The sequence below is a fragment of the Chelonia mydas genome, chromosome 6 (assembly GCF_015237465.2).
Source record: "Chelonia mydas isolate rCheMyd1 chromosome 6, rCheMyd1.pri.v2, whole genome shotgun sequence".
NCBI lineage: Eukaryota > Metazoa > Chordata > Testudines > Cheloniidae > Chelonia > Chelonia mydas.
This window is the reverse complement of record NC_051246.2, coordinates 74,188,972-74,302,520: the sequence shown is the minus strand read 5'-3', so window position 1 is coordinate 74,302,520 and position 113,549 is coordinate 74,188,972. Positions and strand designations below refer to the sequence as shown.

The 113,549-nt window shown below is 47.1% G+C and overlaps 3 protein-coding genes and 1 long non-coding RNA gene across 9 annotated transcripts; 2 read left to right on the top strand and 2 right to left on the bottom strand.

Moving 5' to 3' along the window:
• Window positions 1-4,805: 4,805 nt before the first annotated feature.
• LOC114021677 (sepiapterin reductase) lies at window positions 4,806-12,993 on the bottom strand. Its single transcript, XM_043549862.1, has one exon. It carries the CDS (start codon window positions 7,252-7,254, stop codon window positions 6,439-6,441), a length of 816 nt encoding a protein of 271 aa, XP_043405797.1. The 5' UTR covers window positions 7,255-12,993; the 3' UTR covers window positions 4,806-6,438.
• Window positions 12,994-13,377: 384 nt separating this feature from the next.
• Window positions 13,378-82,175, bottom strand: PLCB2 (phospholipase C beta 2). Of its 6 annotated transcripts, none has more exons than XM_027831493.3 (32): window positions 81,707-82,175; window positions 73,818-73,895; window positions 70,433-70,501; window positions 61,473-61,613; window positions 60,913-60,992; window positions 54,170-54,223; window positions 51,727-51,802; window positions 50,980-51,080; window positions 49,977-50,143; window positions 48,981-49,127; window positions 47,732-47,889; window positions 45,494-45,576; window positions 44,897-44,981; window positions 43,169-43,319; window positions 38,895-38,992; window positions 38,462-38,558; window positions 37,313-37,397; window positions 36,600-36,724; window positions 33,601-33,755; window positions 32,053-32,217; window positions 30,397-30,496; window positions 29,832-29,936; window positions 28,937-29,022; window positions 28,378-28,471; window positions 26,828-26,884; window positions 24,800-25,013; window positions 24,323-24,491; window positions 23,333-23,409; window positions 19,939-20,034; window positions 18,276-18,333; window positions 17,460-17,546; window positions 13,378-16,727 (listed from the first exon to the last, which is right to left on the bottom strand). In XM_027831493.3, the coding sequence occupies exons 1-32, from the start codon at window positions 81,788-81,790 to the stop codon at window positions 16,437-16,439; spliced, it is 3,633 nt and encodes a 1,210-aa protein (XP_027687294.2). In that variant the 5' UTR covers window positions 81,791-82,175; the 3' UTR covers window positions 13,378-16,436. The 6 variants fall into 6 exon arrangements, 4 of the variants coding, with proteins under 4 accessions (XP_027687294.2, XP_037756417.1, XP_043405794.1 ...); XM_037900489.2 differs by having other exon boundaries at window positions 24,323-24,488; window positions 81,707-82,168; XM_043549859.1 differs by having other exon boundaries at window positions 24,323-24,488; window positions 28,378-28,474; window positions 81,707-82,164.
• On the top strand, window positions 25,577-91,112 carry LOC122466412. Its single transcript, XR_006291859.1, has 3 exons — window positions 25,577-28,038; window positions 74,724-75,064; window positions 90,150-91,112. It is a non-coding gene; the product is annotated as an uncharacterized LOC122466412 (long non-coding RNA).
• Window positions 91,113-110,152: 19,040 nt separating this feature from the next.
• On the top strand, window positions 110,153-112,294 carry INAFM2 (InaF motif containing 2). The gene has a single exon (XM_037900488.2). The coding sequence runs from the start codon at window positions 110,488-110,490 to the stop codon at window positions 110,905-110,907; it is 420 nt and encodes a 139-aa protein (XP_037756416.1). The 5' UTR covers window positions 110,153-110,487; the 3' UTR covers window positions 110,908-112,294.
• The last annotated feature ends 1,255 nt before the right edge of the window (window positions 112,295-113,549 follow it).

Sequence of the window (113,549 nt, the reverse complement as noted above, 5' to 3'; positions counted from 1 at the left end):
AAGCAGTTGCACTTTTGAGATCTTTTAAAATGTGGTTACAGTTTTGAGATGGAAGGAAGCGGGTAAGTGAGCGAGCCACAAGTCTGTTCTAATACACTCACCTACTTTAGAGGGGATGATTTCATAACTAGGGGGGACCACAGCAAGAAAACAGAACCTTGAAAGGAGGGCTTGACTGGACACAGGTTGGAGAGTTCAAATTCAACAGTAGGATTTGAGCTTCAGCCCAATGCTGTCTAAAAAAGGTAGAGGGGAAGGGAGGCTGAACTCTGAGCCCTGGTCTATACTACGAATTTAGGTCGAATTTAGCAGCATTAGGTCGATTTAACCCTGCATCTGTCTACACGACCAAGCCTGTTTTGTCAACTTAAAGGGCTCTTAAAATTGATTTCTGTACTCCTCCCCGACAAGGGGAGTAGCGCTAAAATCTACCTCGCTGGGTTGAATTTGGGGTAGTGTGGACGCAATTCGACGGTATTGGCCTCCAAGAGCTATCCCAGAGTGCTCCATTGTGACCGCTCTGGACAGCACTCTCAACTCAGATGCACTGGCCAGGTAGACAGGAAAAGCTCGGGGAACTTTTGAATTTCAATTCCTGTTTGGCCAGTGTGGTGAGCTCATCAGCACAGGTGACCATGGAGTCCCAGAATTGAAAAAGAGCTCCAGCATGGACTGAACGGGAGATACTGGATCTGATCGCTGCATTGGGGAGAAGAATCTGTGCAGGCAGAACTCCGTTCCAAAAGACGAAATGCCAATATATTTGCCAAAGTCTCCAAGGGCATGATGGACAGAGGCTACAACAGGGACACACAGCAGTGCCGTGTGAAAGTAAAGGAGCTGAGGCAAGCCTACCAAAAAACAAAGGATGCAAACGGTCACTCTGGGTCAGAGCCCTATATATGCCGCTTCTATGATGAGCTGCATGCAATTCTAGGAGGAGCCCCTACCACTTCCCCTACAGCCCACTGTCCATGGACACCTGCAAGGGGGGAGTCTCACGCAACAGGGATTAGGATTTTATGGATGAGGAGGAGGTGGTTGAGGACAGTGCACAGCAGGCAAGCGGAGAATCCCTTTTCCCCAGCAGCCAGGAACTGTTCATCATCCTGGAGCCAATACCCTCCCAAGGCGGGCTCCCGGACCATGAAGCCGGAGAAGGCACCTCTGGTGAGTGTACCTTTGTAAATATAATACAGGGTTTAAAAGCAAGTGTGTTTAATGATTAATATAATTATTAATTAATATAATAATTAATTTGCCCTGAAGACTTGGGATGCATTTACAGCCAGTACAGCTACTGGAAAAGTCTGTTAACGTGTCTGGGGACGGAGTGGAAATCCTCCAGGGACATCTCCATGAAGCTCTCCTGGAGGTACTCTCTGTGTTAGCCTCAGGAGAGTGATATTATGGTCACCTGGATGCAATACAGCAAATCTGTTTAAGGGGACATTCAGAGGTGCCCGTTCCTGCTGGGCTGTTTGCCTTTGGCTGAAAAGAAATCATCCCCGCTGTTAGCCACATGGTGTGGAGAGTCCTGCAGCTGTTCGTGTTTGGCTGACAGGGATCTTCCCTGATACTAGCCACGTGGTGGTGAAGCGATCATCCCAGAGAATTGGGTGGTGGTGGTGGGGGATTGGGTTGTGCTGCACATTCACCCTAAAACCGCAGCCCCTCCTTTTAAATGGCCAACCCAATGGGTTTTGCTTGGTATGGGAAAGGAGGGCACTGCTGTTTGAAACCGTTCCCACACCTTATGAAGGTTGAAGAAGCTGAAACTCTTTGCCTTACCGTGGCTGCCTGCAAGCTGAATTCCGTTGCCCAACCGAGTGTGTGTGATGTCTCACACCAAACCGGCAGGCACTCAATATAAGAGGCAAAATGCGACCTTGTACCAAAAGCACATGTGCTATGTAATGTGAATCGCTTGATTCAGTGTGAAATAGTCTTACATTTTAGAGAACAAAGGAATCTTTTTAAATACTACTCTCCCTTTTTTTCCTCCCGCAGATGAAAATGTTTCTACGCTCCCCCTATCATCTCCGTCCCAGAGGCGAGCGCAGATTAGAAGGTGAAAAAAACACACTCGCGATGAAATGTTCTCAGAGCTTATGCAGTCCTCCTGCACTGAAAGAGCTCAGCAGAATGCGTGGAGGCAAACAATGGCAGAGTCCAGGAAAGCGTTAAATGAACGCGATGAGAGGAGGGAGGAGTGCGATGAGAGGAGGCAGGATGCAATGCTGAGGCTAATGGAGGAGCAAAGTGACATGCTCAGGCGTCTGGTGGAGCTGCAGGAAAGCCAACAGGAGCACAGACCGCCACTGCAGCCCCTGTATAACCACCTGCCCTCCTCCCCAAGTTCCATATCCTCCTCACCCAGACACCCAAGAAAACGGGGGGTGGGGGAGAGGCTACGGGCACCCAGCCACTCCACCCCAGAGGATTGCCCAAGCAACAGAAGGCTGGCATTCAATAAGTTTTCAACTGTAGCGTGGCCTTGTCCTTCCCGCCTCCCCTCATTCAGCACCCCACTCGGTGCTTCCCTCCTCACCCACCCCTCCCAGGCTACCTTGTGAGTTTTCCTGCTATTTGTGTGATGAATTAATAAAGAATGCATGATTTTGAAACAATAATGACTTTATTGCCTCTGAAAGCGGTGATCGAAGGGGGGAGGCTGGTTGGCTTACAGGGAAGTAGAGTCAACCAAGGGGGTGGGTTTTCATCAAGGAGAAACAAACAGAACTGTCACACTGTAGCCTGGCCAGTCATCAAACTGGTTTTCAAAGCTTCTCTGACGCGCAGGGCGCCCGGCTGTGTTCTTCTAATTGCCCTGGTGTCTGGCTCTGTGTAATCAGCTGCCAGGCGATTTGCCTCAACCTCCCACCCCACCATAAATATCTTCCCCCTTACTCGCACAGATATTGTGGAGCGCACAGCAAGCAGCAATAACAATGAGAATATTGGTTTCGCTGAGGTCTAACCTAGTCAGTAAACTGTGCCAGCAAGCTTTTAAACATCCAAATGCACATTCTACCACCATTCTCCACTTGCTCAGCCTATAGTTGAACTGCTCCTTACTCCTGTCCAGGGTGCCTGTGTATGGCTTCATGAGCCACGGCATTAAGAGGTAGGCTGGGTCCCCAAGGATGACTACAGGCATTTCAACATCCCCAACAGTAATTTTCTGGTCTGGGAAGTAAGTTCCTTCCTGCAGCTGTTCAAACAGACCAGAGTTCCTGAAGATGAGAGCGTCATGCACCCTTCCCAGCCATCCCACATTGATGTCGGTGGAACATCCCTTGTGATCCACCAGTGCTTTCAGCACCACTGAAGAGTACCCCTTGTGGTTTACGTACTGGCTGCCAAGGTGGTCCAGTCCCAAGATAGGGATATGCGTTCCGTCTATCACCCCACCACAGTTAGGGAACTCCATTGCAGCGAAGCTATCCACTATGACCTGCACATTTCCCAGAGTCACTACCCTTGATAGCAGTAGCTCAGTGACTGCGTTGGCTACTTGGATCACAGCAGCCCCCACAGTAGATTTACCCACTCCAAATTTCAGGTTTCAGAGTAGCAGCCATGTTAGTCTGTATTTGCAAAAAGAAAAGGAGTACTAGAGGCACCTTAGAGACTAACCAATTTATTTAAGCATAAGCTTTCGTGAGCTACAGCTCGCTTCATCGGATGCATCCGATGAAGTGAGCTGTAGCTCACGAAAGCTTATGCTCAAATAAATTGGTTAGTCTCTAAGGTGCCACTAGTACTCCTTTTCTTTCCACTCCAAATTGATTCCCGACTGACCAGTAGCTGTCTGGCGTTGCGAGCTTCCAGAGGGCTATCGCCACTCGCTTGTGAACTGTGAGGGCTGCTCTCATCTTGGTATTCTTGCGCTTCAGGGCAGGGGAAAGCAAGTCAAAGTTCCATGAAAGTGCCCTTACGCATGTGAAAGTCTCGCAGCCACTGGGAATCATCCCATACCTGTAACACTATGCGGTCCCACCAGTCTGTGCTTGTTTCTCGGGCCCAGAATCGGCATTCCATGGCAGGAACCTGCCCCATTACCAGCATGATGTCCAAATTGCCAGGGCCTGTGCTTTGAAAGAAGTCTCTGTCCATGTCCTCATCACTATGGTGATCGTGCTGTTGTCGCCTCCTTGCTTGCTTTTGCAGGTTCTGCACATACTGCAAGATAATGCAGGAGGAGTTTGCAGTGTTCACAACAGCAGTGGTGAGCTGAGTGGGCTCCATGCTTACCATGGTATGGCATCTGCGTGAGAGCAGAATTGCAGCGGAAGCTGTGGATGACTATGACTGTTAGCAGTCCTACTGCACTGTCTGCTGACAGCAGTATGGCGTCTGCACGGAAAAAAGGCTTGAAACGATTCTCTGCTGCTGCTTTCACGGAGAGAGACAGACGACATGTACCTAAAACCACCCGCGACGATGTTTTTTCCCAATCAGGCATTGGGAGCTCAACCCAGAATTCCAATGGGCAGCAGAACTGTGGGATAGCTACCCACCGTGCAATGCTCCCTAAAGTCTATGCTAGCCCGGGTAGTGAGGACGCACTCTGCCGACTTAATGCGCTTAGTCTGGATATACACAATCAACTGTATAAAATCGATTCCTAAAAATTGACTTCTATAAGATCGATCTAATTTCGTAGTGTAGACATACCCTTAGTAGGGCCACACTTTGATGGGACATGAAATCAAAGCACCCATTGCACTATTTGAAAAGACAAATTCCAGTTTCCTCCCTAAAACAAAACACAACAAAATCACAAGTTCCAATACTCAAGGCACTGTGAGCATCTGATTCTTGTTTATTTACACAGTTCTTGCACATATGCATCCCATTCATTGCTTTGTAAAGTAGGTGAGATATTAGGAGTATGAGAAGCACAATATAATTTCAAAATTCTATTCCAGTTTGTAAAAACTTAAAATCATAGTCTCTGGGTGTTATGCCATTTTCCCAGGAATAAGGCATCAAGCCCGAGGGACCAAGCACGCCCCCCCTCTCCCCCATGATAAGCAGATTTATTAAATTTGTATTGCAGAAGCATCTACATGCTCTAGCTTCATTGTGGGCTGGGTGATGTACAAACATAACATATAGTCCCTACCCTGAACAGCAATAACAGTCTAAGGAATGGGTAATAGCTTAGCCAGAAGAAACACAATTTTGCGGCTCATACCATATGTATATCTTTTAGCAGGTATTCACTTGCAAGCCTCAGAGCCCTGGGGAGTGTCCTGTTTCAAAGATGTACAAAGTTGATGTCACAGGAATGGACAGTCAACTTTCCACCTTATCAAAAATGCTTCAGGGTTAACCAGACCTGCATACAGTCATGAAAATTGCCCAGCCCAGCCATAAAACGTACTTGCTCATCCTTTACCATGATGATTGATAAAATAATAATAATTAATAATGACATTTAAACAACTCCTCTTTCTGAGGAAGTGGTGAAAAGTTTTGCAAGGCTGCCCTTAACTGTCCTGCCAGCCCCTGCCATCACTGGTCGGTGTATTAAGGGAACTCCTGTTACTTTGATTTCACGACTTCTCCTTGCAGCCAGTGTCCCTGCTGGAGGCGGAACGGCTCCTGCTCCCACGTGCGCGCTGCCGAGCCGCGGCCCGCCCCGAGGGGGAGCACTGAGGCGGGAGAGCAGAGTCAGGGGCCGGGCCGAGCCCCATGGCGGAGTCCGGGGGGGGCGCCCGGGGAGGGAAGGCCGGTCCCGGGGGGGACCCGGGCTCTGCCAAGGCGAGCCAACGCCATAGCGCGCTGGGGGTGGCTCAGCGGTTACCGCGGCGGAGGCCCGGCCTGAGAAGCGCTGCAGGTGGCTCCGGCCTCGGGAGGGCCCTGCCCCGCGCTACCGGCAGCCGCCACGCCCGAGACCCTGGGGCACCTCAGCCCCCCGCCCCGGGGATGAGCCACCTCGCCGCGACTGGGGCGGGCAGAGGCCGGACACTGGAGCATGCGCGGTACCATCTGCGGCAACTGCCTTCCCGGCGCGCGGCGGGCCACGGGGAGGGGGCAACGGCGCGGGGCGAGGTGGATGGAGGAGGGGCAGCTCGGGGCCCGAGCCGCGTAGGCGGCGGAGACGCGCGGCCGGGCCGGCAGCTGAGAGTTGGGGGCGCCCTGGGCGGCGGGGGTTGCCAGGGTGGCCGCGCGGTTTGTGGCCCCCCCCAGCCCGTGCTCCTGCCCCCTCTGCTTCTTCCAGGCCGGCCTGGCTGCTGCCCCTGTGACCTGTCCGGGGAGTGCCCCAGGGCTCCCACAGCTCCCCGGGCAGGGCCCCTCTTGCCTGGCGGTCCGCTCTCCGCCGGTGGGGCTTAGAAAGGAGAGTCACAAGCCGCGGCCATTTTATAGGCAGCTCGGTCACAGCCGCGGACGCGGAGGCGTGTGTGGGGTGGGGGGAAGCGTGGCGGCTTAGACTTCATAGAAGTCCAGGTGCGCCCCAGAGGCGAAGGTGTCCTCCAGCAGCAGCGTCACTAGCTTTCGGGCGGACACGCTGCAGTCCAGCAGCTGCCCGCTCTGCTTCATGCGGAGGAACTGCTGCCGCACTTCCGGGTCTCCGGACTTCGTGCGGGCCAGCTGCTGCATTTCCGTGTCCAGAGGCCCTGGGGCATAGCTGAGAACGCGGACGTCCGGCTTCTCAAGTGCCAGCACCTGGAACATCATGTCTCGCGAGGCCTTCCCCGTGCAGTACAGCGTCCAGCTCTTGAAGGGCTTCAGGGCACATAGTGAAGAGATGTTCACAACAGTCTTGCACAAGCCAGGGTGCCCTGGGAAGGCCTTCAGGATGGAGGATGTGAGGCAAAGAGCCGAGGTGACATTGAGGGCAAAGTAGCTGTTGACTTCGGCTGGGCTGGTGAAATCCACAAAGGATTTGGAAATGTCTCCAAGTGATCCTGCATTGTTGATGATGAGGAGCCGCTCCAGATTAGCCACTCCAGGCAGCTTGTCCTGGACTGCTCGGAGCACCAGCTGTAGCCCGTCCTCCGTGCTCAGATCGGCCTGCACGGAATGCACTTTCAAGCTGGGGAAACTGGACCGCAGCTCAGCCTCCAGCTCGGCCAAACCCCCCTGGGATCGGGCCACTGGGATCAGGACGGAGCCAGTCTCCAGCCGCGGGGCCAGCAGCAGTGCCAGGCACCGGCCGAAGCCCCGGGATGCCCCAGTGAGGATGCAGGCTGCCTTGCCCAAGGAGACTTGCCTTTTCCCGGCTCTCTCTCCAGCTTCCATCTTCTCGCTCTGGCTGCCTGGCCTGGCCTGGCCTGCAGCTAGAGAGTGGGCGGGGCTGGCTGAATAGGTCAAGGGGCTGGTTTTAGGCTCCGCGTGATTCCTCCCGCAGTCAGTTGCGCCCAGCGTTCTGAGAATCACAACAGTTTAAAAGTGAGGTCCAGTCCTTTTTTTGCAGCAGACAGTTGCAGCTCAGAAAGAGCCCCGATTGGTCCCTCCCCGGCATCTGCAGCAGCCGATTGGTCCATCCCCCTGCAACCCCGGTTCCAATCGTGGGAAGGGGGTCCCGCAGGGAGGCACTGACGGACGGCTGGCACTGGGTCCTTGGCTTGTGCGTGCCACTGTGACAGGGAGTGACACTGCCCCTCACCTCCAGTGAGTATCCGCACCACAGGTACCATCCAGGACCCCCCTCCAACCGGTAATCCTCCCAGTAGTACACACCCTTCCAGCGCCTCCCTGCTCCCTTCTACCCAGTGTCCTCTTTTGGGGAACATGAAGTATGGTAACCCTGTTCCCTGGGTGGGTGATGCCAGGCCAGAGTCCTACCATGCCCCTGGGAACTGACCCTGCCAGGAGTCCCGCCCTCCCCCCCCACCTTCCCCTAGCTCAGCCGCCCAGGAGTCCCTCTGACCAGTGCTGGTGCTAGCCCACTGGGGGCCCTAAAGAAGGATATTTTGCCCCCTCTCCCCCCACCACACACAACATATACTAATAATTAATAGGGGGTCCATGGCAATGTTCCCTCTAATTTTTGACAGGTTGTGTGGGCAAAAAATTTCTTCTGTGCAAATTGTTGTGCTTCTGTGCAAATTTTTGTGTGCGCAGTGTTTTGCTGTGTGTGCGGGGTTTAGGATCTGTGTGCGCGTGCACATGCGCACAGCTTAGAGGGAACAGTGGTCCATGGAGCTGCTTGGGACTGTAAGCAATTGCTTAGTTTGCTTATGCCTAGCTTATGCCTCCAACCCCCAGAGCCTAGGGTTGCCAATTTTGGTTGGACATATTCCTGGAGGTTTCATTACATGACATAATAAGAACGGCCATACTGGGTCAGACCAAAGGTCCATCTAGCCCAGTAGCCTGTCTTCTGGCAGTGGCCAATGCCAGGTGCCCTAGAGGGAATGAACAGGTAATCATCAAGTGATCCATCCCATTGCCCATCCCAGCTTCTGGCAAACAGAGGATAGGGACACCATCCCTGCCCATCTTGGTTAAAAGCAATTGATGGACCTATCCTCTGTGAACTTACCTAGTTCTTTTTTGAGCCCTGTGTAGTCTTGGCCTTCACAACATCCTCTGGCAAGGCATTCCACAGGTTGACTGTGCATTGTGTAAATCTTTAATTAAAATTAATCTTTAATTTCTGGAGACTCCAGGACAATCCTGGAGGCTTGGCAACCCTACCTCAGCCCGACTGACTCCTGTGCTGCCCTCTGCTTGATCTGCCAGGAGCGGGTCCTTCCAATGGGAACTGAAGGGAAACTCTGATTCTTGGGACTGATCTCCCCATCCCAGTAATGGGGGATGCACCCTGTGCTGCCCACTCCAGTTGAGGCTTGGCCTGTGCAGCAGGGATGGGCCAACTCATATAGGTAAAGTAACCGCTGTTCTTCTCCCTCTCCCAGCCAAATCCACCTCTGTATCCAGACCCAAGCCTCTGTCCCCTCGGCCTGGGAGGCTCACTCGGAAATGTGTAGACATAGTCTGTGAGGCTCTGAAATGTTCAGAGAAGTCATCCAGCTGGGGAGCCAACCTCCCAGTGCAGAAATACTATGATAAAGGGTGTTTGCCTTGTGTTGCTGGCCCCTCTGCTAAGCCCACAATGCTGCATACCTTGGGCCTGATCCTTATACCAGTGTGACTATTGCCTTCAGTGGAGTTCCTCCTGATCTATTCTGGCATGCCTGAGAGGAGAACTTTTTGTTGAGAGGCTGTGCTATTAAGATTTCCAATCCAATGATGCAGACTTAGGAGGTTTGGATGGTTCAGCTATTGCTGGAAAAAGCCTATGAAATTTTGGCTCTCAATTGAACCTAGTTTGTAGCTTCTTTTAGAGCTGACTTCTGCCAATATGGGGATGGACATAGTCACTGAATCCTGAAGGCAACATTTTGCATACAAATAATTGCACAAAAGGGTACAGAGAGCAGGATTTCTCGGCCTAGTTATCCGTGGGCAGTTTTCAATAAGTCACTGCCTGCTTAGAGAATGCTTTCCATTTCTAAGCTTATTGTGATACAGAAACCTTATGAAACCAAACCAAAACATCGAATTTTCACTATTGAAAGGCTTAAAAAAAGGATCCTATCATTCTTCTGTTTTTGGTTTTTGTTTTTAATTTTGGAAATAGATCTAGACTAGGGAGTAAGCATTCCAAAACCATTATTCTGTGTACATTATTGTTGCTATTGTGATAATAGAGAATGTTATTTATTTTTATGCCAGCTTTTATTGTGAAAACATATTTAGTCTGGTTTTATCAATCCTTGTTGTGCTTGTCCTTGGAACATCTTTTGCGTATTCAAGGTTTGTAGTTGACAAGTTTACTGTAAAAAACAAAACAAAAATGTATTGTTTTTACAGAATAAATTTATTGGAATGTGTATTAGGAGTAAGGTTTGAGGTTGTAAGCAACTAAGTTAGCGTCATGTTTGGCTTTGTACGTGTAATAATGTGAGGTATTAATGTAATTCAAGTATTAAAGCAAAACATTCTATTAACACCGAGTTGACAATAATAGAGAATGACAACAGAAATAAGGCTAAATCAGCAAATTACATGCATTTTCTCAGTATTTGCTTCAGTATGCTTGATTGACTGCATATGCATAAGGATGTGTATCTCTTTATCACAGTGATGGTCGTTGCTAAAGGAAGCTGATTAGCTTCAAGCTTCTAGCTAATGTCTGTGTCTGAAGTGGCAGTGCAGATAATAAAGATAACGATACCAGTGCACTGCAAGGGGTGCTGCTCCTTCCCAGCCAGCTCTTGGGTGGGAAAGGAAGGAGCCGACCAACCTCTAGCTCCTTCTCTGAACAGAGTGCAGGGAAAGACGGATCTTGGGCCAAGCCTCCCACCTGAAGGAGTCATCCTTATTGGGCAGTTTTCTCCTGCACGTCAATGCTGAACTGCCACTAGGGAGCCTGCATAGGAAAACTGGAGACTCGGAGACAAGCCCCCACACTGTATCCCTTGTTTAGAATTCTCCTTTTGAAAAAGTCCATATTCTGGTCCCTTGCACAGAGTAGCAAAAGAATGTGAGCATGGAGAGAATCTAAAGTTTTTCTAAAGATAAAGACCTGCCATATACTATGTAAAATAGGCTTATCTTGGTTATCATTAATTTTTCTTTTTCCATTACCAGCCTCAAGAAAGCCATTTGCCATTCTACCTTGTGTTATAATTTCATCAGATATCTTACACCAGCATTTCTCAAATGTGGCCACCAGGGGCTTTTCTTGCCGCCACAGCAATCTGGGCTGTGATGGCGGGCGAGGGGGGGAGGAAGTAGTCTCATGCCCTCCTTTCCCTTGCTCATGGATGCTCCAGCTTAGTGTTGATTGCTGAGTCTGCCAGCGGTGGTTGGGCCCTACCCCTCTCTGGAGACACATGGGGCACAACCTTGAGGAGCAGGCAGCCGGTGCGTTCCCCACCTTCCCAGGGATGGTGGGGCTCAGGCTTTGGGCTTCAGCCCTGGGGTGGCGGGGCACAGGCTCTGGCTGTAGAGCTTTGGGCTTTGGCTGCAGGGCTTTGGGCTCCAGACCCCCGCTGCCTCCCCTGACTTCCCATCCAGGTCTTAATTTGTCTCCAGTCTTGGCAGGGCTGAGTAAGTCTGCTGTGAAAAATGATACTTGTATGTTTGTTAATATCACTTTCACAACAGACTTACTAGCTAGCAATAAATAAATTACAATGGTTTGGACCTGTGCATATTTATTTGTTTTTCCTAAAGCTAATTAAATATTTTAGGAAAAAGTGGGAGAGTGGCCCATCAGCAAAAGTTGGTGGCCACACTTTGAGGGCACCAAAAAATTGTCCTGAGAACCCCTGTACACTATGCAGGGTCTGGGCTGGTCAGTATACTTGGATAGAGCTGCAAGAATGCTGCAGGAATAAGTGATGCTAGCAATTCAGAAGGTGGTATTCTTTCCACAGAATCTTTTGAAACGGTATCCTGGTGTGATGTTATGGGACCCTGTGCTGCTAACAGTATCACCTCTCAGAGAGGGTATAAAAGAAAATTCCTTCTCACTTGTAATCATTAAAGTTTGCATAGCACTATTTGTGTGAGTAGATCTAGCCCGTGTGCTGGCTGCATCCCACTTTGTCTAATTACATGCTGCCTAAATTCCATCTAATTTCAACTGGAGACACATTCCCAGATAGAATATTATAAATGCCCCGTCATTATGGTAGCTAGGTTGCTTTACTTTTCTCCCTAAGAACTGTTATATGGTGTTGCTGATGCAGAGTGTATTTTGCATTCTGCCTCAGCTGTAGTTTCATTTTAATAGTCAGCGAGTGATCCTAATATATACAGTCTGCAAAGCGCATTTGGATCTTTTTGGAAGAGGGGTGTAACTGTATGTTAAACGCGTTCCCTGTGTTTCGTCCAGCTCTGTGTATCGGCTGTCAGGGAAACAATGCTGCTGCTTCATTTTATGACAGAAGCTGCATAGTAGAAACGTATGCAGTGCCGTAACATGAGTCATGCTCTTGTTTTTTCTCTGCTTTTAAAAAGTGCTATTTGTATCCCATAACATTAATCATAAGTCCTAAAATTAGTTTCTCAAATATCACTGAGCAGGCATGTCCTCGTTCAGCCTTGATTGTTTGGAAAGGCAGATAGTTCCTCCTTCAAGAAACCTCAGCGAGACAGGCTGTGGCAAGGAGTGGAATAACACCAAAGAACATTTGTCATTTTCCCTAGTGTAGCCACCCCAACAGAATGTCATCTCCTGCCTTGTGTCAACTTGACAAGGAATTAATAAGCAACTTGGAGATGATGGCTAATGGAACTAAAAGAAAAGCAGAGGAGAGTATGAGCTACATGTTTCGACCATGCAACTTTACCCTCAGTAATCTAGCAGCCAGTTTCAGGGCTCCATGTGAATAGTATTGTGGGAACAGTACTAATGATAAGATGTGGTTGGGACCGGCAGCCCCCTATCAACTCCCCTAAGTTCCCTGTGCAGCAGTCGCCCAGCGGGCTATCAATTGCCAGCAGTTCAGCTGTCCCTCCCCGCACTGCCATGTGCTGCTCCTGCACCCTGCTTACCCCATCTCCATAGAGTAGGGGGACACAGGACAGGGCTCAGGACAGAGGGAGCTTCCTGTCAGCAGCTGCTGTGGTCTCAGCTTGCTGATTAACTTAACAAGGTAGTGTACTTAAGAGTGGGGTCGGCATACTTGAAGGGGAAAAGGGGAAATGCGCATCTCTCTCTCTCACACACAGAGTGTGTGTGCCTGTCTCTGTCTGCCATGCTGTCTCCCCTCCCTCCATTCCTGCTGCCCTGTAGAGTGTGAGGCTACAGTAACATCAATGAGTTAACCCTTGAGGGCTCAGCCAATTGCTAGTTCATCATTTAGCAGTAAGCCATTCCCTGGGAAATATCCCACCCTCTGACTCTACCACCTCAACCAAGCTTCACAATTATCATCACTGTGTACAGTATTAAATTTGTTTAAAACTTATACTGTGTGTGTATATGTGTGTGTATATATATATAGAGAGAGTCTTTTGTCTGGCAAAAAAAAATTCTCTGGAACCTAACCCCCCCCCCCCCAAATTTACATTAATTCTTATGGGGAAATTGGATTTGCTTAACCTTGTTTTGCTTAAAGTCGCATTTTTCAGGAATATAACTACAACGTTAAGTGAGGAGTTACTGTACATGCGTGAGAAACATACTACATTAAGAATATCATTCCACCTAACTAAAACTTTATTTAAGAAATGCACAGTGGGGTCAACATCTGCAGCCAGCACCATGGAAAGTAACAGAGCTGAGAACAGAGATAACTCAGAACAATGGAAGCTTAATGTTTCTGTTGTCATACACCTGTACTGTAGTCTATTCCATTCCCACTAGCCTGCCCCACACTCAAGAAAGAAGTGTGTCAGAAGTTTTATAGAAATGTGTTTTATTTTCCAGAAATAAATATGTCACAAATTTACAATACACAATCCCACTCCTGTATTTTAATAAAATCAATGCATATCTCATGCAAATGCAATGCTACAGAGGAGGTACATTATCTCCTTTACCCAGCCATTAAACCAGATTTAGGACTTCTCTGTAGTATCAAACCTGAGCTAATTTCATGTCTATCTACAGTTTGTAATGCATTCATCACGGTAGTATCCAGTATAATAACCACCATTTTTTGTAGAACCACTAAAACTAAGCCTGCTGCTCCCTGCCGCTCCAAACAAGATACAGACCCGTAGAGAACATTTCTACAACGGTGAATGCTTTGTTGGGGGATGGCACTTGGTGTCATAAAAAAACAGAACATGGGGAAAAGTAGCATCTTTCTGGTCAGGAACACCTCTTCCTTTGCTCTAGTGTTGTCTATCAAGTTAAGGTCAAAGGCTCCAATAATCAGAGGATAAAAGAAGCATTTCAAATCGCACTGTAAATCACACTCTCTCACTGGTTCCTCTATTACTAGAATATGCTAAAGGGAGTTTAAAGAGGATAAAACTTTTACAGAGATAATGACCCCAATTCTCCAGTGTGCCATGGCTCCAGCACCACAAAGCTGCCCGAAAGCTGGCAGATCCAAGCACGGGAGGATTCCCTCAACCCAGGGAATGCTTCGCTGCTGGCACGGCCCTTTGGGGCTATTGGGAATGGGCATATATTATAGCAGTGGTAAGGTTGCTCTATTTCATGCTGAGGCTGGATTTTGAATGCTGTCTTTATCATGCAGTCCTACAGAAACGGTATGCCAAAGTGCATGCTTGTCCCACTTCCTTTCATTAAGTCTCGCTGTTTCCAAATGAATGACTCACAGGGCTGAATGACTTATCAAGAGATAAATGCAATAGCATTAACACATGTTATCATGTAATAATGTAAAGATTATTGCTTCCAATAGTATTAACGGCACTGCTTGCACAAGTTAACGTGTATCAAATCAGCAAATCAGTGCATAAATCCCAATTCATTGCTGTACTGACCAGGAAAAGAGTTGCGGACAAGCATGCAAAAAATCCTGGAAACAGCCATTGTAGAACTGGCATTAGGGTTATTTGCTAGGCCTGTCCCAGTCCCTGGTGTAGGGGCTGTGTCAGGGCAAAGAGGGGGCACAACCAGAGTGACCTGAACTATGCTATTCTCTGCTTTCCAGCTTCCAGAGGCTGAGGAGATTGCTAGAATTTACACTGGGGACCAGGCAGGGCCTTGAACAATTGTAGAAATATAGGGCATGCAAAGGTCACTTTCCACACATCCCCCCCCAAGGTCACTTTCCACACACCCCCCCCCCCCCCACTCTCTTCCTGCCCCACGTGCAGAAATGATTAACTAGGAATATGGCCCCCTGATGTTTGGTTTTGTTCACCTTACGCTAGAAAGCTTTGTATTACCCAAGAGCAGCAGCAGCAGCAAATGGACACCAGGTCTCAGACAATCTAAGGGTCACATCCTCCCATTTGCAGTCAAAAAATGCAGAAAGTCTTAAGCTCAGGACTAACGTACCTCAAAATTAAGCTGTGTAATTGAACATGTGTATTATGCCCTTCAGTCTGCAATTACAGCTAGAAATAACTACCGAGGCAGTCAGAAATCTGAAGATACTGTAGGGAAGAGGCTACGTACTGCACTGTTACACACACTGCATGGCAGCATGTGTGCCAAAGGGCAAACCGCATACAAACCTCCTTGAGCCCCTAGCAAGCTGAGATAAAGGCCACAAACCTCCTGTGTAGCGTATGTACTGAAGGAGTGTCTCTTCCCTGATTCCTCCCACACTGTACTTCTTCAGACTGCACCGCCTGCTGGAGAATTTGCTGATCTTTTGTTGTAATAAATTGGTACAGAAGCATAGTGAATAGGAGGTTTTAGCTTGCGCAAAGCATTTTGAGGCAAGTTTTGAAACAAATTGCTGTACTTTTTGGTAGGCAAGCCAATCGAACAGGTGTCCTTACAGTATGAGGAACATTTAAGGGAACTATGTTTATTTACCCTTAAAATAAATTAAAAGTTTTCAAAATTGTGACTGTATGCTTCCAAAAGGGCCCTAAATGTGGAGTTATATAGCTTCATTGGAGAATCTTGATGGAGTTCTTTAGAAAACTTTATGGAATGTCCACAGAGAATTGGACAGGAGTTCTCTAGATTACTTTGCAGTAATAGATGGGAGAAATGGCTCATTTCTCTGCATAATTTCTACAGGTGAGTATTAGAGAGCCCTTACAGATTTTCTGTCTATATTCTATGAGGGGTCAATCCCAGTCTAAATTGGTCCCACAAAATCTGTCTGTAGAACCACTAGCTTCCAAAAGATACAGCAGAAATGAAAAACAGTCACTAGGAAAAAGAAGACATTTAAAAAAATTAATCTAGAAAACTGATCATAGAGTACTCTCCTTCCGTTTCCTAGGGTTTTTTTTTCCACTGCAATTTATCTAAAATGGTGTGTGAACACCAGCATAATTTTCTTTGAGATTCTTCTTTCCTCCGCCAATAGGAGAAATCCATGGAGCCAGCACTGTTCTGTTTGAGAGAGGGAAAATGGTGCACTGATGGTATGAGGTTCCTTAAAGTGACATTCCATCTCTCTTCTAGTCTGTGTAAGGGTCTCCTATAAACAGAATAAATTGGATGAAGTCTGAGATAATGAAGACAAGCTAGTTGTGTCAGAATTGCCAGTCATGAAGTCACTCATGCTCCTGAAATACCTGCTGCTAAGCCGGAGTGGAAGACAAAGTGTTTCCTACAGACCAAACCTCTCATCTACAGGTGATCCCCTAAAATCTCTTCTCTTCCACATTCTGAAGGACAGAGAAGAAAGGAGGAGGTTTCTGGTGAACTTCAGCAACCCATACAACTCCCTGGCTGGGAAGGATGGTCTTCTGAGTAGATTACGTTTATTTCATGTGCATAACTTTACTGTAGACCCTATTAATTGTTTGAAATGAGCTTCCAGAAGCAGAATAAAGATTAGGAGAAGCATCTCTCATAATCTGCTTTCCTCATTTTGTTCAGACAACTCAACTTTTTGAGTCTGAGCTATGGAGGTCTCAGCCATGGATGTCTCAAGCCATGATATCTCAGCTCCAGGTATCTTTCCTTCTGGTTGGTCCTTAGACCCTTGTTTTCCTTCACTGCTGGCATTCAGGGCTTCTTCCTTCTTGATATTAGCCTCCAGAGGGAAGCAGATTTTCACACAATTCCTTGCCAAATCTTGTACCTCCATGCTAAGGGTTTTCACTTTCTCCTCATACTCTGCCAAGGCCTCCTTCTGGAGCTGCAAATAGGAAAAAAAATCAGTCACTCAGTAAATGAGAGGCATGTGTCCTGGTGTCACTCTCAGAACACAGGAGAAGCAATGTAAAGTTCATTCCAAACTGGGTTTTTATAGAATTCTTAATTTGAAAAGTGAATTTAGTGCTGGTGAAAGGACTGGGTTTTAGCAGTGGAGGCTGAAATTCTTTACCCACAGAACACATACAGCAAGGCAGTGACCGTGTAAACTTCTCATCAGAACCCCACCATGTCTCAATCCTGTTTTGGGAGGCTCATCTCATGACGGGAGAGGGCAATTTATTGTCCATAGCTGAGGCAATCTTGGCTTCTCTGGTGAGGACTGTAATAGGGGTGCCAGTTAATTGTATTTTTTATATTTGAACCATAGTCTGTTGAAGATTGAACTGTGATCACTAACTCATTTCACATAGGCCATCAAGAAGCATTCCAGATGGTAATAATTTTTGGTCTCTATCAACTTGTATAGGTTGGAGTTGATGCAGTGACCTAGAGATGAGCTCCATGTTCTCCAAATCATACCATTTCTGTGTAACTTGTATGGGATGTGTCTGAAGTGGGAACTAATCATATGCGATATGTGTACATGGAATTGCGACTATACAGGGTGGTGTTATCAGAAGAGAGTTCATAAAGAGGACTGGCTCTCACATTAAGTCCTGGATTTACTGTACTGAGTAACCACATTAAATCCTGGATTCTTCTTTGCCTTTACCTGGCTTTCTTTCTCCTTGATCTTTTCTAAACAATCTGCCTGCTTCTCTTCCAGTTTCTCTTGGTACTTGGCCATCTTTTCTGTCACCTTCAAGGAATAAAAAAAACAAATTTAAGTTTTAAAAGAGACATTTCTCAATGGAGCTGTATAAACATTGCAGAGAAAGTTCTGTATGGCCAAAGCTACATGTAACATGCTTATAAAGTGCGTGTCACATCCCCCTCTAGCCCTACTATTTCTGCCAGCTAATGGAGTTACTCCTTTAGTGTTCAAGGTGCTGTGTTCAAAAGCTGGTGATTACTTATAGTGATGGGGAGATCATTGCATGAACACACAATGTATACCATGGCTGCATCTGCTCATCACAACAGTGGCTCCTCCACGTACTGTAGAAACTGTGCTCAGTAGGGCCCCATGTTTGCAAAGATTTTCACACATGCTTAACTTTAAGCACATGAATAATCGCAGTGATAGTGGGACATAAAGCCATGTCTCTGAATAGCCATGCTAGAAAATTCTTTCCCTGCAGCAGCCTGCTAGGTGGATTTGCAGAAACCTGGAGAAATCTCTTTTATCTCCAGCTGGCAGGACCTACAATCCTTAGCAAGATTGTAGCTGTCTTCACACTATCACAGAAAGCATAGTCACTAAAGATTTGGATCTGCATATATCTTGAGGATCCAGTGCAGTAGGACTATATACCTAAGAGAACTCAATGTTTGCACAAAACAGTGAAGCGCACACAGTACATACACAAGACAACACCACCTAGGTGAGAACAAAGATGCTGCAGAAGGTTTCCACAGAGACACTTACCAGTTTGATCATCTGCACCACTTCCTGAATGTGTGAATTATTAATTTCTCTCTTTAATCTTTAAAAACACAACCACAGCAGGTATTATTAAAAATAAATCCTGTTTATCTATTATCTTTATCCAAGTCACCAGTTAGTCAAATGTCAGTAAAATTACCATAAATTCTCATGCTTAAGCTAGGGCTGCCCGTGTCCATACAGAAAGACGGAACTGCATTTATAACCAGGAAGGATATTACATTGTATATAAATGTGCTAGTGGAAGTACCAATTTGAGGCACAGGCAAATAAAAAAACATAGAAAATTATTGTAACATGTACAGCAGGGGTAGACAACGTATGGCACGCATGCCAAAGGCGGCACGGGAGCTGATTTTCAGTGGCACTCACACTGCCCGGGTCCTGGCCACCGGTGCAGAGGGCTCTGCATTTTAATTTAATTTTAAATGAAGCTTCTTAAACATTTTAAAAACCTTATTTACTTTACATACAACAATAGTTTAGTTAGATATGATAGACTTGTGGAAAGAGACCTTCTAGAAACGTTAAAATGTATTACTTTGGCACGCGAAACCTTAAATTAGAGTGAATAAATGAAGACTTGGCACACCACTTCTGAAAGGTTGCCGACCCCTGATATACAGTACAAAGGAAGGTGGCATATAACATTTTATGTTCCAAGTTAATAAGCATCCAAAGTACCTTACTAAGGTTACGAGTCTCAAAAGTTGCATTTGGATCTTAACTGAGGCTAATAATAGATGCTCATAAATAGTCTCTAAAGAGAGGTTTTATGGAGGAGCTTCTTTTTAGCTTAATCTGAGATCCATTTCCACCAAGGTGTAGTGTAGGTAAGGAGTGTTAGGAAAAGGCTGCATTCCCAGCCTTCATCTGAAAAATTGAAATGGCTGGAAGATATTGAGGCTTCTTTGCTACCTTAATGAGTAAGAGACTAAGATAAACAAGAGAGCAGAGCCTCTAGGATAGTGGAAAACACCAAAACGAAGGTACCAACCATACCAACTTGTGGTAAGTCCCACAGGGAGATTCTTCTCCATGCAAGCACACTGATCTAGTCAAGGTTTTCCAGCCTTAAGAACTACAGCAGAACGCTTTCATCCATTTGTAATGACCTCAGGGGGTTTTCATATGGACTCTTTGGGTCTGATTCTGAGAGATGTTGAGCACTCACAGCTCCTACTAACTTCAAAGGGAATTGCAGGTGGTCAGCTCCTTTCAGGATCAAACCATTTAAGGTTGTACTACGTGGAGCTGATCTTCCCCTATAACACTATGTGTATGGAAGGCGCTGCAGAGCAGTGCAAGAGCTAAGTGCGGACTGCAGCAGTGCCCTTACTACTGTGTCTAGAAATTTGGCCTCTCAGAGCATATGTGCCTGTTTACCAGACGGTGATGGCAACAGGGGGAGGGATGGAAATCCAGCCCACATGAAGACAGACCAAAGCTGGAGCAATACCATCCTGTGAGGGTACCTGAAATTAGGCTGATAAGGGAGTGAGGTATATGGGTTTGCCTTCCATGTCCAATTTAGTGGCGGTTACTAACTGCCTAGTGGTGATGAAGACCACAGTGCAATGGAGTTCCCTGCCTGGGATCGCTCTCTGTTCTGTGCAGACCAAGCCCTAGGCTGTCCAACCAGTACCTCTCCTGAGCAGTCTTGTCAATGGTACTCTTGGTCATGGCTTGGATTCGGTCCAGTCTCTTTGCCTCCAGCTTCTTCTTTATCTCTTTAGTATCACTGCAGAGATGAAGATGTCATGAATGACAGGACCAACAACCCTCAGACACTATATATGAACAACTGGTTTCTTTAAACACCTGTCTTGGAGAGCTTTTCATACAAGAATGGCAAACCTGGTAGCAAGGGAAAATTTCAGAAGAGATCTAAAATAAGACCCTTTGTTTACTGGATTTAAAATGTTCCTTACCCGAGGTGAGTGATCCTAGGAGCTAGGACAAAATACACATGGACATTATACTTGGGTTACATCATGCAAATCCATTCTGAATACTCTTAACACTTTGCTACACTTGTCTCCGCTAGACTATTGATAAGAGACACAGAAAGTACTCATAACCCTAAGTAAAAAGAAGCAGGAAGGCTTTGTATGATTACATGGGAAAGTTAAAAGAGGATATTTGAGCCAAACCAGTATTCATGAAAAAATAGAAACCCAGCCCATATGAAGTTAATAGAAAGGAGTGTAACCTATAGCAGATAACATATGAAATGGAAATTAGGAAGCCTTAGGGAATTTAAGAGCAAATAGCAAAGACAAAAACAAATAACAGGAAATTCTTTAAAAAGAAAAGGAGTACTTGTGGCACCTTAGAGACTAACCAATTTATTTGTGCATAAGCTTTCGTGAGCTATAGCTCACTTCATCGGATGCATACTGTGGAAACTGCAGAAGACATTATATACACAGAGACCATGAAACAATACCTCCTCCCACCCCACTCTCCTGCTGGTAATAGCTTATCTAAAGTGATCACTCTCCTTACAATGTGTATGATAATCAAGTTGGGCCATTTCCAGCACAAATCCAGGTTTTCTCACCCTCCGCCCCCCCGCCCCACACAAACTCACTCTCCTGCTGGTAATAGCCCATCCAAAGTGACCACTCTCTTTACAATGTGTATGATAGTCAAGCTGGGCCATTTCCAGCACAAATCCAGGTTTTCTCACCCCCCCCCCCCTTTTTTCCAAAAACCACACACACAAACTCACTCTCCTGCTGGTAATAGCTCATCCAAACTGACCACTCTCCTTACAATGTGTATGATAATCAAGGTGGGCCATTTTCAGCATAAATCCAAGTTTAACCAGAACGTCGGGGGGGGGAGGAAAAAACAATGGGGAAATAGGCTACCTTGCATAATGACTTAGCCACTCCCAGTCTCTATTTAAGCCTAAATTAATAGTATCCAATTTGCAAATGAATTCCAATTCAGCAGTTTCTCGCTGGAGTCTGGATTTGAAGTTTTTTTGTTGTAAGATAGCGACCTTCATGTCTGTAATTGCGTGACCAGAGAGATTGAAGTGTTCTCTGACTGGTTTATGAATGTTATAATTCATGACATCTGATTTTGTCCATTTATTCTTTTACGCAGAGACTGTTCAGTTTGACCAATGTACATGGCAGAGGGGCATTGCTGGCACATGATGGCATATATCACATTGGTGGATGTGCAGGTGAACGAGCCTCTGATAGTGTGGCTGATGTTATTAGGCCCTATGATGGTGTCCCCTGAATAGATATGTGGGCACAGTTGGCAATGGGCTTTGTTGCAAGGATAGGTTCCTGGGTTAGTGGTTCTGTTGTGTGGTATGTGGTTGTTGGTGAGTATTTGCTTCAGGTTGGGGGGCTGTCTGTAGGCAAGGACTGGCCTGTCTCCCAAGATTTGTGAGAGTGTTGGATCATCCTTCAGGATAGGTTGTAGATCCTTAATAATGCGTTGGAGGGGTTTTAGTTGGGGGCTGAAGGTGACGGCTAGTGGCGTTCTGTTATTTTCTTTGTTAGGCCTGTCCTGTAGTAGGTGACTTCTGGGAACTCTTCTGGCTATTGCCAGCAGGAGAGTGGGGTGGGAGGAGGTATTGTTTCATGGTCTCTGTGTATATAATGTCTTCTGCAGTTTCCACAGTATGTATCCGATGAAGTGAGCTGTAATTCACGAAAGCTTATGCTCAAATAAATTGATTAGTCTCTAAGGTGCCACAAGAACTCCTTTTCTTTTTGCGAATACAGACTAACACAGCTGTTACTCTGAAACCTGTCATTAATGTTCAACATGGCAAAAGATTAAGAATTGGGTGCCCCAATGTTCTGTACTAGAACGAGTGTTGTTTAATATATTTATTAATGATCTGGAAAATATGTTGAATAGTTAGTTGGCAACATTTGCACATGACACAAAACTATGTATTAGTCAAAACTAAAAAAGACTAAAGAACTTCAGAGAGCAAATACAGTTTAAGTGTTGAAAAACGTGAGATAATGCTCAGTGGAAGTAATCATTTGAATTACTCGTACACATTATTGGGTTCTAATTTAACCATAACCACTCAGGAAAAAGACCTGGATATCTTTCTGTGAAACGTAAAGGCAGTAAATTTAAACCCAATAAATAAAAACACTTTTTACACAACACGTAATTATTAACCTATGAAATTCATTTCTACAAGATACTATCCTAGCTAAGAACTTAGTAGGAGTCAGACATTTATATTGACAATGCAAATATTGTCAATTACACTAAACAGGATAAAATATAAGGTCTATAAATCTTCATGTTTCAGGACATAAGCCTGCCTGGGGTAGGAAGAAATTTCCCCTCAGAGCATCTTACTCCATAAATTCATAGATCTCAAGGCCAGAAGGGACCATTGTGATCATCTAGTAAGATGTCATGTATAACACAGGCCAGAGGACTTCCCAAAATAATTCATTTTGAAGTATAGCAGATCTTTTAGACCATCCAATCTAGATTTAAAAATTGCCAATAATGGAGAATCCACCACAACCCTTGGTAAATTGTTCTAATGGTTAATTACCCTCACAGTTAAAAATTATAAATGTCCATTGTAGCATTTCCTGCATCTTCCTCTCATGCATTTGACACTGGACACTGTCAGAGAAAGAACACTCGACTAGGAGGTCACTGGTCTGGTCCGGTATGGCAATGCACATATGCCTAGATCCACAAACTGCAATCATCTTACAAACAATTTTACCTGCTGTACAATATTCCAAGCTGCTAGCCATATAAAACAGGGTGTTGGACAGCTAGATCAGCTCTAACTTCATTGCTACTGTGCTCTGAGGTGCAACATAGAGCGCCATTCTGGAAGTCAGGAGACCAGAGTTGTCCTCTCATCTCTGCCACTGACTCATAGCACGACCTTGGGTAAGTCACACAGTTCGCCTATTTGTATGATAGAGAGTGATGCTTACCCAGCTCAGTGCAGCACGTTGTGATCTACCAATGAAGTGCTATACTAGTATTACTTTGTTATTCAAATGATCAGAATTTACCTTTCTGACGATTCCTTCAGTGCCTTCAGCTCAGCTGCCTGCTTCTCCCTTGCTACTTCTATTAGTCTGGCAATTTGCTGTTCAAGGGATCAAAAAAAAAAACAATAAAAAAAAAACAACCCAAACAAGACCAAACACGAGTACACAGTCAGGATCTTACTGATTCAGGTTTCTCTCTCCTGCCATTGACCTCATCCTCCATTTACTTACAGCAGTCAATTAATCTACATGGGTTTGGAAATACGACACTGTGTCTGCAAATTGTGATTTGTGTATGTGGGCCAAGCTGTGTTGGTGGATTGCATCAGGTCACCATTGGTGGAGCTGTCCCTTTGGGTCACAGCATATATTTGTAGGGTATACCATGTGTGTATGTTCCTACCCTTTAGTTTGTGTGGGCAGATACAAGTGCCTCGGTTACACTGGGGCTCTGGGTTGCACTGTACTGGTGGGCAGTCATCGAGCTGGGTGACTCCTTGGCTATCACTAGATTTGGGCAGTGACCTATCTTCAGGTATTGTCTCTCTGGCTGTCACTCTCCCTGTGAGTGGTGATGCATCTGAGGGCACGGTGTCTACCAATGGCATTCAGTGGGATATGTTGTGTCTGATGGCACCATGTATATAGACCTGATCTTCGTTCCACTGAAGTCAGATGCAGAAAATACACTGATTCCAACAGGAACAAGATCAGGCCCCGTGAGTAGCTCTCGGCCTGGGGGACATGCTGTGTGTGGGCATTGCATCTATATGCATTGCTTTGATTATGGCTTGCATGAAATCTGCTGGAGCGGCTTTAGTCCAACATGTCATCTGCAAGGATACAGCAATGTTGGTGACTAGGGCTGTGTTGGTGGGCATTCCTGTGCCTGGCTGCATCTGCAATGCTCTAATGGTAACAGTCAGTGAAGGTGTAACCTGGCTGGTGACACTTTCTGTGGGTCACCCCCAGTCTGTGAGTGCCCAGGTGGAGTACACATGCAGTCCATACCTCTGTGGCATGCTGCTCTTTCTTTTTCCGAATCCCATCATGCTGCTCTTCCCACAGTTGCATTAGGTGCATTTCCAGCTTCTCCTTCAGCTCCAAGACTCGGCTGTCAGCATTCTCTGCCATCTCTGCTGGATTCCCTCCTGCAATGACCTCCTCTACAGTCAAACTGCTGTTAACAGGAGGAATACAGGAAGAATGCTTACTGCAGCACAGAAGATAATCCATTCCACCTACTGCACCATATCAAAGCCGTACACCTCTTAGAAAGGAATGTGCAGCTCCGTGCACACCCATGGAAATATGTGATAGGCAACCCCCTTCATGCCTCTTTTTTGGAGGATGGGCATGAAGACAGGGAAGCGTGTGGCTCATGTGTGTTTCTCTGAGGGAAGCACTTAGCGCCGCTTGTGCGTGCAGGCAACAAAGCCTCCTGAGTGCTGCGCAGCACATCTGGAGATTTCTTATGCTGTATTTTACCTTTTCTTTTTCTGGGTTTTCCGAGGGCATGCGATCTTCTTCCTGCCACACTGGGTGACCAACTCTGAGAACAGGGCTGAATATCTCTGCAGCAGCTCTTCCCTGCGCTTGCTTCCCTTTCGCTCCAGCTCCTTCAGCTCCTTCTCCTGTTTCTTCAGCAGCTTCATAAAAAGCTTCATCTTCTGCAGCTCCTCAAGGCTGGCCGTTTGGAGCTCTAAAATACAGTATAAAAAGAGTCCTGTCTGTCTGTCTAACCCACCTACCTACCTCTCTCTCATGCAGACATTCTTGCCATACTCTAATTCCCTTTTGTTTCCGGCTGTTTTTCAACACTGCCTCCAGCACCTCCTCCCTTTCATCGGGGTAACTGCAAGGTCAATAAGCAACAGGTTGATTCATGGTCTGGGTACATGCCCGTGGAGCTGCCAGTTTTCTGTATTTTGTCCTGATGGTCAACCTAATTGAGTTGGGACACATCAGGATGTCGTGAGGCACAAGACAAATTCACAAAATTAAGCGTCCCACAAGCTAGGACAAATTTTAGTTGGAAAATATAGGGATGGAGTCGCAAAGTTATTTTAGGGGGGGTCCCAGTATTGCCACCCTTACTTCTGTGCGGACTTGACAGCTGTGCAGCTAGAGGGCAACTGCTGTTGTCCGGGCGCCCAGCTCTGAAGGCAGCGCCACCGCCAGCAGCAGTAAGGGTGGCAGTACAGCAACTCCTCCCTACAATAACCTTGCGACACCCTCACAACTCCTTTTTGGGTCAGGACCCCTACAATTACAACACCATGACATTTCAGATTTAAATAGCTGCAAGCATGAAATTTACTATTTTTAAAATTCTATGACCATGATATTGACAAAAATGGACCATGAATTTGGTAGGGCCCTAATTATGATCAGTATACTCTTGTCTGGGGAATAATGGCTTCTAGTTCTAATATATGACATCCCTTCCACGGTGTCAGGAAAGAGTTTTCTAGTGGCTTTTAGGGGAGATGAAGGATTATGGGGAAGGGTGCAAGGGAAATGTTACAGAGACTCCATTATCTTTGGGCAGCAAGTCACTAGAACTCTGGTATCTGTGGTTAAAAGGTTATTGGGGTGCTAAGGAAAATAATGGTTTGTACTTGGGAATCTGTAAGAATGTACCGAACTTTAGTTCTAGTGAACATATGAAAGTGAGGAAATTCAGGGAGAAAGTGTAAACACAAATGTTTGAGTCAGGAAATTAGGCTTTTTGAACTATCACCTTCTAATGTAATGACTCAGATACTTGCTATATTAACAACTATCTTTATACAACCATAACTCCATCCTAACAATGTTTTTTAAATTTATGAATATCCTTTATTTGTTGAGTAATATATTCATAACTGTGATGTGTGCAAATTTGCAGCAGATGGATGGCAGTTATTTGGCAATTGATCCCAGTGGGGCAGTTTGACTGAGGGCAGGTGGATTCATCCTTGTGCCCTGTTTGGTGGTATATTCCGGCATGCTGGATTTTTATTTTGATGTTAATGTTGTGTAATGGTTTTATCACACAGCATTATGATGCAGACAAATAGGCAAATAATAAATGCATTAAATCAACAGATGGAGGGCTCAGTCCTCTGGGGGGCTTAAGCTGCCCTGTTGCCCTCTTCGTACTGCTTCTGACAGTGTAAAGGGGCCTTAAAGCCAGCAGATCTGGCCACTGTGGAATTCCTTTAACATAGGAGATTCTCTGGCTGGGGTACTGGCGATGCTGGCTCTCTGCTGCCTCCTACAGGAGCCCCTGGTACAGTGTGTGTGTTGAGGGCAAGCTGGGAGGCATTAGAACATGGCTGAAGTGCTGCTGTGCACATTCACATTCCATAGGCAGCAGAGCACAAATTAGAGCAGTCCTGAAGCTACTCTAAATTATGCAGGATGGCTAAATGGGCCTCATTTGGCTCAGGATAGGGGAGTCACAAAGGTGGCTTAAAGCTATCTTTGTATCCCTTCTCCCTGAGCCCTTTAGAGTAATATCGGTGTAATTACCTGCAACTTCTTTTGCAACTTCTTTTATAGTTTCTTCCTTCCCCAGGGCCATAGCTCCTAAAACCAGAGAAGAGATTCTTGTTCATACCCTACCTCTGGGCTGAAAACGGAGCAGTGGAGAATGGAGAGCTGGGGCTCCGCTCCATTCCCACTCTTGCTGAGGTGGTTACGCTGGTGTAAGGGATGCTGTGTCTATATTCCTGCATCAAATACCCTTGCTGCCATTTTTGCTGTTCGGGGAGAAACATTATACCCAGAAGCTGCAACAAGTCTCAGAAGGAACTCAGGGATCAGCTCAGCTGACCAACAGAGTGTCTAACATTCATCAGCACTCAACAGATACAACGGAACAGAACTTCAGTAAGGTCAGACTTGCCAGGTGTGGACTGCCTTCAACGTGGCTTCAATGGGATTTGAGGGACCCAGAATTTTGAAAGAGGCAATCAGGACCTCACAAAATTAGGCTTAGAAAAATAAGATATAGGTAAGGAACAGTGAGATGTTATTGACGAGAACCAAGTCATCCACTAAATCCATCAAGCTACATTTCCTGCCCCCAATGTTGGTGAGGATTTGGATAGCCTTGACCTCCCCTCATACCACTAGCATAATCAGGAGTAATCCAGTTGAAGTCAGTGGGCTTCTTAGACCAATGTGAAAATAGAGAAAAGGAGAGAATTAGCTTAGTGTGTATATATTTCTGAGAGAAAAAGATTCTATATCCTTGTATTGATTCGGTCATTGTGGGACTCATCATTTCAGATGACTGGGGTTGGGACCTATACATCCATGGCACATGGCACACAAATTCTGGTGCCATAGGCTTGAAGGTATAAAGAAATAGCTTTAATCTGGAAACGCTTCCCCAGGTCTGGATGTCTGACTGTAAGGAGGAAAGGGTATGAAGGATGGTGCTCAATTTGTTAATTTACAGAAATTTCTTTAGCGCCTGCTGGTAATTTACAACATGAACTATCTCACCCTCAGTTATGTGTTTCTCTTTTAACCATATCTCTGCTCCTTTCCAAACTGTTATATTCTTGTGACTTTAGTGCTGGTGAAAGGTGCTGCACTGTCAATGTTGGGAAGTGACCTCCCCTATTTATCCACAGGACAGGAACAGTTCAGCATAAGCAACGGCAATGTAATCTTCATCCATACTGCTGCACCTATTATGTCCCAACTCTGACCTGGAGCAACCACCTCTAGGGGTAAGAAGATAGTTCTGTTTCCATGCTCATTGAACCTTTGGTTTATCTATTGAGATTATCAACTGTGCTAATTGTGATGGTGATTTTTATAATGTTGTACACTTGGAAATGGAGTGAAATCACCCACTCATTTCACACACACACCTAAAGAGTGACTGGATGGTAACAACTTTTGTTCAGTATTGAACGAGGCCAGAATTTAAGCAAGTGACCTAGAGGTGAAAGGCTCCTGTCCCATTACCAATCTCTAGGGCTATCCAACACCCCCTTCTTTCAATGTTTGAGCAATGTACATCTTCCTCCTCATTCTTTTAGTCCCACTCACATCTACAGCTTTACCTGCAGGTCCATTTGAAGAATGGAAACTAAAGGTCCTGGTGGAATTTGGTATCCCGTTGGTTTGAGCTGCTGTAAGCTTCTTCTGCATGTCAGGCTTTTAAAACAAAGATCAGACGTGAATCAACGCTATAGCAAAACAGACCCAGGAAATAGATGTTGCGACTGATAGACCAATCAATATAAGCATAAATCCTAGCAAAGCCAGTGAGGGAAACAGTACAATGCTTTCCCATTTGAGACAATGGAGTCTCCCAAGAGGTTAACACCATTGTCTGCTTAATTTTGCAATCTGTGGGCATGACTTTCCTGACATCAGGCAGGCTCCCCTTTGGTGGTTTTTGTTATCTATACAGTCACTGAACCAGGAGCTATCCACAGCCTCAAGGAATTAGACAAGGCTTTCTGAAATAGACACTGAATCCCCACTTACCCTTCAAAGACTGAACTACTGCTACACTGTCCTTGCTCCTGGCAGGGTGAGGAAGCATCAGGACAAGCACCCTGCATAATTTCAGACTGAACCCACAAAGCATGTTGCAGAATGTGTAGAAACACTCACCTCTGCAGAGCCTTGTTTCAGCTTCACTGATCTCTTGTCCTGATTATTAAAGAACTTAATGGGGTTGGAGAGAGCAACAGTCAGATCTGGAAACAAAGAGCAGATCCAGATTATCAGTGGACTCATCAGATTTCCCCTTTCCCTGCCACTCAGATTTTATATCTAGGAATAGCCATTCTCCACACTAACTGCCTGAGGGATGTACTGCAGCCTGAATAAATCCCTTGCTCCCTTTCCTAGTACTAGAATGCATCTCCATTCTCCCTGCCATCAGCCCTCTCTCGGATGGGTCCTCTCCCACCCCACTGTCTTTTCATCTCAACCTCATCTTGGTGAGAGCACACCCGACAAGTTACAGGGAGACACTGCCATTCTGCCTACTCTGTTCCTGGGAATGCTGTTTTCCCACTTGTCTCTCACTGCACCTCAGCCCTAACTAGAGCTGTGCAAAATGTTGGCAATGAGGTGAAAAACCATGTGACAGTCCCAAATATGATGCTCAGACTAAGGCTGGTAAAAGGACCAATAAAAGCACCCTGACTGGGGTGGATGGTATTTTGAATTGAAACAACTGCTTAAGTAGTGACTGGTGGGATCTGTAGGCTGTGGCGGAACGAGAACGGCAGACAAATAGAAGGTGTGCTTGGAGAGACTGCCAGTCACACTCCTCTTCTGTGCTCTGTGTGCAATTCACCTCTAAACTGAGGAGAGCCCCACCATCACCTCACTGGGTGAGATTTCCAGCCTCACACACTAGGGTAATTTTCTCCTTGGTAAATAAAACCATCCCAACCCACAGACAGAGAGAGTAGCTCATCTTTTCTGGCCATTTCAGTATACCAGCAGTTTAGAGTCAGGGAAGGACATTCCACGTCAGGCACTCCAAGTACATTACCTGCCCAAGTGTCAGGGACATAGTCCTTCATCTCCAGGTACACAAAGAGGGAGGGCATAGTGAGTGGCATATTACTCTCACTGCGAAGGCAAACATGGTGATAGCCTGATGACAGAAAACAGGAGAGAATGAGTAAGGGCATCCCCCCCTGCCCCCAATGTCCCAACAGGAAACACAGCAGTCTGTGAGTGACATGGAGGAGAAAGGGAAGGCACTCATATTCGGGCATTATGGGTTACACAAAGGTTCCATTGCAATGAGTTTGGAGGGTCTCTGCTGCTTGAATCCCTCAAACACAACACAAAGGAATGCAACAATGACTGATCTCCTGTGCTCAAGAGAGGACAACACGACATCTCCCCTCATCCCCAGAGAGAGCACCACTGCACTTTGGACCACAGTTTCTAGCACTACTACTCGCATCAGCACATGGGGTCACCTCCTTAACACCAATCCCTAGCATAGCTCAGGTTAATATTGTACTGCACAGCAAACTGATCACAGGACAGCAAAGGACAGCAATGAAGGACACAGACGGAGCTTCCACAGAAAGGCCTGACTTTACCTGAATGCACAGCAATAATGGGAATGATGCGTTGACCAATGAACTTTCCTCCTTCCTCCAAAGCCACAATTCTGAGAGAAGCCAACTCTGGCATCATAATCTGGAGAGAAAAACGTAAGAGCTCAAGCCCCAGGTGCCTTACTATGACTCCTAACAGGGCATTGGTGTCACTAATTAAAAATGTAAACCCAAGAAGAAAATCTTCCCCCCGCACGCTGCCCAATAAGAGCTGCTTTGTGACCCCATAGTTTACAAGAATGAGCTCCAGGTTGGGAATCAGGCATTTCTGAGGTTTAACCCTGGCTTTGGGCTAGTCACTACACATGTCTGTGTCTCAGAACCATCATCTAAAATGGAGATAATACCCACATCACCTCATGAGCTGGTGAAAGCTTCCCCTGCTTTCCCAAGAGTGTTGTGAAGGTGAACATGTAAAGCAGTATATAAGTGCTAAGCATTATTATTATGTTGCTGTTACGTCCCCTAGCCCCACACCTGGAATAGTAGCAACAAGCAAATCAGTTCTTCGATCCTATGATCTGACTCACATGAGACTTTCTCACTATTTCTCCCTAAAACAGTGCCTCTCATTCTGTAATGCAACCTGTGACGAAGCGGGACTGTTCTTAATGTTTCCTCTGAATATTGTGGGGGTGCCTCTATGCCCCTATGCAGTTCTTAAGTATCTAGGTGGTGGGATAAGCGTGTATGATCGTTGCAGAGCCCTAGAGGGCAGGTGTGTGCAGGGGTCTGGACACAGAGAACGGCCAACACCCTGTTTCCTGGCAGCTGATGGCCTGGCCCTTCCCCCCTGCAAGGTGAAAGCTAAAGGGTTGGAGAATGAAGGAATCAGGTGACCTCCTGGCCCAGGAAAGGGACAAAGCCCAGAGGAGGAGGGGCTGGAGAGAGTTTCAGTTTGGAGCTCGCTGGGGACAAGGAGTGAAGTGCAGACATGGTTGTCTGGCTCACTGCCCCCCAAAATGGACCCAGCTGAGGGGTCCTGTTCTCTGCACCTACAAGCTCTGTGTTAGACCATGTTCCTGTCGTCTAATAAACCTCTGTTTTACTGGATGGCTGAGAGTCATGTCTGACTCCGGAGTTGGGGTGCCAGACTCTCTGGCTTCCCCAAGACCCCTCCTGGGCGGACTCGCTGGGGGAAGCGCACGGAGGGGCAGAGGATGCTGAATGCTCCGAGGTCAGACCCAGGAAGGTGGAAGCTGTGTGAGCTTTGTGTCCTGAAGACAGGCGGCTCACAGAAAGGAGACTTCCCCAGAGTACTGACTAGCTTCATGGGGAGCAGTTCCAGAGCATTGCCCGGGGACTTCGTGACACAACCACATGGGTCTATTTACTCTCATCTTTTCTGCTTCCTCATGGCTGGAGATTCCCAAGGCTCATTTGATTAGCACATTCAGTTTGAAATGCTCACAGAGGAGTGTTTTGGTCTCTGGGATGTCCAGAAAGGGTCCCCAACGATCCTTCACCAATAGAGGAACTTGTCGTTGTTCGAATCTCTGGCCCTTGGAATCCCCACAAAAGATCTTTATGGGTCTAAGAAAGAGTCTTTCTTGAGGCCCTGGAATCCCCAAGGAAAATGCCCATGGGCACTGAGCTCTTTAGGGGCCCTTTATATGAGTTACCGTGAAGTGTTGTTACCTTTTCAAAAACAAAAGCCTCCTCCTTCCATACAGGGTTGAGGGAATTGGCACTTGATGTCAGCTTGGTTCTGTATTTACGTTTTGGGTCCCCTGGCAAACCAAACAGTTCCACTTCTACATACGACTTCACGCTGCGCTCCGAGAGGAACTGGCCAGAAAGGATCTAAGAACAAATAGAAACAAAACTAGCAACAGCTAGTAAAGCCCTCTCTTGCTCCCGTGTTGGATCATATTAAAGAAGTTCTGTATTAAAATTACAAATGAGTTTGATTCCCCATAGTTTAAATTCCAGGGTATTACTAATTAAGAGGTCTCTTGGTTTTTGGTACTGTTTCTCTCCCTCTATGTGTGAAACTTGCAAGCTGCTAATTGCGTTAGTACATTTTAAGACAGAGTCTGTTCTCAAAGCAATTCACACAGAGAGAGACTCAAAGCAATACTCTGTAACAACAGAAACTGCACCCAGAGACTCCCCGCCCTTTTGTTGTATTAACAATTGTGATTAAAATAGAGATAGAGGATGTATATGGATGGATGCTTGGTGTGGATAATAACTGAATGATCAGGGAGGTGCCAGCCTAAGAATCCAGTGTCCATCGGCTGAAGAAGGCGTCAAGTGGAAACAACCAGAGGACCCCCGGAGGGCAGACTGGAATCCACCCAACAGCCTCAAGAATGGGAGAACCAAAGAACAAGATAACATCTGGCAGCACGGAGCCGTCAGGAATGTGCCATCTGCTGATTGATTCAGCAACAGCATGATGAAGCAATTCCCATAGACTGGCATAGGAAGAAATTCCTATAAAAATAGACTCTAGAAAGTGAGAACTTTGGGGTCTGATTCTGCAAACCAACTTCCAGGAGCATCAGATGAGCATCTGACAAGGCCCTGCTCCCTCTTCATGTCCAGGCCACCTGACCAGTGGCTTGGCATGAGCAACTCTAAGGCTGGTAACTATGATAACAACCTTGCAGAACCTGTGTGTGTGTGTATGAATAAATGTGTGAATAAATATGAGATTGAATGGAACGTTATAACTATAACTAACTGCTTACTATGATTCTTTCTATATTCACAATAAATGTGGTATTTTGCCTTTTCCCCTTTAATAAGATCCTGCTGGTTTTTATTTTATTGGTATAACACCCGAGCCACTTCTTCTATTGCCCATCTCCTCTCTTGACTTGGTCACTGCTGTCATCCAGCCCATTCATTCCCTATACATGCCTGTCTCATTCCTCTTTCCCTTCCCCTGAGCTCCTTGCTTTAGTGTTTCCCCCGTCATCTTCCCTCCCCCTCACCAGAGCCAGGGATTATTCCATGTGCCAGATGCTAATTTTCTATTTTCATATGAATATGATTAATTTTAAACACTGAAAGGCCTGGGAGTTGCCATAGTAACACTCTCCGGCCGGAAGTTATGCGTTCATTTGCCATTCAGAGCCCTCCTGGGTGGTAAATAGAGGCGCTGTAGGTGCCAGTTATCTCCCTGCTGCGAGTGTGCAGCTCTGTCAGGAGAGAAACAGCACAGGGGCTTGTACTTGCCGTTATTGAGAGGGTGCTTGCTACCACCACATCAATGCGGTCCACAGAGAAAGGGTCGAACTGCTTGTCTGGACGCCGCATGAATTCGTGTTTCAGAAGGTAGCCGCTCTGGCCGTTGAACTCAAAGAGGGCCATATTCTGTTGCATGGGGACATCTGCGGGAGAGAGACAGCGGGAGAGAGAGACAGGAATTTTTGCGAGAGTGCAGCAGCAAGGTCTGTACGTATCAAGGAGCTGCAGTGACTGAAATTCTGTAGCCTGCACCCCTGCCCCGGCCCGGAGCCCCCTCCTGCACCCAAACTCCCTCCCAGACCCCTCATCCCCTCCTGCACCCCAACCCCTTGCCCCAGCCCGGAGCCCCTCCTGCACCCAAACTCCCTCCCAGACCCTTCACACCCCTCCTGCACTCCAACCCCCTGCCCCAGCCCGGAGCCCCTCCTGCACCCAAACTCCCTCCCAGACCCCTCACCCCCTCCTGCACCCCAACCCCCTGCCCCAGCCCGGAGCCCCTCCTGCACCCAAACTCCCTCCCAGACCCCTCACCCCCTCCTGCACCCCAACCCCCTGCCCCAGCCCGGAGCCCCTCCTGCACCCAAACTCCCTCCCAGACCCCTCACCCCCTCCTGCACCCCAACCCCCTGCCCCAGCCCGGAGCCCCTCCTGCACCCAAACTCCCTCCCAGACCCCTCACCCCCTCCTGCACCCCAACCCCTTGCCCCAGCCCGGAACCCCTCCTGCACCCAAACTCCCTCCCAGACCCCTCATCCCCTCCTGCACCCCAACCCCTTGCCCCAGCCTGGAACCCCTCCTGCACCCAAACTCCCTCCCAGACTCCTCACCCCCACCTGCACCCCTGCCCCAGCCCGGAGCCCCTCCTGCACCCAAACTCCCTCCCAGACCCCTCACCCCCTCCTGCACCCCAACCCCTTGCCCTAGCCTGGAGCCCCTCCTGCACCCAAACTCCCTCCCAGACCCCTCACCCCCTCCTGCACCCCAACCCCTTGCCCCAGCCCGGAGCCCCTCCTGCACCCAAACTCCCTCCCAGACCCCTCACCCCCTCCTGCACCCCAACCCCTTGCCCCAGCCTGGAACCCCTCCTGCACCCAAACTCCCTCCCAGACCCCTCACCTCCTCCTGCACCCCTGCCCCAGCCCGGAGCACCTCCTGCACCCAAACTCCCTCCCAGACCCCTCATCCCCTCCTGTACCCCAACCCCTTGCCCCAGCCCGAAGCCCCCTCCTGCACCCAAACTCCCTCCCAGACTCCTCACCCCCTCCTGCACCCCAACCTCCTGCCCCAGCCCGGAGCCCCCTCCTGCACCCAACTCCCTCCCAAACCCCTCACTTCCTCTTGCACCCCAACCCCCTGCCCCAGCCTGGAGCCCTCTCCTGCACCGAAACTCAACTCCAGAGCTTGCAGCCCGCACTCCTGCACCCCAACCTCCTGCCAATGCACACCCCGCAGTTGAGAATGTTACACTGATTTGTGACAATCCCTAAAGGGTTTTGGATCTATAAACCACAAACGACACTAATAAAAAGTAAAATTCATGAAATGTCCAGTGGATTCTATGAGATTAGGTGCAGTGTGACCATATGATCCCTGCACCCAAACTCCCTCCCAAAGCTCGCACCCCCTCACTCCTGCACCCCAACACCCTGCCCCAGGCTCAGCCCAGAGCCCCCTCCCACATTCCGAACCCCTCGGCTCCAGCCCAGAGACTGCACCCCCTCCTGCACTCCAACCCCCTGCGCCAGCCTGGTCAAAGTGAGTGAGAATTGTGGAGAGCGAGCGACGGAGGGAGGGGGGAATGGAGTGAGTGGGGTCTTGGGGAAGGGGCGGGGTAAATCCTGGGTTGATCTTAAATTCAAAAAGTGATCTTGTGCGTAAAAAGGTTGGAGACCACTGTTCTAGCCCTTCTCAATTTTTCTGCTCCGCTATTAATGTTTGCCTTCTCCTCCTTCCTTTGCCATTCACTCACTTTGCTCCTTATTCTTTCTATGCCCCATATACAATACAATCCCCTCTCCACCAGTCTCTCCGATTTTCACTTTTCTTTCCCCTCTCTCCCACTTTCCCTCTCCCCAGCCCACCTATAGATTCCAAGGCCAGAAGGGACCACTGTGATCGTCTAGTCCGACCTCCTGTACAACACAGGCCAGAGACCTTCTCCCAAATAATTTGTTTCAACCACAGAGCATCTTTTAGAAAAACACCTAATCATGAAAATTTGCCAATGATGGAGAATCCACCTGAACCCTTGGTAAACCGTTCCAAGGGTTAATTATCCTCACTGTTCTAAATCTGCATTTTATTTCCGGTCTGAATTTGTCTAGCTTCAACTTCCAGCCTCTATCTCTTCTACACTCACACGCACGTGTGTGTGAGAGAGACAAGGCCTTTCCTCCCTGCCTTCTCACTCTGGGCATGCAGTACCTGAAGTGGACATGGGAAGGGGGAGCCCTGGAGCCCCTTCCTGCCCACCCCAGATCAGCAACACTGGAAACAATAGTGGGGAGGGAAAGTGCTAGAGTGCGGTGGAGAGACGCTCCTCTGCATGGCAGGTGCCTCATTGTGCATGCTGCCTACAACAGCATGTGTGGCTTAGGTGTAGCCATGCTTCTCTACAGCCTGTGTTAACCACTACACTCTCCACACCATCTGAAGAATGAAATTAGGCTGGCCTAAGATGATTTCTGTGGATGCTGGACTGTAGAGATAGTATGTGGGAGGATGGAGTTCAAAGGTATAGTCATGCAGGGCTAACCCTGTCCGTGCTGCTGAGAAAGGCTCGGTCTGCGAGAAAGAGAGGCTCAGTAGGAGACCGAGAGATATCCATGGGTAGGTAAACTCTGACAAGACAAGGGCAAAGCAAACAGCACACATGTTCAGCGGCACCTGGTAATACCAGAAAATCCCAGTGAGGGAAAGAGGGGAAATAAGTGCGGGTGTGAACACAACCCCACCCATTGAGAAGCATGGGACAGCTTGCAACTCACCCATTGTCTGGAAGTTTAAGGCCACCATTTGACAGCCGACGTTCCAGAACATCTGAGGCAAGTAGTTGGATGAGTCCATCCGGGTGCCCTTGGGGTAAATCCGGCTCATCTGTCGCTTGTTATATCTGCAGATACTCCATAGGAAACAGGTCTGGAGTGGCCTATTGCTGCACATGTGCCCTGGGACTAGCTCCCAGTTCCAGATTATATGAGCATCTTTAGGTCTGAAATGGCTGCTGGATGCTTGGTAACATCCCATGTTATAAACACCAGAGGTTGTAAGATACGGTATCAAAGTGAGACCCATTTCCTGCATCCCTATATAACATGATGTGCTCCATGCTTAGCAACAAGCATTTGGTAGTCCTGACTGCACCTGCTAGAGGGCAACAGGCATCCTATCAGGAAGCCCTGTGACCAGTATGACCTACATGTTCCCCAGATAATAGTACCTTGTCTGAGTTCTCTGTGTACTTGGTACTTTTCATGGATTGTGAGTAGGAGCTAATAAGGTTCTGACCACCCGAAGCAAGTTGTGCTGTCTTTACCTTATCCCAGGAGCCATGCAAGTACTCATGGGACTGTGCATTGTTGTACAGTTTACCAGAATGATACTATATGACAGGGAGTAATGCTTTCATATTCCACTTAAAATGCATCACCCAAGTACACAGGACAATGCTGCGTAAGAGTTCATCTAGCAAAAAGGATACTCTACAAACTGCACAGGGGATTTGGTCAGTAGATCATAAGCCTTCATTTCAGTGAAGGAGGAGATGACATAACTTCGGTTCTGCTCTGGGAATATGGAAGAGGGAAATGTTTAAAAGACAGGCATGCCCAGCACCTCATCTCATACTCTGCCAAGTGCCATGATCAAAGCATGACACATTCATGCTGGGCCTCAGACCAACACCCAGCCTGTCTCTTTCCCCATGGACCCCATGATCAGATCAAGACACCTCCATCCTTGCTTGGCCCTCTGAAATGGGATTGGAGGAGGACTCATAAAGGTTTATTTGAGCTGTTGGGATTTATGTTGGGTTTACCTGGGACAGGCAAATGAACACATCCAGAGGATCAGCTTGCAAAGAGGGTGTGTGTGTGTGTGTGTGTGTGTGTGTGTGTAAGAAGTTCACCTTTTCCTTTATAGAAAACATATAGCAACAGTTACAGCCCTTCATTTTGTTCCAAACCATACATTTTATAATCTCACAGACAGAGAAGGGCTCACATGGCAGGGATGTGTGCAACGTAAATTGTTTCTTTGGTGTCAGTGCAGGAGTTGTCTTGTTTCCCCTTAGTTTGAGTTGTAGGTTCAAGTGAACCCAAACACTGACAACAGCAAAGCTCAATGAAAAGCTCTGCATTTTACCAGGTTTTTCACTGACACCATACATCAACCCAGTTCACTCAAAATTGGCCCCAGGTTTGAGAATCTGATGAACTTGGTGTGTTTGATGAAAGCAGGTGCATTTCACATGGTTACAGGTGTACAGCTTTCTCCATCACCCAGCGGGGGAATCCCTACTGAAGAGAAAGACCAGTCAGGCTGGGCTAAATTCTGCTCTCATTTACACCAGTGTAAGACCAGAATAACTCCATGGATTGCAGTGGTGGTGTTGCTGATTTTCACTAGTGTAAATGATGGCAGAATTTGACCCATTGACTACAAAGAGGGATGTCCATGTTTGCTATTGTAAGAGAGAGCAAGGAGGGTAAAAGAAGATGGCATGGGGCAAGAGAGTATCTGCAAATACAGCTGCAGTCAAAATAGCTGGAGAGTGTCAATACGTGCAAGTTCATACCAGCTGTTTCAATGAAAACATTTAGAATAGTGAAAAGACAAGAATCCTTCTTACCTGTTGAGATATCAAAGGAGTCAAATTTGATGGGCTGGATGTAATTAACCAGGCTGGACATTTCCTCGTAAGCTGTCACTTCCAAGCCAGCAGTACCCTAAGCAAAACGAGACTGGACAGATGAAGAGACACCTCCCAGAAAAACAACACACTCACAGCTGGGTCTCTAAGGCTACACTAGATCTGGAAGCAAGCGTCCCAGTCCGGGTCTAGACTTGTGCTAGCAGGGCTCACACAAGTACGCTAAGAATAGCTGTGTAGATGTTGCTTTGAGGTTGCAGCTTGGGGTACAGCTTGGGCTCTCAAGCCTGGGGGGACAGAGGAGAGGGGGCTTTAGATTAAATAGAACAATGGGAACCCCACAACAAGCTGTGATAGGATCACTGTCCAGAAGAAACAAATGGGCCAAGAGAGGAAAGGGCAGCAGCATTACCTCATCTGACTGCATCTTTTTAATCTGTTCTTCATCCAAGTTTCCAGATTCCTCCTCCTCTTCCTCTGGGTCCTCTTCGGTCACTTCACCTGCCCAGACTAAGCATACAAAGTGTGCACCAGCAGCACATTTAGACAGGACAGCATGAAGGATTGCCGACATGTCCTCTAATGCTGCCTCCACTAGCAAGGGAAACATGCCACTTATCTGAATTGAAATCCCTCCCAGTGTAAACGTGGGAACACGAAAGGGGTACGATATTGCTCTAATTGCTGCATCCAAATATGGAGAGGCACCGCTCTGGGCTGGTGCACTCAAGTAATTCAGTTCTTCCTCTTGCCAGTTTCCTTAGCCCCAAATACAGTAAGAGGCTCTAAGTTTGCTGTATCCCCAAAGCCTCCAGCCTCCCTTCATAGGCTTCTCTCATGAGGAGTGGGCTGTAGGCCCACTTCCCCCACCAAGGGTCATACCTAATGGGACAAATCTGGGAGTGGATTTACTTTAGATCCTGATTCCTGGCTATTTTACAGAGGAGCTGTTCCTGCATTCTCATAGCGCTCTGTGCGCCTTCTGTGACAGGAGCATGGAGACTCCATAAGAAAATAAGAACAGCCATACTGGGTCAGACCAAACATCCATCAAGCCCCATATCCTGTCCTCTGACAGTGGCCATTGGCAGGTGTCCCAAAGGCAATGAACAGACAGGTTATCATCAACTGATCCATGCCCTGTCACCCAGTCCCAGCTTCTGGCAAACAGAGGCTAGGGACACCATTCCTGCCCATCCTGGCTAATAGCCATTGATGGCCATATCTTCCAGGAATCTATCTAGCTCCCTTTTGAAGCTCGTTATAGTATTGGCCTTCACAACACCCTATGGCAAGGAGTTCCAGAGGTTGACAGTGCATTGCGTGAAAAAGTACTTTCTTGTGTTTGTTTTAAACCTGCTACCTATTAACTTCATTTGGTGGCCCCTTGTTCTTGTATTATGAGAAGGAGTAAATAACTCTTCCTTATTTACTTTCTGTACCACTCATGATTTTATAGACCTCTATCATATCCCCCCTTAGTCGCCTCTTTTCCAAGATGAAAAGTCCCAGTCTTATTAATCTCTCCTCATACGGAAGCCATTTTATACCCCTAATCATTTTTGTTGCCCTTTTCTGAACCTTTTCCAATTCCAATATATCTTTTTTGAGATGGGGCGACCACATCTGCACGCAGTATTCAAGGTGTGGGCGTACCATGGATTTATATAGAGGCAATATGATATTTTCTGTCTTATTATCTCTCCCTTTCTTGGTGATTCCCAACATTCTGTACGCCTTTTTTGACCACCACTGCACATTGAGTGGATGATTTCAGAGAACTATCCACAGTGACTCCAAGATCTCTTTCTTGAGTGGTAACAGAGCTAATTTAGACCCCATCATTGTATATGTATAGTTAGGATTATGTTTTCCAATGTGCATTACTTTGCATTTACCAACATTAAATTTCATCTGCCATTCTGTTGCCCAATCACACAGTTTTGTGAGATCCTTTTCTGGCTCTTCGCAGTCTGCCTGGGACTTAACTATCTTGAGTAGTTTTGTATCATCTGTAAATTTTACCACCTCACTGTTTACCCCTTTTTCCAGATCGTTTATGAATATGTTAAATGGGACTGGGCCCAGAACAGATCCCTGGGGGACACCACTATTTACCTCTCTCCATTCTGAAAACTTACCATTTATTCCTACCCTTTGTTTCCTATCTTTTAACCAATTACCAATCCATGAGAGAACCTTCCCTCTTATCCCATGACTGCTTATTTTGCTTAAGAGCCTTTGGGGAGGGACCTTGTCAAAGGCTTTCTGAAAATCTAAATACACTGGATCGCCTTTGACCACATATTTGTTGACCCTCTCAAAGAATTCTAGTAGATTGGTGAGGCATGATTTCCCTTTACAAAAACCATGTTTACTCTTTCCCAACAAATTATGTTCATCTATGTGTCTGACAATTTTGTTCTTTACCATAGTTTCAACCAGTTCCCCTGGTACTGAAGTCAGGCTTACCGGCCTGTAACTGCTGGGATCACGCCTGGAGCCCTCTTTAAAAATTGGCGTCACATTAGCTATCCTCCAATCGTTTGGTACAGAAGCTGATTTAAACGATAAGTTACAGACTAGAGTTAGTAGTTCTGCAATTTCACATTTGAATTCCTTCAGAACTCTTGGGTGAATACCATCTGGTCCTGGTAACTTATTACTGTTTAGTTTATCAATTTGTTCCAAAACCTCCTCTAATGACACCTCAATCTGGGACAGTTTCTCATATTTGTCATCTATAAAGAATCGCTCAGGTGTGGGAATCTCCCTCACATCCTCAGCTGTGAAGACCAATGCAAAGAATTCATTTAGCTTCTCCACTATGGCCTTATCGTCTTTGAGTGCTCCTTCATCATCTCGATAATCCAGTGGCCCCACTGCTTGTTTAGCAGGCTTCTTGCTTCTGACGTACTTACAAATTTTTTTGCTATTACTTTTTGAGTCTTTGTCTAGCTGTTCTTCAAATTCTTTTTTGGCCTTCATAATTATATTTTTACACTTCATTTGCCAAAGTTTATGCTCTTTTCTATTTTCCTCATTAGGATTTATCTTCCACTTTTTAAAGGATGCCTTTTTGCCTCTTACTGCTTCTTTTACTTTGTTGTTTAACCACAGTGGCTCTTTTTTGGTTCTCTATGTTTTTTAAGTTGGGGTATACATTTAAGTTGAGCCTCTATTATGGTGTCTTTAAAAAGTTTCCACGCAGCTTGCAGGGATTTTACTTTTGGTCCTGTACCTTTTAATTTCTGTTTCACTAACCTCCTCATTTTTGTGTAGTTCCCCTTTCTGAAATTAAATGCTACAGTGTTGGACTGCTGTGGAGTTTTCCCCATCACAGGGATGTTAAATTTAATTATATTATGGTCACTATTACCAAGCGGTCCAGCTATATTCACCTCTTGGACCTGATCCTGTGCTCCACTTAGGACTAAATCAAGAATTGCCTCTCCTCTTGTGGGTTCCAGGACTAGCTGCTCCAAGAAGCAGTCATTTAAGGTGTCAAGAAACTTTATCTCAGCATCCCTTCCTGAGGTGATATGTACCCAGTCAATATGGGGGTAGTTGAAATCCCCCATTATTGTTATTGAGTTTTTTATTTTAATAACATCTCTAATCTTCCTGAGCATTTCAGAGTCACTAACACCATCCTGGTCAGGTGGTCTGTAATACAGCCTTACTGCTATATTCTTATTTTTCAAGCATGGAATTACTATCCAAAGAGATTCTATAGTACAATTTTAGTTCATTTAAGATTTTTACTTCATTTGATTCTATGCTTTCTTTCATATATATTGCCACTCCCCCACCAGCACGACCTGTTCTGTCCTTCCGATATATTTTGTACCCTGGTATTACTGTGTCCCATTGATTATCGTCATTCCACTAGGTTTCTGTGATGTGTATTATATCAATATCCTCATTTAATACTAGGCACTCTAGTTCACCGATCTTATTATTTAGACTTCTAGCATTGGTATATAAGCATTTTAAAAACTTGTCATTTTTTGGCTGTCCCCTATTGCATGACATAATTGAATGGGACTTTTTTTTCAACATAATGGACTGTTTCTCATCAGATCCTCCCTGTATTTTATCATTTTCCATCCTTTCCTCCTTATTAGGACATAGGGCTGAAATCTCACTTGTTCTGTCTTGGGGTCCATGGGCTGAAATCTCACTTGTTCTATCTTGGGGTCTCCAAATGTAAGATGCAAAAGAGATGAAAGATCTGGGGGAGCTGCAGGTTGCACAGGCCTTCAAAACGTTTATGGTTAGGAAATATGTCATGATGTATTTGTTGGATGCCATGGAGCTACTCAGTGACAGTGCAGGACAGGAATCAAGGGCAATATAGCCTATCCATGCACTCATCAGATCAACAGCCAGTATATGCAGCAGTGCATCTCAGGAGAAGCAGAATGGTTGGCAGATAACCAGGCAATGTATTGGGAACATGATCTTTTAAAGCTCTGGTATCACTATTACTGCTATAAAGTGTCTGAAAACAATTCTATTCTGAAAAGCTAATCCCCCTCATCCTCCACTCTGAAGTGCCTGAACTTATGTATATTAGGTCTTAAATAACACCAGGCCAGTTTGGACTTTCTCCAAAGGGCAAGGCCACCCCATCTGAGTGGAATGAGTCCCCTCCCCCACTCCGTATTGTACCAGTATCAATACCATCCACAGTGAAAGGCTGGTCAGTAGCTTCATTCCTCTCTTTCTTCAGGGAGTCTTGCCTCTCTTCAGATGCAGATTGTTTCTTTTTGTTCTTAATCAGGATTTTCCCTAAGAGATCCTGAGGGCTTGGCAAGGGAACACCCGGCTTCAGCTGCAACAGAGAAAAGTCCTTATTGAATTTCCCCTACAAAGAGCCAGAGCTCATACACTCAGCTGTCCATCTATATCTGTGAACATCTCCATCCACATGTCTGCCTTCACACTGCACCATCTGCATCCTTCAACATCTCCATCCACCCGTCTGTACCTGTAACCACCTGTCTGCTTACAGTGCCATCCACATCCTGTATCCTGGCCATCTGGCTGCCAATTTTACATTGGCATCCTACACTATTTTTATACCTTTCTCTATCTACAGCCCACACTTTTTCCACCTTTGTGCCTGCTTGTGCCATGCTGTGTTTCCGGCCACACATCTGCCTACATCCAGCACCATTCAAAGGACCACCCAAATATCCTTCTGTATCCATCAAACTAACATATGGTTTTCAGGTGCTCTACCTTGTCTGCCTACCATGATTCTTCCCAAGAGGCACTGCATGCGTGTGTGTTTCCATTGCTGTAAAAAGAAAAGGAGGACTTGTGGCACCTTAGAGACTAACCAATTTATTAGAGCATAAGCTTTCGTGAGCTACAGCTCACTTCATCGGATGGATACAGTGGAAAATATAGTGGGGAAATTTTATATACACAGAGAACATGAAACAATGGGTGTTACCATATAGACTGTAGCAAGAGTGATCAGGAAAGGTGAGCTATTACCCCCCGCTCTCCTGCTGGTAATAGCTCACCTTTCCTAATCACTCTCGTTACAGTCTGTATGGTAACACCCATTGTTTCATGATCTCTGTGTATATAAAATTTCCCCACTATATTTTCCACTATATCCATCCGATGAAGTGAGCTGTAGCTCACGAAAGCTTATGCTCTAATAAATTTGTTAGTCTCTAAGGTGCCACAAGTACTCCTTTTCTTTTTACGGATACAGACTAACACGGCTGCTACTCTGAAACGTGTCTATTGCTGTAAACCTTGTCCACCCTCCAACACCCCACATGCCATCCTTTATTGTTCCTTGCTGTACTGTGGACTGTAAGCACTTTGGCAGATGGATGTTGTCTTTTTATTTTTCTGCAAAACACCATGTATATCTATGGCACAGCGGTAGTAATGTGCATGGGGGTTACACAAAGGTAATATGCATTTGTACATGCAAACTGGGGGGGTAAATGTGCAATCACTTATCTGGGCATGCACTCCACTGTTCTGTGCATGCAGCTGCATATGTTACTTATCTGACTATGCCTGTACATATGTATTTCACATGCACAACTCATATGGGGTCTGATTCTAAAGTCGAAGGAGTCACATAGGTGTAACTTAGAGCAGAATCAGGCCTCTAGTTTCAAAAAATCTGGCCCTGAAGTTGAAAAGTTCACCCTTCATTCTCCAGGTTGCTCAGCACCCAGCCCCATTTCCAGCTGTCTGCCCTCACTGCCTCTGTCTCCAGGCTCACTGACTGTAATGCCTTTATAAGCCTCCTCCCACTTGCCACAAAGGACCCCCCAAATTACCACACAGGTGGCAGAACCAGGCAGCACCAAGGAGTGATCCCTGTGTGTATGATGCCCTCTCCCCAATAAAAGTTCTCCCCCATCTTCCACTTACTGGATATTTTTCTAGCGGCTCTGTCAGAAGCGTGTCCCCAAATATGGTCCTGCAGTACTCAGCCATCTTAGCCTGCTGTCTGGGCCTAAAGAATAATGCAATAAAACAAGAGACATGAACCTATGGAGTCTGGAAAAGAGCATAAGCAACCCTCCTCCACCATGCACCTTCCCCCAAAACCCGCCCCTGCCACCCCGCCCAAAGAGTTAACCTTAACTTCCCCTCATCCTGATCTCTCACACAGGCTCTCTGAAGCCCCTCTCCAGGACTAACAGCATCTGCCCTGCTCTATCACCTCCCCAGCATTAGGCGTTTTGGGGGAGGTTGAATGGGAGTGGCAAGATGGGATTCACTGGTTTAATCATCTCATCTTTCGGCATCAACCACCTCTGATCCCTCCAAGAAAAACTTCTAACACTGCAACTCCAATGCTTCACCTTGCTACTCCCAGGCTCAGACACCCAGGAAATCACAACCATGTGTGAGGCAGCTGGAGAGGTTGTGCTTGCTTCTACCTCCCCTCTCAGACAGCAAAAAGTTAATTCTCTCATGTGAGTTCCCCAGATGTGAGCCCACCAGTAACTACTGGATACTCACGAGTCAACATGGTTCTCAAAGGACAGGATAACCGGATAGAGAGAGGTTTTGAAAGCACTTTCTGCAATGGCCTCAATGACATCCTAAACAAGAAGAGACAGACAGACAGAGCATTATTATAGTGTCCTGAGACAGGAAGCCACCCAGCTTTCACATCTCTGAGTTGATCACTTCCAGCAACTCTTCCAGGCATGACTAAACTTCCTTTTCACACACTCCTCTCGTCTGGTCTCTCAGCATGTGACATACAACCTGGATTCCCTTCTTTTATACTCAATACTTCACATTCAGAGGTGATGCAGAAGGCATAGGAGGGCCAGTGTAGATCTTGTTACATGGGTGTGATTAAAAGTAAATGTATCTAAAGGGAGACTAAATTTGGTGTAAGATTCACTGAGGGGGACAGAAAAAAAGGTGTAAATGATGTCAGATTAAACTCTCTCGACTTACTGCAACACATACTTCCTCTGAATTTGTCCATTTGTCTGTCATTTTACTTGCCTGTAAAATCCTTCTTGATCCTGACTGTCTAAAAGCACAGCAAATGGAAATGCTCAGCAACCAGCAGTAACTAACATTCCAGATGCTGTTGCCATGGAACTGTTCTCAACAATATTGATTTATTTTTTTAAAATAATATTTTCCCCAGGCCCCTATTAAACTGCCATGAACTTTTTTCTATTTTCTTTCCCATTGTTGCTAACTGGCAGGTTCCAGGAGCATAGTTTTTTTCCTTTGTAATTATCTGCCCCCACTTACTCCTGCTCCATTCATTCAGTGATATCATACAATCCATTGTATACCGCATTATAGTACATGGACTGCAGAGTTCAATCCATTGGGCCAAATTCAGCTCTGGTGTAAGCTTCAGGAAGACAGTGGCATAATGCCAGGGATGAATATGGCCCAATGACTTCAATCTATGCAACCCCTGCCCCGCAACCCCAAATCCCTGATTCAACTAGCAGTTTCTCTCTAAGGAAGGCGGCTCCAGTGCCACTTCAGGGGGCCACTTAAGCGGCATTTCAAAGGCAGCTGCTACAAGTTCAGAGGAGGAGAGGGTGCAAAAGATGCTATTAGACGGACGGGGCTGGAGATGGGGGATCTGTGTATTATATAAACTAAAAACTGGGCTCATGCTGTGTTAACAGGCTCTAATTCCAATTTAAGGTTCATTCACATGGTTTATGTGCAATTATAGCTTCCATAATACATAGTTGTGCTATTATTTGCCCTATCTGTAGTGAACTGCTATGCAAAAGCAACCCCATGATACCAAAAGAGGTAGCCTGGGAAATTGCCACCACTAACTATTACAGACAGGTCAAGGTACCTGAGCAGTGAAGGAGAAAGTTTTTTTTGTTCATATGTCTTGGTAATAATGAAGTGCAGGAATGTGGGGTGTGGGAGTGGGGGAAACATAGACTAAGTACAAGAGAGCTGTTAACAATTGGCTTCTGTCTGGTGGGATCTGGGCTTTGCGCGAGTGGACTGAGGGGAAGTGAGCGTAGTCTTGTGACTTTTACCATGCACCGTTTTTGTAATTTATGCAGTTAAATACACTAAAACAAAATCCTTCAGCGTGAATAGCAAGTTCACGAGGCAATGGAGCGTGACCCTGGGCTGGCTCTCTTTCCCCGTAGAGCCTTTGAGTGAATAGTCAGGGAAGCTGTACGACCAACATCCCAGATGGCTGCTGCTCTGCTGGATGCATATCGTGTACTCCCATGGCATGGTCGTGACAAAAGGAATTACCCCCACAGTGCCAATATTTAACATTACAAACCTGCTGTAGACATCAACCTGTAGAAGACAAAAAGGCTCTCTCTTAACCCTCGTGGACTTCTGAAAAGATGCCTGGTGCTTATCATTTGTCTGAACTCACACAGCTATTCATTCACACACACATCCATCCACCTACACAACCCTCCAACCACTAGGCACTCATCCATTCAACCATACATCTCTCCATCCCCCCAGCCACCTCTCTGATTCTCTATCTGACAATTCACAAGTATTTCACCTCATCTATTCAGACCCATCCATACAACAGCCCCGCTACTTTCCCCCTATCTATCTACTTTCCCCCAATTAACCTACACATCGGGCCACCCTGTTGAATATATGCTCATCTATCCATACACCTGTGTCCCCCTGCCCATTCTTCATCTATTCCCTCTCGGTACACAGAAATAAGTACAAAATCAGGACAAATAATCTGTGGAGACAATCCCTCACTTTGAAGAGAATCTCAGTTGTCATGGTGAATCCATGGGTGATGATGGGCTCCTCATCTGGGGGACGACCCTTCCAGCAGTCCAGCTCCACACAACGGCAGCCAGATAGCAGGCTCTGGCGATACATTTCAGGAGATGAGATGCCAGAAAACTGGCCAGCTGGAGAGGGGCAGGAGGAGAAGAAGAGACTCTTGTTTGCCAATTATTCATGTGAGTGCATTCTGCATGGAGAGCAATAAGAAGGGGAAACAGCTCTGTGCACACCTGGGGCAAGCATGCACTCCACACTTCAGAGAGATTTTAGGTAAGTGGGCAGTGGAGCCCTACCTAACACTTCTTCCTCCCTCAAAGCATGGCCTATACCAGTGTGTTTACCATTTGCACATTGAGGGATGAGGTGTGACGGTATCCACCTACCACTAATCCCCGGGGGAGACACCTGCCCAGTCAGTTGGGAGGGACACACAACTACCTGCTCTTGAATTCCTGAGGGATCTACACCTGCCCAGCTGTTGGGAAGGGGTATGGATCTGCCTTCAAGTCTATGGGGTTATACACCTGCTTGGCTGCTTGGGCAGGACACCTGCTTCTCCTGGAAATCTTAGAGCATATATACCCGCCTTGTAGGGTAATGCCTCCACCCAAAGATAGGCACATGCCCAGCCAGTGAAGAGTGGCACACATCTGCTCAGCCTAGGGACTCCTGAGAGAGACACACACCTGGCCAGACGTTTAGGAGAGTCAGGAACCTGCCCTCACATCCCAAGAATACCCGTGGCTGTCTATACAGTCAGATGATGAAGCAATAATCTTGCACAGTGATGGAGTTGGTGATGGGAAAAGACCCTGGCTATGAGCTTGAGGACAAAGAATTGCTCACCCTTCCTACACTGGAAATGTTATACATGCCCTATCACACCCAAGCTACAGGCCATCCCAAAAAAGAATCCATCAGACACAAGGAGACTGTGACTCATTGGCTTGAGTGTTTACGCTGATCTCCCTAGTACTTTTGACTTGCTTGGCGTCACCCAGGCCTGCCCTTTCTACAGAAGAGCAGAGTATACTTTTTCTTTTCAAATCCCTACCAATGGGTCGATTCCTTACAAACTGCCCGATTGCTGCCCAGCATACATGGCACATGGGGCAAAATCCATCTTCAGTGTCGGTACATGTGCTTGGTGCAACACACCTGCTTTGAAGCTAGGGGAAGATCCCTGGTATTGGTGTTTCATCCAGTGGAGAGATACCTGTCAAGTAGGTGTTGTGTGATGAGTTGATGAAGTAATGTGAGAGTGGCTGGGTCATGTCCTGGTACAGCACCACTTTGTCCAGTGATACAATATTGTTTTCAGGGCCACAGAGGAACCAGACCATCCCCTCTGGCGACAACTGCCCTGCAGGGAAAACAAAGCTATAAACCAGGGGTTGGCAAACTTTTTGGCCCAAGGGCCACATCGGGCTACAAAACTGTACGGAGGGCCGGGTAGGGAAGGCTGTGCCCCTGAAACAGCCTGGCCCCCAACCCCTATCTGCCCCCTCCCACTTCCTGCCCCCTGACTGCCCCCCTCAGAATTCCTGACCCATCCAATCCCCCCTGCTCCTTGTCCCCTGACCGCCCCCTCCCAGGACCCCCTGCTCCAAACCCACCCCCTGGGACCCCACCCCCTATCCAACCCCCCCTGCTCCCTATCCCCTGACTGCCCCCCTGGCCCTATTTACCCCTTGGCCGCCCGACAGGCCCCCCCGGGACTCCCACGCCCTATCCAACCCCCCCTGTTCCCCGACTGCCCCAGAACCTCCGCCCCATCCAACCGCTCCCTGTCCCCTGACTGCCCCCCAAGACCCCCTACCCAAGCCCCCCACTGCCGCACGTGCACCACCGCCACTCCCTTACCATGCCACTCAGAGTGGCAGGAGCTTGCAGCCCTGCTGACCGCAAGGCGGCATCGCTGCGGGGGAGGCAGGACAGCAGGGAGAGGCCAGGAGCTAGCCTCCCCAGCCAGGAGCTCAAGGGCTGGGCAGGATGGTCGGCCCGCGGGCCATAGTTTGCCCACCTCTGCTATAAACAGAAGTGAAACGAAGAGGCCTGGCTCCCTTGCCAGTGGGTAATGCTGAAACACAGGGGCCTGCAGGAGTTAGACTGGCTGCTCCAGACACTCTGCTAAGCATCAGTGTAATGTGCAGTGTGCGATGATTCCATAGCACTGGAATGATAGAGAGGCAGTGTGCTGAACAAGACTCACCTCTCTGGATGTTAATCCCACTGGGTTCGTACTTCTCTATCAGGCCCTGCACCTGCTCTGGTTTGGCAGGAGGGAAAAGCATGTCATTGAGGCGGGAATCTCGCTGTTTCTTGTTGATAAACTTTGCCAAGTGCTCTTTGGTCATGTAGGGCTTGGCTTTCGAATGGCTAAGGGCAGAGAATCAGAGAGGAGTGGAAGAGGGAACGTATTTAAGTATTACTGGAAAACCTCTTTTACAGCAGTGAGACGCAGGCTAACCCCTCCTGCAGCTGGCTGTGCATGCCCATCTCTCTGGACTCCCACCATTTCCTAGAAGGCCTTCTTTTCTCCGAAGGCTCAAGCTCTCTCTCACTTCCTCTACCTTGCAGCACCCTTTCCTCTTCTCTGTATCTTATTTCTGTACTATGCGTATTTAGTGCTGGTTAAAGGTTACACAGATTGGAGACCAAGGCCAAGGTTTTCAGAAGTGATCAATGGTTTTTGGTGCCTCAAGTTTTGGGTACCCAACTTGAGAAACTATCAAGGGGCCTGATTTTCAGAAGAGCTGAGCACTTACCTCTGAAAATCAAACCCATTTAAGCCTTCACCAGCTTGGCCACCTGCACACAGAGGGACCCAAAATCATTGGTCACTTCTGAAAATCATGCTCTAAAGTTCTTTACCTGTCCACTGCACAGGTTCAAGTGCAGAAACTGGCAGTGCACACTGCCCACCCATTTGATTCAGCCTTGACCTGTGACCACATCTAGCAATGAAGAGGGTAGATCAGTCTCCATTCCCCTGCCAGGCCTTGCCCTCTCTTTTGAGGCTGACAGTAAGCATGTCAATTCCATTGGTGACGCGGACACCTGCACATTAGGAGCAGGACTGAGAATGAAGTCACTTCATACACCCCAGTCATCTTGCTTCAGTTGTACCGTATCTTCCTCCTTCATTGTCCCCGTTTGCCTGTCTTTTCCCCTCATGAAACAAAGCCTGCCCCTGCAGCATGAGGAAGACTCACAGAGAGGTGAATATCTCATCGATCTCCGGACGGGGACACAGGTTCATCAGGAAGGTTTTATACACTTTCTCAGGGAAGTCCTCTGGATTGATCGCATCATTCTGAAAATGAAACCGCAGCTCGCAAGTATTGCAAACCCATGTCTGCCGTCACTTCCTTATTAGAGCCAGTTGCCCATATTCCTATTGCCCTGCTCCGTAGTACCTGGAGCATCCCTGTTTGTGGTGATGTGAATTAGCACACAGAGCATCAGACGTTGCTTAGAGGAACAGGGCAAGTAATTTGTGATGGTTTGGGGGAAGCTATTTCAATGGGGTAGTTGTGAGTTGTCCCTGGTGTCCCTTGGGAAGGTGCAGTTGTTGCGTGGATAAAGCAGTGGCCTGGGATTCAGAATATCTGGGGTATAGTCTTGACTCCACTATTGACTTGCTGAGTGACTTTGGCCAAGTCTCTGTGCCTCTTTTTCCCTTTTGTCTACCTTATCTATTGAGACTTTCAGCTCTTTGGGGCCCTCAGTGACACTGTAATAGAAATAATAATAATTGATGTCATCCTGGCTGGGGACGGGGTAAAGCTACAACATGGTACAGACTATAGGGTTTCACAGTAATTTAGAGTATTGGTCTGGGAAGTCTACCTCTTTGGGGCTGTTTTAGGGATAGCAACATCATGGTCAAGAGGTCAGGGCCAGGGAAGGTATTGTCGTGTAGCTCTGGATACCTCTGAATATGCCAAGAAGTCACTCACCTTGCCCTTTGGAAGGTGACAAGCATGTAATGCAGCTTCTACCCTCTTCCTGTCTGCAGGAAACATCTGAAAAATACTGAGAGAGAGAAGGGCAGTTAGAGCCTGCAAAATGACAATTTGTGAAGAGCAGTGAGAGAGAGCAGAGGTTGGGGCTGCTGGCAGGTACAGTCAGAGGGTGGGATAAGATGGGGTGGGGTAGTGGGGAGCTACAATCAGAGAGAGGGACAAAAGGGTGAATGTGAAACTGGTTCACAGAGAGAAAAAGAATAGATACATGGTGAGATGTTATGTACAAAATGCTTAAAGGTATTTAGGGACCTAACTCCCATTGATATCAATACATAAATACCTATGAGGACCTGGACTTAATATTTTACAGGAGGTATTTCCACTGCTGCTTCAATTCAGAGGTTTCCCCAACCAAGGCCAACTTTAGTTTCTGCTGGGGACCCTATAGGACAAGGGAGGGCAAACTACAGCCCACGGGTTCGATCTGGCCCGTCAAGGCTTTCAATCCGGCCCACGGGATTGCCAGCCCCGTGGTGTAGCGGGGCTAATCCCTGCCTGCCCTAGCCCCGTGCCGCTCCCAGAACTGTCCCTTAGGCCCCTGGGGGAGCATCACATCCCTGAGGCCCCTGGGGGAGGGGGGACAGAGGGCTCCGTGCACCGCCCACCGCAGCTCCCATTGGCCGGGAATGGGGAACCGCAGCCAATGGGAACTTTGGGGGTGGTACCCACAGTCGAGGGCAGTGCGTGGTGGAGCCTCCTGCCCCACCCCACACCCAGAAGCCACTGCCGGACATGCCAGCCATTTTCGGGAGCGGCGAGGGCCAGGGCAGGCAGGGAGCCTGCCTTAGCCCTGCTGCGCATCGCTGCCACCCTGGAGCCCCTCGAGGTAAGCGGCGCCAGGCCAGAGCCTGGACCCTGAACCTCTCCTGCACCCCGCACCCCAACCCACTGCCCTGAACCCCCTAGCCCCCTGCCCTGAACTCCCGGCCGCACTCTTCCTGCACCCCGCACCCCAGCCCCCTGCCCTGAGCCCGCTAGCCCAGCCTTGAGCCCCCTGCCGCACCCCTCCTGTACCCCAACCCCCTGCCCTGAGCCCCCTACCACACCCCACACCCCTCCTGCACCCCAACCCCCTGCCTTGAGCCCCCTCCTGCACTATGCATCCCCTCCTGCATGCCCAACCCCCTGTCCTGAGCCCCCAACCCGCTGCCCTGAGCCCCCTCCTGCACCCCACACCCCTCCTGCACTCCAACCCCTTGCCCTGAGCCCCTTCCTGCACACTGCACCCCCTCCCACACCTCACACTCCTTCCCACACCCCGCCCCAGCCGTACATTTAGGGCAATTTTAAACTTCTTAGAAAGTGTCCATGAGGCCCCTTACTCTTAATATAGAAGAGAATTTATACATCATTGGGGAAAATCAACCCTGTGTTAGAGCCCCTTTACATTGCACCAATTAAACCAATACAAAGGGGTCATCAGGCCTGCGAGGAATATCTCTAGCATAAGAGACCCTTTCTAAGAGGCAGAGACAGCTCCATGCTCCCCTGCAGGAGGGCCCATTGAAGCGTGTAAAGGGAGCCAGGGAGGGGTTGGGGGCATAGTCAGGAGAGTCCTGTGTCCCAGCATTTTTACACTACTGCAATGGCTGCCCAGGTGTGCACCAGGAGCTAAAGTAGCCCTGCTCTGGAGAAGGGGAGTGCGAACCACCTCCTCCATCACTGCACCAGCACAAGCACAGACACGGGGGGAATAGGGCCTCAAGCCCGATTCTGCTCTCACTTGCACTGGTGTAAATCCAGAGTAACTGCTGAAATCAGTGGAGATACACTGGTATTAAACTGGGATAAACTGGGGAGAAGGCCCAGAGATTTTATACACAGATAACGGGAAAACAATTAAAGAACAAATCAGCTCAGAATTCCCAGAGGGCAGTAAGAAACACAGGCGTGCCGGCACTGCTGCCAGCCAGGCAGAAAGCTCATTTAGAGATGGACCAGGACCAGAACCCCTTAAGCTTTTGGACTGTGGTTAAAATGAGATTTGGATCTTACCCAGCATTGGCTTTGCAAAACAAAACCCCAACAAATGAGGCTTTATACAACCCAGACCAGACCTGGTTGTTGATCTCTACTCTAACTGAGATCAGAGGGCTAATCCCAGGGTTCTTCTTACTGCAGTAGAAGGGTAGCCCCTGCTAGTGGGATCTCCCAAGGCATTCCCCACCATGGCCTACCCCCTTCTGGGGACAGCCAGAAGAGACAGAAGTCCCTTTCCCTCTTCTTGGGGGAAGGACCAGAATCCCTAAGAGGTAATGTCTTACTCCGGGTGCAGCAAGGCAGACAAAGCCAGCTTGGGTTCTCGTCCGTTCACCCACCTGCTCTGTTTTCAACCTGACTGGGTGCACAATGAGATGTAAATGCCTGTACTCACTTCCTGACAGGAATTTTTCCTTCAGCACTGAGTTGCATCTTCAGCTTCACCAGGCTGTGAAAAAGAGCAGATTGGACAAGAACATGCTTGTATAACCTTTCCAGACCCCATATACCAGGATTCAGGGAGAGGGAAAGAAACTCAGACGTTAACTGCCAAATAGAGTCCTGTCTGCAGCATTGCTGTAGTCGCATTGGTCCCAGGATATGAGAGAGACAAGGTGGGTGAGGTGGTCATATCTTTGATTAGACCAAATTCTGTGGGTGAGAGAGACACGCTTTCAAGCTACACAGAGCTCTTCTTTAGGTCTGGCAGATTTTGAGATGCTACCCACCAGCAGAGGTTTGGTCCCACTCTTTGGGAAGGAGGCAGACAAAGATAGGCAGTCAGCACAGTATATAAATACTTCTGTACCACAATGAGAAATGAGAAACACCTAAGAGAGGTGGTTTTATTTGTTGCTCTACCATGATCCCTGTGGTCAGTTAAATAATATGACACAGTCACGAAAGCTCATGCTCAAATAAATTGGTTAGTCTCTAAGGTGCCACAAGTACTCCTTTTCTTTTTGAGTCCTGGAAAGAAAGACTCAGTATGTGTCAGGGCTAATGTGATGCTGGAGGGAATCTTCCCTGGATATAACTCTTGGGGCTCTCGAGTTAATTGCTTTTGTATAATACCAAGCATATGCTTAACTGGCTCACTGTGTACTTTGGTTTCAGTCATTCTCATTATGGCTATGTCTACACTACACACCACTGGCAGTGGCATGTAGTGTAGGTGTAGCTGCATGTTGCAGTGAAAAGCACACCACATCTGAGTCTTTCCCTGCTGCTGGAGCCTTTCCCCGCTGCCAGTAAATGGGGAGCTGACAGAGCCTTTCCCCGCTGTAATGGGCATGCTAAATTAAATTGTATTATGCTGTTCAGCCACTAGGTGGCACTGTGCATAAAAGTCCCTTTTTTAACAACCATCAATCATATCAGGCAGAGCATTAAAGGATCTTATGATGAACATAGCTGGTATGTATAAGCAAGTTCTGGGACCAGTCCACATCTGGTACAGGAGCATGACAAGGTGTCAGTAGTAAATTAAGAACAGACACAAAAGGAAAACAGCAACAGATTTGCAGACAAAAGGAACAGCAACAAAGGTTGCAGGATCTCATCAATATGCCACTCTTCAGTGCCCCAGAGAACTTCAGCTTTGACAAACCTTTCCAGTGGACAGAAAGAAAGCAGTATTTTGCAAGATTTTGAATTGCAAAAAACTCCACAAAGAAACTGGAGATATACAGCAATCTTCGCTAATATATGCTATGGGGAAGCAGACAGAGCATATCTTAAATCCTTTGACTTTACTGAAGACAGTCATGGAGATCACTATGAAAGGGTTCTGGCTATGTTAGATGCATTCTTTATAGCTCAGAAATGTGGTTTATGAAAGAGCATGTTTTCACCAGAGTCTTCAAGAACCAGGGGGAAAATAATGAATGTTTTATAAGAGCTGTGCATACATTGGCTGAAAACTGATTTTTGGCAATGCAAATCATGAAAGTATCAGAGACAGGCTAGTAGTTACTGGGTTAGCAGATAAAAACCTTTCACAGCAGCTACAATTGAAGAGAGGTTTAACACTAGCCGACAGCTATGCAGATAGCAAAAGAGTCAGAATTAGTCAAACAATATAACAAAAGGCAGGAGCAATTTGAAAACCCTGAAACTCACTAAGCTATAAACAGACACTTGAGTGTTAAAAGACATTGTTATAAAACCCCTGAGGCAAGGAGAGAGAACTCTGAGGCTAAAGCTGTGTCTACACTGTCACTTTCAGCGCTAAAACTTTAGTCGTTCAGGGGTGTGAAACCCCCCCGCCCCCCCCGCATGACAAAGTTTTAGCGCTGAAAAGCGCCAGTATAGACAGCACTCCCAGTAATAAAGCTACCACCGCTCATTCGGGGTGGGGTTTTTTTTATCGCCAGGAGAGCTCACCCCCGGCGATAAAGCGTGTCTACACTGCCCATGTTACAGCGCTGCCATGGCCACACTGTAACATGGGCAGTGTAGACATGCCCTGAGAGACAAATTCCAGCCTACATGCACAATGGGTGCTGCATGTCCAGTCACAGGCAAACAGCATAATGTATGCATGAAATATGGACATTTTGCAGCTGTTTGCTGCACCAAAACAATCAGGGAGTTAACTCACATTACAGACAATCAAGAGCCATTGTTTCTGGGATCTATCACTTGTGATGACAGAGAGCCTGCCTGGACAGTGAAACTGAATATTCATGGAAAGACTATTGCCTTTATAATTAACTCAGGAGCTGACCTCACAGTCATCTCAGAAGGACTTACAATCACCTTCAACCCTTCCCAAAGCTGAAGTTACCTGAGACTGCTCTGACGGTATTCTGACCTGCATGGGCCAGTCCACTACAGAAATAACTTACGATCTGGATGCCTCGCTTTTGTCTTTGTATGTGATCTATGGGCTACAGACCAACAGTCTTCTCAGCTGCAGTGTGGCAGCCATGATGGGCCTAGTGAGACAAGTGGAAGAACTTGATGGAATATTAGGTCATATTGGACTTCTGAAAGGCAATCCAGTACAAATAACCTTAAGAGACAATACGGAACCATACATACATACACCTCGAAGGATTCCTACCTCATTACATCATAAAGTGGAAACCGAGTTAAAGAGAAGGGAGTGGATTCGCATATTAGAGAAAATTTCTGAGCCAACAGCCTGGTGTGTGCCAATAGTACCAGTTATAAAGAAAAATGTAAAAATGTGACTCTGTAGATCTTAAAAGACTATATGAAGCAGTTGTGAGAGAAAAATATATCCTCCCAATACTGGAAGACTTCCTCCACAAAGTGAAAGGGATGCCTCAGCCGGATATCTAAACAATTTCTTTAGCTAAAGCAAGTGCTACATTTATCACACTCTTTGGGAGATTTTGCTTTTGGATTACCTTTTGGATTACCAGTGCACCTGAACTTATCCAAAGAAAGATGGCAGAATTGTTAATAAACACAAATGAAGTTATAGTTTTCGTAGATGATATTCTGATATATGGATCTTCAACACAACAAACCCCTCAGTGAAGTCCTAAGCCTAATCAGTCTGGACTGATGCTAAACAAGGAAAAATGCATTTCTGCCTACCCCAAATTTTCTTTTTGAGACAGACCATAAACAGAGATGGAATCAGTCCTAGCCCTGAGAAAGTAAAAGCAATTTGAGAATGGAATGCACCAACTAATGAACCAGAACTGATATAGGAGTACTTGTGGCACCTTAGAGACTAACCAATTTATTTGAGCATAAGCTTTCGTGAGCTACAGCTCACTTCATCGGATGCATAAAAGTGGAAAATGCAGTGAGGATATTTTTATACACACAGACCATGAAAAAATGGGTGTTTATCACTTCAGAAGGTTTTCTCTCCCCCGACCCCACTCTCCTGCTGGTAATAGCTTATCTAAAGTGATCGCTCTCCTTACAATGTGTATGATAATCAAGGTGGGCCATTTCCAGCATAAATCCAGGGTTTAACAAGAACGTCTGAGGAATGGGGGGGTAGGAAAAACAAGGGAAAATAGGTTACCTTGCATAATGACTTAGCCACTCCCAGTCTCTATTCAAGCCTAAGTTAATTGTATCCAAATAGGCTTGAATAGAGACTGGGAATGGCTAAGTCATTATGCAAAGTAACTATTGTACATTGTAAGGAGAGTGATCACTTTAGATAAGCTATTACCAGCAGGAGAGTGGAGTGGGGGGAGAGAAAACCTGGATTTGTGCTGGAAATGGCCCACCTTGATTATCATACACATTGTAAGGAGAGTGATCACTTTAGATAAGCTATTACCAGCAGGAGAGCGGGGTGGGGGGAGAGAAAACCTTTTGAAGTGATAAACACCCATTTTTTCGTGGTCTGTGTGTATAAAAATATCCTCACTGCATTTTCCACTTTTATGCATCCGATGAAGTGAGCTGTTGCTCACGAAAGCTTATGCTCAAATAAACTGGTTAGTCTCTAAGGTGCCACAAGTACTCCTTTTCTTTTTGCGAATACAGATTAACACGGCTGCTATTCTGAAACCTGTCAGAACTGATATATATACTGAGCTAGTAAATTACCTTGGTCAATGCCTGCAAGACCTTTCTACAGTGATAAAACCACTGAATGAATTGTTGGAGTATATCTACAGTGCAACTAAATACCCATGGCTGGCCCATGTCACCTGACTTGGGCTTATGGAGCTTGGGCTGCATGGCTGTTAAATTGTTGTGTAGACATTCAGGCACAGGCTGAAGACCAGACTCTGCGACCCCGTGAGGGGAGAGGGTCCCCGAGCCCAGGCTCCAGCCCAAGCCCAAATGTCTACATTGCGCAAACAACCCTGCAGCCTGCGTCTGAGTCAGCTGTCACAGGCCAGCTACAGGTGTTTAGTTGCAGTGTAGACATACCCTTAAAGTCGAACACATCTTGGCTATGGGGCCCAAATCAAGACATTTTCTTCGAAAAGGTAAAAGTATTGATCTCAACAGCTCCATTTCTCCAGTACTGTAATGTGAACAAACCCACAAGGGTCAGTGCAGATGTAAGGAGCTATAACCTAGGTGGGGCATTGTTGCAACAACATGGCTCTGAGTGGGGGCCAGTTGCATTTAGCTCTTGCTCACTTACAGGAGCACAAAACTGATATGCATAGATTGAAAAAGAGTGCCTGGCAAGCATATGGGCATGTGAGAACTTCTACAGAGATCTGTGTGGACTGGTAACAGACAATAAATAGCTTGTAACCCTCATCAGTGGAAAAGACCTGGATCAAGCACTGCTCAGATGCCAACATCTACTGCTAAGGTTAATGAAATTTAACCCAGTTGCTAAATATGTTCCTAGGAAAAATCTGGTGATAGCAGACACTCTATCACAGAGCCCAGCATCACACTCAGCTACCTGTGAACTTGAAGATGACATAACGGCAAATGTGGATACTGTGGCTGCATACAGACCAGTGTCAGAAAAGGGACTCCTCCAGCTAAAAAAACCCAACCTTGACAGACACTCAACTTCAAGAAGTTCAAGTTACATATGAGGCGGCTGACTCGAGTATCTAAAGGACACTAAGGAAGTGATAAGAGACTACTTTGTGGTGTGTGGACAATTGAATGAGTCAAATGGACTTGTGATTAAAGGCAATTTGCATCGTAATTCCAGACAAATGAGTGGAGAAATCCTAAACCTCATCCATGAAGGACATCAAGGATTAATTAAATGCTGTGAATGGGCCAACCAGGTGGCCAGGCATCAGCAAGGAGATAAAGAATAAAGCATCTGCACATGAACACTGCAGAACTAACAGACCAACACAACACAAGGAACCCTTAATACCAGCACCTCTACCAGACGGACCTTGGAAGAGACTCACTGAAGATTTATGTGAATTCAGAGGCCATCATTACCTGGTCTTCATGGACTATTTTTCCACATACGTAGAAATAGTGTATTTGAAAGACATAATATGCCACAGTGTTATTGAGAAACTGAAGTCCATTTTTGCTCAGTTTGGTATTCCAGAACAACTAGTGATGGACAATGGACCACAATTCATTGCAGCAGAATTTAAGTCATTCCAAACAAAATATGATTTTGACCATATTTACTAGCAGCCCGTTTTACCCAGAAGCAAATGGAGAGGCTGAAAGAGTTGTAGAGAAGGCTAAGAAAATCTTACAGCAGGAAGATCCTTTCCTTGCTCTTCTGTGTTACAGATCAACACCAATAGCAGCTACTGGATATAGTTCAGCACAAATCCTGATGGGAAGACAACTCAGAACTACTATTCCATCTTTGGAAAAGAATCTATTTCCAAAGTGGCCAGGAATGAAGAGAATAGCCAAATGGGATAAAAAGGCCAACAAAGCTTATGAACACTTTTACAACAGATGTCACTCAGTGAGAACACTGCCAGGTCTAGAGACTATGTTCACGTCAAACTGGATGAGGAAAAAGAATGGATAATGCCAGCTGCCATAAAGAAAAAGAATTCAGCACCCAGATCATATGTGATTGAGATCAACAGTGGAGACTTCAACAGAAACCATCAACATCTACAGCTTGTTTCTCAGAAAGAACAATCAACAGAGCAAACTACAGATGGCAGATGCACAAGCAAAAGAAGATGACTCAAGGATTCCAAACTGACCACAACCAATCATTGCAAGTAATGGACACCCTTTCACCACTGCCAGAGCCTTTCCTTCAGTGTGGGGAAGGGCTCCGGAAATGGGGAGGCAGCAGGATGCTACATTGCTAAAAACAGCAGTGTAAATGGGTAGGCATGGCTTGGGTGAGTAGAGAACTGTCTAGGGCATGTACTCAGGTGTACCCACACCCTTCAAGCATGTCTTTACTCTGCTCGCCTAAGCCAGGCTTCACCGTTTACACTGTTATTTATACCCATTCTACGGAGACTACGCCGGTATACACCCTACATGCCGCCAAAAGAAGGGTGCAGTGTACATGCACCCAAAGTGACATACAGCCCAGATACCACATTGCACCTGTTGTTATGGGCAACTGAGTTCAGACAAGGTTTGTTGCTGAATTGCAGAAGCCCTTTGCTCCCAAGGAGCCCACCCTGGCATCATTCTCTACGGAGACAGGCAGGGAGAGCAATGGGTTGGAGTTTTAAAGAGTAACATTAATTGGAAGCCACATACATTTTCTCCAGGAAGGTGTAGCGAGATGCATTGGATGTCAGTGGATTTCTAACGATGGCCATGATATCCTCAGCCCAGCTCTGGCAACAAAATAAATGCAATCAGAGGTTAGAAAAGTGGCACCAATCAGGACATGGCATCTGCACTCTGAATGGTGCTGACCTCCCATTCCGTCCTCACAGCCTGAGGAGCAGTGCGCACCCTCCAGTCCCTGCCACCTGCCTAGTCTTGAGCTCCTGTTTCTACACCTGCTTACAGTGGGACCTTGAACTTATCCTCCTATCCTTTGCTTTGTCCACTTTAACTGCAGGAAGGAGGATGATGAAGTGAACAGCAGCAGCACATTAATTCCTTCCTTCTGCTTGCAGGGGCTCCAGGCTGGAGCTCAAGGGCACTGTACCCCCCTCTCTTTTGGAACGGGATTCCTGTCCCTTGCAGCTGGCAAGCTTGTCAGTCATGCTCAAGAAACAGGGGATTTAGAATTCCCACCCTCCCTCTTTCCACTAATACTGCCATTCCTAGACATCCCTGGTGGTCCATTCCCCTGAGGTCTCAGATACCTTGCCAACACTCTCTTTGTAGGAGACAAAGTTGTGGAAAGTGAGATCCACCATATCGGGGCCGGTCACAACAGTCAGAGTCTTGAGCAGGAAGTTGTTGTCTGGGAAATCCAAGTTAAAAACCTCTCGGAGCTTCTGGCTCTGCAAAGGGAAACAAGGTAAAAATGAAGGGGGATGGGTAAACTGACACCAGAAAACAAGACCCAACCCAAACCTTTACCCAACTTTGCACTGAACCCTTATGGAAGCTGGAAAAAGTTTTTAGAAAACTTTTTATATTATTCATTTTCACTGTGGGCCTCTGTACTTCCTGGGTCCAGTGGGAATGTGAAGAGGTACTAGAGCAGCCTGGCATTTCTGATCTGACCAAGAGATCTCAGGAGAAACTTTCTTCTTGAGAGATCTCCAGTGACTGTTGCCAATTGTCTAATCTCAAAAAACTAAACAGTCTTGCCTCATCCCTTCCCCAAAACCCCACCCCTCCTCCGCCCCTTCTCTGAGGCCCTGCCCTGCTAATTTTATCCCGCCTCCCTCCATCGCTTGCTCTGCCCTCACTTGCTCATTTTCACCAAGCTGGGGCAGGGGGTTGGGGTGGGGGAGGGGATACAGACTCTGGGCTGGGGGTGCAGGCTCTGGGGTGGAGCCAGAAATGAGGGGTTCAGGGTGCGGGAGGGGGCCCTGGGCGGGGCAGAGGGCTGGGGTGCAGGAAGGATGAGGGCGCCAGCTGGGGATGTGGGCTCTGGGGTGGGGCCAGGGATGATGGGTTTGGGGTGTAGGAGGGGGCTCTGGGCTGGAGGTTGGGGTGCAGAGGGTGGGAGTAAGGGCTCTGGCTGGGGGTGTAGACTCTGGGGTGGGGCCAGGGATTATGGGTTTGGGGTGTGGGGGGGCCTCCGGGCTGAGGCAGGGGGGTTGGGATGTGGGAGGGGGTACAGGCTCTTGGCTGGGGGTACGGGCTCTGGGGTGGAGCCAGAAATGAGGGGTTTGGAGTGCGGGAGGAGGCTCAGGGCTGGGGCAGGGGTTTGGAGTGCAGGAGGGGGTTCAGGGCATGGGCTCTGGGAGGGAGTTTGGGTGCGGGAGGGTGCTCAGGGCTGGGGCAGGGGGTTCGGGTGCAGGAGGGAATTCAGGGTGTGGGCTCCAGGTGGTGCTTAGCTAGGCAGCTCTGGGGAAGCAGCTGGCATGTCTCTCCAGCTCCTAGGTGGAGGCATGGCCAAGCGTCTCTGTGTGCTGCCCCTGCCCACAGGTACCACCCTCGCAGCTCCCACTGGCCGTGGTTCCTGGCCAATGGGAGCTGTGGAGCCAGTGCTCAGGGCAGGGGCAGTGCGTGGAGTCCCAGTGGCTGCCCCTATGCCTAGAAGCCAGAGGGACATGCTGACTGCTTCCTGGGAGCCATGTGGAGCTGGGTAGGGAGCCTGCCAGCCCCACGCCAACTGGACTTTTAACGGCCCGGTCAGCAGTGCTGACTGGAGCTGCCAGGGTCCCTTTTTGACTGGGTGTTCCAGTCGAAAACCGAACCCCTGGCAACCCTATCTCCAGTCCAAATTTGCAGACATTGCCGATATTGTAATGTATGGAATAAGGTGACAGACACTACTTAAGCAGGGTTCCTGAGTTTATTACAAACAGGCTGTTTGTCAGCATCACACAATAGCCTTAAGGCTGGATTACTGCAGTACTCCTTACTCCAACATCACCATAACATTATCTCTTCCCAATGCAGTTGGAGTGTTAGTTATGATCTTTAAAGCCCTCCATGGTCTAGGACCCAGTTATCTGAGAGATGGACTCTCTCCCTGTGTCTTGTGCCAGTAGTTGTGATCGCTTGAGTCACGCTTGCTGCCAGTTCCTGGATTGGTCCCTCTGTAAAATGAGTGTCAGAGCCCCTCACTTCTGGAACCTGTCTCCCCTCCATCCCACCCCACATTTGTGGCCCACCAGAGCCTGAGTTGGACAAGTATAGACCTTCTCTGATTAGTGTAATATGTATTTCATTACTAGATCACGTTAAGGATAATACATGTCAATTTTTACAGAATCTTTGTAGAATTATTTTTCATTAATTTTCTTCATCACCATGTAAAATCTCCCAAATGTAAGGTGCTGCGGTGCAGAGCACCACAATTTACAATGAAATAAGTAACATTCACAAATCATGAAAGAAGTGCATTAAATTCACTATATAAATGTAATCCTTCAGCCAAAACCAAACAAACGGCCTGATCCTGCCCCTCTTGAAGTCAATAGCAAAATTGCCATTGACTTCGGTGGGAGCAGAAGCAGGCCCGACTTCTAGCTGCATATGTGCAGCTAAACTTCTAATCTGCTACCATAAACATAGTGGCCCAGATTCAGAGGTGATGTCTAGTGGGTGGAGGTACAAGGGAGACTCAGTCTACAGTAGTGTAACTTACAAGTTGAGGAAAGTGTGAGTGGCAATCTCTTAGAATCACTTTCACTCACCTCTGAATTTGGCCCAAGTAAAGAACAATCAGTTGCTCACATACAAAATGGGAAGTGACTACCTAGGAAGGAGTACTGCGGAAAGGGATCTGGGGGTCATAGTGGACCACAAGCTAAATATGAGTCAACAGTGTAACACTGTTGCAAAAAAAGCTAGCATTATTCTGGGATGTATTAGCAGGAGTGTTGTAAGCAAGACATGAGAAGTAATTCTTCCGCTGTACTCCACGCTGATTAGGCCTCAACTGGAGTATTGTGTCCAGTTCTGGGTGCCACATTTCAGGAAAGATGTGGACAAACTGGAGAAAGTCCAGAGAAGAGCAACAAAAATGATTAAAGGTCTAGAAAACATGACCTATGAGGGAAGATTGAGAAAACTGGGTTTGTTTAGTCTGGAAAAGAGAAGACTAAGAGGGGACATGATAACAGTTTCCAAGTACATAAAAGGTTGTTAAAAGGAAGAGGGAGAAGAATTGTTCTTCTTAACCTCTGAGGATAGGACGAGAAGCATTGGGTTTAAATTGCAGAAAGGGAGGTTTAGGTTGGACATTAGGAAAAACTTCCTGTCAGGGTGGTTAAGCACTGAAATAAATTGCCTAGGAGGTTGTGGAATCTCCATCATTGGAGATTTTTAGGAGTAGGTTAGACAAACACCTGCCAGGTATGGTCTAGATAATACTTAGTCCTGCCATGAATGCAGGGAACTGGACTAGATGACCTTCCGAGGTCCCTTCCAGTCCTATGATTCTATGTCTTCACCTCACAGTAAGCCCAAGCTAGCCTAGCCTGGTGTAGCTAGCTTTGCAGTGGGGATGCTCCATCCATGCTAAGTGCTACCCATGTAATTGCATCCACACTGGTGTTGTACTAGCCCATGCGCTGGGATGAATTTCTGGTGTGCTATCCTATCGTTCTTAGTGATGCATTAAACTGGACCACTCTATTAATTCATTTGCCTGGTGCTCTCTCTTACCTAGCATGGAGCTGCTGTCTGTAGGAAGAACATGAGAACAATGCTTTAGGTAAATAATTTCCAAGGGGAAATACTCCTTATTACTGCAGACAGCTCTGAAGGCAAAAGAAAACAGCATTTGGCTGCAAGAATTTTTAATGAGAATGTCATTAAGGAATTCAGTCTGCAAACCTCAAAGTGATTTGTAGTGCAACTGACTGGGACTGCTCTTTCTCTCTCTCTTTCTTGTCCATTAAGCATACAAATTCCCCCAAATTATGGGTCTTACTGACATCACACCTTCTGGCCAACTGGCAGCCCAAGAGGAGGGCTTCTTGGACAGCACCTCCATTCAAATGCTGTGTAAGTGCAGCAGAAACGAAGCAGGCAAACCGGAGGTCAAAAAGCCAGTGCAGAAGAAGGGAGAAGTTAGACCAGAAAGTACATCCCAGGTAGAGCTGTGGGATAGGATTGGAGGTCTATCAGCACCAGTGCTTGATTATCCTGCCTTTTCATCACAAAGTAGGGTGGGCTGCCGGCCCAGGCTGAAGCAAAACCCAAGATCAAGGCTATGCCCTCAGCTGTGCTTGCTAGCTCAGGCTTAAAGCACCTTCCTAACCAGGGTTAGAGATTTTTGTGTGTGTGTAAGCAGGGGAATGGTCTAGCTATGGTGGGGAACCTTCCTGGCTTATACACTACCCTGATAAAACGGGCTAGCGAAAGGATCTGAGTCCTTGCTCCCACCCCTTTTATACAGAGGGCTCCCCTTCCACTCTCCTGTGTGGCAGAGTCCTCGTAACCCCAACAAGGCTGGGCCCAGGATTTCTGGGGCTCAAACCCCCAACCTTGTCACGGTCACTTAGGTCAGGGTCTTGCGTATCCCCACTCTGGGGTGCTCTTTCTGCTCTGAATGCTTCCCTGACCCACTGATCATTCCACACAGTCCAAAGCAAATACAATTTATTAAACATCAATTAATTTTGAAAAAATAAGGAAAAATGATTAAGGAAAACACATAACCCCACTCTGAGGGACGGGAACATCAGAACTAGCATCTCTGAAACGTAAGGGAAGTTCACAGTCTGTTCCTCACACGTCCCAGGCCTCCTGCCCAGGCCCTGGTTGTGCTGCAGGGATGCTGCAGGTCAGACATGCTCTGGCGGTAGCCACACGCCTTTAGGCTCTAGGTGGCAGGACCTTTCTTCCCAGAGCCAGCCCCCCTGTTGGGTTTATGATCCCCCTCCAAGTCCGGCCCGCAAGGCCTCTTAGCTGGGGCACCTCCCTGCGCTGGGCCCGCTGACCTAGGTCCCGCGTCGCTCACCGCTCCAAGCTGCTCACCGCACCCAGCTCCGGACTGCTCCAGCCCCAGCTCCACTCTGCCTCAGTACTGCTGCTGCTCTGCCTCCCGCCCCCTGGGCTGCTTCTCTGGCCCCTCTGGCTCTGGTTGCTGCAGATCTCCTCCCAACACAGGTCTGCTCTTGTGGCTGCTTCTCTGGTTCTCTCTGGCCAGCATGACCCTGCCCCCCAGCTCAGCTCAGGCTCCTGCTTTCTCCTTAGCTCAGCCCCACTCTGTCTGTAGTCTGTTCCCTCATTAGCCTGCCCACCTGTCAATCAGGCTGACCTGGAGCATTGGCCTCTCCCCATTGTTCTTGCAGACTGTCAGTCTCAGAGTCCTGATTTCTCATTGACCCTTCCCCTTTTAGTACTGGGAGATGGCCAACCAAAAACCCCCACTAAGTTTTAGTATGGGGCCAACAGTACCCTTACACGTGGAGAGAAAGGGAGCACGGGCAACACCTGGGTTATCAGCTGGGCTAACTCTGCAGTAAAGATATATCCTTGTAAAACACATGCAAATACATGCTTGTATTCTATTACAATTCAAATCCCAGCTCTTCCTTTCCTGTCATTGAGTTTTCTGGTCACATTTGGATTGTAAATGGCCAGATTTTCAAAACAGCTCAGCACCCAGAACTTCTTATGTGCTTGTAAAATGCAATGGACACCCAAAGGCATGCTGTAAATTATACGGTTTTATTTTTCAGGCATTTTCTATTATATTTTTATAGAGTTCAATGCTAGTTGAGTCTGTGGTAAACATTTACCTTTAGGAAAAGGTAGATACCACCCCAAGACTATCAAACTAGCATCTGTGTCTTCCAAGAGCAAAGTGCCTTCTCCCATAGGGTGATTCCAACAGCCAACATAACATGAATGCCTTTGAAGTGTGGGGAGGGGAGGGGAAAGACTGGAACAGAGACTTTTAAAAAAATCACTCATAAGACTTTTATTTTATAACAGAGTAGGAATCTCTAGCACGGTCTTGTAGTTTTATTTTGTGATTTCTGTCCAATGCAGAGGAGTATGTGTATAGCACATGCTTCCCTTTCTGCCTCTGCCTATGCAGCAAGGCCCCTGGTATGATCAGGTCAGACTTCACTGATCCTTAGTGTTGCCAGGAGTCAGGTTTTCGACTGGAATGCCTGGTCAAAAAGGGAACCTGGCGGCTCCGGTCGTTGTTAAAAGTTTGGTCAATGATGCAGAGGGACGAAGGCAGGCTCCCTGCCTCCCAAGGCTCTGCACGGCTCCCAGAAGCGGCCGGCATGTCCCTGCGGCCCCTAGGCAGAGTGGCAATCAGGGAAGCTCCGCACGCTGCCCCCCGCCTCCACAGCGCATCCACTGCAGCTCCCATTGGCTGGGAACCGCGGCCAATGGGAGCTGCGGGGGCAGCACCTGCGGGCGTGGGCAGTGCGCAGAGTCCCTTGGCCCCTCCTCTGCCTAGAAGCCGGACATGCCGGCTGCGTCCGGGAGCCGTTTGGAGCTAGGCAGGCAGGGAGCCTGCCTTAGCCCTGCTGTGCTGCTGACTGGGAGTCGCCTGAGGTAAGCACCGCCCGACTGGAGCCCTCAACCCAACCCCCTGCCCAGCCCAGTGAAAATGAGTGAGGGTGGGGGAGAGCGAGTGTTGGAGGGAGGGGGGATGGAATGAGTGGGGGCGGGGCCTCAGAGAAGGGTCAGGGCCTCGGGAAAGGGGTGTTCGGTTTTGTGCGATTAGAAAGTTGGCAACCCTACTGATCCTCATTACAAAAGCCTTCATGTCATATGATTTTAGTCTTGATTTTAACTTCATACTACCGACCTGCTGGCTGTTGTCCAAATTATTTACCTCCCACATACTACACCATGAAACTGAGACAATAGAGAAATTGTGGTTTATGTTGAAGAAGTTTCCTGTATTTGTTAGAAGCTGTCTCCTCCTCCCCTTCCTTTTCTGTTATTTGGTGTTGCTTATCATGCAGGTAAGTCCCTTTGTTGTTCACAGTTGAGTCTTGACAGTCTGAAAGCTGTCATCTAGAACTGCTACCTTTGAGTTTGTTCTGCTAGACAAACTCATCAAATTCAGTACTGGCAATATCTTGATACTGTCATCTCACCATGACATAACATCATGTTTGCAGCTTTTTATCCTCAAAGCACTTTATAAACATTAACTAAGTAAGCCTCACAACACTCCAGTAAAATTAATTGTTATCCCCATTTCACAGATAGGGAAATTGAGGCACGGAACGGCTTTAAATAGGGAAGAAGGACGGTCTTTCGGTTAAGGCCCTGGACTGGCTTTATCTCCCAGACATAGACTTCACATGTGACCTTGGACAAGTCACATACTCTCTGTGTGCCTCCATTTCTTATCTGTTAAATGGGAATGACCGTACTCAGGGGGGTGTTATGAGGATAAATTCAATCATGTTTGTGAGGTGCTCAGATACTGTGGTGAAGGAGGACAAATGGCTGCCATACATAAAGGTTGCTTGCACCACCCCACATAGTCAGAGCTGCAGATAGAACCCACGAATTCTAGCTCCCAGCCTAAAGCTCAGACCACAGTCCCTTATTATATCATGACAGTTTCCTCACATCATGCTGCAATTTCACAACACAATCATACACAGTGCCATTTTACATGAGATTGCCAGGTAAAAACAGGTATGATATCATTAAAAAGCAGGAGAGGTTAATTCATGCCCCAGCCCTTTAATTCATGCCCCAGCCAAAATGGGACTTTATAAACCAGCAACCCAGTGATTCAGCTTTAATCTCAGCTCTCCACTCTTTTCCCACTTCCCTGATTTCCCTAGTAGCCTCACTTGAACAAACCAGAGTCAGAAGCCAGGGAAACAAACTCTCTTATGTAAATATAGGCAAAGAACCATGCAGACTGCTAGAGTTGGAGAGAAAGCAGCCTTTCCTCACCCTCAAACGCAATCAGCTTTTACTCCAGTGCTACATGCTGGCAACATGATGGAGTAGTTGTAAGGCAGCAGCTCCATAATATGGCAGCGAGTACGTTCGCTGAACATGTCTAAGGAAAATCTAAGCCCAATAGTAAGATGTAACGCTCACTTTCTTATTAGCCTTGCCCTATCCCTCGACGTCGGGACAGCTTACTGCTGAGCATTCTCTAAGTCTCATGATGATGAGGGCCGTTCTGCTGACATGTGCATGGAGGGCTCCACAGCTCCCAATCCTCACAAGATTTAAGACCCCATCACTCTGAGCAGCACAGGTAGCTACCAGGGAATTGGGGGAGAGGAGTTATCCAGATGAAGTTCCCTCGGCTCTTGCTGTTGCCCATGGGAAAGAGTCACTTGGACCATGTGGGAGTTGGGAACACAGTGGGACACAGATGCATGGGGCACACCTTCCTGATGTGTGGCCAAACTAGAATTCATGGATTTTAATGGAAGATTCTGCCCCCATTGCCCCCAGTAATTTTAGCCATTTTAGTATAAAATTCAATTCCTAAATAAAACTAACCATTACAGGAGTGGGGGCCAGACAGCTTCGTGCCCCAGGGTGCCAAACAGCCACCCCCACCAAGCACTGAGCCTTTCCCTGCTTGCTTCCTCCCCTAGTATTTGGAAATCACAGAACTGTAGGACTGGAAGGGACCTCAATAGGTCATCTAGACCAGTCCCCTGCACTGAGGCAGGACTAAGTATCATCTAGATCATCCCTAACAGGTGTTTGTCTAACTTGTTCTTAAATACCTATGACAGAGATTCCACAGTCTCCCTAGGTAATTTGTTCCAGTACGTAACTACTCGTACAGTTAAAAATTTTTTTCCTAATGTCTAACCTAAATCTCTCATTCAGCAATTTAAGCCCTCATGAATTTACAGGCTATGGACCCATGCTTGCTTCTCACCCTCTCCCGTATACAAGTGCCTGTACAGCCCAGTGTGGTAGCACTCGTTTCCAAGCCTGAAAATGACAGGTGGTTCAAGTCCTAGTCCAAGGTTTGTGCTCATATGCAACGTAGCATTAGGACTGTTAAGATTTGGCACTCTTCATCTGAGATGTTTGGTTACCTGCATGAGAAGTGTGATACTGGTTTCATGGTCACTGCTTTGCTAGTTTCTAATCCATTGGTTAGAGAGAGCTCTGTGTAGTGCTCTGAGATACCTTGAGGGCAGTATGAAAGATACCATCTATGCAAACACGTGGCTCAAGCAAGGGCTCAACCTTGGACAGAAAAGGGCCACAGACTCACCTTGGGAATTTTGGCAAATTTTCCTACTCGGGTGTCTCGGATGCTGGTTATATCCAAAAATTCCATTTCCTGAAAAAGAATAAAAATAGGGAGGAGGGTGGCACTTGGAGGAGGAAGGACAAGGACAGCAAGAGAGTGAAGGGTTAGAAAGGGAATGGCAAGGCTCTCTGGTGGCTCTCACTCACAGCCTTGCATTGGGGTCAGTGTGGAGCTGCACTTCCAGAGCAGGAACAATGGCACAACTCCCAGCCACACAGAGACAGCACCTGCTGCAACATTGTGTAAGCCGACTGCTCCCCTGGCCAGTGCAGAGGGACAGTGATATGTGGTTCCACCTCCTTCCTTTTTGGGGTGGAGGTCCTGGCAGGGAACAGTTTCTGGGGGCAACAGAGCACAAGGGCTGCAATTCCGTCAAGCTCCTGCCCTGTGGGAGAGCACCTTGCACACCCATCAAAGGGCATGCCACAAACTTGCCCTAAGAAGGAGGCAGGCGAGAGGTTGTAGCAGGGGTGGATTGCTGTTCAGTAAAGCCCAATTAATCAGACAGGGTGGTATCTCTGAAGTGAAAATAGGGACTCTGCATAGAATCCTGGAAACATCTGGCAGGATGTATAATGCTTAGTAAGCGCTCAGGAGGGAAGGGAACAGCACTTACACCAACTGAACAAGCACTCAGCTCCGGCCAAGTCTGCTCACACTTGTGGAAACATCTAGTTCACAATGGCAGACTGAAAGGTTTAATACAGTAATTAACACAACTCCTCCCCTAATAACATGACATGTTGCTCCCATACGGGTGCCCTCAAGGCCTGTCAGGGCCAAGCAGTTATCACTGGACCTGGGATCAGCAATACGGTGTGCGTGCAATGCAACTGAATCAGCTACCAGCCCAGCCACGGAAAGTAGCCTGTGACAGTCCACAGTTCACCCCAGTCCCTCACCTGTTACCCATGTCATCAGCCTGCCTATTGCCCCAGCAGTGTCATTTTGCTAATCACCCATGTCACCCGCATAATCTACTGTGGTCTGCCTGTTCTGTGGCTGCATCCGCCCACTCGTTGCCATGGCCACACTCTCCAGACTGGCCAACCCATGGCCCATGCCAACCCATATTGCCAGCAGCCAGCCTATCAGCTACACCCAGCAGCCGTTGTCAGCTCACTCAACGCCCAGAGACTCTCTCAGAGTGGGAAAGGTGCCAGACAAATGAATGCACCCGATGAAGTGAGCTGTAGCTCACGAAAGCTTATGCTCAAATAGATTTGTTAGTCTCTAAGGTGCCAAAAGTCCTCCTTTTCTTTTTGCGAATACAGACTAACACGGCTGCTACTCTGAAACTTCTCCCAGGATGTAAAGCCAGCAGATGCACCATGTGGCTCTCAGATTTGCTTACAGTTTGTACTAGGTGCTAATCAACTAGTACTGCATTTCCCACTATAACTAGGCACTTGACCTATGTCTCCTCCCACAGCAGCAGGCCTGCTCCTCACAACTCCATGATTCCAGTACCAGGCCTGCTGCTAACACCCTTCCGCAGAATCAGCATTCTTTGCCCAAAGAGCAGCAGGTCTTGTCCCCATTTCCTTCCCCAGCTCTGAACCCCTCGCACCAGTTACATACCCTGAACATCTGCTACTTTAGGGAGAAGGGAGGGGGCGGTCACAGTGTCTGTCAGGTTTACAAAAAACAGTGTTTCTCCTGCCCACAGAGCTGCCCACTTGTTCTGCTGTGTTGCAGGAGGAAGCAGACACCCTCTAGCGTTCCCTATAGCTCCAATCCCACAACCACGAGGAGTAGATCTAGAGCGCCCTCGAGCAGAATGCCAAATGTTTCAGGAGGAGACACACAGCTGAAGGGAATGCAGACATTTCAGGGGAATATACTGGGCATAAGATGCTGCTGCTAACAGCTCCTTATCTCACACCACTGCTGTGCCGACAAGCATTATTGTGGCACCGCTGTGAGGGAGTTCACCATGCTGGAGCCCCAGCTGGCACTGGCAATCACTGTTACGAGGAAACAGTCATAGCGAAGATGTCACTAATAGCGCCCAAATAGTCCCAGCTAGTACTACTGTGCATTGTTACTGCTGCTGTCTCTTTATCTGCCATGCGTCAGTATGTGGGTCATGAGGAGGAAGTGAAGCTGAACCACAGTGGACTAGAAAGCGGAAGTATGTAGGCCCAGCCTCCCACCTGCCATCTCCCAGCACTCTCTGCCTCTTGGGGAAATGGATTTTTTCTCCTTTCCCACTGCGTCTCCCCTGCATAGGTGCTGGAACTAGGGATGCTGCCTCATACCTGGGCTTGAAGTGGTTTCCATTATATGCAGGGTTTACAGTTTGGTTCAATGGCTCTCAGCAACCCCACTACACAAACTGTTCCAGCACCCCTGCTCCTCTCCACCCCTCACTCCAGCCTGCATGCTCCAGTCTGCCTCTCCCTTGCTGGGTACGTCTACATTTGAGCTGGGAGGTGTGATTCCCAGCTTGTGTGGACCTGCACTAGCTATGCTTAAGCAAGCACATTAAAAATAGCAATGTGTCAAGGGTGCAGAGGCGGCTGCTTGGGCTAGCCACCCAAGTACGTACCCAGGGATCCAACTGGCTATGTACTTAGGTGGCTAGCATGAGCCACTCCCCATGCTACCCCGGCTACATTGCTATTTTTAGCAAGTTAGTGCAAGCACATCTAGGCAAGCTGGGAATCACACTGCCCAGCTCAAATGTAGATATACAACTGTGTGTTCCAGCTTAGCACTGGAGGAACCAATATCTCCCTCTGGACCTGAGGTGTGCTGTCTTCCACCTTCTTCCTTCCTCCCTTTTTTCAGCTCATACCTGGATAAACTTCATACATAGCTCTTGGACACATCAGCACACGACTTAGCTACAAGCATAGTCCATTCCTGTTTGAGACATGTAATAGTTGTAGCTTTTGGCTTAGTAGGCTGTGCACGGGGCTCTCACTCGAGAGTCCTGGGTTGTAGCTCCAGCTCTGCCATTTACTCATTCTGGACAATTCACTCAGCCTGTCTGGTAAATGGGAATATTAATGCTTGCTCACCTTTGTAAAGTGCTATGAGATGCATGGAATTAACGAGCTATACAAGTGCAAACAAAACCTGTGACACAAAAGGAAGTGCTCATTTCCCATCAGCACATGCAGCCTAGTTCCTCTGACTCCCTGCTTTTTCCTGGAATTGCCCAGGAAATTCCTGTAGGGGCACCTGTCACTGAACAAGTGGCAGTCCCCAGGCCCTTGTGTGGTGCTTTCTTCTAAGATGGGATGTGTTCTAGCTGCTGTCTAGCGGCTCTTTGCCTCTTTGCTCTGGGTACTTTTACAAACTCCAGTTCAGAGACACGGCTGGGAAGCTCAACTCTTACCTTATTCTGATATGTCCAATATAAGTAAAAGCCCTTTGGATCTACCCGGAGAATCACAGGCGAAGCATTCGTTGTGTCCTGACAAAACCAGAAGAAAGAAGGTTTAAAGCTTTGGAGAATCTGTAAGGGAATGTAATTTCCCCTGCAGCCCAGACTTGGTGAATCACCTTCTGACTATTCTGTGGTCTGTGTAAAGCAGTTGGTTAGTTTGAGTTCAGCTCCAGCAAGTGAGAGCCAAGGGTTATGGAGGCTAACCTATACTGCTGCTACCCCTAATGGTGGATCCTGCCTCCAGATTAATGCTGAGCCAAGACACATTGGCAGTGAAGTGTTAAGGAAGGATATGCTGTCACTGTGTCCTTTACCTCCTCTATGAGTATCCCAGGGACTTAAATCTCCAGGGTTGGTGCCTTCCATGAGCACTGAACACTGCAATAACCATCTGTCTGCCATGCTCTCCCTCTCATCATTCCACTCCCTCCTTTCACTCCCACTCTCTCCTCTTCTGCAATAGGCAGAAAGGTCATGAAGACACATATACCTACCCATGTCCCCATAGTTCTCAGTTAGTTCCCTGAGCTTACTGCTGTGAGCTAGAAGAGCATTCTGGACATTGATATGCAAATGAGGACCCCATTGACCACATTTCTAGATTTCCCACACTCTCCCACCAAACCAAGCTTTTTAAAACCAAGCAGAGTCTTCAGTGTGGAAAAGCCCAGAAGGACCTCTTTCCTACCTGTCCATATGAGGAACAGATCCATGCTAGCTACAACTGGGTTCAAACAGAGTTTATTCAACCACCCAACATTGTGAGATCTTAGATGTTGCATAAATTATCATGAACTCTTACTAAAAAGTGGCACAAACCATGATCATCTCTTTATCTCCTTCTTTTCTTAACAGCTTCTCCCCTTTGGCTATAGGCCCACATGAAGAAAAAGACAGACTGAGCACACGCATCCTAAAACACACGCAACAAGGTTGGCCTATGAGAGACTGCAGGAGGGAGTGAATTCCAGAGATAAGGATTCTTCATCAGAATGTCCTGCTGCCCATGCCCCGGAGTTCAACCCCAAGGACTGAGAGCAAGAACTGTCTTGTGGAACACAACTGCTGCAATGTGGCATAGCAGGTGAGATGGATGTGGGAACCCAGGCCATTCAGGGCTTTGTAGATGATAACAAAATCCTTCACTTGCACTTGGGGGTGGATTGGGAGCCAGTGCAGAGCGCGGATTATATAAGGTTTGTGATCATAAGTTACAAGTATGTTTCAATTAATTTAATCTCACACCCCAAACCTATAGTACTTTCTTTGCAAAAATTCAACACTTTAAATGAGAAGAAACCCCAAATCCCAAAATGTCTGGAAATGAAAAGCTAGGGGAGCCAGGCTGTTCTCCTTTGTTGAATAACCCTTTCTCATTCACCATCACTTCCCTTGACTCATACTGCCTCACCCTTAACTTTGCCCCCTAATATATGCAGAGGAATGCAAAAATCAAAACATCACTGGGGTGAATTTCTGACCCTACTGAAATCAATAGCAAAACTCTTATTGACTCCAAGGGGGCCAGAATTTCACCTTCGAAGATTACGAAATCCTATTTCCTGTTCAAGGGATCCATTTCCAATAATCACTTAGGGATCAGTTGAGGAGTTCCGTTCTGTAAGGGACAGCTTGTAGCTTTGCTGCTCTGCACCGGCTCTGGGACATAATTGTGATGTAGAGAGTCACAGTTTGGTGTCTGGTTTTTCATTGCTCCAGGGAGAAAGTAACTTGTTCTATCCCTTTACTTGGCACAGCTTACTTTACACTCTGTGCTGGCTGGTTGCTGCTTTGTATGGAAGGAGTTAAGGCCCTGCACACTCCAAGACACAATATGTGGCTCCATGAAGGCTATTTAATCCCTGCACTGTGGTCTGCGATGGGAGTAGCCCACACAGGGGCTTTATGACCTCTTACGTATGTTCCATGGGTCACAATGTACTGAAGTGAATGGAGCTACTTGCGTGAACTTACCAAAGACAGTAAGGATTGTACATTCAAGATGCTTATAATTTGTTCTCAGTAGAAATATGTTTAAAACTGAATCGGGCCACATTTAGAACATAAGAACGACCATACTGGGTCAGACCAAAGGTCCATCTAGCCCAGACCAAAGGTCCATCTAGTCCATCCTGTCTTCTGACAGTGGCCAATGCCAGGTGCCCCAGAGGGAATGATCAGAACAGGTTTCCATCAAGTGATCCATCCCCTGTCGCCCATTCCCAGTTTCTGGCAAACAGAGACTAGCGACACCATCCCTGCCCATCCTGGCTAATAGCCATCAATGGACCTCTCCTCTATGAACTTATCTAGTTCTTTTTTGAACCCTGTTATAGTCTTGGCCTTCACAACATCCTCTGGCAAAGAGTTCCACAGGTTGACTGTGTGTTGTGTGAAGAAATACTTCCTTTTGTTTGTTTTAAACCCACTGCCTATTAATTTCATTTGGTGACACCGAGTTCTTGTGTTATGAGAAGAACATAACATAAGAACATAAGAATGGCCATACTGGGTCAGGCCAAAGGTCCATCCAGCCCAGTATCCTGTCTGCTGACAGTGGCCAATGCCAGGTGCCCCAGAGGGAGTGAACCTAACAGGTAATGATCAAGTGGTCTCTCTCCTGCCATCCATCTCCACCCTCTGACAAACAGAGGCTAGGGACACCATTCCTTACCCATCCTGGCTAATAGCCATTAATGGACTTAACCTCCATGAATTTATCTAGCTCTCTTTTAAACCCTGTTATAGTCCTAGCCTTCACAACCTCCTCAGGCAAGGAGTTCCACAGGTTGACTGTGTGCTGTCTGAAGAAGAACTTCCTTTTATTTCTTTTAAACCTGCTGCCCATTAATTTCATTTGGTGGCCCCTAGTTCTTATATTATGGGAACAAGTAAATAACTTTTCCTTATTCACTTTCTCCACACCACTCATGATTTTATATACCTCTATCATATCCCCCCTTAGTCTCCTCTTTTCCAAGATGAAAAGTCCTAGTCTCTTTAATCTCTCCTTATATGGGACCCGTTCCAAACCCCTAATTCTTTTAGTTGCCCTTCTGTGAACCTTTTCTAATGCCAGTATATCTTTTTAGAGATGAGGAGACCACATCTGTACGCGGTATTCAAGATGTGGGCATACCATGGATTTATATAAGGGCAATAAGATATTCTCCGTGTTATTCTCTATCCCTTTTTTAATGATTCCTAACATCCTGTTCGCTTTTTTGACTGCCGCTGCAAACTGCGTGGCCATCTTCAGAGAACTATCCACGATGACTCCAAGATCTCTTTCCTGATTAGTTGTTTATAGCTCCTGATTAGCTAAATTAGCCCCCATCATATTGTATGTATAGTTGGGGTTATTTTTTCCAATGTGCATTACTTTACTTTTAACCACATTAAATTTCATTTGCCATTTTGTTGCCCAATCACTTAGTTTTTTGAGATCTTTTTGACATTCTTCACAGTCTGCTTTTGTCTTAACTATCTTGAGCAGTTTAGTATTGTCAACAAACTTTGCCACCTCACTGTTTACCCCTTTTTCTAGATCGTTTATGAATATGTTAAATGAGACTGGGCCCAGAACAGATCCCTGGGGGACACCACTCTTTACCTCTCTTCATTCTGAAAATTTACTATTTATTCCTACCCTTTGTTCCCTGTCTTTTAACCAGTTACCAATCCATGAAAGGATCTTCCCTCTTATCCCACGACAACTTAATTTATGTAAGCGCCTTTGGTGAGGGAACGTATCAAAGGCTTTCTGGAAATCTAAGTACACTATGTCCACTGGATCCCCCTTGTCCACATGTTTGTTGACCCTCTCAAAGAATTCTAGTAGATTAGTGAGGCATGATTTCCCTTTACAAAAACCATGTTCACTCTTTCCCAACAAATTATGTTCATCTATGTGTCTGACAATTTTGTTCTTTACCATAGTTTCAACCAGTTCCCCTGGTACTGAAGTCAGGCTTACCGGCCTGTAATTGCTGGGATCACCTCTGGAGCCCTTTTTAAAAATTGGCATCACATTAGCTATCCTCCAATCATTTGGTACAGAAGCTGAATTAAACAATAAGTTACAGACTAGAGTTAGTAGTTCTGCAATTTCACATTTGAATTCCTTCAGAACTCTTGGGTGAATACCATCTGGTCCTGGTAACTTATTACTGTTTAGTTTATCGATTTGTTCCAAAACCTCCTCTAATGACACCTCAATCTGCGACAGCTTCTCATATTTGTCATCTAAAACGAATGGCCCAGGTGTGGGAATCTTTCTCACATCCTCAGCTGTGAAGACCGATGCAAAGAATTCATTTAGCTTCTCCACTATGGCCTTATTGTCTTTGAGTGCTCCTTTAGCATCTCAATAGTCCAGTGGCCCCACTGGTTGTTTAGCAGGCTTCTTGCTTCTGATGTACTTAAAAAAAATTTTGCTATTACTTTTTGAGTCTTTGTCTAGCTGTTCTTTAAATTCTTTTTTGGCCTTCATAATTATATTTTTACACTTCATTTGCCAAACTTTATGCTCCTTTCCATTTTCCTCACTAGGATTTAACTTCCACTTTTTAAAGGATGCCTTTTTGCCTCTCACTGCTTCTTTTACCTTGTTGTTTAGCCACGGTGGGACTTTTTAGGTTCTCTGACTCTGTTTTTAATTTGGGGTACACATTTAAGTTGAGCCTCTATTATAGTGTCTTTTAAAAGTTTCCATGCAGCTTGCAGGGATGTCATTTTTGGCACTTTACCTTTTAATTTCTGTTTAACTAACTTCCTTATTTTTGTATAGTTCCCCCTCTCTGAAATTAAATGTTACAGTGTTGGACTGCTGTGGTGTTTTCCCTGCCCCAGGGATGTTAAATTTAATTATATTATGGTCACTGTTACCAAGCGGTCCAGTTATATTCATCTCTTGAACCAGATCCTGTGCTCCACTTAGGACTAAATCAAGAATTGCCTCTCCTCTTGTGAGTTCCAGGACTAGTTGCTCCAAGAAGCGGTCATTTCAAGTGTCAAGAAACTTTATCTCTGCATCCCATCCTGAGGTGACATGTACCCAGTCAATATGGGGATAGTTGAAATCCCCCATTATTATTGAAGTTTTTTTATTTGTATAGCCTCTCTAATCTCCCTGAGCATTTCACAGTCACTATCACCATCCTGGTCAGGTGGTGGGTAATATATCCCACTTGCTATATTCACATCTACTTGCCACACTTAAGAGATGGCCAAGCACATTCTGCATTAGCTGAGGCTTTGGAGTGGTCTTCAAAGTGGCTATAATGATTAGGTATCATCTGTATTACAGTAACACTCAGACTCCCTATTTTGGATGGCACCTCCTTTGAACTGGGCACTGTACAAACACAGAGTGAAGATGATCCCTTCCCCATAGAAGTTGCAATCTAATTCAATAAAATACATTAATATAAGTCAGCCTAGAAGAGCATGTCCTCCGTTAGAGGGAAAGCTCCAATTGCTAGGCCAGCTGAAGGTGCTAAAAGGCCTGGTAGGCCACTGCTGCTCCCTGGGAATCCAAAAACAGTGGTGGTTCCAGTACAGCTCTGAGACTGCAAAGGAAATACCCCTTGCCGGAGGAAACAGACGTAATCTCCTTCATTTCATCAAAACGTTTCCCCCGGCCCGCCAACAGCACCTAATCTGGATACCGTTTAAAGCAGCTAGCTTTCTTCACGATCCAAATCTTGTCAGGTGCTGAGAAAGCAGAGGGATCCCAAAATCTCAATGAGAGGGAAAAGAAGAGCCGAGTCTTGCCAGCCCACTGATAACACTGCAGCCCAGGATGTCTCACCATTTCCCTTTGCAGCCCCCCTGCCCGCCCCCCCGTTTCCCCCCCCCCCCCCCCCGCCACACACACGTGGGACAGGAAGCCTGACAAGATGGAGAAATGTGAATGGAACAACCAAATCCTGATTAGGGATATGTTTTGCTGGAGAGCATGCTGTCGACTACCTAAGGACGAAGGCCAGCATTTTCAGAAGTGGCCAGTATTTTTGGGGGGGAGAGGGGAGGGTTCAGTTCTTAGATGATCAGTTTGAGACATCTTGGATTTTAGAGGTGCTGAGTACCCAGTATTTCCAAGGGAAGGCCTTTAAAAATCAGATTCAAGTTGTCTTAAGGTGGGCACCCAAAAACAGGGACAGAAAATCGGTGGCCACACGAAAATGCCGGCTTTAGACTATGCGTGTTTGGCCAACATTGTTCTCAGAAACAAAATACCAAGAAAGCCACATTAGAACCCTGTTAGCAGCAATCATGATTAAAGATAGATATATCTGTGTTCCACTTAGCTCTGGCCTCATTCACTTATTTTCTACAAAGAATTATACAAGTCAGGAGGAGCATCTGCCCATGTTGCTGAGCTAGCAGTGTCATTTTGACCTGTATTACTTAGCGCCATCCATTTCTGCTATCTGCACGCTACATCACCTACTGGCTTGAATGCTGCTAGATTATCCTCGCAGATCATTGATTACTGCATGTCCCCAGTCGCCTCCTTCGTCCCATACTGCTTCTACAAAGGAGGGCCCTTTGTTTTCAAACTAGTTCTGCATCCACTTGAGTAGCTCACAGTCACCTACTACGTAGCCACTTATGGACCTTTAAAATGTGTCTCTTTTGCCATATTGTGTAAAAGCTTCCCCCAGATCCAGGCAAACTATCATATATCCATAGCTCCCCTCTGGCCTATTGACTCTTACCTCTGGTGATGAGTAAATCTTAAAAGGCACAGAGATCTGGCTCTAAAATAAAGAGATGGACAGCTGCCCCATATCCCTGCTTGGGGGAATGCTGGAGGCCTTCCTGGGAGACAAGAGCACAGATTCTTAGGCTCAGAGGAATATTTAGCAAATGAATTTCCTCCTTTGCTCCTGTTCCAAACCCCTTCTCCTGGCCTGTGATGGATACTCAATGGATAACTCAAACCAGTCACTTTGCAGACACAAGAAGGATGAGCGAGCAGCTCTTCACAGTCCTCAGCTAAAAACCAACCAAAGCAGGCCCTTGAGCCCAACCCAGAATGGTGGGAAAATAAGCTTGTACCTGAGCCACCTTCCTAACACTGGTGAAAGCATGAACTGAGCAGCCACTTGGGCCCCTATATCCCATGCAAGTTCTATAGCTCACAGGCTAACCACATCTTCCCTGTTCGCGAACAGGGCTGGGAGAGAAGGAAACAGCTCACCGCCACACCCCTTACTCCCTCCAGCAATGGGTCCAGAAGGGGAAGCAACTTCTGATCTGATTTTTTTCCCCTCCCTCTGCAAAACTGAAGAGCCCTTCTGCTTGAGACCCATATCCTGGCCAACCTCGCTGGAGATCTCTGAGTGCAGGGAGTGACCCTGTCGGCTCCGGGAGACCTACAGCACCAAGGACACATTTCCTTTGTCTTACGGAAGAGGAGGGGAGCTGCACTGACTCTCCATCTTTCCCTAGGCTGACCCATGGGACAGAAGGGGGGCCCTGATCATGCCACCAGAGTACTCTTTCATGGAACTAGGACACAACTGCCTGCGCCCGGGGGGGTCAGAGTGCATTGCCATCACCTCACACACACACACAGGCCCATATCACCCACCCCTCATATCCATACACACATGCACTCGCTCAGCATCCCCCTCATCCACCCATCCCTCTCCATGCATCAGGTGCCCACACATACAGCAGACATACATTTTCCCATTGCCCTCTCCTACTTTCTCACATACAGGCTGCCCACACACACATGCACACATGAGCAAGCACTCCCAGCCCTCCAGCAGGACTTCGGCCTCCTCCGTGCCCCCAGCACATACAGTGAAAGCCCAGGTACTCACGTCGTCCCACTTGATGAAGCGCTCGCCCTTGGAGAGATACTCCTTCACCTCGGGGGGCGTCAGGATGGATGTGAACATCGACATTCTGTCCCACAGATCTGCCCCTCAGCCAACAGGGCAGCTGCAGGGCTCACTCTTTCTTGGCCCCCCTCTTCTTGATCTCTGCCTCTCACATGGTGTTCTCTGCCACTGCTGCCCTTGGCATCAGGCACCAAACAACCTCTTATATGCCAGGTAAAATTAGGGACGACTCGCACAGACAAGCGAGGAGCCGCTCATCTGCATTGTAAATCAGTGGTTCTCCAAACAAGCAGGTGGGTCCCAGCACAGGGAGGAGAAGATGAAGCTTATGCAAGAGGAAAGCCTGGGATGGGCTGAGAGAAACACACGCATGCACACACTCTAGGAGAGATCTACTCCTTAGAACTCTGCACTACTGAAGTGTAATGTTCAGCAGACACTTCCGGACAGAACTTCCTTAAATTTTTTTCTTTAGAACAAGTGCAGTCTCTGCCAGTGAACCACCCAGTCATTTATCAATTTCAACAGACACCAGCACAAAACACCAGTGAGCCTGGCCACACATGATCAGCCCCCTCAACACTACAGAACCATCTACCATCTACAAGGAATGCATTTATTTTACAGTGCATATTCTACCTATATAGTCCACATCACTGGAGCATCTGAACACTTCAAATCTTTAATGGAATTATCCCCACAATATCCCTGTGATGTAAAGAAATATTATACCCATTTTACAGAGGGAGGAACCTGAGACAGGTTACATTTAATGACTTGCCAAGGTCATATAGGAAATCTGTGGTTGAACCAGGAATTAAACTCATCTGAGTCCTTAGGATGACCCTTATTCTCTAGGTCATCCTTCCTTAGTTCAGGTTACTTCACTTTCAAGCAGGGATAAGTGTCACTGGTGCAAATCCCAACTTTCTTTATCTACACTAGGGGGGCTGCACCATTGCAGTTGCCCCAGCTTCTGGTCACCAATGGCTGAATCCCAATTATAGACAAAACCTCAGAGCAGGTTGAGTGAAAGATTCATTAAGGTTCATTAACCTTTCATGCCGACCTGGGCCCTAGATTTGAATCCTAAGCATGTGAAATTCATGGGTTTGATGCAGAATCAGGGGCAGCAAGACAACTTTCATGGAGTTTTGCTTTGTGTTTTGAGGGGTTTTTGAACTTTAAGCTCAGAGCAAGATTTACAGAGTAGATGCAAACACCATAGATCGAAACCAAAGGAAAGATCTGCCAGAGCGTCTAAAAGGTAAAACCTCCAAGTTTCTCGTAGCTCCAGTGAAGAGCACTGTGTCTGGGAGATACATAAGACCGGGGGTAAAGATAACACTCTCTCTGTTAACGGCAGGGGCTGCTCTCACCAGACTGGGGTACAAGTACATTGACACCATTGTACAAAAGGAGCCCGCCACCCCCAAACACAGTTGAGTGCACAGAGGGCAGAACTGTCTGTTTGCTAATTGCAGGCAAGGAGGGACATCTCCCTGGGCAGGTGCAGAAGCATTGGTGGCTGAGGAGACGGGCACACAGATTGAAATGTATGGGACTGAAGGCATTTAGCCTTTTTTGAATCAAATAAATGGCAGGTTTACTGCAACAGACTCCTGATCTAACAGGATTTCCATATGTGAGCTGGGATTTCATAACAGTTCCCTTCTATGAAAATCAAGCTGTAGCAATTGTGGTTGTGAGCTATACCTAGCACAGCCATTGTTCACGGAAGGGCGGAAGAGAAGAATATAAAAGGAAGTAAAGTTTCTCTGAAAAGGGTAGGTGATAAAAATGGCTATGTTGACATTCCTGTTGGTCGCGGAGGCAGCCTCAGCATTTTGAAGTGGGCCTGATGCAAAATTTTCGTCTCTGCCTTCCCAAACCTAACCTATCCCTACCTGGTCATCCCGCCACTATGCACAGAGCCAGACGAAAATTCTGGGGAAGGTCAGTCGGACATTTCTGTGGGGCATGCTCACGTTTTGCTGATTCATTTTTTCTGGAAACTGTTAGGTGCCATTAACTTGAGCTGTAGCTAGTGCTCCAGCTATAATGAAAAGCGAGGATGGGAGCAATATTCAGACAGGTTCCCACAGTGGAAGCAGAGCAGTCTGAACAAAGTTAACATCTTTTAAAAGCACGTTCCAAGGGTCAACTCTTCCTGCAAGTTGGGAGTCTAGACCTCCAGCCACAGCTGGGCTTTGAGCATATTCTAGTACATTTTAGCTGTACATAGTGCTTTCCAAACATTCCTTTAATTAGTCAGCCAAGATGCCTGTTATTATCCCTGTTGTACAGCTGGGGAAACTAAGGCAGGGAAATGATGTGACTTGCCAGAGCTATCGAGATCCTCCATGTCAGAGCTCAGAGTAACAGCCGTGTTAGTCTGTATTCGCATGTTAGAGCTGGGGTTAGATCACAGCAGTCCCTCACTTCTGGCCCCGTAAGTAGCCCACTCAGTCTGTCATGCTACTGAGCTTCTCCCACATTATGTTCAGAGGTCACACTAGCTGCTGAGCTTCAGGCAGCCACCTGGGAAGCAACTTGTGATGTTCCTGGCCCCCCTGGCAACAGTTTAGGCAGCGCTTCCTTTACTAGTGCAGTGTCATCCTCTCCCAGATCAAGACACCTGTGACTGCACAGATCCCAAAGGCCAGAATCAGATGAGTATAAGGGACATCATTAACAACCTGGGACTTTTAGGGAAAAATCACATTCAGCACTAGTGATTGGGGTTACATTTTCAAGGCTAACCTTGCAAGAGGCTAGAAACACAGGACCAGATCTTTAGGTCTAGGTGAGCTATGCTAAGGGCAGGAGCAGTGGGAGGGATGCAATGATGGCTTAAAGTCCTTCTTGCTCTCACCTGATCACCTGCATAAGTCAGAGCAGTCTCAGGGCTGCTGTAGCTTATGCTGGCAGTAATGGCTCCTTAAGGGGCATTTTACCTGATCAGATTTTCCGGAGCACAGTGTGTTATGATGGAAGGTTTGGAAGGAGGTGGGATTCCCTGGGAATCCCCCCAGCTGCCCTTTGTGCAGTGGAAGGAGTGCTAAAGGACAGGGGCAAGGTTTGAAGAGCTGATCCATACTTTTCAAAAAAAGGAAAGCTGAGATTAGCTTTGCCACCTACAGGCAGTGAAAAGCTGGGGGCTTGCAGCTGGAGACCTTCTGCGTGCAAAAAGGCAGTTCCAATTTTTCATCCCATTCATAATTCTGGCAACAGCTATGTCCTGTGCAGTGAGGGTGCCTCACTGTGAGAGTGTTTGCCTCCTGCTAGTGCCAGAGACGCTTCCATCCTCCACACACTTAACCCTAGAGATGTGGCTGCTTTCCCTCTGTCCTGTCCATGCACCACTCTCCCCCTAGCCTAGTGAGAGCACCTTTTCCTGCTGCCAGCCAGATAGTTCCATTCTCCCCAAAGACCTTGCCCCAAGCATCTCCTCTCTTTCACTGTGCTATGACTGCCCCAACATAATGTGAGAACACCCCATAGTGTTTCAGTTTTTCTTGCCGAATAAAAAATGTGACTGAGTTGGAAACTATCTTAGGAGGATGTATACGTGTTAGCCGTTCAACCTGCTTTCTGCTAAAATCCCCATCTGTGTGGAGATGACCAGAAACTCTAGCCTCACTTCCTCTTGCAAAACCCAAATCTTATCTTTAGTTTCACACTCCCTGTTGTACATGGAGGTTTCCTTCCCCTTGCATGAAAACATGGCTGATGGATTAGTGGCAAACTAAAGCAAAAGGCCTGTTTCAACAGCTCAGTAGTTGTCTTTTGAGCATAATTTACCCCAAACTTCCTTTCCTCTGTTATGGTTCACAGAGTATGTTCCTGTAGGGTGGGCCTGCTGTGGTTACAAAATAAAAAGCCAAAGAAGAGACTCAAGTTCAAATCTCAAGACTTGATCTCTGGCTTTCTGGGCTAGCTCCTGAGGAGAGGATGCACTGGGAGAGTGACACACTCTGCTCCCTCCAGACTGTGCCTTGTCTCATTCAGTAGAGACACCTGACTAGGAGCACTACTGGCTAATGCTGAAGGGAGGTCTGTATTGGCTGGTAGAAGGCCCTGACTTTGAGAGGGTGCCCCAGTCTCTCGGTTATTGGAAACAAGACAGGGAGAGAGGGAGCAGAGAATCAGGATAAGGAGATGTTACAGGAAAGGTGAAAGAAAGAGGAAAAGGAAACATTTCAAAAATCTTTCCAGCCTGGGGCAGCACCGACTTGCAGTAAGCTCAGCTTGAGTGAGGAACAACAGACGGAGGGCTTGTCTACACTACAGTGGCTGCAGTAACCCCATAGTGAAGGAAGTATTTCTTCACACAATGCCCAGTCAACTGTGAAACTCTTCGCCGGAGGATGTTGTGAAGGTCAAGACTATAACAGGGTTCAAAAAAGAACTAGATAAGTTCCTGGAGGATAGGTCATCGATGGCTATTAGCTGTTTGCCAGAAGCTGGAAATGGGTGACAGGGTATGGATCACTTGATGATTACTTGTTCTGTTCATTCTCTCTGGGGCACCTGGCATTGGCCACTGTCGGAAGACAGGATACAGAGCTGGATGGACCATTGGTCTGACCCAGTATGGTTGTTCTTATGTTCTTACACACACTAAAGCAATGGAAGGGGTTTTCCCATTGCTTTAGTAACTCCACCTCCCTGAGCGGAGGAAGCTAGGTTGAGGGAAGAATGCTTCCACTGACACAGCTGCATCTACATCAGGGTTAGGCCAGCACAGATACGTCACTCAAGGGTGTATAACTTTTCACACTGTTGAGCAACATAGCTATGCCAATTTAAATGAAAGTGTAGCCCTGGCCTGAGAAAAAAGTAACACAAGGAAACAAAAGAACACAAAAGCCCGGAAGGAAGTGTGAGTTCACAGACAGGAGGAGGGGAGCAGTAAACAAGACAGGACTAGAAGCAGGAGTTGGAACAGAGCCAGAAGGGAATCCTTGGTGTGAGTGGCTGGAGTAAATGAAGAGATTTAGAATCATTAATGTTGACACTGTGCTGCACATGGGCCTTCGAGGGGGAGGGACACAACACATTCCCGCAGACAAATGGGTAGCTTTCCCTAGTACACCCATGTGTTAGATTGCTCAGCCATTCCAAATCTCTGCTCTACTGGTTGCATGGGAACAGGCGCTCACAAGATGCTTTGTCATTTCCCTGTTGTAGCAGAAGAAGGAAGTGCAGAAGCTGAAGGAAAATCAACAGACCTTCTAGCCGCAAGCAGGGTTTGGTTTGAGTTTGGGGGAAAGTTTTCTTATTTTAGTCGAAGCGCTCATGTCCTATTAGCTTTTGCTCCTTTGTGGTGAAATTCCTTGGCTCCATGCAGCGTGCCAGCATCACCCTATGCAGCACGTCAGTTCCACTGAAGCTCTCTGGAACTCTGCCCAGGGGTGAATTTCACCCTTGTGAAATCTTCTTTATGGTACACAACCCCCTTTCAGCTCCTAGAGGATTTCTGAGGATGTTTCCCCTTTCTTGCCTGGTCTCAGCGGAATGGCTGCTCTGTTGTAAAGCTCAGCGAGGCTAGATATTTATAAAGGACTGAAACACAAAATGTCTGAATCCATCAAGTCTGCTATGAACTAAACTGTTTTAAAGAACAATTTTACAGCGTTTCCATGCCCGTGTCTGTCATTCTACTGCAAGATCCTTCTTTCTGTCTGTGCCCATCCCTTACCCATATGATTCCAAATCCCCATGCCTTTGCTTCTCTGTGTCAGGGCCCTTCTCTTCACATCTGTCCCTCCCTTGTAAGAGCCCATGTTTCTAAAACTTTTCTAGTCCCTGTCAGTGACCTCATCTTTATGCCTGTCCTCCCCCTGTCCTGCTGGTCAACCTCTGCCTTGCCATGTATACAGATTTTAATACACAAAATGGGCAATACTTAACCTTTGGAGATTTTGCATGACAGGGTATGAAGGCAATGGTTTTAAGCCATCCTGTCTATTAAACTACTGACTGAACATCTTCTATACTCCAGGAGGTCATGTGGCAATACAGAACCAAATTCAGCCCTGGTTAAAGCAGGCAAAACTCCACGGAAGTCAATAACAAATCACTATCAGAATTGTCCCTTTATAATTATGTTTTGTGATATGAAATATTGACCTCTAGTGGATTTACTAGGGAACTGCATGCATTGCCTTTATAATTGGCATCAAACGAGTGATGAATTCATTCCTAACCAAAGCTGTGTGCCCACCCCTCACTCCTCTTTTTTTTTCCTCCTCCTGAACTCAAGGGTTCCTATCACCCACTTAAAGAAAAACAGTGCCATACAAAAATATGCAAAAAACAAGCAAGCCAATACCCAGTTCCTCATCTACACTGTAAAGTGAGGCCACTGAAGGGTGTGTGTAACCCCCTGGTGAGCGTGTGTACAGTGTTACGTATCTCCATCTGTGCCTGATCCACAGAGGATGTGGGTCTTTCACCGCTGCTTGAGAGGATGGCTTTTCAGTGAAAACTGTAAAGACTTGACTTACGCATTTAGCTCTGGAAGTCCCTGGTTCAGTCCCCTGTGTTTCTGGCCAACCTGATTGCCATCACATGTGCATAGAGAGACAGGTAGTCATGGGTGCTCAAGAAAGCCCTATGCTGTAATGGGTGTTGTGCGTTTTGCTCTTTACACAACAAAAGCCATGCAAAGAAACCACAGGAGCACAGCTGATTTCCAAATCACCATGTTTACTAAATATACACAAAAAATGCCAGACTTGGCTATTATTATTACTATTTGTATTACCATAGCACCTAGGAGCCCTAGTCGTGGAGCAGGACCCATTGTGCTAGGTGCTGTACAAACACAGAACTAAAAGACAGTCCCTGCCCCAAGGAGCCTACAATCTAAGCATAAGACAAGAGACAACAGATGACTGCAGACAGATAGAGCACAAGGAAACAATGAGACACTACTGATCAGCATGACTGGCAGTGGTCTCAGCACAGCAGCAGCCGCTTGTCAATTTTTTTTGTAGGCATCATGGCAGAGGAGAGTTTTACAGAGGGTTTTGAAGAAGGATTAAGAGATAAGTTTTGCAGATGTTTATGGGGAGTTTCTCCCAAGGGCAACATGGGAGAAACCATGAAGGCATTGTTTGAAAATTTAACAAGAGGGTGATGGTGGCTGGCATGAAGTGGTAGTTGACATCTTGATAGCAAATGAAAGATAATTGGTAGAGTGGGATAGGCATAAAGGGCCTTGAAAGTGAAGACAAGCAGCTTATGTCTGATGTGATGGAGAAGGGAGAGCCAGTGGAGGGATGAAAAAAGAGGGGTCATGTGGTGTGACCGGGGTCCGAGTGGGGAGCCAGCTGTGGTCACTCAATTAGGGTGAACTGCAAAGAATGGGGCAGACAATCCCCATAAGGCTGGTGCATATTCCAATACTTAGATTCACCAAGCTAGCATAAAACAGCTTCTTTATTGCCTTACGGGTACTCAGAAGTTGAAGTGGATTCTAGCCCACAAAAGCTTATGCCCAAATAAATTTGTTAGTCTCTAAGGTGCCACAAGAACTCCTTGTTATTTTTGCTGATACAGACTAACACGGCTACCACTCTGAAACCAGTTCCCTTAAAGTGATCCAGCCTCAGGACTCCATCCAGGTAACCACGTCAAATATGATGAAAATTTCTATAAATCTTATTTCATCATATAAAAGAAAAGGATTTACCAATCCCAAAGGATCGGACACATTACCTCCCAAGTTAATGAATGTTTCAGATCTTACCCAAATACACACTACAGTCAATTCTTATTAACTACACTAAAATTTATGAAAAAACAAAAGAGAGAGAGTATGGTTAAAAGATCAATATACATACAGACATGAGTTTGATTCATTGAGGTTCAGATTCATAGTATAGATGGTGAGCTTTGTAGTTGCAAAGAGTTCTTTCAGAAATAGTTTATAGGTTATAGTCCAATGTCCAAATATCATATTCAGGGCATACCAGCATAACTGGGACCTCAGTCTTGTGACTCAAACTTCCCCTGATGAAGCCTAAGCAGATCTGAGATGACAGAATCAGGACCCAAGGATCTTTTATACAATTTCATGTTCTCTTTGACAAGTTGGGATTTCCTCGGGGATCAAAAGGTAATTAGGGTGACTGAAGGAGGTCTATCACCAGTACTTGGCTATACAAATTAACATAAGGCCATTTGCTTGTTCCTCCACCATTCCCAGTACATTTCAAAGAGAGATGACTACCGAGATATCCCGTGTTTACAATTCATTTAAATGATAGGATGTTCTATTGACCTCTGAATTATCAGAATACAGCTTAGACAGGGACTGTTGATTACATTGTCGACCCTACTCATACATATGTAAATATACAAAAACACAAACATGATCTCCCCAGTCTTATGAGGGTTATTTATTTTGCAGGATGTTTAACCCTTTCTAGCCATGCGTCACACATGCTCACAACAATGGGCTCAGAAAATGACCTTTGCAGCAGCATTCTGCTTGGATACGAGCAGGGCAAAAGTGCATTTGTCAACACCACAGAGGAAGATGTGGCAGTAATCAAGATGTGAGATGATGAGAGTTTTAGCTCTGTGGATGGATAGGAAAGCCCATAATGTAGAGATGTTCTGCAGAAAGAATTGGCAAGATTTAGACAGAGCCCGGATGTGAAGACCTAGAGAGATCTCTCAGCAGATGATGACACCCTGGCAGGATGGCTAAAAAGCAATGATTTTTCTTTTAAATAAAAACAAATGGGTTTTTTAATTTAAATGAAATACAGCTTTATTTTTTTTTAAATAAACCTATTTAAAATCAAATTTGAAATTATGACAACCTATGTCAAGAGTCAAGATCTAATCTTAGTATAATCTATTAAAATAATTTAAAGTAAATTAAAAAAATATTAAGCAGTACATGTTGACTGCCAAGTTTTAAAGAAAGGTAACCCTCGAAACTGCTGGAAGTCATGGGCAAAGCACCTGGAGCCAGCTTTTGACAGCAGTAGCCTCTTCTGCAGGCACAGAGAGAATATTTTCTTCATGTCAGTTTACTCATAGATTCCAAGGTCAGATGGGGCCTTGTGATCATTTAGTTTGACCTCCTGTCTGACACAAGCCATAGGACTTCCCCAGTTCAATTACTAGCTTATTCAACGTTAAAAAAACCAATGAGAGCTGAAAATGCAGAAAAGCTTGTTTTCCTCTTCCAGTTAATGAATAAAAACTCGGTATGAGAGGGTGACATCTACAATTAATTAATTATGGATAATACTTCCTTTGTTTAATAAATTAGTTTTAAATGCAAAACATGTTTTGATAAACTTACTGATAAATGTCTTTTCATATGTCTCCAGCACATTTTGGATTTTATTTAACTAATAAAAAGCCATTTTAAAATGCTGATTTGTGCATTGTTAATTGAATTTGAATTTCCATCAAACTGAGCATGACACAAGTCTGAAGTAAAGAATTAATAATCCTCTAGTAAATAAGAAGTGTATCTCATTTTCGAACAATAAAATGCAAAAATTAAAACTGTGAATAAATGTAAATTAAGTTATATAATAATCACTTATATAAATGTGTACAGCTAGAATGAATCTGCCTGGTTATCCAAAAGAAGCACCAAATTTAGTGTAAAGGCTCTATTTAGTTGCAAATCAATATGTTTTAATGATTACCAACCAATGAGAATCAACTTACATTTAGGAATAAAACTAAAAAAAGTACCCATGAAAACACAGTTAAAATTAATTGTTTAAACTAAGGTTTCCTGCTTGCTGATTTAAATCATAATTAAAATTGGTGATTTAAATCACTGGGATTTAAATCTATTCAGCCTGCAGCTGGGTTAGGGCCTGAGTGTGGCGGTTCAATGATGAGACAGAACACAGATTTATTCAAGCAAGCAAGCTGGTCAGCTGAAATGGGCTGCTGCCTGTCAGCTTTCCACCTTCCCTTTTATTATATTTCTCCCCCCTGCGCATTACCTACTTCCACCGCAAAGAGACACAACAAAGGAATGCATGACTTTGATTAATATTCTTATTTTTCAGCCTCTATCTACTACAATCCTAATTCTCAGACCTTGAGGCCAGGCCAAGGAAGCTTCCCACGATTACTGTCCTTTAATTAACTTCCCAGGGTTCATATCTGGTCCTCGTCCTTGGACGGAGCAATGTGTTGCTCCTACACAACGGTCAGGGTGTGCCCTGACTGTTTCCAGGTGGATGGACTAAACATGAGCCCTTCATCTCCCCGTTTTTTGTTTAATTATACTCGGCCATCTCATGGTAGCCGTCAATTTGCTTTTGCAAGCAATTTAACTCCCAAACAGACAAGGACATAACTCGGGGAGCTTGCCAGGGCGAATCTCTACAAAGCCTTAGCAAAGAGGGAATACATTGTACACAGCAGCAGCAAAAAATAAGCCCTTCTACTAAGACAGCAAAGGGTGCCATCACTTAAATTTGCAGGAATATAACTAAAGGTGCGCGAGCCACAGGTAAAAAACCACCCTGATGGTAGGATGATATGGCCATAATTGTATGAAACATTTACAGCGTGGAAACAATTTAAAAAGGGTTGAGGAATTTGCCGACAGCCCAAGGGCACCTTTGTACTAGTGCAGTTAACCACACGCGCACAGGTGACATTGTTGGCCCCGGCCGGGTACGGTGTGTGGAGGGATATAGCCGTGTGAGGCAAGGTATAGTTGGCCGGGCCCCAATTAGCCATGCCAGAGTACTGGGAAGAGAGATTCGCGTAAGCAGCGAGCATCGTCTCATTCCCTATCTCCTCAGGGTGATGACATACTGGAATAAGGCATGTACCTAACAATTCTCCGGCTGCTACAGAATTAGACAAACAAAAGTGGGTAACATTTGCTATTGAAGCCAATCTTTCCCATATGTTATATGTCATTCGGGCCCGTAACGGGGGAAGCGCTTCCGAGCCAACCCCTACAGGAAATAGCAGGCACAAAAGACATACAATCAGTACAGAGTTAGCAGTGATTTGGGCGAGAATCGCCACAAACAAAGTCTCAGGAGTCTCTGGCTGTTGATTTGCCGCCAGTCTTCGTTGAGCCGCCGCGACCAATGCTTTTACTGCTCCCCATGTCACGGGCTGGCTTGGGGCGCTACGCCTCTTCCGTTTCCGTCCTGCCGTTGTCGACCCGGGAGGCACCGCGTTCTCCTCCAAGGTCAGCTGAAACTCCGGTATGGGGTTCGGCAGCCCCTGGCGCCATGCCATGCTGTTTCAGTGCCGGTCGCACACACCGGGCTGGAACCCACAACGGTCCTGCAGGGAGAGACACCGCAGCATATCCCCGACCCCAAGTGATTAGAGGTACTGGGCCCAGCCACTGCGGATCAGGCAGCTGACGGTAAAAGACACGCGGTCTTTCCAGTACCTCAGATTTGTGAAAATGCCGATCCGCGGGGGTCTGCTGATCTGCGTTCAGCGTTAAATTATTTAAAGTAAACAAAAGGATATGCATTTGTTGTTGAATGTCTCCTAAGGTTCGGAGACGCAGCTCCCCTTGTTTTAATTGTTTATCAAGCAAGGTTTTGAGCGTGCGATTGGCACGTTCAACAATGGCTTGGCCCGTGGAATTATAAGGGATCCCGTGTTTAAGACGGACGTCCCATCGGGCACAAAAGGTGGAGAGGGCTGTGGAGCAGTAGGCTGGGGCGTTATCTGTTTTAATCTGGCTTGGGCGACCCATAACAGAAAAACAGGCTAGCAAATGGTGAATCACTTTGGCAGTGGCTTCCCCACGCTGTGGGGTTGCCCAGAGAAATCCCGAATAAGTATCAACAGAAACATGTAAAAAGGAATAGGGGCGGAATTGTGGCACGTGAGTGACATCCATTTGCCACAGCTGATTCGCTGCGGTACCTCTGGGGTTAACGGCATAAGAGAAAGTAGGAGCAGCAGCGGCACAGTGGGGGCAGGAACGAACAATGGAACATGCATGATCAGTAGGAATGTGAAACTGCCGGGCCAAAACAGAGGCAGACTGATGAAAAAAGGCATGGCTTTCAATGGGGTCAGAAAAAAGGGAATTTACCTGACCACGTAGCGCGCGATCGGCGCGCGCATTGCCCTCAGTGAGTGACCCAGGCAAAGGGGTGTGACTGCGAATGTGAGCAACAAAATAAGGAAAATTACGAGTGGAGATAAGATATTGCAAAGACAAAAATAGGCGAAGGAGGTCTGCATCGACCTGAGGGGTAATGAGGGCAAGGGGTAAATGATCAATCACTTGGTAAACATAATGGGTGTCCACAATTAAATTAAAGGGACAATCAGCAAAAAGTTGAAAGGCCAAAATAACAGCAGCCAGTTCCGAGCGCTGCGCGGAACGCTGAGGCAGTGTAAAACGAGAATGCCAGCGAGGGGGGTCACCGGATTGATAGGTGACAACACCTCGATGTGGAGAGCCATCAGTAAAAAGAGTAACAGCAGAAACAATGGGTTGAGAGTGGCTAAGACGATGAACAATTAGAGGCACCTTTTGGGTAATTACCAACCGAGGATCTTTTGGGGGATTATAAGAAATTTCTCCCACATAATCACAAAGAGCAACCTGCCAAGCCAAAGAGGTGTGGCACAAGGAATCAAATTCACTACGGGACAAGGGGAACACAATATCAACTAAATCAGTGCCAGTGAGTTGCACTGCACGGTGGCGGGCTTTACGAACAAGATCAGACAGGGCATCTAAATATGGATAAATATTCCGAGGAGGAGTGGAGGAGAGGTACAGCCACTCTATGATAGAGACGGCTGTATTCGTACGGGGTACAAACAGAGCCGCAGTGGGCGTATGAGGGGTGGCAAGAAGAATCAACCGTAGGGGACGGACCTCAGGGGGTCTGTCCACAAACTGCTGACTCAATGCTGCATTAATTTGTCGAATGCAGGCAATGTGCTCTTCAGTGATGGCAATAACTGCACCCGGTGCTCGGGCTCCACGTAGGAGCTCGAACAACGGCTGCAGCATTGAGGTGGGGAGACGAAAATAGGGCCGAATCCAATTTAAATGACCCAAAATCTGTTGTAATTTAACAAGGGTTAGGGGTTGAGGTAGAGTTAGTGCCGGACGAACCGGAGCAGCATAGGTTTGTAAAACCTTATGGCCGAGGTAGTGGTAGGGATAAGAGCGTTGGCTTTTTTCTGGTGCCACCAACAGGCCATTTTGGCCGAGAATTTGAGACAAAGAGTCAATCTGTTGTTCCGTGACCTGGGGACCACTAAGCAAAATGTCATCCATATAATGGTAGACCTTTAGCATAGGGTACCGGGCACGAAAAGGGGTGAGGGCCCGATCCACAAAAAGCTGACACAAGGTTGGACTATTTTGCATTCCCTGGGGTAAGACCTTCCACTGATACCTTTGAGAGGGTTGCTGATTATTATATTGTGGCACCGTAAACGCGAATTTTTCGCGATCTTGTGGGCAAAGGGGGATGGTGAAAAAACAATCTTTTAAATCTAACACACAGAGCTGATCGGTTTGAGGAATTAAATTTGGATTTGGTAAGCCAAACTGCAAGGGGCCCATAGGTTGGATGCGTTTATTTATTTCCCTTAAATCATGTAACAGCCGCCACGCACCAGATTTTTTCTTAATAACGAACACCGGGGTGTTCCAGGGACTAGTAGAGCTCTCCAAGCGCTGTGCCTGCAAATGCTGCTGCACAAGCGAATGAAGCGCTTTCAGCTTTTCTAGAGGGAGGGGCCACTGGTCAATCCAGACGGGCTCTAAGGATTGCCATACCAAGGGTAATGCGGAGGGCAATGTGGGTGAGGGACGGTTTTGAGCCATCAGATATTAATATCGAGGGTGGTGTCCAGCTTTGTAAGTAAATCACGGCCCCAAATATTGAGGTGGACAGGGAGCACAAAAGGGCGGATAGTAGCAAGGGTACGGCCTCCCGGTTTAGAGACTGTGACCCAAGACAAACTCTGTCGCCCGGGTTTACTACCCCCGATCCCCCACAACTCTTTAGAAGGAACCGTAGGCCAACTAACCGGCCACTCTGGATCACGAATCACCGTAACGTCAGCTCCAGTGTCCACCAGCCCTGTGAAAGGAACATCATTTAAGAGAAGTGTTAACTGAGGTTTCGAGGGGCGGACTGACATTGTCAGAGCAACAAGTGGAGAGGACGTGCTGTGAGACGGCGAGTGAGACAACGTTGATCCAAAGCCGCCTCCGCCCCGAGTTCGATCCTCGGCAGCTGGCACCTGATAGGGGACTAAAATCAATTGTGCAATTGATCGTCCACGCGGGAGCGACTGTGGAAGATGAGTCCACACCTGAACCTTAATAATGCCGGTGTAGTCGGCATCAATGACCCCGGGGATGACAAAAAAGCCCTGTTTCCCAGCATGAGAGTGAGGGAGAACGAGACCCACAAAGCCGGCAGGGAGAGGTCCCGTCACCTGGGTAGGTATGGCGCAGACCTTCCCTGGCAGCCGAAAATCAGTGTCCTCCTGCATGATCAAATCAAGCCCTGCACTTCCAGCAGTCGCCGCCCTCATAGAGTCTATGGATTTTAAGGCAGAGGAACGGTTGTCTGAGTGGGAAACACCCCCGTTTGGCCCTGGGTTCGGGGGGAACCCGTCGCGCGGTTTCCCGACCCGCTACGACACTGATTAGCCCAGTGATAGCCCTTCTGACACTTGGGGCACTTCTTTGAGGGTCGAGCGGGTGCCTTTGATGAGCGGCACTCCCGCTGAAAGTGACCCTCCTTACCACAGCAGTAACAACGCTTCCCCTCCCTCCCGGTTTTTCTCAGGGCGGCAGCCAGAACTCCAGCCTTATGGGCTTGTGTGCCGATGTTCTGGCACGCCCGTAGCATGTCTGAGAGCTCTAAAATGCCAGAGGCTTGCGCCGTCTGGAGAGCACGGCGGCAATCCTCGTTCGCATTCTCAACCGCCATTTTTAACAGGATCTCCTGAGCTGCCGCAGCGTTATCCACCTGTCGGAGGATAGCCTCCTGCAATCTGTTGGTAAAATCCAGAAAGGACTCTGATGCACCCTGACGGATACTGACAAAGCTTTTTGTAGGCTTGCCTGAATCCGGGACCTTCCGGAAAGCATGCTGGGCACAGGTGGAAATAAGGGGGAAGAGGGCCTGAGGGAGTTGAGTCTGCATCTCAACGGTAACAAACTGTCCCTCCCCTGCCAAGTGCTCATAAATAACACCTTCTGCTCTATGAATCTGGGCCTGGCGTTCCGCCTCCTGCCGATACTCACTAAGCCAAATAACATACTGACTGGGTGACAGCATCATGCGCAACAGCGCCTTCCAATCTTCAGGGATCAAGGAGTACCCACTACCTAGCCCTTCAATGAGACCACGCACAAACGTGCTAGTCAGACCGAACTCGCGAATCGCTTTCTTTACCTCTCTAATCACCGAGTAAGGCAAAGTAACCCAGGTTCCAACCGGGTTGCCCTGGTCGTCATTCTGCCAGGTCACCGGACAAACTGAGACCAGCTCAGCCAGCTCCTCTGCTGTAAGATCTGAGCGAGTCTTCGCTGCGTGAACCATTTGTTGCACCAGCGAAAGCCTCTGAGCAGATGCAGACGACCCCCTGGGGGGCCCCGAAGCATGGGGTCCTGGGGGGGATGGTAATCACACACCGGCTCCGGCGGGGAAGGTAAGGGAGGCGGTGGTAATAAAGGCACTGGGGGCGAAGCAGGGAGAGGGATGGCTGCAGGAGCCGACGGCGGTGGCGGAATTGGCAGCCCCTCTATTGGCGCGGGAGAAGGTTCTTCCGAGGCGACACACTGTGTTGCATCGGTAGGAGGGGGGGTGGCTGCAGGAGCCGACGGGCGTGGCGAGATCACCAGCCTCGCGAGGGAGGGCCTGTCTGAGGCGACACGCTGTATCGCATCGCGGCAGAGGTGCCAGGCATGTAAAGCCTGCACAGGCGCCCGAGGCTCTTCATGCAATGTCTGGCCCAACCGCTCCCAGTCCGCTAGCTTAAGGGTTCCGGCTTCAGGGTACCACGGGCACTGGGCACTCACCTCCTGTAACAGGAGAGTGAGTTCTCGAGCGGGGCAGTCATGCTGAGCCTTACGCAGCAAATACTGTAGCTCATTGCGATGTTGCACTTGCAAAGCAGAGAGGGAGCTTCCCATACTTACCACAATGAAAAATACTCACCGGGATCCACGAAGCGGATGAGTGACGCGTCTGAAACCCTTGCCGGGCGAGGTGAGTGCTGAGGGCCCCACGTTTGGGCGCCAGTTGTGGCGGTTCAATGATGAGACAGAACACAGATTTATTCAAGCAAGCAAGCTGGTCAGCTGAAATGGGCTGCTGCCTGTCAGCTTTCCACCTTCCCTTTTATTATATTTCTCCCCCCTGCGCATTACCTACTTCCACCGCAAAGAGACACAACAAAGGAATGCATGACTTTGATTAATATTCTTATTTTTCAGCCTCTATCTACTACAATCCTAATTCTCAGGCCTTGAGGCCAGGCCAAGGAAGCTTCCCACGATTACTGTCCTTTAATTAACTTCCCAGGGTTCATATCTGGTCCTCGTCCTTGGACGGAGCAATGTGTTGCTCCTACACAACGGTCAGGGTGTGCCCTGACTGTTTCCAGGTGGATGGACTAAACATGAGCCCTTCACCTGAGTGCCAGGAAGGATGATGCTGTTGTCCTCTGTGATTGCGAAAGCAGGTAGCAGTGAGGGCATAGGGGGAAGATTAAGAGCTCAGTTTTAGCCATGTTAAGTTTGAATTGATGGGTAGACATCCACAAAATGTCAGAGACACAGGCCAAAATCTTAGCATGGAAGAAGGACACAAATTTGGAGTAGAGAGATAGATCTGTCTGTTGTCAGCATAGAGATGGTAGTTGAATTGGTTTTTGTGGATGAGATTACTCATTGTTAAGGTGTAGAGGGAGAAGAGAAGGGAACCAAGGACAGAACCCTGAGGAACTTACACAGGTGTCTGGAGGCAGGATGAGGAGGATCCTCTGAAGGACATGCTGAAGGAACAATCAGAGAGGTAGAAGGAGAACCAGGAGAGGACAGAATTGCAGAAGCCAAGGGAGGAGGAGATTTCAAAAAGAATAGCATGGTTGATGGTGTCAAGGGCAGCTGACAGGCCAAATAAGTTGAGGACAGAGTACTAGTTCTGAGCTTTATCTAGGAAGAGGTCTAGAGACTTTGGCAAGAGCAGTTTTACTAGAGTGAAAGGGGTGGAAGCCAGATTGGAGAGTCTAGGATGGAATTGAAGGAGAGGAATTCCAGACAGTGATTGTAATTAGTGTGTTCAATTGGTTTAGAGATGAAAGGGAGATGGCATGGTAGTTGGAGAGGCAAGTAGTGGGGGAGGGGTCAGTGTTTGTTTTCTTAAGATGGCAGAGAATTTTACCAGGACACTGGGGATGATGTCTTCTTTTTGTACAAAGTTATGCAGAATCGTTAATAACCACATGTGCTCAGGACTTTGGTGTATATCTGATCCCAAAGAGAGCAGCCCAGCTCCCTTCCCAACACTGTGGAGCTGCTATTTTAGGAAGAGTTCTACAGGAATAATTCACTCTTCTGAAACACCAGTGCTATTGCCTGAAACACCTATGTGTTCACGGGAGGGTTTCTAACCTAACTCTGCATAGTTGGTGAGGGCAGACAAGACCATAGCACAAGGTGGGGTGGTTGCAATCTCTTGCCAGTGAGTCTCTTTGATTAAGTGTTCTGCCTTGTTTACCCAGAAACCCTTTTTCTTTTCTTATTTGTCTTTGTATCAAACCTAAGGCCAGAGTTTTCTAAACTGGCAACTGATTTGGTGCTCAGAAATGGAAAAACCCAGTCAGTGGCCACTTTTGAAAATTTGTCTATAAATAAGTCTACTCTATTTCAATTGTGATTTTACTGCTGTGAGGCCTTGTCTACATTCAGTGTTGCACCCGTTTAACGAAAGGTTCTATTTTAAACCAATTTTGTTAAACTTCTGTGTGGGCACTCTGCATTTAATTTAAACCTCATTTATATTGATTTAGCTAAATTTGGTAAGTACTAAACTTCAGCTAAATAAATATAAGCCCAGCTGAAATTGAATTCAGAGTGTCTTTGGATGCTCAACAGCAGTGTTCTTTTTGTTTCCTGCTTATGAAACTTCTGCTGAAGCAGCTGCTTTCCGATTTCTGACACCAGGTCCCTGCAATGTGGGTGTCACAGATGACTATGAATGCAACTCTCAGATTCACACCCAATGAGAAGTACTTTGCATTCAACCATGTGACTATCAGAAGATGGCAATTACCAAGGTAGGTGCAACTCTCTTTTAAATATTTTGATGTGTGAAGCACACAGCTAAAAGGACTGGAAACTCCTGAGATTAGAGCGAGTTTTTTCACGACAGCATTTGGCAAAGCTCCTTTTCCTACTGACTGCTGAAGGACACTGCCAAGCAATCTCTGTCATCCCTTTCTGATCTGAAAAATCTCTTCAGTCCTTTTTTTTTTGGTAAGATGTTCTTCAATCTCTTGTTTATTTAGTATAATTCATTTCCTACTGCTCCTCATTGTGTGTGTGTGTGTGTGTTTGCGTTTGTGGAAAATTCTTTGGGAAGCTCTGTGGCTTCTGCCCCTACTTGACATTGTGCCAAACCCCCAGTTGATTCCAAAATAAAACAGGGTTTCCCAAGCTGTGTGAACTTTGCCTTATATAAACGCAGCTAGACTGTTTTCAGTCACTACAAATCCTGGACTCACCCTCAACCTTCTTCCATTTGTACGCATTTCAAAAATGCTTTAAAAACCTCTTCAGAACAAATTCACCAGAATAGTGCCTCACAGCACAGAGTAGCTGTCACTGTCTCCCACCCTAGGGGTATTTTCCCTCTACACACACACTGCAGTAGAATACACTCTCATTCTGTGGATCTTCTGTGGATCTTAGCCAAGATGTAAATTAAAAAAAAACCTGTTTTAATGTGCCATAATGACGTGCAGGCTGCTGAGGCATCAGTGCCCTGAGCAACAGAGGGCTGTCTCCATCGGAAGGTACTGCCCTTGGAAAAATACATCTTCTCATACACTTAGTGCCAGATTCTGCACTGGCTTTCCCCCATGTAACCTCAGTGACGTCACAGGGATTGCACAGAATGTAAAGCAGTAGAGAATCTTCCCTATTTTGTGCAAACTACTGTGATGGCAGCTTAATCAGAAACGAAGACGATTAAAAGACCACCTATCCTTCAATTAAGTTGACAAGGGACACTTGGGAGAAACAGAGACAGGGTCTTCCCACATGAGCCACAGGTGATGCCACAGCATGTATGAAAATGTCCCTGTAATGAATAGGAGAAATGGCTGGGGAGGGAGGGAGCAGGCTCCATCTCCAGGACTGAAGTGGGAGGAAGGAATCAAAGGATGAAATGAGGAATGCTTCATAATAAGGGAAAGAGGGCAAAGTCAGAAATCCTTCCTTTACCATGAAGGGCTTAGGGGTCTTGGAGCGATATGACAAAAAGCTCAAGACTAAGCAATCAAGCATTTACTCAAGGTCTCTTCCACCTAGAAAGGAGATGAATGTAAAGGGATGGACTAGACTTGTTTAAGATTAGGAAGCACATAGTGAAAACTATCAGTCTCTTCTTTTTTTAAATCCTGACCCATAATACAACAACAAGGGGACAGTGTGAAATTTAAAGGCAGCACAAGTGTAACCAATAAAAAGTAATGATTCTTTACAGAGTCTGTAATCAGCCTGTAGAAGTCACATCACGGCAGGAGGGCATCGAGACAAAACTGTGGCTGGATTTAAAAAAGGATTGTATAATTTTATAGTAATGAATAACATTTGCAACTATGCAAGCTACGATAATAAGGGTAATCAAACTCATAGCTTGGGGTGAAAGCTGATCACCTGCAGGGGTCACAAAGAATATTTTTCCTGTGTTCAACACTGCACAATTAGAGAGATGCATTGCATATGTGGAGAGGGCTAGGGCGTATGTGGAGGAGGATCGGGAAGGTGGCTGCATGCAAGCACCAGATACTATCCATTACCAGACTCAGAACTTGGTATGAGGTCAATGGTATCAGTTAATCTGTCAACTACATTATTACGGGGCACTTAAAAGAGCAGACTAAAACCTCTCAGGACAATAGACAACAGCCAGGTCTAAGCAACAGGATTCTAAAATGCAGATTTGAGGTTGTATCACAGAGAGTCAATGTCAGCATCCAGGAATTAAAACTAATCCTAAAGGCAAGGCAATTAGTAGGACCCATTTGACTGGGCAAGGCTCTAGAGCAGGGATTCTCAAACTTCATTGCACCACAACCCCCTTCTGACAACAAACATTACTATGTGACCCCAAGCTGGGGGGTGAAGCCAGAGCCCGCTCCAGGCGCAGGGGAAGGGGGAGGCAAAGCCTAAGCCTGATCCCTGCCACCCGGGCAAGGGGGCCAGAGCTGAAGCCCAAGGTGGAGCCTGAGCCCCGCCGCCCAGGGTTGAAGCCCTTTGGTTTCAACCCTGGGTGGTGGGGCTCGGGCTTTGGCCCCGAGTCCCAGCAAGTTAATACCAGCCCTGATGACCCCATTAAAACAGGGTTGCGACCCACTTTGGGGTCCCAACTCACAGTTTGAGAACCACTGCTCTAGGGGAAGCAGAAGCCCAAGAAAGAGGGGAGCTCAGCAACCAGCAGCTAATGAACAGTATGGTCTCAAAGGGAGTGTGTAGCTCTCTGTTAAAAATAAACAGATGGCAGAGAGTGCCATAAAAGCCAAAGGATTCCAAGGGTCTCGCTCCTTCTTCTTATTTATAGAGGGTCCAGTTCTGTGAGGTGCTGAGCACTCTCAACTCCTAATGTCTTCAGTGGGCACTGAGGACATTTAGCAAGTAGCAGGTGGCTGTCTAGAACTCAGCTGCCTCTTAGCACCATTGCCTGGCAACCCAGTTGCTCCCAGAGTGGACAGAAGAGCCAGAAGATCATCATTTAAGCCTTGTAGCATCAGCAGCACAGTGGCTGGTCAATGCATTCTATGTCTGCAGCTGTGCCAGACCTGCTTCCCGTACTGGACCTTGCTCCCACCCACATCTGCTCCTGTTCCAGCCCCAGTCTCTACCTTTCTCTGAAATTTCTGCCTCCAGCCATTGGCTTGTCTTCTGGCTCCAGTTCCACCTTCCAGCTCTGCTCGGACCATTAGGCCTGAGTCTTTCTCTGACCACTAGATTGCACTGCCTACACCACAGTGTGTGACAGTGGCAACCCAGTAAGCCACGTTCTGTTTGAGTGCCTGACATGTTCATTGGCTACAAAATCCCTCTGCTTTCTCTCCACCCCTGAAGCTCTTCCCTTGAGCTATGGGAGACTATTCAATGCACAGTTTGATCCTTTACCTAAAATGCCAGGGATAAAAAGAAAGTCATTAAGGTAGATCTGGCTTCCTGGCTCTCATTTGTCTGAGTGTGTTGCTTTAAAAGTTATTAATAGGGTAATAAAGAGATTAGGAACACAGGGAACACGCCTTCAGCTAGCTGGCTGCACTCTAACAAAGGGACATCAAGAGAAAACCACACTCATTTGCTGGTGGTGAAAAGAAAAACTTATGCCTGACTGGTGCGGACGTCAACAATTTCTTACGTAATTAACTGAGCTCGTCATATCAAGCACAGAGGCAGCCAGGCCTTGGCATGGGGGAGGGCAACCTTTAACAACATCTAATTCCTCTCAACATTTCAGTGGAGTTATTTGCTTTCAATTAACCTTTAGTTGTGACTGTTTTTAAAATCCCTTTTGGCATGGTAGTCGATTGTGTTTCTGCAGAGCATCTGTGTAACACACAGTCTCATAAAATGCGCTGCAAGAAGTCAATCCAAAACTGAAAGGAAAAGGAATAGTTTAAGATGAGATTTTTAAAAAAGGATTTGACTCAGTGGTTCAGGGGAAGGATGGGAAGATTGTTCCAGATAGATGGGGCAGCGTCAGGAAAGGAGTAACCACCAACTGTGGAGAGTCAGAAGTGGAACAGGACAGAAACCAAGAGGAGGAGTGGAATGGGCTGCTGGGAAGTAGGTGGATTTGATGTCAGGGAAGTAGGATTACGTTAGGCAGCTGTGGCTGCTTCTTATTACACTAATCATAACCATCTCACTGTTATATTGTGTTTCTACTACCTCTTAGAGGTATCCACCTGTTATCTCTTATATGTAGATTGTAAAATCATGGGGGCAGGGACTGCTTTTTGTTACATGTGCGTCTAGCAGTGCTTGAGTCCTAAAAACAGAAGTGCTGAAACACACTTCCAGTACTATCACTAATTGACAGTACTGGAACGCTACTCCAGCTCCGAAAGTAAGTGCTTGAATGGTGTTCCTGAACGTGACATCAGGACTTGAGCCCTGGCCTGGGGTGTGTAGTGCCTAGCATGATGGACCCTAGGCACCACCAGAATAAAAAATCAATAATAATGAAGTTGGAGGGAGTGCATGTGTGGCGAGTTTTGAAGATGAAGACAATTTTGGAGAGGAATCCATTGGAAAGACGAGAGATTGGGGATGAGATGGTTCTCCATCCTGCAGGGAGCGAGTAGACTAGCTTTGTCAGTCTTTACACCCTGAAATTCAGAGAGCAGGGTTTAAGGAAGTACTTTATGAATTACAAGAACTGAGACAGTAAGTCATTTGGGTACAAACGAGGATTTCACAAGAGGCAAGATGATGGTAATCTGAATGATGGCAATGCAAAAAGAGGCTGACTAAGAAGAACGTATGAATTTGGGGCAGACTAATTCCTAGATATATAAACTCAGAAGGAAGTTAGGAATTAAACTGAGATTGATAGGGGATCAAGAAGACTTTTTTCCCCAGAAGAAGGACCTCAGCCTTTGTAGCATTCAATTGTAGGAAGTTATAGTGTAGCCAAGAGCTGACTCACAATGGGGAGATAGATGGGAGACAGAGGGATTAGTGAGTGTGTCTCCTGTATAGAAGTGATATCCAAGCCTGAAGATAGCAATAAAATGTCTCAAAGGTAGGAGAGAGGTGAAGAAGAGAAGAGGTCTGAAGACAGAGCCTTGAGACACTCTGTAACAGAGGGACTGGTGAGAAATTGTAAAGCCTCCTTCCAAAATGAGGAGTCAGAGAGATATATTCAAAGCAGGAGAAGAGTATGCTGGTGTCACTGACTTTTTGCTTGAGGTGCTAAAGAAGGACAAAGTGATTGACAGGATTGAAAGCTGAGAAGTTGAACACAAAAAGAAGAGACAAGGATGAGTTTATCATTAAATGCTAAGAGAAACCAGCCAGGAAGAATTAGTCAAAACTCTGCTTTTGTGAGAATTAGGGTCAATTAAAAATTAATTTTGTTGGAATTGAGATATTGCTTCCATCTGCTTAAACTCAAAGTCTATAACCAGGAAAACCCTTGTGTGTTACAGAATTTCTAAAACAATGACAACTTATTTCTCCAGTTCATGAAAGGTTTACTATTGTAAATCAGATCTTATCATTATTCAGGTCCCTGGAACCTGGCTTCAGTTAGGGCAAAGTGCTCAGGTACCACAGTGACAGATGTAGTATAAAAACTAGAATAGAATAGGTGCTTGTATGAAGATGTAACAGCCATTAACACATATTTTCCACAGATATAAACTGACATTGTGGGTGACACTGGCATTCCAAGAAATAATGTTTTGAAATAAGGCGTGTCATAAGTTGAAGTTTAGGAAGTTGTCTATGTTAAACAAGAACAGTCCTGTTAATTTTTTGCTCCTTTCAGATCACAGTAAAAATGCTTATTGTTTGCAAATGAAAAAGAACAAATATTTCATTTCCCAGTTTCTAAAATGCTGTTACTAGTAATACAAAAATAAAATAATATAAAAAAGCAGGTACAGTATAAAATATGGCTTTATATTGTCTGTTTCAAGTGTACCTTTAAGTTTGACTGGACTGATCTTGAGCACTCTGCCCCAATTTAGATGATGAATTTTTTGTTGTCCTTGCCAGCTGGGGGTCTCGTGCTGAACTACAGTGGAATCTGCCATCCAGTATTTGGACTTGTACATCCACGTTGCATATTACTACAGCTGAGTCGTGAACAGAAAGGAGAACACTTCCCCTACTATGATGTCAATTGCCTCAGCTAGAAGTCAGATCATTGTTATTTCTGCTGCACAGATGCAGGATCTGGGTCCAGAACTTCCCAAATCTATATAGGTGCCCCTCAAAATGGTCCTCTTTTGGTAAAGCAAGAGTGAATTCTACCGCCAATAGCATGACTATTTAGGCAGCTGCACGGTGATCAGAACTAGCTGACAGCTTCAGATGCCTCCTAAATGAATTAACATTGCCCTTTTAAGAAGAGTCTACTGGATCTCCCTGTCCAGCTCAGCACTGGGGTTTCATTGCCCTTTTAAGAATCATAGAATCATAGAATATCAGGGTTGGAAGGGACCTCAGGAGGTCATCTAGTCCAACCCCCTGCTCAAAGCAGGACCAATCCCCAACTAAATCATCCCAGCCAGGGCTTTGTCAAGCCTGACCTTAAAAACTTCTAAGGAAGGAAATTCCACCACCTTCCTAGGTAACGCATTCCAGTGTTTGACCACCCTCCTAATGAAAAAGTTTTTCCTAATATCCAACCTAAACCTCCCCCACTGCAACTTGAGACCATTACTCCTCGTTCGGTCATCTGCTACCACTGAGAACAGTCTAGATCCATCCTCTTTGGAACCCCCTTTCAGGTAGTTGAAAGCAGCTATCAAATCCCCCCTCATTCTTCTCTTCTGCAGACTAAACGATCCCAGTTCCCTCAACCTCTCCTCATAAGTCATGTGTTCCAGTCCCCTAATCATTTTTGTTGCCCTCCACTGGACGTTTTCCAATTTTTCCACATCCTTCTTGTAGTGTGGGGCCCAAAACTGGACACAGTACTCCAGATGAGGCCTCACAAATGTCGAATAGAGGGGAACGATCACGTCCCTCAATCTGCTGGCAATGCCCCTACTTATACATCCCAAAATGCCATTGGCCTTCTTGGCAACAACGGCACACTGTTTACTCATATCCAGCTTCTCGTCCACTGTAACCCCTAGGTCCTTTTCTGCAGAACGGCTGCCTAGCCATTCGGTCCCTAGTCTGTAGCGGTGCATGGGATTCTTCCGTCCTAAGTGCAGGACTCTGCACTTGTCTTTGTTGAACCTCATCAGATTTCTTTTGGCCCAATCCTCTAATTTGTCTAGGTCCCTCTGTATCCTATCCCTACCCTCCAGCATATCTACCTCTCCTCCCAGTTTAGTGTCATCTGCAAACGTGCTGAGGGTGCAATCCACACCATCCTCCAGATCATTAATGAAGATATTGAACAAAACTGGCCCAAGGACCGACCCTTGGGGCACTCCACTTGATACCGGCTGCCAGCTAGACATGGAGCCATTGATCACTACCCGTTAAGCCCGACCTTAAATCTAGCCAGCTTTCTATCTACCTTACAGTCCATTCATCCAGCCCATGCTTCTTTAACTTGCTGGCAAGAATACTGTGGGAGACCGTGTCAAAAGCTTTGCTAAAGTCAAGGAACAACAAGACTCTCTTTACCCCTTGGACACCAGAAGGTTGTTTTCTTTCCCAGTAGACTATCGAGGATTTATAAGGGGGAAGGATTGAAGAAAGAGTTGGGGTGGGGGGTGGCTTGCTATGTAAACCAGTATGCAAATTATTAGCTGAGCTTTTAGGTCAAAACAAGTCAATTTTTAAAAGAATTAAAAAAAAAACAATTTTAAGAGTTTTCAAAACTTTTAACCCTTTTCAGTTAAAAAAATTTAAATATTTTGTAACCTTAATTCTCTTATTTTTCCAGAAAGGTAATCTCACATGGGTGCTAATTTCTTCATGACCTGTCAGGGCACCACTAATTTCTCCAGCTCCATCTATACCAGTGGTTCTCAACCTGTGGTCTGCAGACTATGTCTAAGATTTCTAAAGATTTCAGTTTAAAATTGTTTAGGAGTCAGCAAATTAAAAAAGGTTGAGAATCACTGTTCTATACCATTTCATGTCATTTTCATCACTTTCATAGTTGCAATATCTGTAGCTATTGCACCTACAGTGGCAACACATCTGAAGGAGATGAGATTTCAGGGGGAGTTACTCTTAATTGACTGAGAAAATCCCTCCCAACAAAAACTCTGAGATTAGGCAAATCTGTACTTGGCTTTGTTTTGCTTACAGTCATCTAAGGTCTCAGCTGTCTTTGGAGGGCCTTCTGCAACTGAGTTTGACTTTACAAGAGTTTAAATGGTGATAGGTTGATTATTGATCCAAAGCCTATTGAAGTCAATGGAGAGACTCACTGAGGGCAGTGTGGCTCTGGAGATAGAGCACTGGCTGAGCCTGCATGAGGAATGGACTTTATTTCTGGGTCCACCATTGGCTTGCCAGGTGACCTTAAGCAAGTCACTTCCTCTTTCTATGCATCAGTTTTCTCATGTGAAATTGGGATAATCACACTGATCTCCAGGGCTTAAATTCTCACAGAGTATTTCCTGGAGCTCTGGGCTTCAGTCCCCTGGGAGGGTGCTTCTGCCCCACAGACTTGAAAATATTTACCAGAGCTCTGCTCCAGACAGCTCCTGCTGAATTTAAGCCCTGCTGATCTCCTTTAGAGATCTTTGGGACCTAGGGATAATAAGCGCTATATTAGAGTTTTATTAGGGGTCAGCCCCAGTGATGAGCTGCCAAAATCTTAAAAACAGGTTCCCTCCTCACTCCACGAGGGGGTCATTGCCCACCCCCGCCCCCCGGGACTCCTGCCCCATCCAACCCCCCCCCCCAAGACCCCTGCCCCATCCACCCCTCTCCCCTGTCCCCTGACTGCCCCCAGAACTGGGCAGGAGGGTCTCATGGGCCACCGTAATGGGTGCCCACCCCACCCCTAAGAGCCAGAGGCACCTGCCAGGGGGCGAGGTGGGCAGTCCCGGCGGTGCTTACCTGGGGCAGCTCCCAGCAAGCATCTGGCAGGTCCCTCTGGCTCCTAGGGGTGGGGGAGCGTAGCTAGGGGGGGAGCAGGGGGAGCTGTTGCTCCCCCACTGATCATATCAAAAGTGGCGCCTTAGACGCTAACTCCCTGGGTGCTCCGGGGCTGGAGCACCCATGGGGAAAATTTGGTGGGTACAGAGCATCCACCGGCAGCTCCCCACCCTGCGCCCGGCCCCAGCTCACCTCCGCTCCGCATCCGCCCCTGAACGCACCATCCCGCTCTACTTCTCCGCGACACCCCCCCCAGCTTCCCGCGAATCAGCTGTTCAGCAAGAAGCCAGGGAGGGCAGAGAAGCAGGCCGCGGCTTCCCGCTCAGGCCGAGGGTGGCGGAGGTGAGCTGGGGCGGGGAGCGGTTCCCCTGCGCGCCCCCCTCCCTCCGGGTTACCTGCTGCGGCACAGGCGGCCCTCCTCGCCCCCCCCCCACCCCAGCTCACCTCCGCCTCCCTGGGCCTGAGCGGGAAGCCGCTGCTTGCTTCTCAGCCTGCCCCGGCTTCCCACGCGAATCAGCTGTTCGCGCGGGAAGCCGGGAGGGAGGGGGTGGAGAAGCAGAGCAGGGCGCCGCGTTCAGGGGAGGAGGTGGAGGCAGAGCGGAGGTGAGCTGGGGCCGGGGGTGGGGCGGGGACCTGCCGGTGGGTGCTCCAGGGCTGGAGCACCCGTGGAGTCGGCGCCTAAGGCGCCACTTTGGGCCAGTTAAATTTAGAAGCCCTTTTAGAACCTGTTGTGCCTCGCGGAACAACCGGTTCTAAAAGGGCTTCTAAATTTAACAACCGGTTCTAGCGAACCGGCTCCAGCTCACCACTGGTCAGCCCCCAGTAGAACAGTAGCCCCCAGTAGAACAGCTGGACAGCTGTGGCCTGCTTCTTCCCCCCGTCTCCCATCTGGTTCTATATCTCTGTTGTGTTGCATGACCCCTACACTGCAGTGGGCAAGGCTTGGTAGGTTGGGTGATGACACGTGTTATAAATATGAGCGTGAGGACACTGTATACCAGCACGGCTTAGCTGACACGGAGCTGAACACGGCGCCTCCCGCCTGCACATCCGCGCTTGTCCTGCCAGCTGACATAATTCCGAACAGGCGCCATCCCCAGCCAGCGCTCACAGCCGCAGGGCAGCGCTGCGGGGCTACTGCGCAGAGCGGGATAGGGGCCATCAGCAGCCAGCGAGCCACGTGGGCAGGGTCGCGCCACGCCGCGGGTCTGTGCGAGGCCCGGAGCAGCGTGGCACGTGGCGCTGTTGACAGATCAGTGCCCATTGGTGGAATTCGGGACGGGGCGGGCGGGGCCGAGACAGCAATCTGCCCTGCCCGGCGCTGGCAGGTGGCTACCCGAGCGGGCGGGCATTGCCCTTTTAAGGACACTCCGCTCCTCCCTGTTGCCCCTTTAAGAGCCGCCCGTCGCCGCTCCTCCCCTTCCCGCGCGTGTTCCGCGCTGCGAAGGGGCCACCGGCACCGCTGCCAGGAGACACGGAGCGCGCGGGCCCCGGGGGCAGCGCAAAGCGCGGGGCTCTCGGCGGAGACGGCGCCTCCTGCCCCGGCGGCCGTTTGGGTCGCAGCCGTCGGGCCCCGCATCCCGGCGGGCGGCGGCGGCGGCAGCAGCAGCCGCGGGGCCGGCAGCCCCTCTCCCGCGCCGGGGCCCCCGGCATGTCCTGAGCGGGGCCGGCTCGGCGCGGAGCCCCCACCACGGAGGGGGAGGTGGAGCAGCGGGCCAAGGGCCGGGCCCCCATGAAGGAGAAGGAGCCGCCGGCGGAGCGGGGCAAGCCCGCCACCTACACCGGGGACAAGAAGGCGCGGATGGCGGCCAAGACCAACAAGAAGTGGGTGCGCCTGGCCACGGTGCTGGCCTACGTGCTCTCCGTCTCGCTGGCCGCCATCGTGCTGGCCGTCTACTACAGCCTCATCTGGCAGCCGGTGCGCCAGCCGCGCCTGCCGACAGGGCCCAGCGCCGCAGCCGCCGGCCGGACGACGCCAGGGCCCCCCGCGGAGCCGCACCGGGGAGCCGGCCCCACGGAGCCGCCTGCGCGGCCGGGTTCCGGCCAAGGGGCGGGCGGGACTGAGCGCGCTGCCACTTCGCCACCGCCGCGGGCCGAGCCCGGCCCAGCCCCCGACCCCACCGTGCTGCAGCGAGTGCACCGGAGCCACTGATCGCGGGGAAGCGGGGGCCGAGCCCGGACAGGGCGGAGCCCAGAGACCCGACCCGGGTAGGGGCACGGTGGCTCCCTCTACCAGCGACCGGCTTCCACCGACCCTGCCTCGCTTCGCCTCCGGCTGGGGGCCACGGGACCATCGCCCCTCGCTCCGGGGTCTGCCCCTTGGGGACAGTGGCGGGGACACGCTGCCAGATGCTCTGTCTGGCCTGTTTGCCCGTCCATCGATTTGCGCAGGACTGGGGCAGGGCGAATTGTAATTATTAGTTTTTAATACGGTGTAAACGGTACTGGGAAGCCACAGAGAGTGGAGCTCAGGTATGTCAGCCTAGCTGAAATGTACCCAGATGCATTTCGTTTATATCTATGTGTATGTATTTGTAGATATATACACTCAGACGATGACTGTATAGAGGTGAGATATATGCTATGTAAACTACACAAAGAGCACACCCTGAGTGGTTTTAAAGGGCTATAGCAGGAAACCAAGCAAGAAAGTTGCAATGATCCTGGCGGCTAAAGGATGCCTAAAGCCATACAGAACCCATCAGAAGCGTGCATGTGACCCCCCCCCCCCCCCTTACTAAGTTTCTTTTAGTAAAGACAATTCCATGCTATGTTGGATTTCTAGACTGGGGGAGGGAAGGAATGCAGCGTATTTTTTTTTTATTTGCTATGCTCATCAAGAGTGATTCCAGAGGACTGTCTTCTTATTAGCACCTCCAGATCTATGGTTTTGGGCCTCCTTGTATGCTTCAGTAGGGCCTGGTTTAGATTAGGGGACAAGGTGCATTTTTTAATTCCAGCTAGGATATTTCTGTTGAAAACCCTATTTAATACAAATGTAGTCACAAGTGAATATGTAGAAATATACTTTTGATCTGGTAAAAACATTGAATTGGTCAGCAGTATCTGCATTTGTGTTAAATAGGGGCTTCAATTAAAGTTTCCTAGCTTGATTTTTTTTCATAGCACCTTTCCCTTAATTTAGGCATGGCTTAGGGAACTTTAACCATTGAGGCAAACATGAGTGGTAGGCATGGAAAGATAACACTTACACCAATAGAATCTTAGCTAGTATCTTTAGTCTTTCCTTCAAGAGAATTCTGTGGCTTAATTTTCCCCATCACCAGGGTAAGCTTTTCTCTTTGACTCTCTGTTGATGCTCTGTTCTTCTGTGTATGCCACTCTGTTACCTGTGAAATGATACTGATGTCCAAATTTTTCACCACTTATAGGATCAACTGGGAGCAGAATATGAATTTAGAGGCTGTGTTCCATTGTTTTGGGAAAATAGCATTGTTTACTAATGAACAAACTTATTTAAAACATGTGAAAGGTAAATTGACTTGTTTACTATATTAAAATATTTTTTGCATATGAAAGTCTCTCTCCAATATGGCATTTTGGTTTTTTTTGGGGGGGAACATAAGTGAAAACTACATATGTGCTACTTTGCTGGGTGGGGATAGTGAAATCTCCACTGTTTTGGGTGCTTAACTCCCTGTATGCAGTTATGAGTGATGAGTATCCATTTGAGAGCTTGCTACATAAGGCAGCTGAAATGCTGTGTCAGTAGAAGCCCCAGGGCCTGTTCTCTTGCCAACTTGAAACTAACCAAGTTTATAGGCCAGTAATTGCGGTTTAGCCTCATCTCATGGCCAAGGTAGTGTCAAACAGCAAAACTTTCAAAGTTGATTGATATAATCTGGTGACAAGTAACCTGTGATAGACAAGGCATGTTGAGTAGACTTTCTTTAGACCTCTCTTGGCATATCGGTAGCTCCGTGGGGCCATTTTGAGAAACTATAAAATGCCAGGTTTAGCAAATTAGCAAAAAGAACTTGATCTTAATGATTACTAGTCTATTATTAACAAGTTGCAAATTTAAATCTGATTGCTTATGAGCCTTCGAAACGCATACGAGCAAGTGTATGACATTTTGTAGTGTTCTGAACTGTCACCTTATCACCTTGCAAACAAAAGAACTTGGCAAAACCATTTAAATGTTAGGCTAATTCCACCATGTAAGCTATATCTGTATTCAAAAGACCTGTATATTTGGGGGGGAGGGGAAGGGGAACAAAAATACATTGAGATTTCTGCCTAACTTGTATGCTTTAGACAGACTTTTAATCTTGCGAAACTTTTTGGGAACACGAGTGAAGATGAGGCATAGAGGAAAGGGACTTTGACTTTCCTTGTGGTCCATGTGGGCTTGGTGAATATGGGTCGGAAAGGACATTGTGTTTAACTTACCTCTGTGGACTGGGAGGAGGTCGGAATGCTTGTGGCTTGAACGGTACTTGACAGAAGAGGGAGAGTATAATAGTTTTTGGTGGGGAGGAGACCAGGCACAGAGGTCAAACTTGCCTGTGTTGGTAAGCATCCAGGAATAGAACTCTGTAATTATCTGCAGAGCAATGCTATCTATCACAATATGCCTGACCCTGTAAATAGACAATTAAACAAGCAAAGAACAATTATTTCTAGTTTTTTATATGGGCTGTGGGGATGGGGAGATGGGGTAGCAGAGGGTCTGGCAGCAGCACTTTCACTTGTAGCCAAGACACACAGTTCTGAGGTGTGGCTTTTAGTTCAGATTGCATTGGTTCTACAGTTTGGCTGTTTTCATTTGCT

Excerpts from the sequence above, each read along its gene's own strand:
- LOC114021677 (XM_043549862.1), bottom strand. The coding sequence starts at position 7,254 with ATGGAAGCTGGAGAGAGAGCCGGGAAAAGGCAAGTCTCCTTGGGCAAG.
- PLCB2 (XM_043549858.1), bottom strand. The coding sequence starts at position 81,790 with ATGTCGATGTTCACATCCATCCTGACGCCCCCCGAGGTGAAGGAGTAT. Across the intron at positions 60,993-61,472 it reads ACAAAGAGAGTGTTGGCAAG|AGCTGGGCTGAGGATATCAT; the intron begins GTATCTGAGACC and ends TTTTGTTGCCAG. Across the intron at positions 33,756-36,599 it reads CTTAAACTTCCAGACAATGG|ATGTCCCCATGCAACAGAAT; the intron begins GTGAGTTGCAAG and ends TCTCTCCCGCAG.
- INAFM2 (XM_037900488.2), top strand. The coding sequence starts at position 110,488 with ATGAAGGAGAAGGAGCCGCCGGCGGAGCGGGGCAAGCCCGCCACCTAC.